This window comes from Motacilla alba, chromosome Z (assembly GCF_015832195.1).
Source record: "Motacilla alba alba isolate MOTALB_02 chromosome Z, Motacilla_alba_V1.0_pri, whole genome shotgun sequence".
NCBI lineage: Eukaryota > Metazoa > Chordata > Aves > Passeriformes > Motacillidae > Motacilla > Motacilla alba.
In genome coordinates this window covers 26,165,243-26,309,421 of record NC_052046.1, presented here as the reverse complement: position 1 = coordinate 26,309,421, position 144,179 = coordinate 26,165,243, and the positions used below count along the sequence as shown (strand labels likewise).

The 144,179-nt window shown below is 39.4% G+C and overlaps 2 protein-coding genes across 4 annotated transcripts; one reads left to right on the top strand and one right to left on the bottom strand.

The window, feature by feature from the left end:
- Window positions 1-44,988: 44,988 nt before the first annotated feature.
- Window positions 44,989-58,907, top strand: ARRDC3 (arrestin domain containing 3). The gene is made up of 8 exons (XM_038124358.1): window positions 44,989-45,488; window positions 48,776-48,857; window positions 51,136-51,283; window positions 52,510-52,612; window positions 52,999-53,255; window positions 53,654-53,816; window positions 54,617-54,771; window positions 56,162-58,907. Exons 1-8 carry the CDS (start codon window positions 45,209-45,211, stop codon window positions 56,216-56,218), a joined length of 1,245 nt encoding a protein of 414 aa, XP_037980286.1. The 5' UTR covers window positions 44,989-45,208; the 3' UTR covers window positions 56,219-58,907.
- Window positions 58,908-81,334: 22,427 nt separating this feature from the next.
- Window positions 81,335-136,454, bottom strand: LOC119695880 (adhesion G-protein coupled receptor V1-like). Of its 3 annotated transcripts, none has more exons than XM_038125102.1 (5): window positions 135,526-136,454; window positions 131,992-132,183; window positions 130,471-130,648; window positions 86,456-86,561; window positions 81,335-85,302 (listed from the first exon to the last, which is right to left on the bottom strand). In XM_038125102.1, exons 1-5 carry the CDS (start codon window positions 135,526-135,528, stop codon window positions 85,125-85,127), a joined length of 657 nt encoding a protein of 218 aa, XP_037981030.1. In that variant the 5' UTR covers window positions 135,529-136,454; the 3' UTR covers window positions 81,335-85,124. The 3 variants fall into 3 exon arrangements, with proteins under 3 accessions (XP_037981030.1, XP_037981031.1, XP_037981032.1); XM_038125103.1 differs by lacking the exon at window positions 81,335-85,302 and adding an exon at window positions 85,531-86,315 and having other exon boundaries at window positions 135,526-136,451; XM_038125104.1 differs by lacking the exons at window positions 81,335-85,302; window positions 86,456-86,561 and adding an exon at window positions 119,658-122,529 and having other exon boundaries at window positions 135,526-136,428.
- Between the last annotated feature and the right edge of the window lie 7,725 nt (window positions 136,455-144,179).

The window sequence follows — 144,179 nt, the reverse complement described above, 5'->3', positions numbered from 1 at the left end:
CATATTTGAATCTCTATGGTATGGTGGAATCGCTTCTTTTTCTCCTTAAAATGAAATAAGGTATGTTTATAAATATATGTGTAATTTATTACCAACTATACTTAACATTTTTTATCCTTAACACTTATTTAATTCCTACCTAACATTAAAAGGAAAAGACAAAAAATAAGCTTTCCTCATGATTCCTACAGCAATTTAATAAAGTATCCTCTCCCTCAATTTTGAGAGAGAATATTTTTATATGAAAATTAAGGATTAGGTTACTTAATTCCTTTTTTCTTCCATCTGATAGTAGTATGGGTGGTTTACAGAGCTTTTCATAAGGTAACTGATTTTTATTAGTGCAATGTCAGATCAAAATCTATCTGTGTATTTAGTAACAATTTCAGGTTAAAGAAATAAATGCTCAGTATGATAAATGGCAATAACTACTATCAATAATGAGGGAAAAGACAGATTTTTAAATACTACATTTAATGTTCTTGTGGCACTTAACTCAGTCATCAGTATTCAAATCCATTGATGTCTGTGGGAGCTCAGAGTGCTCAGCAACTTGTATAAGTACCCAATAAATTGCTAGATTAAACCTTAATCCTACAGACAATATTATGGGTGAGAGGAAAATCTAATTGCAGTAAGATTTTTTTTCATGTTTATTTACCATATGAGTTCAAAGCAACACACACTACTGACCTCAAATGATAATACAATCAAATTCAAGAAGAAATTACAAGTTGCTTTGTAGGTCTGATCTTCATAAAAGCCTTTTATGAATTATAAGTCAAGAAGATGTAATGAACATTTACACATCTCTGAGGATTTAAAAAAAAAATTTGCAAAATAAACTTGCATAATGGTGATTAGTGAGACTATTGTCACATCCAATAGCTGAATGCCAGAATGGAGTTGGCTGCTGATGGCTGGATTTCCATGATTCACAGGTATGACCATGTGTCCATGCTGGTTATTGTCTGTCACACAGATTGAACCCAGCAGCTTCATACTGCTTGAGCAGCAAGTTTTCCATGGAGTTTCACAGGCCAGGTCCTACTAAACTGAGTCAGCAGATGTGCAAAATTCATCTGTGCTAGATATTTTCTTTTGCAACAGCAAAACTAAGAGGACTTTACTGCTGAGTAAAACACACATACAATGATGCTCCCAGTTGTGTGTGCTGAAATGAAGCCTACTCTTAAGACTTTTAGCAACTTCACTGAAAGGAAGCTTCTGGTGGAATGTGAAGCAACTTGTCATGGTGCAACTGGATTTTCAAAGAATACAAACATCTGGTAGTTTGCCTAACAGAATGAATGAACTAGACACAAAGATGGAGTTTAAAGTACTACTAGAAGGAACAGAACTTATATATATTTTTTTTTGTTTGTTTGATATGCAAATAGTAACAAATAAACTGAGGGCCTGATTCAGTTACTTTGCTAACCATATGAATACTCCTCTATTATCAAAACTTGAAAAAAAACCCCATAGAGATTAATATGAAGATCGTGTTTCTTTTTACTCTACTTACTTAGCAGCAGTGCAAAATTGTCTTACTGAAACTACTAACAGAAACTTCATTTCGAAACTTGAAAGAACAACACTTTTTGAGGAAACAAGCAGTCCAAATGGATAATGGCTTTTAAAAATAGATTTTATTTTTTAAGTTCTTGCTGGCAAGTCAAAATTCTTACATGAGGTTGAGAGTTGTTTGTTGGTTGTTTGTTTTTTTTAAATTTTATATACATGGCTACATTTTTTTCCTTCTATAGTATTCCAAATTTTAATGGCACAAACTCAAAATGAACTAGTAATCTATGAACAAAAATCTCCTTAGAATATAAAACAGTTTTTCTTCTCAGTCTTTGAAGAATTCCATTCATTGATCCATAGTATGGTTTGGATTGGAAGGGACCTTAGGGATCATTTAGTTAGTTCCATCCTCCCCTGCCATGGGCAAGAACACTTTCCCTGGACCAGTTTGCTCAAAGTCCCATCCAAACTGGCCTCAAACACTTCCAGACAGGGAGCAGCCACACCTTCTCTGAGAAGTCTCTGCCAGTTGATCAAAAACACAGATATTTTAAAACATTCATGTAGACCTGAGAAATGAAATTTAAATGCAAATAAAAAATAACTAGCCAAATTCTACCACAATTTAATATAACTTGGAGAAGAAAAGCTTCCCTTTTAGGTCACAGTTTGAAAACATCACTTCTCTTCTAAACAAGTACTACAGGATTTAACACACTAATCTAGTTGGTTTTTAAGTTTCTTATTTTCAATGGACTTTCACACTGACTAGGTTGAAGTATATCATATGTGATAATCAAAATGAGACTTCAAAAAACCTGGCCAAGGTATCAGTGCTCAGTGGCATCCTTCCCACATGTGGCTATTAAAAACCACCTGAAAAAAAATGAAAACCCAAGATATTCCCAGGTCACTGAAAGCAGCTTACTTTTTTGCAAGCAGGTTTTGTCTACACTATTTTTGAGGGTTTTAGGAATCAAAATATGAATTAAACATGACAATAGGTACTCTCAACCAGCGGGGATGGCCACCAGAGATTTTACAACTTGTTTCTCAATCCATTTCTCCTGCTTCTAAAAAGTATGAGAGTTATTGCAACAAAAGAGGCAGCAACATTTCAAAACAAATCCCTTTGGAGACCTTAATCTGAGGAGAAGAGATTCAAGGTCTGTTGTCAATGGTAGGAGATAATCTGGTAGGGTTGCAAGAAAAAAATTGCCTGAGCTGTAGATAAAAGACTAACTCCTGCTGCGGAACATCATACAAGTGCTGAAGATGCTGAAAAGATGCCAGAGCTCCCTAGTGATGGAGGCTGGAGACATGAGGTACACACCACTGTCCTGCCAAGCAGCAAAGGAAAACAATTGCAGGACCCGACCAAGCACAGCTACAGAAAGTGCCAGAGACAACCTTTCCTCTACAGAACTGTCAGAAAGCCTGGCCATTTGTAGAGAGCCATCACTACAGTGATCCCTCCTTTGTTTATCAAGAGTGAGGATGATTTAGATGGGAAAGAAATATAGGGAAGAGAAGTAACAAGACAGTAACTTGGTTTTTTATAAATCATCTACCTAAAAAGTGAACTTCGCCATCAAAAAATATTCTGCAGCCAAGCTCACAGACTATGTCACCATCAGCTTTTACCATAATTAATAGAAAAATGAAGAGTTATAAAACACATTTAGAGAGCAATGCTGAATGAAGAAGCCATTCACAATTGTCTAATACAGGTAAAAGACAATTATGTATAATAAATTTGCAGATAAGCAAACACAATAGGTAATATGAATTGATCAGGAAATGGAAGTGACACAGAAATTGTTTTAGTAACAGTTTGCTAGCTTTTTAGATGTTCTGCCCTTTCAACCTTGTGCTAGCAAATGTGCCAGTCAGTGTGTCAGAAAAACAAAAGTGGAAGAAAACATGGAAGATGTACTAACTTCTAGAAATCTCAGCAGATTCATAGCATTAAGACTTTGTGCTCCAAATGAATCATAATAACTGTGAGTTTATTAAAAAAAAAAAAAGTACTGTTGAGATAAGGTAAGGCTCAGATTTGGGGATGGGTGAGACTGGCAGTAAACAGTTATGCTGGTGAATATGGGGAGATGTTAATTACATTTAATTTTCACAGAAAACAAATGTGTGCTGATATGTTTCATAGATGGATGAAATAAACCCCTAAAAAAAAAAAAAAAAAAAAAAAAAAGAAAACACCAACACCCAACCAAAACCAGAAAATACAATGCCTGCCAACACAGTCTCGTTCAACATCATAGTGCTTAGCAAGGCCAAGCACTACAATCAATATGCACAATATGCATCTTCATCTTCTTTATTACTATGCCAGTAGTAGTCAACAGTACCTACGGCTCCAGCAAGTATTTCAGCTTTGTCAGAAATTGCATAGAGAAGCAAAAGATATGATACTGAAATATGCATGAAATATGCATGAAATATGCATATGAAATATGCAGGAACATGATATGGAAAAGTTTTTATATTAATTTTAAAATCACATTCATGTACAATACTGTAAAATCCATTTAGGCTCAAACGCCTCATTGTTTCAAGCCATAGTGGGGCTGCTGTTGAAAATATTAACTCCACTTGAGCACAAACAGCCATTCTCTGGGCAATTCATTACAACATACCCTTTCTTAAGCTAAAAAGGGACTTCTAACAGTTCAGTTCCTGCGGGGGTGTCGTGTCCTTGGGCCGGTCCCGACAGGTCCCCCGGATGGGAGCCCTCAGCCAACCTTCCGCCCAAGCCCGGATAGTATTGATGCCTCACCAGAAATAATGAGCAGGAGGGCTTCTTGCTTGCTAGATCCGGAGGAGTTTATTCCAGGGAGAGAAGTAGAAGGGAGCAGGGATACAACTCACACCGAAGGGCAGCAGAGGCAAAAAAAGCCCCGACCCCGGGAGGGGTTCGGGTATATAACCGAGGGGAGAAGGGGTGGAGTTTGGGGAGGAGTCAGGGCGGGTTAACATGGTATAGACCAATGGGAAGGAGGGAAGGGAGTGGTTTTGGGCAGGGGACCAATGGAAGATAGAGAACTGCAGAACCTTCTGGAACAAGGGAGTGGGGAGCAGGTGAGTGACACGCTGACTGACATGCGGGGACTGCCTCATACACACGTTTCCTCCCAAGGCATCCCCGAGGCTTCTCTCCGCCCACCTCCCACATCTCCCCCCTTTCTATTAACTAAAAAGACATTTTTGAATGTCTTATCTATGGTTTTCTTGAAACACACGATAGCCACAGAGACTATCATGAGGATGACAGCCACCCAGATCAGGCTTTTAATGATGGAGGTGGCCCACCCGGGAATACCCCATTGTGCCAGCGCTCGGTCCATTGGGTCATATATTTTTGTTTCTGTCAGCAAGGTGGAGACTTGGTCCTGGATTTTCTTGATGTTTTCGTGGATGGAGGTGCTTCTTGATGTAAGATTGAAACAGCAGAGTCCTTCAAAGTCTTCGCACCCGTGGCCATGGGCGAGTAAGAGATAGTCAATAGCAGCCCGGTTTTGAAGGGTCGCGTGCCTGGTGGTTTCTTCATCAGCCAAGAGATCGGACAATGCGGCTGAAGTAGCGTTGGCCTGCTTACTCAACCAGCACCCCAGATGGGAAAGCTCCCCGAGGGCTTTCGCAGCGGCGTACCATGGCAGGAAGATGGATGCTGCGATTCTTTTGCCCTCATTCCAATCATAAATTCGGTCGTCGCATTTAGGGTCGAATTGAGTGTACGCACGTTTTTGTCTCGCTAATTGTTTGCCTTTTTTCCAATCAAGAATCTGTGTTTTGTTCGGGGTGAGTGTAGTGAGCTGGCCAAGGCTGCAGGGACCCCCTTGGATCTTAGACGGGATCCCAGCCCACACCCTATCCCCACAGATAAGGAACACACCTCTGGGGAGCAATCTGGGAGTAAAAGTGGATTCAGATACCTTGTGGCTGGTATAATTGCACCAGTTAGTATACTTTTTAGAAAGAGGGGACACGTCTTTCCTTTCTATTTTCCCCATATTTTCTTGGGATTGCCCAATCATCTGCCAATGTTCTTGTTTAGGTTTATAGAAGAAGTTAACACAGTAGGTGGCAGGGAAGGAGCCCAGTAGGTCCAATTCCTGGGGTTCCTGTGGTGCATGCGGGAGGATCCTCGTCCACTCATCCCAGGTGTCTACAGGGTTGGGTTCCTTACCAGCATATGGATGGTCTCTTGGGGACAGGGGCATTCCCACCAGGCATGTGGACAGTGGGTCGTCCACTTTTCCCATGGCCATGCAAAAGCTGTCCTGTTGTATGGACTTTGCAAGGGTGACCCAGATATTTTCCTTAGGCTGCTGTATGATCCAGGCTGCTGATATCCATGCGAGCAAGGCGCTGATGAGGAGCATCTGGGGTGTTCTGGGAGCTTTGTGAGCCATCCTAAAGTCAGGTTCTATAATAAAAAGGACGGGGTGAGCATCTTAAAAAACTCTTAGTTCCCCACCCTCTACTGTTTCCCTTGATGTTTGCTTCCCCTTCTTCCCCTCCCTTTCTTTTTCAAATACAGGAAGGGGGAAATGGGTTAGGGTTGGGGTTTGTGGGTTCTAGGAATGAGGTTGGGGGGAAAGGGGAATGGGATAGGTGGGGATGGGAGAATAGTAGTGTCTGGTAAGGTGGGTAAGTATCTTCGGGTGATGAGTACTCTTGCCACTAGATTGGGAGGAGAGATTTTCTTTCTTCTCCTGCGCCATGCCACAGTTCTGTCCGGGGCACTTTCATCAGGGGGTGCAACCTCGGTGGCAACTTCGGTGTCCGCGGTGGATGGAGTTGGGGCTTCCACAAACGGCTTGACAAACTTTGCCGGGATCCATCGGGGGCCCTGCTCGGTGGAAACACAGCCATACCCTCTCCCCCAGGTTATCAAGGGATACGGTCCCTTTATGGCTTTTGAATCAGGGTCCTTGATTAATACTGGTGGCCTCTCTTTTAAGTGAGCATAGGTGGAGTTATGGAAATGGCGGAGGATGGGGGAGTTGGGCTCCTTGTCCGAACAATTTAAAAAATTCATGACAAAGAGAACTTTACACAACTTCTCCGCCGGAGTTAAGGAGGGATTCACGCAGTGTTGGTGGTCTAATAGTTTTTTGATTTCTTTGTGGACCCTTTCTACTAGGGATTGCCCTGAGGGGTTGTGTGGAATTCCGGTGCTGTGTTTAATGCCCCAATTCTGTATGAAAAGTGCAAAGTGCTTGGAGGTGAAAGCAGGACCATTGTCAGTCTTGATTGCTTTGGGTACACCTAGTGTTGCAAAGGCCATATGAAGGTGTTTGATAACATCTTTGGCCTTTTCCCCGGCATGGGTGGAGGCAAACACAGCCCCTGAAAAGGTGTCTATCGAGGTGTGAATGTATTTTAATCGTCCGAATGGGGTGTAATGGGTAATGTCAGTTTGCCAAAGTTCAGTAGCCTGCAGTCCCCTTGGGTTCACGCCAGCTGCTATTGATGGTAGTGCATGGGATTGACAATTAGGACATGTGGAGACAATCGCTCTGGCCTGTTCTTTGGAGATTTTAAATTGTCTGGCCAGGGCAGGGGCGTTTTGGTGGAAAAACGCATGGCTCAGGCGAGCCTGAGCGAAAATGTCCGGGACTGATGGAGTAGTCAGTGCAGCCATGGCGAGAGAGTCCGCTCTTCGGTTGCCCTCGGCTATGGGCCCTGGAAGCTCTGTGTGCGACCTAACGTGCAAAATGTGGTAAGGTTGCTCTCTGTGGGAGATTAGCCAAATTAAATCAGAGAGCAAGCTATACAATTTTTTATTTGAGACTTCTTTTAACAGGGCATGCTCTGCCCGTTCCGCTATCCCGGCAACATAGGCAGAATCAGTTACCAAATTAATCGGCTGATGGAATTTTTTAAATGCTCTCACTACTGCAGCAAGCTCTGCAATCTGGGGGGAACCATCAACAATTTGGACATCAGACTCCCACTTCTGAGTGTCCAGGTTCTTCCAGGTGAACACCGACTTGTGGGATTTCCCCGAGCCATCGGTGAACACAGTGACAGCATCTGCAATAGGTGTTTTACTTTTGAGAGATTTTGGAGCCAAATGTAATGTGTTCTTAAAAAGCTTATGTTTAGGGTAATGTATAGAAATTTGGCCGGGATAGTTATCTAGTGAAATTTGTAGATGTTCGTTAGTTTGTAAAATAAAATCCAATTGGTCCAAATTATAGGGAAGAAAGATGCACGCTGGGTCGCAAGAGGCAAGGGTCAACAGTCGTTGGCGACCTTTGATGATTAACTTTGAAATCAACTCAGGGGGGGTGGTGACAGTCTTTCGGGGCTGATAGGGAAGGAAAACCCACTCAATAATGAGGAGCGGGTCTTTCAATCTATCGTCCCACTGAAACAATAGGGCATAAAACCTGGGGCACTCACCCAGAACGCAGAGATTCAGTGGAAGCGTTTTATCACCTCGGTGTGCCTGCCAAGTCCGGATGGCGTTGGCCACTGTCTGCAGCGCCTTCTTTGCCTCAGGTGTTAAAGGGCAAGGAAGACTCAGCTCGCTGTTCTTTTTCTTTGGACTTCCCGGGTCTTCTGGTGGTGTCTTGAGAAGGTCGAAGAGGGGTGACAGTTCTTCATTGGTGAGTCCCAGGAGCGGGCGAATCCAAGTGATGATCCCACAAAGCTGTTGCATATCTCTGTGTGTCTTGGGATCGTTATTGATAGCGAGGTGTTGGGGCACGATGGTTCGCCCAGTGATTAGAACGCCAAGATATTTCCAAGGCACAGAGAGCTGGATCTTTTCAGTTGCAATCTGGAATCCTGCGGCTTTGATGGCTGAAACTGTTTTGGTGAGCGTCGCATCCAGGTAAGTCTTTGTTGGGGCACAAATTAAGATGTCGTCCATGTAATGCAGAATGACTGCATCGGGAAACAGTTTTCGGACAGGTGACAATACCTGCGCTACAAAAGTCTGGCAGAGCACAGGGGAATTCTTCATTCCTTGGGGCAGGGTGGCCCAATGATACCGTTTGAAGGGCTCTGCTAAATTGGTGGTGGGGACGGAAAATGCAAATCGGGGGGCGTCTCCCGGGTGTAAGGGGATGTTGAAAAAACAATCTTTGATATCGATGATTGCCAGCGGCCAATCCCTAGGGAGCATGGAGGGTGAGGGGAGGCCTGGTTGCAGGGGTCCCATGTCCTCGATGACATTGTTGACTTTCCTTAAGTCCTGCAGGAGGCGCCACTTGTCTTTGCCTGGCTTTTTAACTACAAAAATAGGGGTGTTCCATGGGCTGGTGGATGGTACAAGGTGCCCCAAACGGACCTGCTCCTCTACTAACTCTGTGAGCGCTTCAAGTTTTTCCTGAGGAAGGGGCCACTGGTCTACCCACACCGGCGTATCGGTCTTCCAACGCAACGGCGGGGTAGTGCGCTCCACAGTGGCCCATGCTAAAAATCCCACTTGGGATCGGGGATATCGAGGCGGGCCCCCCACTGGGACAAAACGTCCCTGCCTAACAGGGCGGCATTGGATGAAATAACGAAGGGCCGAATGGTGGCAATTTGACCCTCAGGTCCCTCTACACAGACACGGTGTTTGCTCCTTAGCGAATTGACCGTTCCCCCAATGCCTGAAATTGTCCCGCAAGGGGACACTAATTCCCAATTACTGGGCCACCTGGATCTGGGGATGATGGTGATGTCCGCCCCAGTGTCTGCCATGAGCTGCATTTCAATCGATTTCCCCTTGTACGAGATGGAAACTGGGATTACAGGCCTCTCTTTGGTGACATGCTGAGATAGAAAAACCCTGTAATCATCGTCTCCAGCGCAAGGGTCTTGTACAGATAGGAGATACATCTGGGCGAAAGGAGTCCCTTTCTGCAGGGTAAAAGGTGGCTCTATACAAGTGATGGAAACAGTTATCTCATTTCTAGGCTCAAGTGTGACAACTTCTGGCATGATGTTAAGGTGTTCGGGTGTGTGGTGGGTGTCAGCAAGGATAAGTACGGTGGTGGTCTGTTCACAATAAGGAGGGGGCAGGAAGCCTGCCGGTACCCTTACCAGGTCTCCGTCGGTCAGCAAGAGGGTGACACCGCTGTAGAGCAGGTACCTGGTGTCGTTGTCGAGGTTACGGGTGCGACGGAGGAACTGGATCCCGTTGTCAAGGTCTCGAGTCTGGGAAATGATCCTGCTGGGAACTCGTCCTCCCTGATGGTGGGGAGCGCTGGGCGAGGCAGCCGTCCATTTGTTGTCCTCGCGCGGGGCCGCGTCGCGCTCTGCCATCCGTTTCCCTGGTGGTAGGTGTATCGCGGACCCTGGAAAAAAGGCTGGGGACCTCGGGGGAATCTTGGGGAGGGAGCAGGATTATGATGTCCTAGGTAGTGTGGACAGTTCATTTGCACGTGTCCCAGTTGACCACAGTAAAAACACCTGGTGTTTTGTAAGTTCATCATAGCTTCTCCTACCTCCTTCATCACTGTGGTCATGGTTTCCCCCATTTCCTTAGTTACCGTGGTCATCGCCTCCCCCATACCTTTAGTAACAACCTTGGTCAGGGTGGTCTCGAGGGAGGAGGCTCTAGTGCAGGCATTCACCATATCGGTGATGGTTGGTTCTGGGTCCTGGGGCAGTGCTCGCAATATCTTTTTAGTTTCTGCATTAGCATTGGACATCACCATCTTTATTAACAGTTCCCCTCTAGCGTCGGGATTGTCAATCTGTCTGTCAATTGCCTCCCGCATGCGGTCAACAAATTTGATAAAAGATTCAGTCTCTTCCTGACGAATAGAGGCAAAGCTTTGGAGAGGTGTGGAGTCGTCAGGCACTTTTAAAAGTGCTGCTTTGCTCGCATGTTTAATGTCTGTCAGTAAGTTAAAAGGCAGCAGTACTTGATCTTCGGGGCGGTTAAATTCACCCTCACCCATGAGGGCTTCCAGCCCATCATTGCCATCCCCTAGGATCTGCTGCAGGTTGTATTTATTTAAAAGAGGCCGCAGCAGTTTTTTCCAATGTCCCTCCCAGACCATATACTCAGTGGTGGATAACAAGGATGAGGCAATGAACTTCAGGTCATGGGGGACAAGGTCATATCCATTAAGCATTAAGTCTAAAACATTTTTGAAATATGGTGAGTTGTGTCCATAATCTTTGGCAGCTTTTCTCAAGTCCTTCAGTTCCGTGTACGGAATTTGCTCCCACCTCGGTTGTTTTCCCCTCCTCACAGCAACGGGGGCTGCAAATCTATCAAGGTCTTTCACTAGGTCTAAATCCCCCTCCCTCAAGGCCTCCTTGCGGATTTTCCGCCAGCTGCTACCCGGCCCGGTGTCGGATGAGGAGCGGTTGTCATCCTCCTCCTCCTCCTCCTCCTCATCGGAGGACGAGATGAAAATGCGGGCCTTGCGGTCAACTGGCGGGGCACGGCGCTGCGATTGCCTGAAGGCCAATATGGCCTTCTTCCGGTCAACGCTACATCCGGTTCCGGTAGCGTGGGAACCGGAAACAGTGGGTGGAGTAGGGGGCCGGCGCGAAGGTGGGCTGGGACTACTGTTGGGGGCGTGGTTGGTACCGCCCATTGAAGTCCCGCCCAAGGGTGTGCCCACGGAGGAGGGAGGGGAGGATCCCGACGCTGACGTAGTCGACGCTATAGGTGGGAGGGGACTCGACGGAAGGGTAGAACCCGACGGTTGATTGGCACCCGAGGGGGAGGAGTGGAAAGAGCCGCCATTTTGTGCCCTGTCTTTACACTTTTTCTCTCCCGCCACGTGGCGGGCGCCATCTTGAGAATCAACAAGTGAACCGGGATCTAAACTGGGGACAGGGGGTTTAGGTGCAGGGCGACGGGATGAGCCCTGTCCGGGGTGGCCAGTCCCGGGCAGGGAAAGGGACTGAGTGGGAAGGGAGGTGGCAGGGGGCAGGTGGCGACCCTGTGCCAGTTGGCAGGATCCAGCACCCAACCCACTCATAGGGGAAGATGGGTTAGGACTGAGGGGGGTGGGAAGCAGGGAAGGAGAACTGGGGTCCCCAAACTCCCTTTTCGCCTTGACGGCGCTGTAAATTAAGTCGAAAATAGGAAAATATTTCCCAACCCTATAATTCCCCGCGACCTGCAACTCATATATCCTTTTCCCCACGTTTCCCCAAAACGAAACTGATTTAATGTTTTCCTGATTAACTTCAGGAAAATGTTTGCACAGAAATTTAACGAAAGCCTTCAAATCCCCTTTTTTAAAAGAAATGTTTCCCTCGACTAGGGTGGAAGAAACTTGGAGATAAATCCCCTGCATGGGCGATTGCCCATGGTTTTAACGTGTGGCTAGTAATGTCCCTCCCTCTGAAGAAATCGAAATAATCACTCACTCTGAGGTAGAAAGGGTCTTCAGAGGGGCTGGTGGGCTGCTGCCGGTCCCTGGATGCCTGGAAGCTTCCTCGAAGCCGCAGTGGTCACTCAGGGCCAGAGGTTGTCGGCAGCCCGAGGTGAGCAGTCCTCCAAAAAACGAAGGGGGAGCTCGTCTCGGAGCCGGCACCGAACGGCGCTTATTGTCCAAAAGTCCTTGGGTCACAGATCCGAGGGGTTCTGGAGTCGCTCAAAGGGACTTGGGGGATGCCCAAGGTCCCTGTTCGGGCGCCAAGCTGCGGGGGTGTCGTGTCCTTGGGCCGGTCCCGACAGGTCCCCCGGATGGGAGCCCTCAGCCAACCTTCCGCCCAAGCCCGGATAGTATTGATGCCTCACCAGAAATAACGAGCAGGAGGGCTTCTTGCTTGCTAGATCCGGAGGAGTTTATTCCAGGGAGAGAAGTAGAAGGGAGCAGGGATACAACTCACACCGAAGGGCAGCAGAGGCAAAAAAAGCCCCGACCCCAGGAGGGGTTCGGGTATATAACCGAGGGGAGAAGGGGTGGAGTTTGGGGAGGAGTCAGGGCGGGTTAACATGGTATAGACCAATGGGAAGGAGGGAAGGGAGTGGTTTTGGGCAGGGGACCAATGGAAGACAGAGAACTGCAGAACCTTCTGGAACAAGGGAGTGGGGAGCAGGTGAGTGACACGCTGACTGACATGCGGGGACTGCCTCATACACACGTTTCCTCCCAAGGCATCCCCGAGGCTTCTCTCCGCCCACCTCCCACAAGTTCCCATTGGAAAAGTTTACAAAACCCACAAACAAGCAAACAAACAAACAAAACAAACAAAACAAAAACAAAGAACCAAAAAAAAACTTAAAAAGAAAAATCATAGCATGTCACAACACTTAATAATAGCTACAAATGCAGTAATTTTAAATAGTTTGCATTAGCTTGATGGGATAAATATTCTGAGGTACTCAACACCCTTAGGGAGAAGTGTCACAGTGATAAGTGATCGTATGGAACTGCTATTTTAAGTGCTGAATACCAATTATTTTTGATCTACTGTGATTCACTTTTAAACCCAGGAGTTTACCCAAAGCAATCAGTGTATGTTTTAAATGGACTTGAGATGTGAAATGTCCAGGAGCAGCAAGAGAAAGAGAAACACCCTCAGACAATGTTCTAGTTAATTCCATCTACCATATGCAAAAAAAATAAGGGGGAAGTATGAAGAAAGAGGCACTGAGCGTGATACATACCCAGATAATTCTACATCCAGGAAATTGCAGTTCTGCAAACTAATACAACTGTATGAATTATTTTTGGGTGAGTTTACACTTGCAAAGAGCTGAAGTGCAGGTGGAATGAGACCCCACTCAGTCATGCTCACTACATGGTTGTTGCATATATTCAAGAAGATAAATTTTGTCTTGCTAAATGGAGCTGAAAACAGAGAATCTGCTTTTGGGAACAGTCTTATGCTTGAACCTCTTCATGTCACTGCATCCTGGCCTTCTAACACCATTCTCATGCTTGTGGGCCAACCACTCCCTCTCCTCCAATCAACTTCCTGAGCAAGGAACTTCAACATAGCTGTCTTGCCCAATCTTTTGGAGAGCAGACATTATCTTGGAGTGGGACACAATGCACCCAGCTTCAGTCACCTGAATATTAAATTATGCAGCCAAAGCTGGCTGCTATAGGAACCCAACACCATCGGTGATGAGAGAGGGGTATCAGCAAGAAGTGATGCACTGCAGCTCCTGATTATAAGCTAGAAGAAAATATGCCTTTCTCCATAAATTATGAAGGTGCATCAAGAGTTTTGGATGGTAATCACTCGATATGTAGTTGTCTCACTGATTTGAAGTTAATCTAAAGCACATCAATCTAAAGCACAATCACATGTTTCCACGGTGGAGGAAAACCAACTCAAAAACAGGGTATTATTTATTTAGAATGCACATACCCATTATGTAACAGGCTGTATTTGCAAAATTTCCCCATGAAGATATGAGTAGTTTAAATCCACACTGCACTCCAAATAGAAATTTCTACCTACGACAAGTCCAAATCTCTTCTGCTCTCATGCTACAAGACAACAAGCCCTTGATCAGGCACAGGATCAGGATTAAAGAGTGTGAAGGAAATAAGTAGTGAGAAATTTTCAGAGCTCTGTTGTCCAAAGCCCAGTAAAGAGATATTATTTTGACTGTACCTTCCTATCCCTTCAGCAACACCATTGAACCTTCAAGGAGCATCTAGTTGATGCTCTTAGAAATGTAATTTAGTTTTAGGTAGTCCTGTGAAGAGCAGGGAGTTGCAGTCAATTCTTATGTGTCCTTCCAACTTGACATAATATGAGATTCTCTAAGTCTTACACCTGGTCCTTCATAGGATATAGTAATGCCCTTTGCAAGATCAAAAGTTACAATGTTATTTGTTCCCATCCTACAAGCTCTTGTTCTGGTTGTGGCCCCAAATTCTTTCTTAAGTAAAATTCTCTCATGTACAACTCTCCACACTTTCTGCAAACAGTGAGCTAATCAGTATTTTTTCAGATACTGCTTGTCTGCATTGAAAAAGTAAATACTTGCAGAAGTTACCCAACACAGACTTTGTGTTATGAGAAAAGCATCTTTTACCTGATCTATATTGTCAATAATACGAACAACCAGTAAAGCTAACTATAATACCTACAATACTTATACAGAAGACCTTGAAAGTCTCACAAACCTTGCTTTCATACCTCACTATTATACGTCTGTATCTTCTTTTATCTACAGCCACTTGACAAGTCATTTAAAAATAAACGTTCTCTGAGTGATTTTAAATACCCAGTGCTGGAAACTAGAGTTATTGTGATGGAAAAACTTCACTTTAACCAGTTCAAGGAGCTCATGCTACATTTTTAAAGTAATGGATATTTTGAACTGCCAGCCATGAAGCAAAATTATTTAAAAAGAACTTGATGAGTGAGTGAACAAGATGAACCAAGCCATCAATCTGTTGCTGCAAATAAGACCAGACATAAAAGGCATTGTCAATCATTGGAACAGGCTGGCCAGGGCAGTAGCAGAGTCACCATCTCTGGAGGGATTTAGGAAGCATGCAGATGTATCACTTGGGAACATGGTTTATTGGTGAGCTTGGCAGTGTTAGCTGGACACAATGACTTTGCAGGTATTTTCCAACCTAAAAACTCTAATGATTCTATATATTACTGAGGTAGCGGGATGGATGGATGGATGGATGGATGGATGGATGGATGGATGGATGGATGGATGGATGGACGGAAGATGCATCTGAAACGTGTCTTTTTTTGCACTTCCAAGTACAAGACAGAGACTGACATTTTGAAGAATTCTCGAGGAGGTTGGCCACTAAGAGTGCTGGAGTAGAGTGACCATGAGGAAAGAATAAAGGATCTGAAACAGTTTACTTAAATGTCCTGGTTACAGGAATAGGGTGCCAGTTTAGCCAGCATTCCACCCCATCCCACCCCCACACCTGTCATTTCCGGTGACCTGCCTAGTGCACACCTGACACCTCAGGCTATAAGCTGGATGTTAGATGAGATAAAGAGGCAACCTTTTGAGGCAGGGTAGACTTTCTTGTTTCTTCACGTCAATGACTCAGCTGTGATAACTCTCCTCTGGGGGCATATTTATACCCAGCCTGAGGGGTGATCTCTGTTAATGGGCCATAATAGAGTCAATGGCACCATTAGCATGATAGCTAGCTGCAATGACTTAGACCATCAAAGATTCCCAAAAATATCCCATGACTCACAGAATTATTATACCATCAATTGTGAAACATCCCACCCAGGGGAAAGTACTGAGTCATCTCACCTGAACCTGAATATATATAATCTTTGGCTTGGGGATTTCAGACAGCACTACTTGACAGATCCAAAGAAGGACCAGAACTTCAACAAGACTGTGACCACGATTTTCACAGGACTGTGACCACTGCTTTTGCAAGACTGCAACCACCACCCTAACAGGACTGCAGTCATCATTCTGACCAACGGGGTGCCAGGTTGTACTCAGGATTTGTAGGTTAGAATCAGTTTACTCTGTATCATTGTGTTTATTGTAATCTCTCTTGTAAATTGTAATTCTGACCTGTAATCTGTCTTGAGATAGTTGAATGGAGTTCATGTCTCCTGCTCGTTTACTATTAAAATAGAATACTGGAGAAGGGAAGGCTTGAGGAGCACCTCTCTGCTATACTCCACAACCAAAAGTGGACTGACAGAGAAGATAAATCCCTGCCAGAGGTCCACAAAAAAATGGGCAAGAGTCAATAGTCACAGGCTACAAAAGAAGTAATTCAAGTTGTATAGAAGAAAAAACCTCTTCCCCTTGTGTGTGGTTAAGCATTGCAACAGGACGCCTAAGGTGTCTGGAGTTTCTTTGACCCTGGATAAAATATAATGTGAAAAACCCTAGTACCTTGGATCTACTGTTGAAGTAAAAATGGAGACTGGAATCAACAGCTGACAGTGATTTCTTTCAAGCTGAGCTTTTAAAATTAATTTTTATTTATATTGTCTTTATGTCACAAAATTAGCACGTTTGTATGTCCCCTCAGTTCTTACATATATTTTTCAATTTCTAATTAATTCTGTTTAAAATACAAGACACATTCCTGTCATCACAAACTTCACTTGCCTTCTGGTTTCAACACATCATTAGTACTTCCTCACATTTTGGAATAGAGAACACAAAATTCAGGTTTTGAGAAGAATAATCTTCCTGAACACACCATCCTGCTAGTAAAAGAGATTTCACCTGAGGAATCACTATAAGCCTTTTCTGGAGGAACTTCTTTAGCTGCACATGTCAAAATACCTTTCTCAATGTTATCTTTAGGTTATATAACATTGAAGAGATACAAACAGGATTTTACTATCATTTTCATGTAGCTTTGACTAATTGTAATAGAAATCATGGAGTAGAAGTTATTTGGTAGGGCATTTCTAGCTCCTAATGCAACAGCATATGAGATAAGAAGTTAATAATCTTCTCTGCCAGATTAATTATGAAATGCCAAAATTAATATTAAAGTTTTATAAATTTCACTAATTCTTTTTGCCTCTTATAGTGGAAACTTGAGCAGATTTTTTATCTACTTCTTTTGATTCAACCAACAGGCCAGAAGTTCTCCCATTTCATATTTTTCTTTAAAATTTTTCTATCCTATGTATGAGCAAATACATTTCCGCTACAAAAATCAGAGAATCACAGAATCATAGAATATACTGAGTTGGAAGCAACTCGCAAGAATCATTGAGCCCAACTCCTGATCCTGCACAGCACCATCTCCAACAATCACATGTGCTCATGAGCATTGTCCAAACTTTTTGAACTCTTTCAGGCTTGCTGTTGTGACCATTTCCTGGGAAACCTGCTTCAGTGCCCAACCACCCTCTGGACAAAAACCCTTTTCCTAATGTCTAACCTAAACCTTCTCTGACAAAACTTAAGGCCATTCCCCAAGATCCTGTCTCAGATCATCTACCACAGAGAAGAGATATCAGTGTCTGCCCTCCTTTTCCACAAACAAGGAAGTTCCAGACTGCAATGAGGTCTCCCCTCAGTCTACTCTTCTCCAAGTTGAACAGACCAAATGACCTCAGCTTCCCCTCAAGGGTGTTCACCACCCTCATGGCCCTTCTTTGGACACTCTGTAACAGCTTAATTTCTTTGTTATACTGTGGTGCCCAAAACTGCCCCCAGCACTGGAGGCGACTCTACCACAGAGAGAATGAGTGAAGGACAATCCCCTCCCTTGCCCAGCTGGATATGCTGGGCCTGATGCACTCAAGGACCCTCCTGGCTGCCTGGGCACTGCTGACTCATGTTCAACTTGCCACTGACCAGGACCCCAAGGTCCCTTTTTCATGGCACTGCTTTATAGCATCTCATTCCCCAGACTGTCCATCCATCCAGGGTTGCCCCATCCAAGCAGTAGAATCTGACACTTATCCGTGTTGAATGAATTTAATATGGCCAGTGATTGTCCAGTCCTCTAATTTTTCTAGATTGCTCTGCAGGGCCTCCCTGCCTTCAAGGGACCCAACAGCTTGTCCCAATTTTCTATCATCTGTGAACTTGCTTAGTATCCCTTCCAGACCTGTGTCCCATATCCCAGCCATTTATGAAGATATTGAAGAGCACAGGGCTAAGATGGAGCCCTGTGGAACCCCACTGGCAATAGGTCACCAGTCTGATGTCACCCCATTCACCCTTTGTGTCAATCCCCTGAGCCAGTGGCAACATGGCACCCATGTTATCCATAAGGATACTATGAGAGAGAGCATTAAAAGCTTTTCTGAAACCCAAAAGGATTACCTCCACTGGCTTCCCTTGATCAGCTAGGTGGGTTACCTTGTCACAAAAAGAAATCAGGTTTGATAAGCAGGGCTTTCCTCTCATGAAGCTGTGCTGGCCTTGGCTGATGACTGCATTGTCTTTGAGGTGTTTTTCAATATCTCCCTAAAGAATCTTCTCCATAAATTTACCAGGCTCTAAAGTGAGACTGACAAGCCTGTAGTTTCCACGGTCCTCCTGCTTGCCCTTCTTGAAAACTGGGATAATGTCCACCAGCTTCCAATCAACTGGACATCTCCAGATTCCCAAGATCTATCAAAAGGCATCTAGAGAAGTTTTGTTATGCCATTAGCTAGATCTGAGGATTCTTGGACAAATCCTATCAGGCCTCATAGAGTTGTATAGATGCAGCTGATCCCACACCATTTCAGAGTCAACTGCACATTTATCATTCTCACAGCCACAGTTCTCCAGCTGAAGGCACTGAAACACCCTTGCTTCATCATCTGTGCTGAAGATAGAGGTAAAGACTGCATTGAATACCTTTGCCTTGTCCCTGCCCCTGTTTGTGAGGTGACCATCCTCATCCTGCAATGGGCTTACATTATTTTTACACTGCCTTTTGCCATTATTTGAAAAATCTCTTTTTATTTTCCCCTATGGTTCTGGCCAGCTTTAATTCCAGCTGAGTTTTGGGTATATGAATTTTCTCCCTACAGTGGCAACAGCATCTCTGTATTCCTTCCATTTCACTTGACCTTGCTTCCACCAGACATACACCTTCCTTTTTTGCCTTATTTAGAAGAGAATATTTCTCTTCAGCCAAGCTGGCCCTTGCCTCACCTCTAGCTCCTTCTCCTCGTGACACAGCTCCTCAACCACAGCACACTTCCTGCAAAAGAACAGGAAGTTCTTGTCAGCTGCAGCCTCCCGAAAAGGCATCAGGCACTCCTGGCAGCCATCTCTGATCAGCAGGTCTGTCTGTCTGGAGGCCTCTGACATGACTGGTTCAGTGACCCTGGAAGCTACAGGGGATTGGGCTTTACAGAGTGTCAGCAGCACCATAATTGATGAAGCTTAAAGTAGTACTCTAATAAGACAAATGCTAACAGGAGCTCTCTTTCTCTTCCTTACCAGCTACTGAGTTTCTCTGCTGCCTCTATTGGATGGTCAGAGAGGAGACCTTCCTGCTTGATCCACCTGCAAAAACTCATGACCTCACTGCTGTACCATGCCACTGTTTGTTGTGCTCCAAGTGGCTCCCTGGAGCTGTTCCATCACCCCCAGTTGCTCCCAGCACTACCATCTCCTCACCTGGTTGGCTGTCCAGGGCTTCTGGTACCTATAATACATAAACTGGTCTTCAGCCCATGAAAATTTCTCTCAATTTTCTCTGAAAAAAAAATCTAAAATATTTTTAAATGTATTTTTCAAAATTTCAGCATTTTTTTCTCATCTTTCCACTTTATTTAAAAGGGCATTTTTATCTTACAAATGAAATTCAGCCACAGTAACTTCACTAAGTTATCCAAGAAAGAAGGAAAGAATGAAGGAAAGAAAGAAAGAAAAGAAAGAAAAGAAAGAAAGAAAGAAAGAAAGAAAGAAAGAAAGAAAGAGTACTTATTTAAAGAAAATTTTGTCTTGGAGGAGAGAAATATATTTTTTAGGATTTTTCCCTGCTCCAACCAGGTATAAAAATTCAATGCTGTATCAATTAATTACTCTAGCACCTTTACTACTTGTATCTCTAGAATTCAACAGGTCCAGCCAGTACTCAATTCCTCTCACTCTTTTTGTAGATGGTCATATTATATTTTATTATTCCTTCAGAGGAAAAACCAGCTGTTTGAGGGAAGGTTCTTGTGTCTCCCTAGACCAGGGAATGCCCCGCCAGGGTCTCCACATAAGACTGTTATGTAAGCTGTTATGTTATATAATACCAGTGAGATGCATATGGAAACAATATTCTAATTCTCTACTGAGACACTTTAAAATTTCATTACTTTTATTCCAGAACCAATATTCAGTGGTCTGTCATGGTTTAGGAATGGTGTTCCTTAATTTAGTGTTCCAAATGAAACATTGCAATTCATGAGCCACTTGCTCCACTCCATCCGTCCTTCCCTCCTTTGCTCCTTCCCTCCTGTCCTCCCTCCCTCCCTCCCTCCCTCCCTCCCTCCCTCTTCCCCCATGGTGGGATGGAGAAGAGAATTGGAATTACGAAGGATAAAGGTTATGGGCTGAGAAAAGAGCAATTTATTGGAAACAGCAATGGAATAGGGCAACAAACTGTAACAGCAACAATACTAATGACAGAATGTACAAAAAATGTGTACAGTCTGTACAGCTTGTACTGAAGCTCCAACATGTTCACCACAGCACCACTCAGGGATGGTGTGACTTCATTCAGATCATGATAACTCACTGTCAGGCTCCACTCTCCACTGCATTTACACACTGGCCATAAAGGGCCACTAAAGGGTAAATGAGTCTTGCTGGCCACTCCCTGGTTCTCCAGAACCCATCTCATGGCTGGGCTTCACAGAGTCCTGGCTGGCACGGTGTTATCAATGGTGCACTGCTGTGGTAGTGATTGGTACCTGTCATTCTTCAACCCTCAGCAGATTCTTCAACTCTCCCAGAGTCCCATAGCAGAAGGGTCCTCTGAGAGACCAGGCAAGATATTCAGCTATTTAATTTCCTTTGTCTCCACAGCAGCTCTCCCAAAAGCCCAACAATGCTCTTTTTGGGTACTTGAAATACCTGAGGTAATCTCTGCCAAGGAAGCACAGGGCCTCTGGGCCACTCACAATGGGGTATGTTTGCAATTTATTCCCCGACAGGGTCACTTCAGCTTCCAGTACAGTCATCTGTCCAGTTCTCCGTATCACCCCAGGAATAGAAATGGATCCTGCCCCTACATATCTTGATGGCATCAGGGTAAATTGTGCTCTGGGGTCAACTAAAGCTTTACACTCCTGTGGGTCTGATGAACCAAGCCATTGGAACCACACGGTCCAATAGATTTGATTGTTCCTTTCCTCCACCTGGCTGGAGGCAGGGTCTCTCTAGTTCTGGTCATGCTACTCATGGATATTTCTGGTAAATATGAATTAGAATCCTTTCAATTGGACCAGAAGCAACATCAGCCCTTCTATTCTGTCTGAGGACTCACCCACTGGCAACTGGAGCTGCATTTATCCTTGAAGACTTTCCTCTGATGTTTGTTCTTCCTCTCAACTCATGTACCTGTGCTGCCAGCACAGAGGTGGGTTTTCCATCCCACTTCCTTACGTCCTCTCTGGGGTCACACAGCAAAAGCCACAGGTTACCTTATGGTTTGTACCCTCTGTCTTGAGCAAGAGGGTACTTGCTCCCAATAGTCTAGATTCTGGTCCACACTGGAGTGGCATGAGACATTCCTCTCTAATCTGCTGAAGCCTTTTGAGTCTGTCTGCAGTCTTAGACAGTCTTTCCACAGAGAAGGTGCAAGTCAGTAGGGAGGAAAAAAGGTGATCATCACATGGCTGTAGCTAGTTAATCACCTAAAGCACTTTGTTCTCCTCCTGTCATGGACATCGATGCCAATGAGTTGGTGCACGATGATCATGTGCTCCATACAAACTTCTGCCACGTGGATTGTGCACACTGGACCTCATCCAGACCTACAGGGGACTGCACATTATTTGAATCCCTAGGGATTACCTCCAGAACACTCACTCTCCCAGGTACTGGATACCTTTCTCCATGGTGTCCCACCTGCCTGGGTGCACTACTAGATCATCCCTGAGAGAGTACCTCTCTCTCACACTTGACAGGAGTCACCTCCAAAGGCTGAGAGCTTCTGTCCTCTTCCCAATGCTCTTGTCAATGCCCAGATCCTGGGACACGGATCCCAGCTGCTCGGCCTCATTACCATCTAGTTTCATATCATGGGCCATGATATGGCAGCATTGGAGCAGCCAGGTCAGACTGGCAGCTCAAATCTTCTTGCACACCCTGCAGCTCATCTGGGAACAGGGATCAATGATTATCTCTGGACCTGCCTTTTCCTCCTGTTCTATCAGCATGGGCTGTTCCTGCAGTTCAGCTGCAGTTTTTGAGTGGCCACAGTGGCTGTTGGTCTGATTTCCTCTTTCAACCCCGAAGGTGCTATCAAGTGATGAGCAGTGTCTGATAAACAGTAGCTAGGACCCAGCTACAGACCACAGATCATCTATCTAGAACTTGACAAATATGAAATATTTTTTGTTGCACCAGTTGGTTTCATAAAAGAACAATTTCCTTTTTCATAGTTAACTAAATGATCTGCTAGAGTTACTTCCTCCATATTTTTAGCTACTATCTTCTGCTTCTATTTTCATTTCTAGTATCATGAACTAATAGTTAATAAAGTTACAATTGAAGTACTTTTTGTGAGGACCAAGAGGTCTGTTAGACACTAATGCTGATTAGAGGAAAAAGTTGGTGAAAACACAGATCTAAGTTTCTCTGCGAGGCTAACTAAATAATTGACAACTGATATTTAAAACTGATTGATTTAGACTCTCCAGGGAGTATCACGTTGTAAGCAAGTCACTTAGGGGTATTACCATACTCTTAGAAATTGTGGCCATGAAAAAATATTGCATTGAAGATATATTTTGTAAGACTCTATGTGTTCTTTTGATTCCTTTCAAAGAGGCTGCACTTTAACTTAGCATATTAAGAAAAGAAAACTCTACATACCTTGACACTTAAAGACTTACTGGTAGACGTTAGATAATCAGGAACTGGTTTGGTTTTAAATTATGACTAGAAACACAGCAGTGTAACTCTGAAGTCAATAGACAGCAATTTCTGATTTTAAAATCATAAATATTTCAAAGTAATTTATAGCACAGTACTGCAAGATTTAAAACCATAATTCATAGGAAGGCATACTACTGTACTGAAATTCTGCTTACATCATACCCAAGTCTTTAAATGCCACATATCTAAAATTTTACTTTCATCTCAATAAAAAAACAGATTGATGATAGACATTGTCACAATGAGTGCCACATTTTTCTAAAGCTTAATAGAAATTAATTGTCTTTATAGCAGACCTCTTCAACAGCAACTGTGTTGGCATGTTTGTCAACCGCCACCTTCAGCATAAGGGATGGGAGTTAACTCTGAGGGTCTGAACAGGACCTGTCTTGGACATATGGGAGGCATGACTGTCATACAGCTGGCTAGCATATTCCTACATCCTGTCAAATATTTAAGGTGAGAAGAAAGAATTGCCAACTTTGTAAATTATTTAAATCTTTGGCTCTTTTTTCTGATCCTGTGGAGGGGGAAAGTACATACATGTGTCTGGTATCAATCTGATATGCCCCGTTCTACATAAAGAAAAACAAAACACCAACTCACAATTTGGATGCCCTCTGCTGAACCTTCACACAGATGGCTCCTGATTATCAGTGTTCACTGTACACTTTATTTTTGGTGAAGAATGACAAACCTAACTTGGTAATGGATGAAAGGTCTGTGAACAGCTGGCTGTGGTTGCTTCTTGCCAAAGGAAAAAGGGAAAAAAATCACAGAGCTCTGTTACACAAGCTTGATGCATCATGTTTGGATCAGATTCCAGCACAGAGGTGGCTCTGTAAGTATCACAGGCTGTGTGTAATGTCTACAGTTAGGATTATATTTTGAAGTTTCTGAAATTCTGACACATGGAGTGGTGATGGGGGAAGGGAAAAAGGTACATAAATGCAATGTGCGACATGGTCTACCCTGCCAGCTCATGTCAGAAAGCATTCTCCTTCCCAATCTAAAATCTAAGCTAAGGATTCTTTTATTCATATACTACTACCTCAGAAATGGGTATCAGACCTACTTCCCTACATTATTGGTTTGTGAAAACTCCTCTGGACCCAAAAATCTTGAATTTCATACTCAGATGAAAAAAAAAACAACAAACCTGGAACAGAAGACAAGTCCTTCTCACAGTAATGCGTAAATGGAGCCTTTTTTTTTCCCAACAGAAGAGATGCAAGTTTTGCCATTCTTGGGTGTGGAGGGTACTGTAGTGAAGGCAAGTGGCATGTGTTCTAAAAAGGCAATTAATAGGTGGAAAAACTACTTATTATGAGTAAATGCAAAGACTGAGCTCTGCCATCTTTCCAAAACTTATACTCAAATTTCAGAACACATATACAAAATGTATTTTAATACGCTTTCTGTGTCTCAAATCCTGTCCCTTCCTATGTCAGTCACTCTTTATGAACTTGCTGCAGGCAACTCAAAATTTTAGAAGTTACAAATCTTTCACAGAAGCTTGCCCTACACTCTTGGATTTTACAAAGGCTTGGTCTTGCTCTCTTGTAGATGCATGGAGAAGTTAAACATTGCAGCTCTTGCTGTTGGGGTATCACAAAAAGTCTTTTGGATTTAGTCCAGACAACGTATGTGGGGTAGCAGTGGATGGGCAGAGAGACAAACTGTATTGTTGAGACAGGAGAAAATGGAAAAGATGAAGACAAAAGTAATGCTAAGAAAAATACGGAAATACAGTGGTAGCCCAGGAAAAAAGCCACAAAGGAAATCCCACTTCAGTAATAAATAAAAGAGAAAAAGTGAATGAAAAATACCAGAAAACTATACGATAGCAGTAAAAATACATAGACACTGAAATGTGTCTCAAGGGACAGAGTGGGCAGAAAACACTACATCCCTGAAAAAAGGAAAACAGGATAAAGAAACCATGTCAGCATTCATGGGAAAATCATGCTGACTGGTAGATGAATTGTTGAACACTGTTAGCTCTAAAATAAAAATAACACATACACCAAGGAGTATCCTTTCTTCCATTTCCACTACTAGACCAGGACTGGCAGCGTAAAGCTGTATACATACAAGATGAATTACAGCCTCTTTCTCTGATGAGCTTTTTGTTTAATTAACCTGAAAGAAGCATAACATGACAGAGACAACTGTGGCTAGCAATAAAAAAGTATCTGTTTCCCTGTCTTCTTCTGTAGTGTACACATACATTTCCATCACTGCGTATATAAGGCTACTGCTGTGGGCTGTACTGAAGTTTCAATCCCTCAATGAGGTATTTCTGGTACCTCTTCTCCCTGTCTTCTGAGCACTTTTAAATTCAGAAGCCAGCTGCAGTTCTTGTGCAAGAACCTGCTCAGCAAGGTCTTGCTATTGGAGAAGAATTTTAGATCTTTCCAGATAAAAACTACTGCACCACACTTGCAACTTGTGAGTTTCAATAATTCAAATAGAACATTTTTAATTTTTTGAGATGCAAAATTATCCTGCATATACAGGTGTCATCCACAGCTCTAATTAGGCAAACTAGCAACCTGATGCTGTTAATTCCTTTCATGCTTTCTCTTCTATGACACCATCTAACTCAGCACAATCTCTATGGTATCTCTTATCTGCCTTTAAAAATCTTTTTTGTTTACTTCTCATGAAATGAAGGATATCAGTTTAAACCCTAATCAAAGACCTTTTTGAAATATGTTTCTTATCTTTTATCTGGCTTATAGGTGGCAATTTCTGTTACAAACACTGTTTTTATTGAACCTAAACAGCAATAAAAAAATGAATGCACTCAATATATCTCAATATCTTAGCTGATACCTAGTAAATAAATTGTGGAGACATGAAGAGATCTTCAAAAAACTTCAGTTATCATTGAAACTCAGGTGTGCCATAAACAGCTGTAGCAAATCAGACTTGTTCAAAAAGCATTTGCTTGGAAAAGCAATCATCGACTTGTTCCCCTGCCTCACAAGAATCATCGGGGATTTCCTTCAGGTAAGGCTCCATAACAGTGCAGCCTGAGAACACAAGTAAACTGAAGTGACAACAGTAGGAAGAGTTTCTAAAACCAAAATAAAACAAATGCATACAAATAATGAAACAGAAAAAGTAAATGGGTATACAATAACACATCAGAAGTAGCTAAACAAATGAGAACAGAATGTGTAGGAAAGAATCTGAACTACTTAAGACATAAATAAATTATTCACACTCCAAGCTTACTACTACTGATATGCAAATAGCAGATCTACTATTACACGTTTTCTGAAGGATTCACCCAGAGGTTTGTGGTACTGGCTACCTAACTGCTGCTGCTGACAAATGCTAAACATGGGGCAAGAAGGCTTTGCATATATTAAAATATATATGCCTATGTCCTAGGGTGATGTTATGACGCTTGTATCCCCAATCGTGTGTTCTGTTTATGCTGGATATTATGTTCTGTGCCTTCAAGACTGGCTCTGAAAAGTGAAATGTTTTGTTTTGGTTTTGTTATCAGCCTGCTCCCCCATGGCTGGTGGGACGCAGAGATGGGGCAGTACATAGGGCAGCTTTTGCTTTCTTGCTGGGTTTTCACTTTTCTCTTGCTCTTGCTCCTGCTTTGCTCCTGCTTTTGCTCCTGCTCATTAATTAGTTTAGCTAAGTCTGATTTTTCCCTGGACTGTTTTTCTTTCCCTTTCTTGAGCCTGCTCCAGACTGGGATCTGGGAAACACCAAAAGTTTGCACTTTGTGGCCTGCAGCAGCCATTCCCAGCACTGGAAGGACTGATAACAGAGCAACCACTCCCAAGAGAGACTTTCTGAATTTGTCATCCTTTTCAGAGCGGTGAAAGAGTGTTGTCATCCAGTATTGTTCATTTTGTGTACTGGGGGGTGCTGTGCCTGTTAAATAAACAGATTCTTTCCACTTTTCTCTGAGGAATACTTCCCAAACAGGCTGGGGGGGAGGGGCTGTGTGGGTTTGCTTTCTGGGGGGGTCCCCTTTTGGAGGTTTTCTACCAAATTTGCCCTAAACAAGGACAGGCTACAAATTTGCTTTTTCCTTCACACTTGTACAAGTTAAGCTGCTACTGAGGAATTAGCTTTTTTGAGGAATAGCATTTAAAAAAAAACAACCAATGTCATCAGTTTCAGAGTAGAATATTATAGGATATACTAGTTTTAAATAAGTAGGGTATTCTTAATTACAGTAAAAATACAGACTTGATTTTTACTAAAGAGCTACTTCAGTATATAATTACATCATAAATTAAAATTTATTTGGGTGCATTTCATCACAAAATAATCCTTATCATGATGTGATTATTTAAGGCAGAATCCAGTTTGCTTCTATGCGATATTTTTCATGTTTTTATAAGTTCATGTTGAAAAAATTAGACAATTATCCCAGACCATCACAACAGAGATGAGTACAAAATCAAAAGAATGCAAGAAATGTTTACTGAATCATTTGGCTGAAGATCCAGCAGAACAAGAAAGAACTGGCCAGACAAGTTGATAAGGAATGGCTGAAATATGCCATTTGCACAGAGTGAGAAAAATCAGTTCCTGAAATGGTTACAGAAAGATCATGCAGAAAACTGAGTCCTTAGACAGGACAGAAAATGTTTTTGTCCATTGGAGTTACTGACTCTTTACAGCAAATTATTGACTCTTTACAGCAAATCAATAACTGTTTGGGCAGAACCCTGAAAGCTTTGGAGTAGAAGGGCAACTAAAATTGCTTTGTGCTTTGGGATTTGATGCACTGTTTCCTCAAAAACTGGAGCAGTTTTGTTTGCTTTTTCCTTTATATCATGTCTTCCATTCAAAGGACACAATGGCCTTTACAAACACTTGTTTCACTTCAAGTATGGGTCCCACCACAGGTTATTTGCTTTTGCACTTTTATTGTGGCTTCCATGCATGTGACATGTGCTTTGCAAACATGTTTCATTACAGCCATAGGTTCCACCACTGTCAGTCATTATTTAGGGTTCATAACAGTTCAAGAAACACCAAAAAGTAAGCTTGATGTTTTGCCTAGGGCTTTTACTGTCCCTATCATGACAAAGGTGATGTTGACCAGAAGTATCATGACCCATAAGAATTTGCCTACTTTTTTGCCAAACTAATTTCTTGCTCATTTTATATAGCTAGAAGACTAGAAAAACTGATAAAATTTTGCTCTTTAATATCACAGGGATCCGTTTTGATACTGATGTCTTTTTCCTACAGAGTCTGTACTGAGAAATCTACTGTAAGTGCTTTGAGGTTACACAAAGGCAACCACTTATTTTCATTAACAACAGCATTAGAAGTTTAACTTAATTCTCTAAATTGTACATCTATGAAATGCCTCTAGAGAGCTGAGTATCAATGTAATAAAGCTACAGGAGAATCCAATGTAACAAACAGAATAAATCAAAGTAGCACAGTAAGATCAAGACAGATTTTTGCCCCATATAGGTTTCTGCAGGCAAAATGTGCTTTGGGAGAAAAATCTGTCTGTGTGTGTGTCTAATTTTCATGGACTGTGATGACAACAAAAAAATTCACATTGACTTAGTTTATGAGATCATTAGGGAGGATCTGCAATTGAGGAAGGGACCTTAATGATTACCAAGTCCTAATCTCCCCTGCCAGGACGCCTCTCACTAGGCCAGGCTGCTCAAGGCTTATCCAACCTGGCCTTGAACACTTCCAGATCTGAGGCATCGACAACCTTCCTGAGCAACCTTTTTCAGTGTCTCACCATCACGGCAAAAAATTCTTTCTAATACCTAACCTAAATCTCCCCTATTTCAATTTTTCCCCATTACTCCTTGTCTTATCATTACAGCTCCTATCGAAGAGTCCCTCTCTGGCTTCCCAGCAGGCCTCCTTCAGACACTGGAAGGTATTATGAGGTCTTCATGCTTCTCAGGAAATCTGAAGATTTCCATTTCACCACAGCATTCTGGATATTTGCCTATTTTGAAAAGTCAAGACTTAGAGGCTTCATTGTTCTCTGAAGAACTTCAGTCTCTCAAAGTATTTTAATAACTTTTATCTTAAAACAAGGACTCAAATACCATTAGTTGAATTATTATAGGCCATTTTAATTCTGCTATGGTCTCTTTACTGATAACTTGCACCAGATAGTTTTGTCACCTACAGTAAAGACATTTTCTCAATAAAACTCTTTCTTTAACAGGATTGGCACTGGAAAATTCTTTTGTAATACCTCCTGTTATCTAAGGAATTTTTTTTTCCTTCAATCTCAGGTTGTGAGTACTATAAATGAAGGGGTTTACATAAACTCATATTCAAACTCCCTCATTCCACTTAACTTCGCACTACCACCCATTTCTCCAAGACCAGCAATGCTTCCTTGGGCCTACAATTCTTCTTTGCGTTTTTGGTACATATTCATGTTTTTTAATCCCTGAATGAATGGTGGAATCAGGAAGCTTCTTCTGGTCCTCAGAGAGAAGCAGGCTTCTGGATCTTTCCATGTTGCTCTTTGCAACCTCTTCAGAACTCACTTCTGTCATTGTTGTTTAGGTAACACTCTCTAGCGTTATCCTAATTATCCTAAATGCTTTTATTCTATCTATCTATCTATCTATCTATCTATCTATCTATCTATCTACCTACCTATCTATCAATCATCTATCTATCATCTCTCCTATATATCCCGATGTATTTCTAGTCTTCAGGAATTAAAAACCCCCCAAACCTGAGCAGTATGAATTAATCCATATACCCATTTCTGTTCCCCTGGTTAAAACTCCTAAGTAGCTCACTTTCAAATGACAAGAAAAGCCTTACTATATTTTGTCCAAAATGTGTCTGCTAGCATTAATGCTCCTAACGATGACCTACCAGCTGCTTGATGGTGACGCAGCCAGCTTCTCTGCTGAGGAGCAGCATGACCTCTAGGTATTGAAGGCTACAGCAGCATGAAATTCTTGCTCGTCACCATGATGAAAGAGGGTATTGGTTTAGTCCCCATTGTCCTGGTAAATGGCACTACCATAGATCTACAGAATCAAGCTGGGAGATACAAAACTACCCACTTATTAAAGTCCAACACATTAATTAATACTTTAACATTTAATTAATTACTTATACTGCCAATACCCAGTGATGGACTAATTAAATTAATGCGTCACTTTCAGCATCAGTTCAAATATTTATGGAATATGTAACGATTGTATTTTGGGATGTCTGCTGTGACCATTTTTTATCTCATATAATTTATGAGATAAATTATATTTTATTCTCTCCCCCACAAGTATTAGAGTGACTGTAATAACTCATGAATTGAGCTAGATTCCACTCAATTCTGCTCCCTCTCATGGGCAGAACCTGGACACAGAAACGTAGTGCCTGACATAGCAGGTACTCAGTCCTGCTCCCAGTTTTGGTTAGGGAACATTCCAGGTAAGAGCTGAAATGCAGGAGCATTTTGCACATTTCTTTGTTTCTAAGAGAAAAAGGGACCATCCCTAGTATAAACATGAAATTACCATAATTTCCAATAACCCAGCTGCTTTCTCCAAAAGTAAAACCAATAGGAGCCCAGAAGCCAAGCAATCATCAAGCAATAAAAAGAGACAAAAGAGACGTTTTTTAAGGATGAACAAGGTCCACAATGAGCTATACAGATAAGTTCTGAGGTGCCAGTGAACCTCTGTCATGGTGAGGGAGGCAGAATTGAGTGGAATCCAGCTGGGAGAAGCAATCAAAACCTTTAAAACCAATGGTCCCACATCTAGCTGCCACCAAGTTCCCCACTCAGCTGAGATGGTGCTGAAGGTGCTGCTCTTGGAGGTTACAAGATATTGACCCTTCTGTAAAATAAGCAGGAGTGAAAGGCTGGGCTTTAAAACAGTCATTTTTTCTACATTTAAAGAAATGCAGATACTCCCTTTAACCCCATCTTTATGACTAGAATGAGAATACGGAGAAATTCATAGTAGAGGAGAAGATAGCGTGTTTGTTGGGAGTGCTGAGTGATAGGAAGGTGTATGCTTTAAAAAAAATACCAGGAAAAGGCCTGTTACAAAATATTTCAAATCTTTCATTGTTCTGGTAATAAATTCTCAGAGTCTCCTCTAGTCAGGATGACCCCGAGATGTGTTTAAAGTCTCTTTTTCCCAACCCAACTGTCGAAGAAGGTGTCAGAAGTCTTCAGCTGTACTGTAGGTCTCAAGGTTGTTTATGAATTCTAATCTCTTACATTCGTTCTCTGGCCTGACGCAGATCTGTTCAGCAGGTCAGCCAGAGGCATGCTGCCCTCCCACGGGGTCAGTGTTGTCTTTTATACTATAAACTATGTACTTGACTTTTAGTTATGTTCCAATACCTATCACCTATGTTAGACAGTGACTTTCTACTCTAAACCAATCTAAAAGTACCAACATCACCCAGAAAATGGCCATTAGGAAGAAGAAAGAAGAAGGACAGGGCACGCCCTGATTCCTCCATCTTGGAACCTTAAACCCCTATGTTTAAAATCCCAAAATTTCTCTTTTCACCCTGTAATTACTACTACGCTATCTAAACTTTTGTGACCTTTAATCCTTCATACAAAGTTAGTAATTTGTTCCATGGGTCGAACTTAAAGCCACAGGGGTCTTTGGCTGCATGCCAGGGTCTCTGACCCCCCTGCCAAGGCTTCAAAGCTCCCTGGCTGGGGCTCAGATCATCCAGAGAGATGTCCTGGGCTCCAACAAAAAATTATTAGGAAACACCAAGATATGTGGTTTTAAAGGTTTCAGTTTAATAACAGCATCAGATATGCAGCAGCTTGGAAAAAAAACAGAGACCACTGCTTCTCCTAGCAGGTTCCATCTTTATTACTTTAATAAAGACAAAACAGCCACACCACCAGGCACAAGCAGAGCAGATGTTTCTGCCCTTATCGGTCATTCACTCAAACATGCCACAGCCCAGCGTTCCAGGCAAAGAAAAACATTCACACATGGTGTTTATGGCTGGAGTCAAGCCTCTGGTATGCACCTTTCCCAAGAGAGCAGAGCTTTTATCCAAGTAGAGATAAACATGACAGGCTGCTGCTTCTATACAGAGCTCTCATCAAGGCTGGGATGGCAGCAGCAGGCTGCTTCTTCTATAGCATTCCTTTTATTCCAGTACAGACTGAAGATGGATGACAGTCAAGAAGACAAAACCAAAAGACTATAGCTACTGAGGCTCACAGTACCAAACAGTTCAGGCAGCAGCAGAAAAAAAAGATGGAAGTTTGCATGAAGGAAAACCTGGCAGCCAACAACCTCAGTGCTAGAGCTGGGAGTTAAAAACCCAATAAAAATGTATCACAAGCCAAAGCAAGAGCACAGCAAGGATGGTAGACATGGCATCAGCACTATAACTGAAGAGGAAATTACCTTCCATTTGTTTCCTACTGTCCAAACACAGATGCACGTCATGGGACAGGCATAGGGAATTAAAATAACATATAAATTTGTCAACATACTTTTAGATTTGTCACTTTGAGAAGGGTCTTCCCCTTTTGTTATCTTCCTGCTGTTAGGATGTTTACTTTTTTTTGTTGAATCAAGGACCATATTAAATTTTCATCCAAAAGTTTCTGTCAATAGAAATGGGTGCAATTGTTTTCTGGGTTTTCACTGAGACTTCTTTTCCTTCCCCTGTCTAAAATGCACTTGCATAAAACCTTATCATGATGATGATGTAAACATTTCCTGAAGAATTTTCTCTTACAAACACATAGAGTAAATAAGGTGGACTACAAAGAAGCTGTCAGTGATTGCATTTAACAAGCCACGAAAAAATCACAAACATTATAAATTAGTTATTTATTTCTGCCTATGAAGAATGAAACCAAAATCTCAAGGTGATACCTTTAGTTACACTGAAACTCACACTTTTGAAGGAAGTAGCACCATGTATAAAACTAACTGGCATAGTCAAAGAAACAAATGTATCAATGAGATTTTAAAAAATAGCATCTGTTAATAGCACTTAAGTGCAGAAGACAGGATAGCAAACATGTTGAAGTAGAAACACCAGTTGAGTTTTAGGAATAATGTACCTTATATAATCATAGATTCATTAAGGTTGCACAAGCCTTCTAAGATCATGAAGTACAACAATTAACCAGATAGAGTATCCTCATATATAAAAGAACTAATTCAAAGAGCACCTCAAGATTTCAATTACCTTCTTTCACTTTATGATCACTGAAAATTACTTTTGGCTCTTATGCTACAATTCTAGAGAATTGTAAATATCCAAAGCATGCACTTTGTATTTTGATGACTATGGACAGGACTTTTAGGTTGCCTTTCTTTATGTGCGTCCTTATCTCATAGCACCTAAGTCCTGAGTGTTAATAGATGATATTTTTTATAGACCATATTATATAGGTAATATCAGAATATTTTTAAATTTACTCAATACTTTTTGTACAGCTGCTGATTTTAGGCCATCTTTTTGAAATCATATGAATACTAGTACATAATTGAGACTGTATCTGCACTGTCTGAAATACACAAAATAGCCACCAGATGGCAATAAATCCCAACTAATGCGTAATACTGTGACCACTCAATATTCAAAAATCGCTTAATTGCTGCCTTCCTTTCTTATACCCAATGGACATGTTAAAAAAATAATCACTCATTTAACTCAAGGCCTATTCAAAATTTATAAGTATCTGAAATGAAAACTGACAGTTTCAGCAATATTACCAGATTGCCTCAATATGAATGAGCTCAGTGAAACAGTAGTTTAATACAGCACACCATTGGATGAATGTGGCCTGGAAATTATAAGTATTAGCACAGCTCACATGAATTGCTATAAAAGCTTTTCACACTGTCCCATTTTCACCATATCCTCAGTCATTTTCCTCTTCTGTCATTCTCCTTTAAGTATTTGTTGAAATGTAATTAAATTAATAACACAAATCACCATGAGCTAAGACCAATTTACATGCTTCTTTTTCCACTATTTTGTAATTTCAGATGCTACCACTATAAGTGCTTGTATTGGGACTTACAGAAATACTATCTATCATCTGTTTTAAATACTCTCCCTTAATAGCAAGAATGTCATTATTTTAATATATAGTCAAACAACATATAAACTTTTTTCTCATTAAAGACAGTTGCTCTTTCTCCCTATTACCTGTAATAACATCAAATATGTTTCATTTTGGTTATTTAATGGTCTTACTCAGGTACATATGCTAGAATCTATTCTTGGTGGATATATTGGCATGTACATAAGAAAGTTCCTTCAGATTAAAAAGAGGAAAAAAAATTTAAAAAGGCTGGTAGATAAGAAAAACTCTAGAATTTTCTCAGACTGACTCAATTAAGCCACAATTGCTAACTGAAAGAAACTAAGCCTAAAGACCCTGCTGTGTTCTCACGGTGCCTTAAAGGTTGTCACTTTGCTGACCAGTGTTGCTCTAAGTATGATTCTGCATGAAGACACAAATGCCTCAGCCACCACCACAGACCCTCAAAGGAGGATCTCCTCAAGTCTTCACCCAGCAACCACAGGCAGTGCCAGACTGGACCAGACAACCTCTGTCACAGTCATGTAGCTTGATTCTTCTGTTCATTTACTCCCTACAGGAATTTTTGGACCACCAGGGCCCCAGAAAAGTGCTTTACTGTTGGGGAAATCTTCAAATACCCTTTCAAGACTTTTTGTTCTCCCCAGGGTCAGACTCAGACTCTAATAATGAAATTAAGATTATGGCTTCAACCCCTTTTCCACCTTGTATTGTCCCTCAAAGGACCTCTATCACACAATTTATTCCATTCTCACATATTTTGCCTTCCCCTGTAGAAAAATGAAAAAAAAGGCTGGGAGGATTAGGCTCTACAGGAACCCCACAAATGTTATGGGTACAAACAATTTCTGATAAATGACCTACCCATAAATGTACCCTGTCATTATGGGAACAACAGATAACACTCACCAGTATTTTAGATACTGGAGATGATGTGACTGTTATCTCTCAAGCTACATGGCCTACGACCTGGGCCCTCATAGAGGTACCCCAGGCCATCACTGGGACTGGGGGGAGCAGTCGCAGTTACCAAAGTTACCATCTAATTCAGGTGATGCAAACCCGAAGGCCATATAGCTTCTGTAAAGCCATTTGTTTTACCTCTATGGAAATGAGATGTACTTTCTCAATGGGGTTTCAAAATTCAGTCAGATTTTTGAGAGGGGCCATTGCAGTGCCTGACACCCTGAAACTGACCTGGAAAACTGATACACCTGTGGATCAATGGACCCTGCCACTACCTAAGTAGCACACTCACTGAACAGGTCCAAGAACAGCTTCAAAAGGGGCATTTAGTCCCCTCCACCAGTCTTTGGAATTTGCCTGTGTTTGTTACTAAAAAACAAACTGGCAAGTGACACTTGCTCCAAGACCTCCGCAAAATTAGTTCTGTAACAGAGGACATGGAAGCCCTGCAGCCTGGTCTTCCGTCTTCTACTATGATCCCTCGAGACTGGCATTTGACAGTCATTGACCTAAAGGATTGCTTTTTCAAGATTCCTTTGCATCCTGACAATGCTCCTAAATTTGCATTTTCTGTCCCAGGCACCAATATGCAAGCACCTTTGCAGAGATATCACTGAGTTGTCCTCCCCCAAAGAATGAAAAATGGACCTACTATTTTTCAGTGATTTGTTGCAAGGATCCTCAGTCTCATTCACCAGAAAATTACTGATGTCCTCCTAAATCATTACATTAATATCCTTGTAGCAGCAGAAAGACAAGAGGTTATGGAGGAAGCCTTAGCCCTTGTCATTGCTGCTGTAACCCAAGCAGGACTTTCTGTACACTAATTCAGCAGTCTGCTTCCTAGAAAAGCAGAGATAAATTCTAACTACATGTTTCTCTTAAATGCCTAGTTCCAAAATTGAATCTAGGCATCTCTGCTAGGTCCAAACACAGCATGTATGGGGAAGTAAACATCTGTGAATGAGACTCTTAAGCAATGTTAACTCTGCATCCCCAGCTATTTGTGGTAGCCCACAAACCACAATTGACAGAGGGAAGTCTTTTCTTGCTGATGGATAACTGCTGAGCTGATGCAGCAGGGAAATGAATCTGCTTGCTCTGTATCCAAACCTGGAAAGGAGAACATTTTAGATAGGTTGGAAAAAAAAAAAAAAAAAGGCATTTTCTGGCACATCACGTTTCATGAAAAGATGATTTGCACGCACATTTTATCACACAAATTGAATTGTACAAATATTGCTGCACAAATGACATTTGTTGCAATTTTACTTGTCTGCCTAGACCCTCTCCTGTTGTTATATGATTCTTATATGAAAAGAATCCCACACATACGCAAAAAATACTCCAAAAATCAAAACAAAAAAGCAATCCTAGGAAACCATCCAAAGTATTATAAAGGCTTGTCTCTTGCTTTTTAAAAACAGAACACCTGAGAGGAACCCAGAAGTAATTTTGTCGACTACAATAGCCTACTGACATATGCATGCATACAGCATGCAAAAGTCCCTTCTGTGGACCATACTGTGCCTCACTGCACAGTGATGCCTGAACCCCATGAGCACCTAGCACACTGCCAGGAGCTGCCTCCTGTGTGGAAAGCACTGATGAAGTGCTGTCATCTGCCAGACATTTGCTATGAATGCAGCAGAGGAGTAGCCTTGCCTTGCAAACTGTCCCCATGCCCATGGACATTCAAGTCATACAAACAGAATGCCATCAAGGCATAATTTTGATATGCTTTCAGCTTCAGTCTCATGGGTTGGTTGGTAGCCAACAAATGCTCAATGTCTGAATTCTAATTAGCTGGAATAAGGAAAAAGGGTCTTTTGACAAAGGCATGTTTTGATAGGCTTCAAATTGACATAGGATTGTTTTAAATTGGATATTAAAAAGAAATTCTTCCTTGTGAATGGATAAGGATCTGACACTAAACATTCTTAAAACAGTCAGTAGACCACCTTGCACTGTCCTGTTGTGTTTGAGCACCTTCACACCTGCTGTCACTCCTCCTGAAATTTTGGTTTTGGTCTGGGCATGAAGGCTGACTTGAAGTAGTGAGTACCCTGCATATCTCTGTATGCCATGTAAACCACCCCCTACAGAGCTGCTGAGTGAAGAAAGTGCCCATGTCCTCATCTTTTAACAGCACACACCAGCAAAAAGGAGAAAGAGGCATTGCTTCCACTTTGTTTAAGGGAACAGGAATAAAGCAAGGAGCATGGCTATGCCATCTGTATTTCAATCTCTCTGGTTGTTGAAATGCTTATCTCACTAATAAGGCAGGTTAAATGTGCTTATCAGTTTAGCTCAGAAAGAGGACGTAAAAGAGATGGCCTGAAACAGAACTCATCTTGCTTCACAGTCACTTTATTTCTAAAAGTACTTGCTCTTATATAGGTTGGATACCAAGCTAAGTAAGAGCTGGTGTACTGAATGCTAGTCTGTTCTTTTTCCAGACTACAAATTAGTCTAATAAAAGATCTCAGCTCTCCAACAACCCTTGCTTAGTAAAAAGAATAACAGCTTATTTCTGGATATAAAAATCACAGTATATATCTTACCATTTTGAAATATAGCACTAAAGCATAACCTTTGATAAACCAAAAGAAAGTGTAATGAAAAAATTCTTAGTTTTCTTAGAAAACTCCATTTCAAATACTTTAAACCTCTTTCTAGTGTTTTTGCTGGATCACAGAATGACAGAATAGTATGACTTGAAGGGAACACAGAAGGATAATTGACTCCAACTTGTGGATGTGACAGCCTGGACAGAGAGCAAGAAAACTTGATAAGTTTTCCCAGAATCAGCCTCGGAGATTTTAGGGAGTCGAAGATAAACAATGATATCCAATTATTAAAAACAACCTGCAGGTGTTGTTTACCTAATATCTTTTTTTTGTTATTCTCATAAGATTGTTTATAAGTGTGCATCTTGTTAATTAGCCAGTCAGGTGAAATATATTGATTAAATGACCAATCAGGTCCACCTGTGTCGGATCAGTGTATAAAAGATGCAGTTCCGAGTAAAGATGTGTGCTTATGCCACTCAGTCTTCTGATTGACTCTTTGTCATTTCTTACTAAACAGTGACACCAGCTCTTAAGTTAATGGCCCATACGAGGATCAAACCCACTATCTTAGCATTAATAGCACCATACTCTGACCAACAGAGCTAATGTAATGGCACATTGGAAAGATGCTGTAACAAAAATACACACTTTGCACAAAAAAGGGACTTTATATAGCCACAAATATCACAGGTTTTCTCTGCAAACTGCTAGTAAGAAGGAGAGATAAACATGAAAAGAGGGGACGCAGAAGCGTAATGAGGGCATACTCCTCAGTACCACTGCCACGCAGGCACAATGCCAAGTCCTTTTTCCTCTGGCAAGATATGGTCAAACCTCATCAGAAAAGCTGTGTAACATGTTTTGTTCCTAGGCTCCCAGTACAGTTCATGGCCCACTTTATTTTGTAGCTTAATGAGTCCTAGGTCATTCACAATCCTGCATTTTCTCATACCCTTTACAACAGCAGTGACCGTCCGACGTTTTTAAACATGACCATGTGCCTGAGCCAGGTATGGAGGCTCTGCAGCTATGCAATGGACCTAAATGCCACCTGGCTCCAAGACAGGCCTGCCACTGGCCAAAGCCAAGCCTATCAGTGATAATCGTGCTGCCTCTGGGATAACGTATTCAAGAAGGGGGAAAAACTGCAATAGCAACTGCAGCCAAGGAGAAGAATGAACAATGCAGAAACCAAGGTCAGTGAAGAAGTAAAAGGCTCTGCCTGCTCCTGACACTGGTGCAGAGATTTCCCTCTATCCTGTGATGAAGAGCATGATGAGGCAGACTGCCACTCCACAGTCCATAGAGGTACACAGCAGAGCAGGGAGATGACCAAAGGAGGCTGCGACTCTGTGGAAAACCTGCACTAGAGAAGGCTCCTAGCAAGGCCAGTGGCCCTGTAGAGAAAGGAGCCAATGCTGCAGCTGCTTTGCTGGAAGGACTTGTGTTTTGGTTTGAAAGACAGGTGTCTGCTAAGGAAGGCAGGAGCCTCCCTTGAAATGGAAAATGTAAACACTCTCTCTCCGAATTATTATAATTTTGAAATTAAGAGGCTCTCAGGCAAAAATATGGGAGTATGAATAACAATTATTTATTGGGAAAAATAAAAAATGCAGTAATACAAAACAACACCGACAGAGTCAGAATACAACCTGACACCCTGATGGTCAAGGTGTTGGCAGCAGTCTGATTAAATGGTGGCTGCAGTCCACTGGTGGTGAAGATGTGCCCGGTCTTCCTCTGGGAATCCAGTAGGGAGCTTGTGCTGCTCCAAATCTCAGATATCCAGGGAGGAATGCTTGGCTCCTCCCCCTGGGTGGGGCACCTCCCAATGGGATGATGTAATTTTATCAGTCATGCAGTCAGACTCAATGGCCCCTTAACAGAAGATTTCTCCCCTGAGGGAGGATGGGTGGTGGAAGTGATAAAGGTGGCCCAATTAACAGAAGGTAACTGCCCCACCTCTAACAGATGGGAATAAAATACACACCACTGGCCACATCTTGCATTTGCAATGCAAGATAACTTGTGACTCCACAGGAGCACTGCACTGAAGCAGCCTGTTCCTCCTGAAGGACTGACTCGGTGGAAAAGACACACACTGCAGCAGCTCATGAAGAACTGTAGCTCATGAGAAGGACTTACATTGGAGAAGCTTATGGAGGACTGTCTCCCATGAGAAAGACCCGTCCAGTGAAGGGAAGAGCGTAAGGAGTCCTCACTAAGGAAGAAGGAACAGCAGAGACGTTTCCTCAAGTAAAGCCTGGTTTGCCTGTGACAGCAATTAGTATGTGATCCCTCCTTGTCCTTACATTCACATGTGAGCCTTTTGTTATATTCCATCTCCCCTGTTCAGCTGAGGAGTGCCAGGGTGTCTTTGGTGGGCATCTGCTATCAGCCCAGGGTTCAACACTGCTGAATACTGAATGGCTTTGAATCAGCTCAAGACTGGTTTAGGCACACTCCTCAGCTTTGTCACAGTGCTTTTTGGCAGGAGGTGAAAGACTTGGGAGGAGCCTACAGATAAAGTAGCTGCAAGGCAAGAAGAGGGAAAAGCCTTAAGGGGAGCAGAGAGTAACAACAGGGACAACCAAACCCAATGCAGATCATGGCCACATACCTTCTAAATGTTTTTACCTCTGTTCTTTGTTTGACTGTCCATCATAATTTCTGTAGCACATGCCTAGATAGTACTGACTGCAGCCATAAATATGTCCTTTGGTCATGCTGTCCAGGAGAGATTGCTTCAAGTATGTGTTTAATTGTTTTCCCAGTTTAACAGCACTAGCAGTTATTTTTCAATACAAACATTCAGTTTAACATAATCAATAGTTATACGATGTTCTGATTTTAATAGCAAATACATCTCAGAACTCAGCTTCGTCTAAAATATTTCAAAGAAAAAACCCCAAACTAATAAACATTTCACACATCTGAATTTTGAGACTAAATACTTTTTTATAGTATGTGTCTTCTGAAAGCAGAATCATCAGAAATACAGCACATTCTTTCTCAATAATAAATGCTATCATCCAAGGATACAGATAATACCAGAAAAAGCTGTTCCCAAATCCTAGATCTTTCAAATCCAGGAAACAGTTTGACAAATTCCAAGTTTCTTTCCATCACTGACAATTTCTCCATCAAAAAAAACAAGCCCAAAGGAAGACTATTTAGCAAAATTTTCCTCTTCTTTCTACAGCTCTGACAGCTGAACAACTCTTCCAGTGGAGATAGTCCAAAACGAAGGTCTGTGGACATCCTTCAGAATCCAGGAGTTTTGGGAGATAGTCCAAAAGGAAGGTCTGTGGACATCCTTCAGAATCCAGGAGTTTTGGAAACAGCTCCTCAGTACATAGATCTATAGTGCCATAATTCAACATTTTTATCTCACCACTCTACATTTTAATGGGACAATATTTCATAAATTTAGCCTCACAGTAGGTATGACGAGGGCAAATCTTATTTCTCTTATTTTTATTAATGAATTTGGGATCAGACATGACAAGGATGCATAGAAACAAATCCATTAGGAGAACATTTCACATTTTTCATTCATTCACTGCACAAAATACAGAAACCATCCTGGAGCATGTGTTTACTTTTCAGGATTGTCCCTCTGATAAGAACATGTTAACCTGTTGTGTTCTCAATGTAACAGTGTTGTTATCTTATTGTAAGAGTCCCATATCTTCTTGGTGATTTCTCATGGATAGTTCTTCTCAACACAGCTCCTTCTTCTTCAAAGCCCAGACAGCAACTGACTCTAGGTCCCAGTTCTCCCTGTCTTAGAGGACTGTTCTTCCTTATTGGTTACAGCTGTGAGTCAAGCCTGTTTCTGATCTTGGATAATGGGCCTGGCTGCAACTCTTTGGGTAAAACTGCTTTTTACACATTTCTTATACTCTATTCCCACCACATTAACCTTCAGAAAACATATAGCTTCTATTCTGACACTCACTCTAGCCCATTCTCTGCAGTACAAGGAAACAGCTCACAGGGAGGGCAAACACTGTCTCCACACCAAACCAGACCTAGTCTCAAACCAGGATGGCATGTAAGAAGATGGGATCAAGGCCTGGATCTTCCTACTAACAGTAGTTTATTAATTAGTCAGGAGAACATTCCAAGTTTTTCTGGCTTTGTTTTAAAAAAAAATAATGACTGTTGTCAAGATCATCATGCATTACACCCACCCTTGCAGATTTATCAAGTGCACAGTGAGAAGACTGATTAGCTACAAAGATGCTAAATGGACCTAACCTCTGAATTCTGAATGGTCTTCAGCATGAATGTACCATTAGGTCACATGGAGGTTGGAAGAGTTCTAGGCATGTACAAATGTGCAAAACTATGCACACAACAAACTTAAAAAAAAATTTCTTAAAAAAAAAAAAACCACAAGAAAATATGCACACAACAAACTTAAAAATATTTATTTAAAAAAAACAAAACAAAACAAAACAAGAAAATAATTTTAAAAGGAGAAAGAATTTTTAAAGTTCCAAGAAAAAAAAATACCATCATGGGAGAGCTTGCCAGTTTCAAGAAAGGGTTTGTAAAGTGAGGTATAATCTTAATGCCTTTTATGGAAGCTGTAACATTGCCATCTTCCTTGGAGCTACTGACTCCAGTAGCAGACAGCATCATCTTGATGGGTTTTGTCAGTTTAAAAAAAAAGAATTGATTTATTATTTAAATTAATAAATCTTTTTTTTAACTTTATGTGAATTTTTGTGGACTGCATCATGCATAAAGCCTGTAAAAGGTTAGTGAAGGCTCCTGACACTTCATGTGTGTACAAAGCCTTCACTGCCTATTGATGATCTAAGATGGTAAGACCTAATCATCTTTGCAACCAGTTTTTAAAATCTAATGTCAGGATCTGTAAAACTTTTAATATTTAACTAGAAGATAGCTTATTTGACAAATGCAAAACTTAAATCCTGAAAAATAACTGATATTTGGTTAACAAAACAACTGAAAAAAACCCCTACTAAATATTTTTGGCTGAACCACATAGTATGTTCTCCATTGAAATAAAAGCAAAATTAAGGTTTTAAATTTTTTATTTAAAAATTTTTTTATTCTGACAAAAAGGCTTCACAGAAAAATGTCAGTTTTGCAGAAATGCAGAGGCCAGAGATGGTGAAAGGCAGTGTTGGCATTTCATCACCTTTGCCACAGGGTGGCATGAAGTGTATATTTTAGGTACACAAAAGTAAAATGAATATACTATGAACAGTATTAAAAAGAGCAGCAGAGGCTGAATGAGTATGTGTGACTTTTGGTAGGATGTGGGAAATGCATACATACACATACATAGATTCTTCTGCAGAACTGTCAATCTGAAGTTTAGTATGCATAACACATGATTAACTAACTCATGTCAGCCTGTTCAGTGGTCCAGATTTACATCACATATAACCATATACAAAGCGTGGTGATCTAGGAGATGGCTGGTGTCTAGTGAAAGAGGAGGTAAGACATGGCTATGAGGTCTGCAGGGTATATACAGAGAATGATTTGCAGCAGCTTAGCAAAGTATTTTATTCTTCCTCAACAAGTCTGGAATAGGCAAATGCAAGCAGTATACAAAGCATGTTGCACCATGTAGGATGATTCTCTTCCTTACCCATCTAGATTTGTTAAAAATTTAAAATCCAGATGAATATCCACCGGAATTTCAGATTTGTATCTTCAACTTCCTGGAAAATGCAATTGCTCTTTCTCATGTCTGCAGATTTGTCCTTGGGCAGGTGAACTTTAAGAACCAGCCTAGAACTGGCAGTACAGGAGATATGACCCAAGCCCTGTGGATGAAAGCTGTATCCCATCTGGCTGCCAGCTTTCTCAAGTCCTAGAGCAACTGGAGACCATGGAATTGTGGCTTCTATGACTCATATCTTCTAAATTACAGAATAGAAGAAAAATGTGCAAATAAACACATGCAGGAGACCACCTGAGTCTGAAGTCATGAGAGGAACAGGAAAAGCACTGTCAGAAGAGGAATTAAATCACCTCTGCTTTTCCTGCAAGTATTCTTTATGGGGTTGGACTTCAGGATTTTGAAGGTCTTTTCGAGCTTCAATGATTCTATGAGCTAAGGAAGTATGAATGTTTACCATGAGATGGTGCAAAAGCACAGAAAGTCCTAATTTACCCACAAGAGACTTGAACCCCTTCATTGACAAAAAAATGCCTGAGAATATCCACTAGGCCGAGGAAAATGTGACTTTTTTTACTTGAGAAAAAACCAGCAAGAATAGGCAAACACTTTCAAAACCTGACTGTTGGCATGAAATGTTAGTAGTGTATCTTTAGTCTCCCCAAAGCACGGTGTCTTGGGGGACGTCATCCACCACCATCATACTTCTCACTAAGAATTTTGTGTCAGCAGGGAAGTGTGCAAGAATTAGCTAATGTAGCATTAAATAACCAAGCCCAGAGCATTTACCAGAGAAACAGAACTACCAAAGTAATTATAATGAAAAAAAGAAGAAAAAATCAACAGCTGGAAAGGTTCCCAGGGAGGATTTGCAGCAATGTAATTTGTATTACTGGAACAGTCATTGATTCTGCAATAGTTAAATTCAGATGAATCAGTACTGACTTTCAAAAGTTTACGGAGAAGATTCTCGTGCAGTACAATACACACTACCCCCAAAAACTAGTTCTGCTTTCTATTTCTTGCCATGTTTTTCTATAATTTCCTATCAGGCTTTGCTCCCTTCTTTCCCATCTTTAGACACAAACACACAGAGAAAAACAAAACAAAACAAACAAAACAAAAAACAAAACCAAAACCAAACCTAACCAAACAAACGCAAAAAACCCCCAAAGCAGCAAAATCCTACCAACCAATCATAACCAAAGCCAACGAAACAAACCCAAAGTCCAATGACCAAGAGAAGGGAGAATTTGCCAGTTTCAAAACAAGGTCTGTTAAGTGAAGTACAACCTTCATCTCTTCGTAGAGGCTGGAATACTGCCTTTTTCCTTAGTGCCACCGACTGCAGTAACAGAGCATCCACGTCCGCCCGGCCGAGCAGCAGCGCGCACAAACCCCGCCCGGCCGGGCAGCACCGCGCACAAACCCCGCCCGGCCGAGCAGCAGCGCGCACAAACCCCGCCCGGCCGAGCAGCAGCGCGCACAAACCCCGCCCGGCCGAGCAGCAGCGCGCACAAACCCCGCCCGGCCGGGCAGCAGCGCGCACAAACCCCGCCCCGCCGAGCAGCACCGCGCACAAACCCCGCCCCGCACGCCCAAGCGCGGCACTTCCCGAAGGCGGTGGCGGCGCCGCGGGGCCGGGACTGCCCGGGCGGGGCGGGGCGGCGCATGCGCGCCTGCGCTTGTTTGTCGCACGGCTTATAAGGCGGGGCCGGCGACGGCGCGGCAGCGCCTTCGTGGGGAGACGCCGCGTCGGCACCAGCGCCGCCCGCGCCGGGGCCGGGGCCGGGGCCGGGGCCGGGGCTCCCCACCGCCCCCATGAGCCGCCTGTAGGGTCCACGCCGCCGCGCCCCAGGGGCTCGGGGTTGGTTGGTCTTGGGTTTCCCCTTCCCTTTTTTTTTCTTACAGTCTATTTTTCTACACTTAGCTATAAAGCCATGGTGCTGGGGAAGGTGAAGAGTCTGACGATAAGCTTTGACTGTCTGAATGACAGCAATGTCCCTGTGTACTCTAGCGGGGATACAGTCTCAGGAAGGGTCAGTTTAGAAGTAACTGGGGAAATTCGGGTGAAATCCCTTAAAATCCATGCGAGGGGGCACGCTAAAGTACGTTGGACTGAATCGAGGAATGCTGGATCCAACACTGCCTATACACAGAACTACACCGAAGAAGTGGAATATTTCAACCATAAAGACATCCTGATCGGCCACGAGAGAGGTAAGGACTGCCCTTAAGTGTACTGCTTTATTTTTTTGTGGGAAAAAAAGTATGCATCTTTATGTTACTCCGGTTTAGCCCGGTTTTTTATGGGTGCATTGGAGAGCAGGACATGTCCTGGGTCATATCTTGACGATGGAGTTACATACAGGAGATGCATTTGCAAAGTACCTGCAAGGCGGACTCCCTTTAAATCTCTTGCCCTTCCGTACGGCCATATATTAATAAGGTTGTTTTTTTGTTTTTTTGTTTTTTTTCTCTAGTGTTTTACCTTTTTTTTTTTTTTTCCCCGGTGATATTTAGAAGGATTTGCCGTTCCGTGGGGAAAAACAGCTGTAAAATCACAGCCAGATAGATGGGCAGCGGACTTTATTGGCAGAATCCTAATTAAAATACAGTGAAAGCATAAAAACCGTACTTTTTGACACGTGCAGGATTCTGCTGATGCTGTTGGGGTAATAATACAATGAATTTTTCAGGATGGCTGATTATTGGCAGATAAAAGTCTCCCTGGCTTATTTTGACATATCACCACCCCACGTGTAATTTTTTCCTCATTTCAGTATTACCCTCTCCCTGGGAAAAATCTTTCATTTCCTTGGGCTGCACCTACACCCCGCTTGTCAGTGGGGGTCACCGCGATGTAAATATGTGTCCGAAAAGCCCTTGATGAGTAGCAAAAGGAGGGTTAGGAGAGGGAGAGGGGGGAAGTGGTGTTGCGTAATGGAAGCATCTCTCCCAAAACTGGGGAGATGAGGAGGTCCTGCTCCCCAGTTCCCTACTCGAGCCGCCGTGGTGTCCCCACAAAGTGCAGCCCCCTTCCCGAGGGGGCTGGAAGCGCCGGGGCCCGAGGTTGTCTGTGCTTTTTTATTTCTTTTTCCTCCGAACTTCGCAGCCTTTGTTCGAAGCGGTTCAATCCTGTTTGGGACCGGCTTTGGAGGAGGGGGGTGGGCCGCCCGCTCCGCGCAGATTGGCCGCACGCGTCAGGTGGTGGCGATGACTTAATTCCCCAGCGCAAGAAAATAATGTTAAAAAACAGTTATGTAATTTTTTGTGCTGCTTGTTCCCCCCCCCCCTTTTTTTTTTCTCTGTACATGCATCATATACACTGCAGTGATATTTCTCGTTCTTTCCGGAAAAAATAATATTTTTTTTTTTTTTTAACAACTCGGGGCGTTACCGAGCCCTTCATACAGTATACCCGAGCTCAAAGCTGTAGCAGAACTCGGGACTTTATTTGCTTCATGTCTCGCGCACACCGTACTAACGAGGTGACTGGCGGCTTCCAGCCCTCTTCTGCCACCGCATCAGAAATCACTCGCCCGAGCACAACTTCCCGCACCTCTAGACCGCGGGTTACAAGAGCTTGGCGACGCGACTCTGCAGCCACGCAGGAGCCGCCCGTGGCGGGGGGAGTACGCGAGGAAGCGGGTGGGACAGGAGCCCCGCGGAGCTGCTGCTAGCGCCTGCGTTTCAGTGACTGCCCCGAGCGCAGACCCGCGGCCCGGCCGCGCCCTCCGCCGCCCCCTGATTGGCCGGCCGTGGTTTGTTGCCCTGTTGCTAAGGGGATGCCCGCTGCTGATTGGTGGGGCCCTGGCGGCGGGGGTGAGGGAGCAGGTTTCGCTGCCTGCCCCCGGCGGGTAGGGGCCTCTCTCCCCGAGGCGCTGGCTCGGCGCAAAGCGCCTCAGAGCGAGAGGGCAGGGGGATGCGCTGCCCTCAGTCTCGTCCCTGCCGCCTCCTGTCGCCGGTCCCATCACCTGAGGGGTCTAGGCCCAGCGCGGGTGGCGGAAGGGTCCGCCCTCGGTGCGGAGCCGGCGGGCGCAGCGCACGCAGCGTGTGAGAACGGCGGGGCTGGCGGCGCTCCGTGCGCGCGCCGGTTCAGGCCGGTCGGCTCCTGCTCCAGCCCGCGCTGATTGACAGCTCAGCACTTGTTTACCGCGGCGTGGCGGGACTGCTGAGCTGGCAGGAAGGAGGGGAAGCCTGGAGGAGAGCAGCGCAGCCACAGCCGAAAGCAGCGCTCCCCACCTCGGAACAAAATTAAACAAAGAATAAATAAATAAATCATATTTATGAAAAAAAAAAAAAAACCACAAACGGAAACCAGCAGTATAAAAGCCCACCCTCACGCCGATACATTGTCTCGCTTTTTCAGCACTTTTTTTTTTTTTTTTTTGACCTACGAGAAATGTTGCGTGCTGAAGGTGTATTTATTTCCACATCTTGCTGCTAGGAAGCTTTTGTGGGTTTTTTGGGGTTTTGGTTTTTTTTTTTTTTTTTTGCTTGTTTTGTTCATTTGTTTTTAAATTTTCGGTATTTGCACTGCAGAAAGTAGAGCATCGGATCTTCCATAGGACAGTAGAAACTTAAAACCCTTCTGCATGCCTCCATTAATGCTTCAGAGCGTCACACATAAGCTGTTCTCTTTCACTTTGTCTCGCTATAACCCCTTTTATAATTCCAGCCGTTTTTATCTGCGAGGTGCTCAGTCATTTTCACTCAACTTTTATTTTAACCAAGTCGGTGTTTTTCTGGTTTGATGTCAGAATAAACTACAATTTTCTTGTGGCATTTTAAGCTGGACAAATAATCATGACTATAATCAAGGGTTAGCATTCCTGGCATAAAAACAGGAAGTATCTGCTCTGTGTGAGCAAGATCAAGTTAATCTATTAAAGAAATGAAATGTTCAGCTCTAGATAGCATTAACTGGGCAACTAGCCATTTCCTATGCCCCTGAATCTGTCGGGTACTTTTTGGGTTTTGCTTGTGTACGCTTACTCCTTTCTCACACGTTTTTCTGTGTGTGTGTGTGTGTGTTTCATGTGTGGATACTGTTGCCAGGCAGGAGATACAAAGAAGCTGATTTTCTAAATTTAATCTTAAGCAGCAGACTTGGTACTGTTAAAGCTGGTAAAAAGCCATCTCTAGTTCATTCTGACTGGCAACTGCAGTGGAAAGTAGCATGATTTCCTTTACAGACCTTGAATGGAGGCCTTGAAATGTCAGCAGTTGAAACTGTGTCACTGTTCAGAGGCAAGATTATATTAAAATATTAACCTCTGCTTCTCTCTAAGGCTGGCAGTCTTGCCTACTTTTCTGTCAGTCAGAGTTGGCCCTGAATTCCAGCAGTTAATAACTAATGGACTGGAGACCCTTGTTCTTGGGACATCCCATTCTTTGAATGTTATAATGTGTGAGCAAATTGCTTTTTTTCTGGAAGAGAAGCCTAGCAAGGTATAACATGTGTGCAGCTGGATTACCATATTGGGTTTTTTTTCCTCTTTTAGATGATGACAATTCAGAAGAAGGCCTTCACACCATCCATTCAGGAAGGCATGAATATGCATTCAGTTTCCAGCTTCCACAGACGTAAGTATCCACTCACAGTCTTCCACACAAGGCTCTGCTGCCCACCCACATGACCAGAACCCCTGCTATGGGAGGAGGGGAAACCTTTTCAATGGTAGTAGGAATTGTGCTGGTAAGATGCAGTGGAGAACATAATCTCATTAAACTGAAGAGGTTGCTTTTACACTAATATACCCATTCTTTAAAAAAAAAAATTCCACAAAAAAGGAACTCACTGCTGCCCAATTGCTCACTTTCTTTTTACCAGGCCTTACTCACTGACTAGATATTCCAGTCTATTACCCTTTCCCAAGAGGAGGGAGAGGAATTTGAACTGTCACTGAAGTCCTGCAGAGTGGCTGAAATACCTTCTAACTCAACCATTTACTAGAATTATGCAGACCAGCAGAACGAGAGATAAGATCATAGTAGAATTGTTTGGGCTCAAGTCTGGAACAGATGTGGCTAGATTTCTTAAGATTTCAAATAGGATGTGTGTACCCAGGGTGCCTATTTATGCAGAAAGCCTGGTGGAAACAAACTTAAGAGTGGGTGGTTAGAGTAAGAAGAATTTTCCTACCAAATCCCATTTCTTTTAGAAAACAAAGGCAAAGCAAGAGTAAGAGCAGAAGTTTGTTCTGATAAGATAAAAATTGTTGCCCCACTCCTGTCTGAAATATGTAATGTAGGCATTGTGGATGTAAGATTGGACATAGTAGGTTGTTTATTAGAGGTGCTGGTTTTAGCAGAATATGCAGATGGCAAACACTTTTAGTTTCAAAGTGAATGGCACAGGAGTTCTATATTGTTTCAGTAAGATTTTCTGGGAAGACCTTTGAACATGGAGATTTTAAAGACAATTTAGCATTCTGTGAAAATCTCAACAGTAAAGCCAGTACTGATTTTCCCTTGAGTTTAAAGGGGCATTTAAAAAAAAAAAAAAAACAAAAAAATCCTAAACCCAAAAAATTAAAACATGAACATGAAATGCTTAGCTTGAAGTGAAACAGCCAGATAGCAAAAGATCACAAGCATTGGTCAAATCATTGGTTCTTTCTAAGTGCCGTGAAGGAATAGCTGTTTACCCAGTTTTTAATAATACTGGAAAAACAAAGAGTGATATTAAAAGCCTGAACTTTGATGCTGCCTACTTACTTGCTATTTTGTGTCCATAGAATATTTCCAAAATTGACTTAAACTTCAGAGCAACAGTGGAAGGATGTGCATCATCCTTACTGATGTCTCCTCTACAGAATATGGGACAGAATGAAAAACTGAAGTTTTAATTGCATTATTAGGGGAAAAAACTAAACATTTCAAATATGCAAACAGTGAAGTCAAGCCTGTAGCTGAAAGAATAATTCTAGTTAAGCACTAGCATGGCTAGTATTACTCTCTGTGGAAAATATGGAAATTTTACAAATAATTCATTTTAATATATATAGCACTGTATTCAGAACACAGTAAAATGCAAAAAAAATTATTTATTAAAAAATTTACAAAAATAAAAAGAATACGTTACGGAAACTACTGCTAATTGGAAATAATTGTACTTGGAAGATACTTTATCTTTCATTTTATGATACTACAGTAAAAAAGGCAATGTCTGGAAATCCTACCTGCATCATCTTTCTTACAGCTTCTAAAATAGACTTCCTTCATTTGACAAATTACAGAGTAGTCTTCATGATTTTATATATGTGTGCATATATAAATACATATAAGCATATATGTGTACATTCTTAGGTATTATAAATGTTTTAAGCTGTCTCAGGGTAGAGAAAGATTAGAAGGTGCTCAAAATAGCCTCTCTTCAGAGCTCCATGTTGTAATATTTACTCTGCTGAAGGTGAAACTAACTATGGAAGTGCTGAGTTACGGCTAAAATTAACCTGATGTTGAGCTACTGACCAAGTAAATAATACACAATGGTTTACAAAAGGCGACATCCAAAACTATAATTGGTTGATACTAATGGTAATTCTAAATTGGTAGTCAAAAGGGCATACTTTACCCTAGGTGTGGAAGTGGCCTCTTAAGCTTAAAGAAAATCTGTGCTCTCCTGGCATTTTCTAGTACAATTCTTTAATTGATTCCTAAAATCTATGAAAAACTGTAGTAGGATAAATTGGAGATGATTTTTCTCCCATCTTAAATCTTGAATTTTCCTGAGATACTCAACATTAACTACTACAGTGCATTAAAAATGCAATTCTATATACTAATCACTGACTTGATCAATTGTATCATTATTAGACAGAAAGACTGTACTCAGTTTTGACCTTTGTGTCCTGCACAGACCACTTGCTACCTCATTCGAAGGCAGACATGGCAGTGTGCGCTATTGGGTGAAAGCCGAATTGCATAGGCCTTGGTTTCTACCAGTAAAATTAAAGAAGGAATTTACAGTCTTTGAACATATAGATATCAACACTCCTTCATTACTGGTAAGAATTGACAGAATTATTCATTTTTTGTTTCTGGCATAAAAAAATAACAAAGTTTAATAACTGAAACAATATCCATGTAATTTTTCCTAATACATTGTCTAATACTCACTTGATACTTAGTTACAGCCAGTCTTCTAAGTACTACATTAGTTCTGCAACTCTGTAAGTTCTAGTATTTTGAAAGCTATATTTTCCTGTACTTGAAGTTGCTTTACTTTCAAGATATGTAAAATGGTTATGTCAATTTAAATTAATACTAAATTGTTAAATGTGAGTAAGAAGGAAAATTTTGAGAACTGTTCTTTGATTCTGAAAAAAGAACAGTGACACTTAAAAGAATTAGCGTGACGGACTGCAAACTTAAAAATGCAAAGTAAATAACGTACTGGTGTGCATAATTGATCATTTTCATATGGATAGTTTTCTACCAATGGGGAGAAATTATCACAATGCTCTATAATCTTTTTCTGAAATACCATTTCATTAAAATAATTTCAGTATCACAACTCCTTTCAGTGAGGATTTGAATTCAATCAGGCCTAAAATTCCATTCCCCCCAAGTCTTCTTCAAATTCACCCCCCATAGAGAGGGGAAAAAATTCTCAAAATCCATTGAAATAGGTTTCTTGTGTGTATGGGTGAAAAATCAGACTTACAAGGAGACATTGGCATTGCACAAATTCCATTAAAATCAAAAGACTCTCATTTGACTTTAATGGGCTTTGGATCAAGTCCTAAATCCTGGTGTACTGAATTAACAAAACCTGTTTAATACAGATGAAACAGGATCATTTTGAAACAGGAAATAGCAGGAGTCAAGGTTACAGTACTTTATCTTAGTTACTGTTTCTGAAATACTATACTGCATAGAGATAGATATTCCAGTTTACTGGTAAATTAAAAGGTCTTCAGCAATATGGTGGGATATGTAGGCTATAAAGCCTTTCCTTAAGCTGTGCCAAATTTATTTATGTATAAAAACTTGTTTTAAGTGTAACTGTAGTATGAAGTGTAGCAAAAAAGCAGTGTTAATGAGTATGGAATTAGAATAAAGCTTATAGTTTGCATAGTGTAATTGCTTGAGGTTTTTCCCTCTAAATAAGGCTAGATGTGCTTATCAAAATGCATAGAAAGTATATAATCATTTTTTGGTGTTGATTAGAACAGATTAAAAGATTCATGGAGCACTCTATTAAATGCAAAATATTGTTCTTTTCTTGCAGTCACCCCAAGCAGGCACAAAAGAAAAAACTCTCTGTTGTTGGTTTTGTACCTCAGGCCCAATATCCTTAAGTGCCAAAATTGAAAGGAAGGGCTACACCCCAGGTACGTAACAGAAGTAATTATAGGAAACGTTTTTCCTTCCCCTTTAAAATGACAGTATGTGCTTAGCTGCTGTTATATAAAAGAAGTACTTAAACTATTCTTACCATTTTGGTTTGCATTCATCTGCCTTGCTATTTTAAACGACTGATTTTGTTAGCTTGCTCTGTCTCCATATTGTTAAAGGACATCTGCTTTTACTGGGCCTGTGCATTTGTCTGTTAGATTTACCTCATGGTGGTCTTACTCCTGCTAGCATCAGTGGATATTGTTCAAAGTGTGGGGCATTGCTAGCAGCATCCAGTACCTTATAACAATACACAGTAGGTGGCAATTGGCTTCAGTTGCCTTGCAAATACATAGAAAAATGAAATGTTGCTTTGTTTCAGGTGAATCAATTCAGATCTTTGCTGAGATTGAGAACTGCTCTTCCCGTGTGGTGGTGCCAAAGGCAGCCATTTACCAAACACAGGCATTTTATGCCAAAGGGAAAATGAAGGAAGTCAAACAGCTTGTTGCCAACCTGCGTGGGGAGTCCTTGTCATCTGGCAAAACAGAAACCTGGAATGGCAAACAGTTGAAAATTCCACCTGTTTCTCCCTCAATCCTTGACTGTAGTATAATCCGTGTGGAGTATTCACTTATGGTATGTTGGGTTGTCTCATTGGAGCATGAGTAGTTTCCATGATGCCTTGCAAATTGTTAACAAAGCATGGTGAACTGCAACTAGTTACAAAAGAAATACATAGCCTAGCATTAGGTGTCTTAACAAGAATTCTGTAAGTAAATTGTGTTTACATCATGCGTGTTCTAAGGAAATGTGTTATGAGTATGTCACTTTTCCATGTGAGGACTTCTGTTAAGAGTATAGAGCTGCCTTTGTCTTGGAGGGTTATTTGTCTTCATAGGGACATTGGCTTTAAAATGAACAAAATGAAATTTCAGCCACTTGTGAAAAATTACATGGCTGAAGATTTTAGTCTAATAGTTAGGAAGTGCCCACACAAACCTATTTTTATTCTATACTTTTTTATTGTTCTTTAGGTATATGTGGATATTCCTGGCGCCATGGATTTATTCCTTAACTTACCACTGGTCATTGGCACCATTCCTTTACACCCATTTGGTAGCAGAACATCAAGTGTAAGCAGCCAGTGTAGCATGAACATGAATTGGCTTGGTCTGACACTGCCTGAAAGACCAGAAGGTAACCTGACAAAACAAGTCTGTTTTGATTTTTGTGTGCTTTATTCATTGCTGTCATGCAAGCAGACACAAATTATGTTCTTCATAATAAGGTCCACAGAAGGTCCTTTGTGGATGTTTCCTTGCTACCTGCTTGCTCTATGTAGAAGAATGGAGTTCCCCTCTTTGCCTTCCTCTCTCTGGTGTACAAGCAGTGGAATGCAGCTGCTTGGAAGCTGGTGAAAATGAAAGCACAGAATGCCATTGTACCTGGGCAGAATTAATTCTGCCTCCAGTATCCCAACTGTATCCTTGGTTGTAAGTCAGTGTATCCTTGGTTGTAAGCAGGGTGACCTTTATCATCCTTAGTAGCCAAGACATTGTGAAAGGATAATGTAATCCATTTCAGTGGGAATCTCTTTTGTCAAAGAAGCAGCTCTGTAGCTTCTCTCTTTTTGCATATAAACACATGGGGGTTTTAATGTACAGATCCCAGACTGATGATGGAGTCTAGAGGAGTGCAATGTTCTGTCATTCCTGCCTGTAACAGAAATTCAGTATTCTGAGTATGCTTTAAACTTGAAGATGACAATTAGCCACAATGAACAATGGTCAGTTTGCTGTTGGATTTGAGCATAGTTGGAAAATAAAGTATAGCAACCTACCCTCTTTTCCATGTTCAATAACTGTGTAAAAATCATGGAAGTAATTTATCTAAATGCTACTGCATTTTACAATATAAAAGTTTAATATTTCTCATGTTACATGTTTTGACATGGATAAGAACTTGTTGTTTGAACTGCCTGTGCATTTTCCCTGCAGCACCTCCCAGCTATGCAGAAGTGGTTACCGAGGAACAACGGCAGTCCAGCCTTGCACCCTTAGGTGTTTGTGATGACTTTGAGAGAGCTCTTCCAGGACCACTGTTTGCATACATCCAGGAGTTTCGTTTTCTGCCTCCACCCCTCTATTCAGAAGTAGGTACCTCAAAATATAATTATGAATGCATTGTTTCTTTGAATTCATGTGGAATAAATGTAAGAAACTGTTTCTACTTTATGAAAACCAGAACAAATAAGCAAAAATATGAAAAGGTGAAAAGGTGACTTAGTTTAAATTGCATCAACAATTTTCCAGGATTCTTCACTATTGTAACACTTCATAGAGGTTCCAAAATTGTTTTGCACTCTCTCGGCAACTTATTAAAGTTATATTGCATTATATATGTAATACATTGCATTAGTGAATACCAATATTTTGAGTCTATAGATGCACAACAAACTGTTTTTCACCTCTACTCTGCAAAAGTACTCTGTATTTTTAGCTGTTTGTATGTATTACTTTCAGAATTTCCATGCAGAGAAGATACAAAGGTGTTCTTCCTTGCTCAGGTTTCTCTAAAGGCACAGCTCAAACATTTCTGTCTGCAAGTTAAGTGCTGTGAAAGTCACTCAGTAACTGGGACACAAGTTCAGGCTTCAAAACCTTCAAAAGACACATTCATATTTTTCAGGGAAAAGCAGTGGTATAGGACAAAATAAAATAGTGTCCTTTGGCTAAATCTTGCCTGGATCCACCCACTCTTGATTGTTTCTTTTCCTCTTGAAGCACTTAATCTGCTAGTGAGTGAGTGAGAGGCATGTTTTTTTTGTCTCTTCTATAACATAAGCTTAGAATACAACTCTGGGGCTTTTCATTTTAGGTACCCTAAATATTTAGAAGTAAGCTTTTCCTTTGTTGTAAAAAATGTCTTTTTAAAATAACTGACCAAACCATATTGTGTCCATTTAAACTATACTTCCTATTGAATTTTGGAGACCTAAGTTAGAGACCATGTTCTTCACCTCCTTCCTTTTGTTGAAAAGGAGGTAATGTGTGGTACACATGAACTTCTGAAACATTTCATGGGGTTTTTCAGGATTCATTGTTTACAAATTAAGTAGAAAAAATTTTTACTAATAATTTTGTGTCTTTTTAAGTAAAATGTCTTCCAAAATCAATTTAGTATTTTAAGTTACATAATAAAGTGATGAGTCTGGTTGTCTTCTTATTATGCAATAAATAATTTAGAACACTTGTGCTACTACAGCAGATTTTTTACGATTTTTTTTATTACATGTTTGTGCTTATTCTTAAGCTACCATCAATGTGCAGTTTAAAATGTTTCACTATACTTAGTAATTTTCAATTCAAAGTTTCATCTAAATTTTAGAGATACTTCAATCACCTGAGTAACTTTTGGATTGGGAATACCATTTATCTCTGACTGTCTTGGACTTAAAAATTTTGGTGTTTAGATTGATTTATTTTCTAGCAATCAGTTCTAAAAATACCTTGGGTTGTTGTGGTTTTTTCTCTTTTGTTTAGATTGATCCAAACCCAGATCAACCCACAGAGGACAGACCATCTTGCCCTTCTCGTTGAAAGAATCCATAAGAAGCTGACTTGGCTTGGGTTTGGAATCATACCTGCTGTGTTGAAGGTCAAGGCATCATAGTGGAGACACCTTTCAAAGAAAGTGTGTTTGCTCTTGCCTGTGTGGTGAATAAATGAAAAATAACCTGTGATCATGCTTTGAAGCCTACAGTAAAATTGTAGGACTGCTCCACATGCTTGAAGAACTGAGCTTTCCCCCCTCCCTCTTAAATACTGGCACATACTAGGAGCAGCCTTACTAACCTAGTCATGTGTGTCCAAACACTCAAACCACATTAAGAAAGGTTTGGCTTCCTCTTACAATTTGGAAATTTGCACATGCTTATTGCTTGCATTGTGCGGTTCAGTGTCACTACAGCTTTTTGTCATTTACGCCAGACAGTTGTTACCCCTTTCTTATGTCTTGTGATCCGCACAATAAGGAGCAAAAGAAAGCTTTGACAAAAAAGAAAGAAAGAAAAAAAACAAAAAACCCAACAGTAAGGGACTTTGACAAATGCACTGACTTTTCTTTTTTTTATTTTTATTTAATGTAGCCTGGACTTTACCTGCATATGCACATGCTCAGAATTGTCCTAGTAGGCTGATCATGTATCACCTCTTCAGCTTGGATCCTATTGTGGATTTATTTTACAAACATCAAATGCCTTCAAGCCAATCCTTCTTACTGTATGTTTTGCAGCCTACTGTAGTAGATAAGCAACAGATATGGGGATAGGGAGGGAGGGTGAAGAGTTAATAGCAAGAAAATAATGGACTTTGTCAAGATTGTATACTTTCTTGATTTCTTTTAAGAATTTGTTGCCTTTCTACTATTATCGCAAAGCAGCATTTTGTTACAGACTGCCTAAAAATCACTTAATCTCAGGTGAACTCATCACTTGCCAAACTGTTGGAATGCTATTTGTTTTTTTTATGTTGCACTGTTGAGTTAGTTCTTTTTTTGTGTTTGTTTTTTGTTCTTTACTTGAGAGGGAGATCTGGAATAAGGGCATACACAAAAGTTACAAAATCCTCCTCATTCCCATTTCTCTTTCTGCATTATAAAACAAGCTGTTCAAGTTGTGAAGCTCTAAAAAAAAAGGCATAAATGAAAGCAGCACCAGCGGACATTAGCTGTTCCTCAAAAGACTATTAAAAGGAAGTGGTCATACACTGTTCAGGATTCACAGACAAATCAATATCTCAAGTAGTAGAGATAGGAAGGGAAAGTAAATTTATTTTTATATATAGCTACTTAATCACCAAAAATTATGTATGTGATGAGTCTAGTAGAAAGTTAATTTCAAACTGCAGGAAAAGCTTCTTTTAATGCTAAGAGCTCAGTTTGTGCACTTTGTATTACCTTCAGGGTTTATGATACTGTACAAGATTAGAAGTGTAATTAAAGCAAGAAAGATCAATGTTACCAGCCATACTTAAATATGAGTTAGCTGGAACTGCTTTGATAACTGCATCTTCTGTGGCACTCTCAAGAGCTTTAAAACAAACAGAACACTGAATTATACCATGTATTCATGCAGAATGCAAGAAACTGTATGGAAAGAGCACTTGCCCTTGAGTGTGCCAGGAAAAAGAGTGCAATGGAGTCATTACCTGTGCTAACAAATACCAGAGCTTATGTGCTAGACATGTACAATGGAAGTCAACTTATCTTTTCAGAAACCGTGGAACACAGATCACTGACAAAGGGATATTATTCTGGTCTTGACTATCTGAACAAATCAAGATCTAATCCACCAAATACATGTCTCCTTGTGCAATAAAAAAGCTCCAGAGAGAGTGGGAGAGGGGAGGCTGGTGTTTCTGCATGGTGCTCATTTTTAAAAACCTTTGCCTTGTTTTTAAGGCTTCATAAATATGACAAAATAGGCTTTTCCATAAGTGGCCTTTATGAGAACATGAAAGATCATTCATGTTTCAAAAATGACAACAGGGTGATAAAATACAAATGAGTCGCGTTTTAAGTGATTCAGTTAAAAGGCTTGGGCTTTGAGTGGGATTATTGGCAAGAAGGAAATTGGATGATGTTACTAGGCCAATTTTGTGGATGTCCCTCTACTCTCTCCAATCAGACAATTTTTAAAGCTGATGGGATCGTTGGTATAAAAGGGCATTTGGTGGTTTTACTTTTTTTTTCCTTTTTTGTTCTTTTTACAGACTAGGGAACAATATGCTGATATACATAGCATTAAAGTACTTATCACAATACAATGGAAAATTGCATCTGAGGCAGGATTTACCAATATAGTAATTGACTTGGCATTTCAGCCTTTGTGATTAGAATGAAAAATCGTATAAGCTTATCAAATAAAGACTTCCAGTTTAAATTACTCAGGGGCATTACTGTCCCACAAATATTGGTCAGTTTTCAGCATTATATAACTTGAGGTTCACAGTTGAAACCCAGTATTTGGTAGAGAATGCTGATCTGAATTAGGAAAAAGTAAGTAAAATCCAAACATTAGAGAAACAAAGTGCAATATTAAATGTTTGCTTTATAGATTATATTCTATGGCTGTTTGTACTTTTTTTTTTTTTGTTTGTTTTTAGTTTTGGTGCTGAATATGTCCTTGTAGACTCTTGTTTTAAGAAAACAGTATGGAAAACAGTTTAATTTTTCCTATTGCTCTTCCTTGTGGAAAATAAACTTTTGTAAAAAAAAAAAGGTTTTAAATGTTGTATCTATGCATAAAATAAAAAAACCCCACAAGTATCACATAATCACAGGAACAGTATCACAAGTATCACAGGAACTTAGTGCATGAAAACATGTATTCCTTTCTCAAAAAACAAAGAAAAACTATTTCTTGAACTATACTGCTGAGTACCACTGAAGTCTAGTTTTGGGATCCTGTCTTTTTTATTTACATCACTGAGCTCATGGGGCCAGCTCCCAAATGGGAAATGCCTTTTCAGGACTGTGTATCACATTACAGCTGCAGTGACCTTGTTTTGAGGTGTCTGGTCCTTTGCCTGAGGAGGTGACACAAATTTTGTGGGAATAGGAGGAAAGAGGAGAGTGACTTCAAAGGTCTAGTTTGCAGATGGAACTTTGACATGACGTTTGTTGACTTGGGGTGTAGAAGATGTCCTTTGCTGTTCCTTGGAAGTAAGGAGATGTGGAAATGTGTGCCCTGTGCAGTATTGTTGAGTCTCCCCTGTGTGCCAGCAGCATGGCGATGCTGCAGCATATCCTCAATGCTGCACATGGGCAAAATGGATTGTCATCGCCTTTCAGGATCAGCATGTCATTTGAACTGTGAGAAGATCAGGAGCTTGAGTGGCAGGCCTGCCCTGTGCACCTCTGTTGATGTTTGGGGTACTGGGCCATGATGTTCCCACAGTACTATATCTTCACTTCAGGGATGCAGTTGCTAACAAGGGGGACACAAACATTGATCCAACCCCCTACATAATACAAACAATAGGACCTCCTCTCTAAATAGAGCATGTTAGCTTAATTTTGAGTTTGTTTTTAGTGAAGAATTCAGACAGACTAAGAGTTAATTCCCTACTTATTAATAACACTGTTAATAATATTTGCCTAAGCTCAGATTAAAACCAATAAGAAACATGGAGGTTGTCCTTTTGCTGATCTGCTTGGAGATTTGTTACTGTGTATAACATCTACTAGTGAAGAAGGACTGCTCAGCTGCTCCCTAACTGCCCAACCAGTGGGTTGAGGAGGAGTGTCAGAAGAGTCAAGTTGCAAGAGTCATGAGTTGAGATAAAGACAGTTTAATAAAGCAAAAGCCACAGACACAAAGCAAAATGAGGAATTCATTCCCCATTTCCAGTGGACAGACTTGGGTTCAGCCATATCCAGGAAAGCAGGATGCCTTAATGGTGACTTGGGAAGACAAACTTCATCACTCTGAATATTCTCCCACTTCTTCCCCCACCTCTATATACTGAGCATGATACCGTATATCCTAGAATATCCCTGTGATCAACTGGGGATTACCTATCCCATCTGTATCCCCTCCCAACTCCTTATCTACCCCCAGCACACTCACTGATGGGGTGATTCAAGAAGCAGAAAAGACCTAGATGCATTGTTACTCTGCCCAGCAGTTACTAGAACATCTCTGTGTTGTCAGTGCTGCTTTCTGTGCAAATCTGAAACACATCCCCGTAATAGCTACTGTGACCCACCCCAGTCAAAACTAGAACAAATTCCTTCATAGCTAAGTGGATATATATGTATGTGTATATATATATATATATATATAATTTTTTTAATACCTGCACAAGCCTTCTTGTGCTACATGACAGAGTTAGAATTTAAATCAGCACCATTAAAGGGACACTCTGCTAGCAGTTCTGTGCAACGTCTTGAAATCCTACATTTTCAGACCAGTACCTCTATCTAACAAACTTAGCTGCATTGTCTGTGTTATAAATTTGGAAATTATCAAAGTTTTGTTATTTGAGAACTTGAGAATTTTTACATGCACATGGTTATTTCTTTATATAAATAGTATAAATGTAAATATATAAATATGCACAAAACCCTGTTACACCAGGATGTAAAACTAATGGCTCTTCCACCTCAGCTGTCCATTAAAGCGTACAGAACAGCAGCAAGTTACAACTGCTTAAGCACTTGAGCTTTGAGAGGCAATGCTGCAATATGGATCAAGATATTTTCTGGGAATTAGCTTGTTAAAAACGTACCTAGTACTTTTTAACCCCTTGCTAGATTTAAGCCTTCCCTTGTTTTTACAGAAATGGACCACTACCTCACCGTGATCTTCATCTAAAGACATTTCCATAACACAGTTACAAAGCACAAAGTCCAGCTACCACAGCAACAAAGGGTCTCCAGAACTAGCTTGTGAAGCTGGGCAGCAGCACCGCAATGCTTTTCCACAGGAAAATGTGTTTGCTTGGGCTGATGCTGCTGATCTGAACCAATTTCTGCAACTAGGTACATGGCTATGGGCAGTTATTGCAGAGAGAAAGATGCCCAGCAGAGATTTTTCATAGGCTAGTACTGCAGGAGGACAGCTGTTCCTGGGGCCACAGAGGCCAGATGTCCCACATGTTGTGGATTTTGAGTGGAGTCCCCCTTCAGAGGTCCACAGACATGTTAAGTGTTACCAGCATTTGCACTGTATTCCTGTGGATTTTATCTCCTGGATTTTGATGTTACTAGTGAAAGTCACGTGCAAAGACACATTGTCAAGCACATTTCACCTTGACCTCCAGATCATATCCTGGAAATAGCAGAAAAGTAACCTATATGTTCCCCCAGCAGTCATTCACTTCTGGAACTCCACCTGGATACAGCATGCTATTTCTAGAGCTGTATCTCCCTACCTAGTGGATGTTATGGCAGAGCAGCAACTTCTGAGTAGAGTCCAAACGCTGCCATGAAATCCAAGTTGAACAGAGCACCTTTCACCTAGTGCAGCTCCTAATGAGGGATTCAGAGTTCAGAAGGACACTGCCTGTTGAGTTTACTTCAGGCACCTTGCCCGAAATGTTTGTCATACTTGGATGAAAGACAATTACCTGGGTCAGAGAAGGGGAGAGTGCTAAATATAACATAAAAATTGAATTATTTAGATGTATTTTAAGGGGGAGAGGAATGTACAGTTAAAATATTTAAAAACACATCCAGAAAGTTAGCCTGGCACTATGTGATAATTCTCCTGTGTTTTACACAGGAAAATCTCAACTCTCTCTCTACGACAGTGCATTCCATCTACCATGCAGTTCCCTGCATGATCTTCTGCTGGGGCACTGAGGGGAATAACCAGGCACACATACATTTCTCTTGCTCCCATATGTCACTACCAAGAGTCTGTCACCTTCCATCACAAGTCTTTCCAGGCTAAAGTATGCCTTTGACTCACCAACTCTCCACCAAATGCTTTGTAATGGCGAGGCCATGACCTGTTACCTGTTTATTGGTTTAGTAAATGTTATTTCTAAAATGAACTGATGAATATGATGCCATTCAATCTTTCTCAAAGGAGATGTGATACTTATGTTTTCAGCTGAATAGTAGGTTGGAGTATAGGAGGAGGGGGAAAATTATTTTTAAAACTGATTATTATTTATCTGCAAATTAATGCAATTTCCCAGAGCTAAAAAATGCCTTGCTGTGATTGGACTGCCTTGAATTAAAATGAAACTCCCCACCGCAGATGATCAATATTCAAGGCAAAGCTGTTATCATTGCCCATCAGCTAAAAAACAGAATTTAAGAATACCTTCTGAAAAGGTGTCAAGTATTCCACAGGTAATGACTTTTGATTAATAAATTGCTTTTTTATTATTTACACTCTTGCTTGGGGTGTCTACCCTAAGTCAGTTGAAGTCGGTTGAAACTGGTCCATTTCTTCTCTAAGTAGCCCATTTTTCCTAGTTAAGAGTGCCAATAAAATTTATCCTGAAAATAGATCAAACTGCAGCTCTAATTAAAAAAAAAAAAAATTCAGTATTAAATATGCAATATAAACAAAGAGAAGCCTGCAGTAATGTTTTACAGCTATATATTTATCTCCTATAAATTAAACTAAATGGTCCCCTTCCCTATCATTTAACAGGATAAGACAGGAAAGACAGGTTTACTGTTGGACTTTTTTTTTAGTTCATCAACACTGTTTAAGGTGACAGAGTTGCACAGCTATAAAGTAACAAAGCTTCAGTTGTACCATGTAAAACTGACCTCCCAAGCAAAACAAAGAAGAAAACAATACCTGGCCTGTGCAGAAGAAGGACAACATAAATTAATTAAAATGTAAAGCCACAAAACTTCTACCCTTTTTTCCTGATTTTCCCTCTTTTCTCTCTCATAGTTCAAAGTAATTTAAAGGAAGTAATAATCTTCTCCTAATCTTAATAATTTGTCTTAATTGCTGTCTTCCTATATTTTTTTCAGACTTTTTAATGCTTCAAAATATCCTACTTCTTTTCTGTGCATATAATTTATGCTGCCATAAAACCTCATATAAGCCTGTATTTCCTCCAAGAAAACCATTTCATCCAACTTTTTACACAAAATACCTTCTCAGAATAAGCTTGAAAATGCACTATAGTCTTTCTCCCCCAGTAATATTTTATGGAACAAAAACCTAGGAGTACTGACTAGATAGACTTTTGAATTCCTTATATAAAACTGATTTCTTTATTCATTATATCAACAACTAGAGAAGTTCTTGCAATATGGGAAATATTTAAGGAATTCCAGCATTATTATCATGAATTATCTCACAATTAATGCAAATTGACTTACCTTGAAGGTGATTTTATCACAGGTTAAAAGCATTTAGAGGAACTACTAATAACAGAGTATACTACAGTGAACTTGTATCTTTTTACCTGGAAGATAACAGATCCTACCTTTGTCTCAGAATTACCCTTCCACACCAAAAAAAACCCCAAAAAACTAAAGTACTACAAACCACAAACAAATTAATTTTTAGAAAGTTTCTTAAGCAGCATTTTCATGTAGCTAACATAGGGAAAAACTGTTCTAATGAAGGCTATACTACTCTACACTTGTTCTTATATTTTTTGCTTCCCATATGCAATTAGAAAGTAATTTTAAATTACATTAATTTATTTGGCATAAATTTGGTACTCTTCTATGACTGCATGACTGAATACTAACTAGGTTCCTGGCACAACCAGAAGAAACAAGAAATATTACACCGGACAGCATAGTTAGGGTTGAAACAGAGTACAAGCAGCATGTTTTATTTGCTACTAAAGGCAAGCTCCACTGTGCTAAACCTTATTCTCTTGGCAACTGGTTGATAAATACAAAATACTCCAACAAATCATTCTTTTACCCTTTGCTCAAAGTGAGCAGATCTGAAAGGGACAAAAAGTTGCTATTATTACAATTAAAGAGCAGTGCAGGGGAAAGGAAGAAACCCAGATTTTGCAACTAGTGACTGGCCCCTCTATCCAGAGTGTCCAAGCAGCCACCAAGAGAGAAGCCAGACATCTCACCTGTGACAAACACACAGATATTTTTAGCTCAGTAGTGCAATCTGAAATGTTTAAGTGCATTGCAATAGACAAGTCCCTTGCTGAATGCAGTGAGAGGCCCTTCAGGAACCTCTGACAGAGCAAATTCCCCGTCAACATGCATCTACCTCCATCACCTGCATGAGTCCACAGGGACGACATGCACAGCCCCAAAGACAGGCGGACCTGGACAAAAGGGACTGTGGGTAAGGAACAGCGTTGATTTATGTGATCCAGAGATCTGTTGACTGATTACACAAAACAGAGATCTGTCCAGTTCAGACAAGGACAGTTTAGACTTGGACGTGCTGTTTTGTTTTTCAGCTTTATAAAAAGGTGTTTTTTTTCTGCAGCCCATAGATCTTTCTAAACATGGTGACAGTTTTCAAAAGGGTTTCAAAATGCTGTTACTGGATTATTCTATAGTGCTCTGGATTGTACCCAGGAACTGAACCAAACACTTTTTTCCAGCACTCTTGAAAGGCAAGTTGTTGACAGGAGGAACAAGCACTCTTGTGACCTTTAAAAAGTTTCACATTCATAAATTGCAACCCAGACCCCCAAGAAGCCTTAAGGCTAATGTTGTTACAAGACAAAGAGTGGAAAAAACCTAAGAGCAGTGGAGCATCCTGAAAATTAAAAGTTACTGGGATTTGTCAGTGGAAGCAATGTATGCCATGGACATAGCTAGCATGAAAACTTGTTGTGGTGTCTCTACTTAATTTCCTCAGAGGCAATAGGTGCCATCTGTTTGCTTTAAGTTTAGTCCTATGTCACTCCGCAACATTTAAAAGTTATGGATGAGCACGGAACACTCCTCACTGAGCAATGCAAACATGGGCAACCACCTCAACAGGGGTGCTGTGGGAACACTGAGTCTCATCAGTAGGATCCAGGCACCATCCCCTCCAAGCAGGGATAGCAAAAGTGCAGCCTCATCCTCAGCGAGGGCTGTCTGACTCTCAGGAACAGCTGCAGGGAAAATCCTTGGCTACTGGTCTAAAAGTTCCTTGGCTTCTGTCTCTAAAAGGTGCTGCTGACAACAAGCTGTCCAGGGTGGGGAAAAGAGACCGTGTCACCATGTTCCCAGTGAGGGTCAGATCTGTCCACACATGCATGGGTTTTATATTCTTGGCTTCTCCTTCAGAATTCACAGCTGACACTAGTTATTTCTAGGAGTTGTTTCTCTCCAAAAGGAAAAAGTAAGGGTGGGAGAAGAAGATGATTGCAATTATTTAAATAAATAGCATACAGGCAATTGGTCTTATTAAAGAAATAGAAATAATAGACTCAGCCTTTTTACATCTTGTATTCTTATATGGATTATGACAAGCTCAGTTCTGTACAAATCATTTCATGAATGTACAATTTGCTTCTACATGATAGTACATATACCTAACCTTTTTTTTTCTTTCTTTCTTTTTTTTTTTTTTTTGAGGGGATTATATTACATAAACACAGTATATAGAAAAGGCAAAAAATATCATCAAAAGTATATCATCACTGACAATGTATACTGAGTTAAAAGGATGACATTTCTTCCATTTTGTTGATTTCCTTGTAGTTCATAGATTTTAATTACTCTTGTCTCTAACTGAGCTCATCCAACTGATTCATGACTGCTGCATCACTAAACCTGCAGAAAAAGAAATTTTCAACCTCCCCAGTTACCTTCCTTTTATGGAAAAAACCTAATAGAGGAGTATTTGTCTCAATCCACCCAAGGTCAACACAAAGAAAGACAAGTAGAAAAAGACAATTCTGAGGGAATGACTGGACACAGATCTGTGAAGAACATTATGTGTTTCCCTGCACCAACACCTAAACAGTCACTGGCAACTAACCTACATATTTTGTATGCTACATGTCTGTCAAATAAATAAAAGATCCAGATGTAGAATCTGGCAATGATGACATTCTGGTGGTGTCTTTTAACCAGTCAGCTCATGATTAGGATACAAAGAAGCATAAATATAAGGGGTTTTAGTCAGGTATGTTTTTTCAGGCACTGTTTTATTTATCAGAAAATTGACATATATTTTCCTCAGTTCATCAAAACAGTTTCAAAGTTTCAAAATAAGTTTCAAAAACTTATTTTCTTTTAATTCTTTTTAGACAAAAGGTTCTAAGGGGAAACTTCTCTCTTAAATCATGGAGAAGAGTCCTTCACTTGTGGCATCAGCCTTCCCCCTTATCACTTCCATAGAACAATGAAGAGGAAATTGCTAAAAGTTTTACATGAATGCAGGTTATGAAATTTAAACTCTTACTTCTGAAGTGAAAGGAACAAAAAATTCTATATGGTAGGCACACTGTAAAAATTAAGGGACACAGCTTATCTCATGCAACTTAATGGATGCATTCTTGTGTTTCATTTAATAATTTCTTTATCCCAAGCCTTAGATTTCTGCAATTAAAACTGCAGAATGCTCCATTGGCCTTGCATCTTCACAGATCCAGCACAGTACAACTAGTGCTTTTACAACTGCTCTGCATGTCTAATAGATGGCAGGCTGACAGCACACTTGTTATGTCTTTGAGCCCACAGATTAATTTTGCAGAGACTCGGTCAGGTTCAGATAAGCGTCTTTGATTCATTAGTAACATGTTAGGTAACAGTCAGCAATTTTTTTTACAGCAAAACATACTTTGAAATTACAGAAAAATATACTATATGCAGTTTTATCCTGCAAGTTCCTGTGTGTTCCAGAAAGCTGAAAGTCTTACCAGACAGCCTGTGCTCAGTTTTCTGACACCCACATTGTCTCCTAATAGACACTGCTCCAATTTCCATTGCTCTCTAAAGCAACTGATGCTCTCACCAATGAGCTATTTGTCCTGTCACTCTGGAAGGGCACCAGTGGTGTCCACCACTCCCAGCTTAGCACTTGGATAGAGAAAAGTAGGTCGTTTAATGCAGCTAAGGCATAGGAAACACTGAGGATTGATTGCTGCTTTGAAGATGTATTTTTCCTGGAAGCCTCAGTCAATACTGTGCACAGAAACACTCCTATGTTTACTCAAGAGGACGCTGCTGAAGCAAGGAAGGCAAGTCTCCAGTATGCCCTGTGTTCATGTAACCTGTTTTCTCAAAGTGCTGCAATTTCTTGTTGAGTTACCTAAAACAGTGGTCACAGAACAGAGGCAGCTAAATCTTACAATGTGCAAAGACATTATTATATTTCTAATACAATGTTTTGATGCCTTTCTCTTTGGAGCCATGAGTGGAGTGTGTACTGCCCATGTGTGAAAGAGAGAGACAGATGTTCCAAAGCTCCATCCTAACTCCTCTTAATGCCTGCATGAGGAAAGTTTAGCTACAGTTAACTCTTACAACAAATACAACTTCACCTTTGTAACCTAACAAAAACTATAGTGGTAGTCTTCCATTTAGTAGAGACACATTGGTGCCCATCTTTTCCTTTGATTCCTTCTTGTATTTTTTTCTTTGATTCCTTCCTTCTTCTCTCTTCTTAGAGAAGAACTCTAAGAACTAAGCAATATTTATGGTATTCATTGGAAACCCACTTTTCAACAAAAAATATACCTAAGAGCGTCTCCCTTACTGAGAGTATTCCGTTGCATTGGACACAAATAGGGACAAGCTAGAACTCAAAATCTATAATTTGCTCTCTGAGTTTGTTCCAGGTGACCAGTGTCTTTGAAGAGTACATTTATAAGCAACACTTATAGCCAGATGCAGTTTAAATGTCATTATCCAATCTAACTACTGCAGCCATAAGCTACATCAAACAGCTACCAAAAGTTTCGCTTTGATTATTTCTACTAAGCATACATTTTTTGCTTGTGAATCCAGAGTAATTATTTTGCCATGACAGTTGTATCATGCATGAGACTTAGTATATGAAAACCATCTTGGAGAACTCATTTTTCTCTTCATAATATATTAAGAATTTTGAAGAACACTTCCTCACCTGTACCTTCTCTAATTTTTCACTATGATCTCAGTAGTCTTCAGGCTTCCAAAGCTGTGCAAGCTTTAAATAGCAATATATTCCACATATTTTCCATCTCCCACATCTTACAGCATGACCATAAAGTGTTAAGTAAAGCCTTAGATAGTTCTGGATTTGAATGAGATTACATGTGAATGAAACACACAAGGAGCACTTGGGAAGGGATTCTTTGCTAGCGAGAGCTACCCAAATTATTTCTCTCAATATGGTTTTTCAAGTCATTGTGCTTCCTTTTAAATAATGGAAGACCAGGAAGTTGCTATAATCAGGAGCACATTCCAGCTATTCTATCCTAAAGTAGTATGTCAAGTAACTTGACTGGAAAAAAAATTAAGCTTTCATTTTAAGATTACAAAGCAAAATGTTTTTCCAGAAAATAAAAAAAGACACCAGCAATTTATTTTCCATATTTAAAATGCTTTGCTTCTTTTTACATTTCTGAATATTATAAGCAACCCTCTGAAAGCTTAAAACTAAAACTTATTTCTTCACAAAAAAAATTTGTTCTACACTTTATTTTATGCAGATTTTTATCTATATTTAATCTATTTTAAAATAGATTTTTTTATATTATTTTATTTTATATTTTTAAAATGTCCATTGAAGTTAATCTGGTAGAACACAGGTTTTAAAAGCCAGATTAAAAGACTGCATGCTAAATTTCCTAGTTTCCTGGGTTTATATATGTACACGTCACTTAGATAAACACTGAAAACAGAATCAATGGATTAATCTATTATTGCAGAGGTTCTTATACCTAATAACCATTTCAACTTCTTTGGTATGTATAAAGGAAAATTTGGAGGTAAACTTGACAGATTCACATTTTCCTTTATTTTATTATGTGTATTCTAATGGTATGGCCAGTATTGGTAATTTTTGCTTAATAAATTGCAAAGCAAACCTGCACATATATTTTCTCACTTCTTTTTCCTTTACAAACCATATGTTTGAAAAGTTTCTAAAAGCTACATTATTAAATTACTAGTTTTGATGAGTTCAATTTAGAAATAAGGAAATATATTAGGAAAAAAAAAAGAGGCATTAAAAATAATAGGCCTTGTAAATGGCAAAAGCCTATTTTTGTTTTATGAAATATTCTGTCTGGGAAAACACTTGGACTGTAGGAGCAGGAACACAGCTGATGTGTGTATACCAGAACACACAACTTCTTCTGGAGTGAAACTATTGTGTTTGTTGTAATCCTGCAAAACTTGCTCTGGCAGGAGCTCCCCTGCAGCCCAGGCCCAGCTCTCCAGCTATTCTCACAAGTTTTTTCCCTAGCCTGCTGTAAAACAGGAAATCAGAGTCGAGAAGCCATGCAAGAAGTATGAAAGCCCCTTCTAAACATGTTGCATAATGGGCTTGAACAGAGGGCTTACTGAAGAGAAGCTGAGTGGCGTTTCGGTAACCAATGCTGGGTTTCCCTTCCCCACCCCCCTCCCCCACATTATTATCATTATCATTATCATTATCATTATCATTATCATTATCATTGTCATCGTCTTCATCGTCGTCGTCATCATTGTCATCATCATCGTCATCATCAACATTACTACTAAGTTTTTTGTTTTTCTGATTCTTTTTATGTCAGCCCTGACATATCCTTTACTGCCTGGGTGATTAAGAGCAGCTGTTTATAGCAATCATCATGATATCACACAAGCCTGAACTTCTAACAACTTCTCAGAAACACCACCACAAAGCAACATTTTAAAAACTTGACAGTGTCATTGCCATTAAACAGGAGTCCCCATTTGCGGGCTGTATGATTTTTTAAGGAGAAGAAGCAGGACAAACTAAATGTGACTGTAACAGGGCACTGTACAAGCAAACATGGCAAATAATTCATTATCATACCCTCTTGAGCCTTCAAAGATTATAAGACTGGTCTTATTCTTACCTTGCAGTTGGTGAGGAAGTGATGCACCACAAACTCATTCTGTTGCCTGGAAGAGGAATCATAAATAGTTAGTTGCTGTAACTCTTAGCAGTCTGCCAGGCAAATAGGTCAGTGCTCCAGACATGATTGGGCTGCTGATGGGAGCAGGGAGGCACGAGTGCCAGGCTGGACTTTGCTGCTTAAACAAGCGCAGCAGAAGAGACAACTTCTCATCTGGAAAACAGGTGTGCGGATTTTCTGTTTTAGGTATAATCATGTAAAACAGATATACCTTATGTAATCCATACTTTACCAAAAAAAAAAAAAAAAGTTAATAGAAACAAAAAAAGGAAAAAAATCCTAAAATTAAATAAAAAATCCCAAACCAACCAACCAGACAAAAGAACCCAAACCTGAAAAAAAAAAAATACAAAGCTCTAATTTGAATTACTATCTTTATATCAGAGCACAGAACAGTATTCTGAGATTTGTTTTTTGATTGCATTCATATTTGAACACTAAAGATCTCTTTCCTCAAGACAGTTGATAACAAGAAAATCTCCACTGAAAGGAAAATAAGTAAACGGCTAATACATTGTTGAGGAACATTTGAAAACATAACTGGAATGAACTCTGGTATCACAAGCCTGATATTCACACTAATAGACACATGCATACACTTCACTTTCAAACTTATTCCTTTAGAGAAAATCCTCTTCTAGTAGTTTTCTTTCAGAATATCTAGGGTTGACAATACTGATTTTTTTTTAAATAAGAAAATAAAAAAGCTGGCCTTCTCTTGTTTTCTTAGATTATATTTTGTTACTTTGTATTGTTATCTTCATTTCCAAATAAAGTAAAAGAGTAATTATATTTTTCACCAGTGCTGATTTTCTCAGAAAATAGTAGCAAGTGACAAATAATTCATAATGCTTGTTTTGCCTTTCCTATCTACATCTAAGCCAGTTTTCCCTTTCAACTGCCCCTAAGCCTGGCCTTGCTCCTTTTATGCAGAAAATAGTAGAGGTGATCTTCAACTTGAATCCTTAGCAATATAGTTTTAATTAGTATAAATAAAAATAGTCAGTCTTCATTCCAAATTGCTTTGATGGGTCATCGGCATCCTTCACCTATTTACAAAGTTCACTGATGATTTACAAACACCTGGGGACAGTGCCACTATAGCTGCCCAGAGCTGGGTCATCTGCCAGCTATCTCTTTCTGATGAGGTTGAATTTATTCCTAAGTCTTCCTACCTGTGAAAAACTCAAAGATCAGTAAGATTTTGTGCTGCCTAGCACTCCTACCAATTTTTATCTGACAGTTTCTGACAGTTTTTATCTGACAGCTCCCCTTGCTTTCCAATGATGCTCTAACCATGCATTGTGAAAAAAAAAAACAACAAATCACATAACTCAATGTTTAATGAAGAAAGGTGTGAAGGAGACTAAAGGGATAAAGAGGACCAATACAATGCACTATACAAGTTTTCAACTCCGTGATGGTGGAGGCAGCTGTGTGTTAACCCTGTCCCAGGATCTCCTACTGGGAGTTTATTCCTCTTTCTCTATCAAGTTGTGCCCAAGGGTGTGATTTCATCATGCGCTTTCTAGTATTTCCAGAAAAGCTCCAGTCCCTGGAGTGAGGCAATGTGACTCCCACAGTAGTTTTGGAGTTTTGTTTGCAGTAACTTTCTAACCACCTTGTTTTGTGAGAAAAGCTTGAAATCTAGAAGCTAAAAAACTCAAGTTCCAAGGAAAGGACAAAAAAAATATCATCAGCTACACCCTGAACTGTGTTTGGAATCTTACCAAAATTGTGCTTAGCTCACTGCTTTCCAAGAAACTCATGTCCTATGCAGTGTCAGCAAGTACATTCTGATCTTTCTTTTTGACCTACATGTTCTTGGCTCTGCCCTATCCCAGTCCAGCAAGACCGTGTTCTTGTAAAAATTCAGGAGATGCAGCTGGGAGAAAAAAAAAATTCAGTGATTTACCCTATCATGAGTTCATCATTAAGGCTATGCAACTTGCTTAGGATATTAAATTAATACTATTAGTTGTCATTCATTTTCTCAGATGATGGACAAAAATAGTTAGCATATGCTGGTTTTACCTTCATACATTAATAAACCTCTAACTCCACTTACAGAAATGAAAATGGGGAAAATAATACACTTGGCACTTCCAAAACTCCCAGTTTATCAACATTTTCTCTTGGGTATTCACAACAAATGTTATCTTTCATCCTTCTGTTTGTCTTTGCTTATGTCATGAATAACCTTGCAAGCAATAAAATTCCTTATCTCTAAGGTAAATAAATCTTAGCCTATTTTATAACCTTCACAGAAGGATTTTTATTTTAAAGGTAAAACAAATGCAAAACCAGACTTTCATTGTGTAAAAGTATCTGTAGATTCATATTTTCATACCCTCTCTTTTCCTCCTCTTTTTTGTGAGGCAAACCAAAAAAAGTAAGGACACTCATTGTCAGCAACTCCAGCATGGCTTCTGATGTTGTGCATATTGGTGTTCCTTTCTCCCCATGATATTCTGAACCATACAGAGAAGGAAAATATATTTGTAACATAAGATCAATGTGCAGACAATGAGTAAAGAAAAGGTGTGGGCAAAACATCACCATTAACTCATTTTGGATCCATTCTCATGGTGTAAGAGAAGATGTGATGAGGAGTTCAGAGAGCTGAGCATGATATACTGCAGGTGAGGAGATGCAGAGCAGAAGGCAGAAATTATGGAACAGGGACAGAAATTAGTCTTCCAACTCTTTTCCTTCATCTTCTTATGTATTACCTTGTGAGCAGACAACCTGTCTTCAGTTTTTGTGTCCCTCCATTCATGAAAGCCCTCATGAAGATACTCAGTAATTATGAGACTAAAAGCAGTTCAGAATAAAATGTGAACTACTGCATCAGGATTTGGCCCTAGCTCTATAGATGGCAATTTAAAAGAACATGTCATCACCATCCAAAGAATTTGTCAATACCATCCCAGTATTGGGATTACAAACTACACAATTAATTATCCCAACACAGAAGTGAGGAAGTAAAATAACCATAAGTCAGTTAACTTCTGTATTACTCAGCAAATGGGAAAGAATTGAAAATTGAAGAAAGAATACAGAGAAAGGGAGGAGAAAGTTTTCTCTAACTTGGAGGAAAGCAGGTAACAGAGTAGTCTGCAGCTATTTACTGTGTAGAAAGCTTCGGATAGTAAGTTTTAAAAACATGGGTTGTACAGTCTATGAACAGAGAGAAGCTCAGGGAGAAAAAATCAAACAAAGAAAAGGTCTTCAGTTTATGCTTAGAAACAGCCACTCAATGGCTAACAAACAGCTCTTCTTACAGAAAATTCACACAAAAGAGTAAAGGATTTCAAAATGTCTGATCTAATAGCAATTTAACATACATGCTTGGAATGCACTATAGTTAATTCCAAAAGATGCTGAGATGGTGAAGAATACTTAAAGAGCTTTGAAAAATAATGACTGTATTATTCATTCCCAAAAGACTCATACAAACAGAAATTGAGAAATCCTAAAATAAGGAAATCTGAATCATATTATTTGTGGATGTATATGCTACAGCTAAAAAAAAGTCTGGAACAGCATTTCATTTCATCTTAGCTAGCACATCCTTAGGTTACAAAAATCTAACTACTACCACCATCACAAGTCTTCAATCAGCAACTTTCCCAGATGAAGAATGATTCCTATATTACCATAAAATAATACTTCATTATCTCTTACTTTCACCCAGACCCTCACAGATTAAGAAATGTACAAAATATAAACAAGGGAAACTCCCTGCAACTCAAAAACTTCCCAAAACTTTCAAAAAACCCCTTTACATAGCCAATGTCTTAAATAAGGAATAAGAAATGCGTAATAAGGTACATTTATCTCTTGAGTAGTATATCAGGGATGGATGAAAATGAAAGACATGGAGGAAAAGCTCCAAAAGAAATCCCTGATTATCGCTGGATTAGGCTCATGGTGTGACCTATCCTCCCTCAGAAAATAGCTTTGGATTTTAGGAATTTGGACATCCATCTGCAAACCTTGAGAGGTCATTGCATTTCCCTTAAAATAAACTTTCTTGTAAATCAATGATTTCTTTTCTATAATAGCTCACACGACTGACAAAACAGACCAATTCTACCTGCAGACCTACTAATACTGTTTGAGGGCATGACACACTTTAGAATGGGAGAACACAAAGTTAGGATACAAGGACAGCACTGAACCTAGCCACACAGTTTTGTGACAAGCAGTCTTTTCCACCCTTGGCATGTGCTATGATTTAGTTGTTACTCAGAAGGGAGAGAGCATCTAGTGAATGAATCATCAGGCTATATCCTGTAGCAATTTTGTTTTCTCTAGTGGTATTCCAAGGACGAATGACAAGTCTAAATCTCTGCAAGTCAGAGGGATCCAGAGGGACACACTGCCAGAAGCAAATGAGTAAAGGGATGAAAATAACAAGGCCATATACCATACCATTTACATTTCCAGCCTGGACTATATGTATTCAGACATCTTCACACAACCTAAGTCATCACACAGCAGTCAATGAGGTTAGTAATGGCAATAAAGTGACTTTTGTTTAATAGAAAACAGAATCCTTGGTAAAAGGCATCTTCAGAAATAGAAAAATGTGTTGGCTACATAAGTTACTCATGTAAAAAGTTCTTGTTTTATTTCAGTTATTCAATTCACTTTTCTCTCAATGTAGAGAATTAAAACATAGCTGAATGTATTTGTATGACATATAAAAAATAACACAACTTTAGTCCACTCATAATAATTTCAGTTGCACTGTCAGCCTAAACACAGCATTTTGAAAGAGCTGTCATGGTCAGATCTTTTCACCATATTGATGGGAAATTATTTCTCAAAGCCAGAAAAAAATGATGTGTCTAGGATTTTCAAATGACAACACATTTGCTGAAGGTCTAAGGTGTGCAGGCATGCCGTATTTTCTGTTACAGATTTAAGACTGGAAGTCCCAGAAAACAGGAAAGCTTTTGCTTTCTTCATCCCAAATAAAATTTCAACTGGTAGAAGAAAAAAGAGAAAAAAAAACACATGAAAAGCTGCATGTTCACATAAAAGTGTGGTAGGTTCTAAATCAGTCACATTAAAACTTTATGGATTTTTTCCCTTGAATTCATGTTACAGACAAAACTAAGCATGTAATCTTTGCAGCATGTAACCTCAGTTAGTCAGCCTTTTCAGAACATATCACAGTCTCAGGAGAAGATCTGTTAGTTCCTCGGTTCAGTTAGATCTGCTTTGAAGCTAATTGTCAAGTTGTGTTCATTTTCTAAAGACAACAAAAGATAAAACACTGGCAAAAATATTCTGGTAGTCCAGAAGTATACCTTTTTTCAGCCAAATTAAACAACAGTGTCTTAATTTTTATACGGTATCAGCATGAGCAGATGATTTTCTAGATATATAGACTTCATAATAAATTCATTACAACTCCTTCTTTTTAAGTGCAGCATAGTATAAACTTGTTAATCAATAAAATGCAAATACTTTTCTTTAAAGAGTTTTGGATGCACATATCTATACAGACATATACACACAAATAATATATACCTAAAAATATAATTAGAAATGCATACTACACATGCATATATATGTTTCTGTATTTAAAAGAAAACCTAGAAAAGTGTGTTTTATGTAATATTCAATTTTATATCAAAAACAGTGGCGAATGTTATGTGCACCTAAAGAATTAAGAACTTTAGAAAGAGTTATCAGCAAGATGTCTGTTGTTCAACATACTCATAAAAAATTTAGATAAAATAATTTATTGTGGTATAACAGTAGCCTCTGATGACACAAAACTACTTGGAAGAGTCAGAATAAAGCCAATTATGAAGTCCTACAGTAGGATCTCTTTGAATTATACACACTGAATGACAAAATGCCACATGAAATTCGATAAATGCACATCTGGTACTCAGAAAGTTATCCCTTTTTCACACACTAAGCCATCTGTATATATATTCCTTTTTATGCTTGTGGGTAGCTTTTTAAAGACACCAGGTAAGACCTCAGCCAGTGGAATCTGCAGATGTCTTGAAATGTGGGAGCATTTGGGGGCTTTCCAACATGGAAAGCATATGGGGACCATAAAGAAGATGGTCTTTTCACAAGACATAAGAGACATTAAAAAACATACACATTTAAAGCCATTAATGATCATTACTTTCTTAAGCATCCTGTGATCATTTATGATCACTTGTGCACTGCATTCACATCCCTGATATTTAACAGTTAATATTTTTTTCCATTCTTAGACTCTTTCTAAAATGTCAGCTTTCTCACACTCATGGTAACATCTTCAGACGTTATGAAAGCTCCTGAGGATGAGAGAAAAGTCAATGATGCAACCTCCCTCTGCCAAATGAGATTTCACAATTAGTTCTTCAGTGTTTGCTTCGACTTCAAAAAATATATACTACATATTTCTACATCCATATTAAGTGGAACTTAGCACTACCAAGAACTTCGTTACAAAGCCTAAGGAAATATTCTCTGAAGGGTGGAGAATTTTGTTGAGCCTCTACCAGCTGCTCTCCATTTTCTTTCATCCTGTGTTTATCATTGGTAGAGATATTAACTCAAATACCCAAACAACCAGTACTGCAATGTCTAGCCCACAGAAGAGTAATAGCCCACTGATTCTAAATTCACTCTGCTTTCCAGGTGAGGGCAATAAACCAAAAGACACTGGGGAAAGAGTGCAGAGAGTGTATCCTGGTTTAAGGCAAATTTGGGAGGAAATTCCAAAAGGGTCTCTTCAGAAAGCAGATTCAAGACCCTCCCCCTACTGGTTCAGGTAAATATTTCCTTGGAGAAAAATGGTAAAAACCTGTTTATTTAACAAGTAAAGTATTCACAAGCATAAAGAATTAATAACATTAAACAATAAAATTTCTTGCTGTTCTGAAGAGACGACAAACTCAGAAAGTCCTTTTTGTGGGCTGCAGCTCAGCTCACTCAGTCTCTTATCACTCCCTGCTGTGCTGGAAAGGGCCTTGGTAGGCCACAGGTGTAAGCTGCAGGTGTTCTTCAGGGTTTTCAGTCCAGAGCAGGTTTGAACATTTCCAAGAAAAAGAAAAACCACAGACCAGGGAACTTCTCTGCCTCAGCTAGCTAAGGCTAACTAAAAGCAAAGGAGAGCTCTGTCTCACTGTCTGTCCAAGCTGCAGACAGCACAGTCCAGGAGCAGGAATGTGGAGGAGTGAGAGCAGTGTCTGAAAACAAACTGCATGCTTCTTCTCTCCCCCCTTCACTCTCACAACCAGTCTTAATGGTGCAAGACTTATTATCCAGCATAAACAGAACAGAAGACTGGGGATAAAAGCACCATATAGACACCCTAAGACAAGGTGGCACTTGCAAACAAGAAAGCAACTATCATCCTTCTCCAGCTTTCAATCTGCGCCGATACACAAATAAAGATGGAATGTTAACCCATCTAAAGCTGGGCACTAAACACTGCACAGTACCAACTGATCATACTTTCATCCTATTTTGTCAGTAGGTTTCTCCTGTTTGTCATGTTTTTGTAATTCATTCGAAGCCAAATACCTGGAGTACACAGTGGATCTGTGACTGAGTAGTAACTGATATGGAGCACCCAGAGTTAAAGGAAATTTCCTTCCTCGTCCCTGAAAGAGGATGGCTGCTTTCCACAGACATGACATACCTCGTGGTTGCAATACTTACCTACAGCTCCTTTGCTGGTTCCTAAGTGGAATTACCACAGTTATGAACACTCAAACAAAAAAACCTGAGCTCTCACAAAAGAAAAACGTCTATATCCACACATTCCACCTCCTAGGCCAAAATTTTGTGATGATGTCATGAAGCTGTGATGTAAAACATTATTAAAGCTGTATTTTCCAGAAGAGAGTGGTTCTTCAAGGATGAAGAATGCATGAGTATTTATGCTGATTAACTAACATTTGAATGGTCATTGAATGTTCTGTCTTAATGATGTCCCTCCTAAAAGTTAGGTATTGTGCCAGCTATTTCATCTAAGACCTGCTGTCTTTATTGGTCTCTATGGACTGTTCAGACTCTCAAAAAAATTACTTTTTTTCCCATATTGGTATAAAGACATTGGGAAATTTTCAGCCTAAGATAACTTATCTATGTAGCTACGAGTTCAATCAAGAAACCAAAGAGAATTCTGTTGGGGAGGCATTTTTTTCCTACTGCATTCATTATTCCCTGGCCTTAAAGCTACTATCCTTTCAAAAAATTAAAAAGATTACAAGATTAAGATTAGTCAGTTTAAAGGGGATTACTAATACAATAGATACTTCGAAAGAGAAGGTCTCTGGTAATGAAATATAAATAGTCATAGACACATGAAAAATATAGCTTGGAAAGGGCCTCTGCAGGTCCCAAGTCAAATTCTGTTCTCCCTCATTCACTACTGTAGGCCTAGATGGGTACTTTTCCCCATTTGTACAGCCTTTGATAACTGCTCCTTTGGTTTGTAGCCACCCCGTAGTATTGCCAGTAACAAACGTCTCATTAACTTCTCCAAAAGCAAGACTAGGTTATGAAAACAAGCCCCCTTGATATGTCTGTACCCAATTTAGATGTAACATCCAAAGCAAAGGCTGTAACATTGAATTTTTACTTAGAAATTCATATTATAGTGTTTTATTTCCTCAATAGAAACCATGAATATTGCCAGAAACGTTCTTGTTTCATTATATGGAAATTTCAGTGGTAAAGAAGCTATTGTGTGAAAACAAAGAACTTGTACATATAAAAGCACACACTGGGAATCTAATTTGTTAGGCAGTCTAATTACTGAGTTTGGTCTCCTACAGTGAATTTACATTTGACCTCCCTAGAGTGAGGACATTAACATCTGTTCCTGCTCTCTATTTGTCCAGTAATTTCTTTCTTATAATTTTAGAAATTTTATGGTTGAGATACAGTTTGCATTAGATACAGACCAAAAGAAATAGATTTTGCAAAGTAAAATACTTGTGGACATGTGGGTGCTTATTCAAATTTTCTGTATAATAAGCAAATATCACTGTATAGAAGGCCCTATATTTTAACCCATCATTCTCCAGACTGAAGATAAGACTTTTCCATACTGCTGTAAAATTTGGGTCCTTAATTTCCAATTCCATACAAGTCAAGTCTCTACAGCTTCTCCACTCAGCTCACAGAAGGCACCAGAGGACTTTGAATGATGCTCAATTCATGCTAGAAGTTACTTTTTTCTTGGTAACTCATACAATGCAGCCAACCCAAAACCCAGATGGTAACAGATTTCAATTACTGTTGATATAAACTGGATATGAAACAGATGTAGAAAGCCTAATGTAAATGTGAGGACTGGGTCGCCTGAAATAAGAGTTCGATATTTACTGTAGGATGTATTCTTTAGCAGGAAAGTTTTCCTGTTACACTTCTAACATTATAACAAATTCTTACTCATATATAGAATATATGAGTAAGAATATATAGAAGTCATCTCTACATTAGTTTTAAGATACTATATGTCACTTATTTCTGCTTGATCCTATTCAGCTAGCCCAGCACTTAAATTACAATGAATTTTGAGTTTTTTCTTTATGTTTATTCTGGGTTTCCCCTGTTGTTTCTGAGATGACTTGCCACTTCTTTGTCAGCAGGAGTTTGCAATTTTTCTCCCTCCCATAATCCTCTCAATTACTCCAGCCCTTGCATTTACTATGTAATGTCAAGGAAATCTCATGGTGCTGGCTGCAAGGTTCAACTTTTATCTAGCTGTGTGTCTATTTTCAGCACATTGTTTTAGCTCTCTGTTTCCACAGAAGATCCTAAATGCTTTCCTAAATTTGTCCTAGATGACCACACAAGGTTGCACATACCAGGTACAATAAAGCTATACCTACAACTTCAGCATACAAATTCATTCACTTTATATAAAAAAGAATATTAAGTTTATTGTGTTTCCATTCCAAGTTTCTCTGACAAACACAGTTCCAAAATAATTGCAGCCATTATAATTTTCCAGGTGAAATAACTGCACTATAGCAAAATGTTGCATGAAAATTCACAGCAGTTTGCCAACAAATTAATTTTTTAGTTAGCTTTCACTTCCTCAGTTTGCACTCACTTAGACACAGTCGTGACTGGAAAATAAAAAAACAAAACAAAACCAAGAACAACTGATCAGAAACCATCTGATTTCCAGCTTTTTGGAATTTTTGGAGTTTTTGCTTGTTCAAAGTTCTGTGTCTATAGACAGCTTCTTCTCTCCATGGACCCTTTGTCCTGTTCCACTCAGCCCCCTGACCCCTTTCGGATCTTCTCCCAACTGAGAAAATTTTCTTCTCCGTGTCAGCTTCTTGGTGTTGATAACTGAGCTTGCAAGGTCTTGTTTTCAGCCTTAAGATATTGCTCCTTTTGACTGTTACACAACAGCATATGAATGTCACATGTACTCAATCAGTTTTGAAGTTTCAAGGAAAATAGAAGAGCAAAACTCTACTGCTACCATTGGGGAAAACAGAAACACAGAAGGGTGGAGGGTTTACTAGAATGTGATCATCAAAACTTCGAACTTTCACAGCCTTTCACTTTTTTTTTCCAATGAAATTATTCCATTTCAACTCTGCCAACTTTCTAATACACTTCTGAAAGCATTCCCTCCTCAGAGAGGGAAAGAAGAAAGAAAGGAGTAAGAGTGGTAAGGAGTGGATGCATAAGGGTAATAGGGAAAACAGCAAAACCAGAGAAATATATAAAAATCCTGGAGTGGTAGAAAGGAAAGACATAGAGAAAGACTTGCCAAGGAACAAGTGAAAAATGTGGATAAAAATTTTGGAAAAAATTTTAGAGAGATTTGTTGTTGGAATTCAGGATAAGAAGCAAGTGGCACACAAGGAGGCTGGGAGGGAAAAAGCAGAGGAATGCAAGAAGTAGCCCCTGTTATGCAGGATGAGTTTAAGCCATAGAAAATAGCAGGTAACCCTCCAGTGCACGAGTTATGCTGCACATGTTTCTTTAAAAAATGACAGGGTGCACTTTGAGAAAAAAATAGGTTTTTTCCATTTGGTATATACCTTGGTAAATTTTAAAACACATCTAGCAGAAGAAATCTTTCCACTCTCCACTGACAATGCTGGAGAGAGTTGGTGTCTATTTTCACTGAAAAACCTTAGTGCCAACCAACCACTCTAAATATCTAAAGGCACATGCTCCAAAATCTTGACAACATGAACTCTGCCTGCAGAGTGGGACAGCAGAGAAGTGTGAGAGGCGTTTATTATGGATGATGGATAGCTTTCACTGTACTGTGATGATTCAAGACCTGCTCCATTAGGTTCTGCCACCATCTCCAGAAATGGAGTAGGAGGAAGCTCTTCATTGCTTTTCACTGACAGTGGAGAGCAGGAGGAACCACTGTCAGAACTTGTCCCCACCTCCTCTCTCTGCCTTCATGGGCTAAGTGGTGGTAAGGGCAGCAGCACATCCTTGAGATAGGGGCAATGCCAATCTGAGTCTTCAAGAAACAGAGAAACAAGAAACAAAGAAACAAAAAACAAAGCTCTTGCATGAGATCCTGGCCTTCCAGCAAGACTTTGAACAAGAGCAAGATAAGGTTAGAGAGATAAGGAGACAAACACATTCTCTCCTTCACAGTTTACAGTTTATTTACAAAACCCTTAGATCAGTAGTATATTGTGATGTTTCAATACCCTTTCAGTGTCAACACCACTATTGACATAACACAAAGAACACAGCTGCAGAACAACACGGGAAATTTTTGCAGACCATGCCCTGGAGATCTGAAGGAGAGTGTGTGTACGCTAAATCAATCCTCCACCATGGGCAACTGCAGGTGGGACTTTGGACCTCAGAGTATTCTTTGCATTTCCTATCACCTAGGCCTCTTATATGACCATAGGCATGAAATGTCCAGGAAAGTGAATTCATGGTGTGCAGCTGGTCTGCAGTTGCACTGAGGACCAGAATATTTATGAACTGGGATAAAGGCATTATCAACTTTTTGTGAATTAAAATATTTAAAATATAACCTTTGGAATAAAGTTGTAACTGAATACAGAATACATTTTATATTTGATCATCTGATTTACAACATTTTGAAAAGGCTGATAAAATATAATAAATGCTTGAAACAGTGTTCTGAATTTAAATGGAAAAGTATTTGCATTACTGTGGTTTTTACTTCCCTTACAAATCTGATCTATCTGAATTTCCACTGAAATAAAAAAGATTTGAAGGACCGTGCTGCCTCACTAGAAAGACAGTGAATTTTATGAGGAATGTTTTATTAGGTTGATCTTACACACTGACTTTTTCAAACACAAGTAAAACCATTAAGAAGGACATGAAGCCACCATGAATTAACTCATAGAGTAAACATGAAAAAAATATACCAGTTCAACAAAGAGTAGGTCAAATAAGGCAGTGTTAAGTGTCAAGTTAAATAAGTCCTAATAAAATGTCTCCCCTGATACCCAAAATCTAACCACTATTATATTTTCTGAAAGAGCCTCTTTTTAGAAGTGTTTCCAAAAGAGCTGCTGGAAACAGCTGCCTTCCCCTCCATTTCTCGGCTGCATAAACTGACAAAAACAGTTCACAGTTGGTTTGGAGAACACAAAGTGATTGCTGTGTTTATGAAATCCTATTCCTTTTAGTCAAGGAAATGAGTTTGACTCACCAGCTTGTTTATAAGTTTTGCTGTATGAAAGCTACTGCTGACCTCAGACTGCTGTTCTACCAGCACTGCTCATAACTCCTCTGGGGGAATTTGCACAAGTTCCCATTTCTGCAAAGATCTCCTACTTATTCAGGTTGTGTTTTTAACAGTATTCTTAAGGTATTATAGTGGAAGTGGGTGATGTGTCTCATATTATACAGACGTAATCGCAAAAGTGCAGAGTAGCACCTCTAATATTTTTAGTTCATTTACTCTGTTAGAGGATTATTTTATCTCTCTGATCACTGACATCCCATGCCAGTAAATATGCAACAGCAGAACTGCTGCCTCTAAATTCAAGAGTCACACCACAGAGTTTAAATTTAATCAATGTCTTAACAAATATAAAAATTAGCCTTTTGTATCCAAGACAGAGAAACTAAAACTCAAGGATTTTGAGTAGCTAGGATTATTGGTTTGAAACAGACTGGGGCCTCAGCATTACCAGCCAACTAGAGAAAAGGGAAAAAATTAGTTGAATCGCTTGCAGAAATCTTAGTTTGAATGTTTCTTTTCTGGGCTTTACTTTCTACTTGATACACGCTAAAAAACTTTATTAAGACTTGTCCCCCTCTCCCTTCCAGAAGTTCATAACACATGACTTCATTCACTTGAGGCTATTCTTCCTTCCTTTGTTTTTGCCTAGTATATCTTGTAAACTGAGGCTGAAAGGTAAAACCATCACAACCCATAAAAAATACACTTCAGTATGAGTCAGAGATTTTTTTTTTCCCAGCTGAAGGGAAGTCAGAACAGAAGATAAACTACCATCCATCTTCTATACGTAAAATCCACTAATGAAGATATGGTAAGAAATCCGCACATTTGTATATTAGTAATAAATGTACAACTGTATGGCTTGTTCACAGATGCAAACTTACACGTTTGAATTTGTTTTGAATTTGAGCTCATTTTCTGATGCTTCCAGGATTTTTCCTTCTTCAGTAAGCATAATGGTAACTCTATTGGAATTATTGAAAGAAGGGAGCAAAGAAAAATTAATCAGCAATTGTCAGCTCTTTTTTCTTGCTTCTTTCAGAAGTCTGAAATCTTAATTTCCTTTTTAAAGAATAAAAACTTTCAACCGAATTATATCCATTTTTCTTCATAGAAGGGATGTTCTGTGCTCTGCCAAAGGACATTTAAATATATTTCTCTTACCCTCTATGTACCAGGTTTCTCTTACTTGTACTTTTTGTGCCCCTTGTTATTTCTGTGGGCCTAATAAGGCAGCAATGAACCTCTTTTGATGAACCAGCAATGAACTCTTTTGCATGAAAACATCTGACTTGTTGTTTTTCCTCCTGCTGGTACCCAGCTGACATTACAGTAAAACAGCTCAGGCAGTTACTAGCAAAAAAAAAAAGCAGCACAAAAAATAGTTTTGAAAATCAAGAAACACAATACCATGGCTAATATTCAGTAGGTCAACGCAAGGGGCATCAGTTGGCAACACCCTAAGCCCAGTTATATCAGAACAAATTTGTTGTATAACATTCATTTTCTGGGGCTTACGAGCTACCTTTGAGCATGCTAGAAATGCTTCAAGCACAGCACAGTTCCTGGTGGCTGCCAGCAGCTGTAAATATAGAACGAAGCCAGCCTTTTCACTGTTCATATTGAGGTACTGTGTCAACAGCCTGTGATCTGAGGAATGTTTTTTGGACTGCTATCAAGTTCCTGAAGGACAGTGCAAAAATCAGGTCACAAGTGTGCCATGTTCTCCTGTTTCCAGCTTCTGAATCAAAGGGAAGGAAACGGAGCAGGACTCAGTCTACCTACTCCTCCTCCTGTGCTCCACTGGAGGTGCTGCACAAATATTCTGCAGCTGTAAGCCAGAGTTGACAATGTCCATGTGGTTCCACCTTCAGATAACCTTTTCTCAATACCTCCCCTATTCTGAGTTTGGCCAGGCTTTTAATATGCTAAGAAACTGAAAGGATAAAATAAAATAAATCAAGAGCTCCCTCACATTGCTTGTGTAGGAAACTCATTCTTACTTGAGTTCATAGCAACTATAACATCAGCCATAAAGCCCTGTTCCCCTTTGGTTTAGGCCTGTAGGGCTGTCTACTGTCACACTACTCCACTTCTACTTGCAGCCTTCTGTCTCAGCCATAATCAGGTAAGACAGGCTTCTATCATCTTCCATGTTGGCCATTCAAAGTCTCTCTTTCTTCTCTCCTTAAAACCAATCTTGTGTCAAATTTATATGGTAAATTCACCAGCATTTCTGCTGAGAAACTCTTGATTCATCTCTCATGTGTTCAGATCCAGTGTGGTACTCACAGTCTCAAAAGATGCATTTGGATAGTGAAGTCTGTGGAAACTGGTTGCAGCTGGAAGGACAAAGACACATGGGGTCATCTTGCCATATAAAAAAATCAGGACATTAAGGGAGGTTTCATTCCTGGTTGGAGATAAGAGAAAACCTGGGCTGAGAGAAAAAAACAAACAAATTAATTAAAAGAAGAAACTGGGAATCAGTGACTTTCAATATCAAATAATGACTCATTAATTCAATTCATTCATTCATTCATTCATTTGATTCTTTGCAGAGGTAGGTTAACACACATCTGTGGAGAAAACTCACTGAAGAAATGTGGGTTTAATGAAATGCATCTGCCATGGTTTTTGTAAAACACAGAAAGATTTTACTGCAAAAAAAATCAAAATGGTCAAATGGTCCTTTCCAACACACTTTAAAAATATTAAAATCAGATTACTTTCTCAAATTGGAGAGAAATTGAGTACCTTGACTTTAAATTTATTTTATTTTCCACCATCAGTCTAAAGCAATTAATATTTTTTCAGCCAAGCAAATGTTGTACAATGTAAATACAAAGTGAGATGTCCCTTCATTGCCTTAACAGCCATAAAACCCCCCTGAAAAAGAAAAAACTTTGCAATTTTTTTTTTTTTAATTTTAAAGGAACCTCAATTTTGGTATTGACCTCTGCTTTTGTAACTCAGTTGTTTCAGTCCAAACACCTCAAAATTTAATTGTCTAAAACTACGTTTTAACTTTAGAAACTCTTTCCCTTAAAAAACAACCCCACCTCAGACTGTTCAGATGAAAATGATAAAGGAGGCAGGTGCCAGTTCATTTCACATCTTGTCATACATATTAACACATGGGAAAGGCAATTATATAAGTTGAAATACATCCGTCTTGGTGATGCAAGCTATAAGGAGAATTAGAGATAAGCTAAAGATCTGGCCTTACCCATGAAAAGTTGTAAACACTCCCATTAACAAGATTTTATCCAAGATTTCCTGCAATTGATGAAGCTGAAGTTCATATAGTGTTTTCAGACTCAGCAGTTGCACTCAATAGGAATTGAATTTGGGTTAACATTCTCACCTCCAGACACACAAGTGAGTTTCCCCCAACAACATCAGTCAAGTCCAAACCTCTGACCATGCTTATTCAGGGATAATGTGCTGCAGCTGGTTTTAAAACAAGAAAGTGAATTGTGAAACCTGAAAACACAATTATACACAAAACTGATGGCAAAGCCAGGAACTATTGCAAATTTGTCCAAGCCCTTTAAGTTATTTAGCTAATATTGCAAACAAAGATTTCTTACCTGTCAGGATATGCTTCATTCATAATCAGAAGTCCTGTACATAATTTAGAAGCTTGTGTAAAGGGGGAAGTCAAAGAACAAGACTTGTATTGATGGTTTTTGTAATCTATAGAAAGGAAAAGGTAAAAATTCAACAGGTCTTTAATTTAAATAAAAAACATCACCATTAACACTATACTTTAAATCTATGCTGCATACTAAGTATTTGCTTTTAGTTTGTATTAAATTAATCCAGAAAACTGTTTAAAATTAAAATGGATGAAAAGAGTTAACTTCTTTTTTTCTTTCTTTTTTTTTTTTTTTTAATTGGGGAAAGGGATTAGGATGTTTGTTTTGTTTCTGTTAATTTTTTTTTTTTGCTTGTTTTGGTGTTTTGTTATTTTTTTTAATTTTTTACCCATTTCTTTGCTTTTGACACAGTGTTGGGAGCAGAGGAAAAACATTGCTTGCAAACATCCTCCACTCCTCCAGCTTCCAAAAAACCAATGCTCCAGCTTCAGGACACTGGAGCATTTTCCCACCACTGGGACCCCAGGCAGCCACAGACCCATTTACACACAAGTAACACAGTTAATGATGTTATTATATCATAATTTCATATTTTATTACTTTGTTATTGTACTATTTTATTGTTTCATTGCTTTATAATTTCAATATTTTACTATTTTGTTGTTCCATTTTAATATTTTTTTTATTGTTATTGTTGATTTATTATTATTGTTCATTTTTCACACCATAACTTCCCAAAACAAGAAGCAGAGCAAGTCTAGAAGAGGCCATGATGATGATTAGAGGGCTGAAGCAAATCTGTTATGAAGATAGGCTGAGAAAGTTGGAGCTATCCAGCCAGGGAATGGAAGGCTCTGGTGAGACCTTAGACCTCCTGTCAGTGCCTAAAGGGACTACAGGAGAGCTGGAGAGTGACTTCTGACAAGAGCATGGAGGGACAGAACGAGAAGGAATTGCTTTGAGCTAGAAAAGAAGAGGATTAGATTAAATATTTAGAAGAAATACTTCCCTGTGAGGGTGGTGAATCCCTGGCACACGTTGTCCAGAGAAGCTGTGAATGCCCCATGCCTGGAAGAATCAAGGCCAGGTCAGATGAAGTTGTGAAGCTGTCCAGTTGTCCAGTGAAAGGTGTCCCTATCCATGAATGAGGAAAAAATTCCCTTCCAACCCAAACCACTCTATGATCTGTGGTTTTATGAGTATTGTTTATTGTTGCTGCTCTTGTATTTCTATTGCTGTTGTTATTCCTTTGAAGATTTTTTTAAAGGGTTGAAATGAATGCACATTTATGCCAGACAAAAGATAACAGGCAAAAGATAATGCTTCCTGATGGACAGCATTTCCATAAATCTATATTGCAGGAAAGAATAACTATAAAAATCTCATGTCTTGTTTACTTCATCCTTGCTTCCATGTAAGTCCAAGATTTACAAAGTTATCACAGTAATACGTTGCAAAATTAGCATAGGGACAAAATTGCCATAGTGGTGACATAAATCAAGTCTGCACTTGGCACAGGCTGTTGGTACTAATTGGCAGAACAAAGCAACAAAAGGCATTTTCAGTCAATAACTGGGTTGCATTTATTCACTTCAGATTTTAATCTAAGTAGATTATATTTCTGCTGTTCTCTTTTCTGAAATACCTCTTGTGTCTCCCTAAACATAATAAGGGAAGACTGAGCAAGCAAGTTACTTTAAGACTTCTAAATTACTTGCACAGAATTTAACAAGATGTTTGTTAGTAGTTCAGTTAATTAATCTGGGAAGATATTGCCCTAAGAATGGCTAAAAATCAACAACTGTAGGTGCTGCCTTGGGAATGCTGATGTCTGATAAATGCTGGCCTGAATTTCTGGCATAGATAAAGCTTCCCATTATCTCTGGCTCTGCATGTCTACTTAGCAGTTAGAAGTTACTTGATTTTTCATTTGGTGATTTTTCCATCTCTGAAATGGAGCAAACACCACAGTGTCTTCCAAAATGCTTTCAGAAGTGCTGTACAAAACACTGACTGACAATATCTTCCTGGGATGACTGGAAGGACAACTCAGCCAAAGGTCATGTGAGTGGGTAATTAAAATATAAACACAACACTGGTTTGAGTACGTTCTTTTGGGGATCATTCTTGCAGTTCTGAAAGGAAAGTTATCTGCTTCTACTCCACCTGCTTTACCAGGAAGAGGTATGATTTGAAGGACCCATGAAGGAGAAGGAGGGGACAGAAGAGTTGAGCAGGCAAAAAAGAATCATCAGGGCTCCCAAGGGTGTTCCAAGAGCACCATAGCCAGTACTTAATTTTCCACAGAAATTCCTCTCCCAGCAGCAGATCATAGCATCATAGAATAATTTAGGCTGGAAAAGAGTCTTATGATCATCAAGTCCAACCATTAACCCAGCACTGCCAAGTCCCTCACTAAACCATGCCCCTAAGTGTCAGTTCTACACATCTTTTAAATACCACCTAGGGGGATGACTCTATTACTTCCCTGCACAATCTGTTCCAGGACTCAGCAACCCTATTGGTGAACAAATATTACCTAATATTCAATCTAAACCTACCCTGAAGCAACTTGAGGCCGTTTTCTCTCATCCTACTGCTTGTTACCAGGGAGAAGAGACTGACACTCAAGATGAAGCAGCTGTTAGAAACTGGAATATATCCTTATTTTTTTCTCTCAGCCTCAGATGAGATAATGGATGAATCCAGATGGATGAAGTGCAGAGAGAGTTTCACCTGCTGGGGAGACATACTTTTTGCGGTTTGCAAGAGGAAGGCAAAGGGACAACACACATACAGAGCAAAGCAATGAGGGATTCACTCCACAGAGCTGCAGGAGTGAAGCATCCTGCTTCCCAGCACAGGGCCACACCTGAGGGACAGGTATTCAGGCAAGCATGAGGTTTGAGGTACCTCAGTTAGGAAGAGGCCATGAAACCACTGGAAATGGCAGCACTTTTTTCCACATGGTAGGAGAACTGCTGGACAGATGTAGGCTCAGGAAAAACAGAACTGTTCTAGGTGTAATGGACTTCCCCCAGCAGGTGACTTGTACTGACTCAGACATTGGGTAAACAGCACCCTAAATTTCCTTCTTGATAAAATCTCATTCCTCTTCTTTCCCAAGTCACCAAAAATGTACTGATATACCTGTTTAGGAGAAAACAAAGCTTTGAAGTACGGTAATTTCCTTGAGGGAAGCACATACATACATATGTTGCTTTCTGCTGATACAATATTTTTCACAGGGGCTTTGTATGGGGTGCCATACACTTGTTTTGGATTTGTGCTGAAAACAGAGTTGATATATAGAGGTGTTTCTGTTATTGCTGAGCAGGGCTTACACAGAGCCAAGGCCTTTTCTGCTGTTCATACTGCCACATGGGTGAGGAAGCTGGGGGTTCTCGGTGGGGGTGGGAGGAGACATGGCTGGGACAGGTGACCCCAATTGACCAGAAAGATATTCCAGACCATATGGCATCAGGCTCACTATATAAAGTTGGGGAAGAAGGAGGAAGAGTGATGGCGTTTGTCTTCCCAAGTGTCTATTTATGTGATGGGGTCCTGCTGTCCTGGAGATGGCTGAACACTCGCCTGCCCATGGGAAGTGGTGAATCAATTCCTTGTTTTGCCTTGCTTGTGTGTGTAGCTTTTGATTTCCCTATCAAACTACTTTTATCTCAGCCCATGAGTTTTTTGGCTTTTAGCCCTTCAATTCTCTCTGTGATTTTACTTGTGGAGCAGTGAGCTAGTGACTACATGGGGGCTTGGTTGCTAGCTGGGTGAAACACAAATACCTCTAAAATCTTTCAGCTAAAGACCATTTAGCAACACATTTTATCAGTTTCACAAGGTGCTTCCATTCTTCCTAATACATATCCCCATGTGAAAATAATCCAAGCCTAGCAAAACACTTCATTCAAGCTCATAAAGACCAGATTAGATTGGTTAGATAATTTGCTTTCTGAGACTCAAAGACTGAGTCACTTTCTCTTCCTGTGCTGCCTTTGTTTTAGATTAGGATATATAAAGCTCACTGCCAGAAGTCATCACTACTGGGAAATGACATACTGGGAAACTACATGTTTTATTATTGGGCATTTTTTGTACTCACATGACCCTTGTTATATAATAGCTACACAAAGAAAAAAGGAAAAGCTACAGATGAGTCTGGTAACTAATGGAAAATGTAGAAACAAGGCAGGAGTTGCATAAGGCTCCTGCTATTCCCTCAAGTTGCTCTGACAAGGAGTTGTCCTCCTGCTCTCTCCTCCTTACAGGATGGTTGTGACAGCCTGCCTGCCATGCACCAGCACAGGAGAGGGCAGAAGGCAGGCCTGTGCACCATGCACAAATCACCTCTTCTCTAAGGAAAAGCAATAGAGTAAAGAATACAGTCTCTGTTAGCTCTCCCCACACCATCCTTCACAAAACCCAGAGTGGCGCTGCTCAGGAGCCAGGGCAGCACAAAGGAGGTATGCCATCCCAAAGCTGTGGCAGAGGAAAGCATCTATCTCCACTTGCTGGGCAAACTGCAAGTGTCTTCACTGTGTAATCCAGGATGCTTTTGCAGAAGAGGGGTGCTTATCACTGTGAGCTACACTGAAGCATTTAAAAGAAAAGGACAAAAAAATAGTTAAAATCAAGCTCTGCTCCGCTGATAGAGTCCATGCATCTCAGTACTGACTCAAAATCTCAAAATTTTGTGTAAAAGTTTGAACTCTGTTATTATTTTCAAACAATTTTGAATTAAAATACTTTCATCTAAGGAGCTGTATATTTTATTTTAAGATAGGAAACTGAGTATTTGCAACATTTACAAAATTAGGTTTGCACAGTTTCAGCTAAGAAACACACCAGTTTACAATGTGTGATGAATCTATGTAATTTACAATTTAATTTTTGCTCTTTAAATTACATCTTTTACCTTTGACTTTCTGATTCAAAAGTTCTTTCTACAGTAATAATATTTTGGCACTACTAGTTAACAAATGGTCTTGCAAGATAGTTATCTCATGACATGCATTTCTTCAAGTCGTATCTCTCTATAGGATGTAGTATTGCTCCTTTCCACTTTCTTCCCAAGATTTATAGAAGTTAAAAATATAGAAGAATAAAACTAAATTACCAAATCCATGATCTACATCCCACATCCAAAAGCACAAAATCACTGTGACATTTCTGCCCACCCAGAACTGAGCTTGCCAGGTGTAGCTTTTCCCGGCTGGATGGTGGCGGGGGCTACAGTCCCCTCTCAAACGCCGCTGATTCCCAGCTGCCAGGAAAGGCACAGCGCAAAACAAAGGCAGCAGTCACGGATCCTGGGATAACTTCATTTAACGCCACAGCTTCCCCCTGAGCGCTTCCAGGACCCGATCTCAGGCGCAGACAGTAGCTTATATACCGAGGGAGGGTCACAGGGGAGGATACAGAATTCAACAAATCAGGAGAACTAGAGATAACATACAAGGCGGGCATTCAAATATCAACCAATGAAGTATCCCGAGGGAAAAGGACAGTTTCAGTGAACTAATGAAGTTTAAAGAAGTACAAAACTGACAGGGAAGTTTCTCGAGAGAAGGCAGTTTTCAGGGAGAGATTGGCATTTCATGAAAGGAGGAGTAAAGGAAGTTCTGGGAAAAGGGGCAGAGACCAAAAGACAGCACGAGAACGTTACAAATCAAACAATAATCATACTAGTAAAACAAAACACACCACAACAGCCAGGTAAGGTGCTTTCTTTTTCTAAAGGTCATAGCATTTGAACAAACCTTGTTAACTTTTTTTCCAGAAGCAGAACATGCTTCTTAGAAGGATATTAATAAAAGGAGAGAAATAACAGAGCTCAAAGAAAATGTCTTGCTACACCTAGATTCATGTATTCTCTTCTGCATTTAAATTTTAAAAGTTACGAGTTTTTGAATCCAGGGTTACGATGGCACTTGTATTTTCTGTCAAAAACTTACTTTATACTTCAGTTAGTTTATCCTTAAGTAAGTTTATACTTCAGAGGAATGCATCTGATTCATGCTTATTGACATATAGACTGATTGGTGAATCATATTTGTACACTTACTCAGCACTAACTAAACTTACCATTATTAACACAGTCATTTCTGGATTTATGTCCAGCACTCTCTGACTTACCACATCAATATTGTAATTAAAGGTTTAAGGGAGTGTGAAGGTCTGCTTTGAAAACCCTCTACCTTTTCCAGTGAGCATGATATTTGTGATTAATTCTTTAGATATGTTTTGGTTTTGAAAACCTTATTTTGCCTCTTTTTTAAGTGAAAACAAACCCTACAGGCCAGCATTGTGACAGTTTTGACTTTTTTTCTTTCACAAGAGACAACTTACTTATTTTAGTTTGTGTTTTTGGCTTTTACATTGAAGCTGAAGATTTATATGGTCTAATGAGACTACTTTAAGACCTTTTTGCATGGAACATAGTGAAAACTCCATTAAGAATGCATCTTATTAAAACTGCCTTTCAGATTGTTGAAAAAAATATTATGTCAACTTGAATTTTTAAATTTCTATCCATGTCTCTATAGAATATTAAGGCCTCTGAATGTTGATTTAGGAAATTTGTCTCAGTGATTTTTTGAGAAGAGTATAGGTAAACATACTATGAAATTTTAATTACACTTTTACTAACAGCCTCAAAGAAATTCTAAGAAATGTGAGCTATGTCTTGATGCATTCCACAAAACCCAAATATCATGCTAAAAAATTACTGATTTGGATATAAACTAAGGAAGTATAATATCAAAGATTATCCATCATGTATTATTATAGTAGTGTACTTTCCTTTATGTTAGGTGAATTATCGAAGTTTTCAAGAGGAAAGCTAACCATGCCACTAGATTACAAAATCATTTCAGGTTTCTGAAGGAACACTTACAACCCAATGTTCTATACTGCTCAAATATTTTTTCTTTGTGAAAAAGACACAACAGAATTTAGTGAGATTAGGAACTAAGATATGTGAAGGGCTACTATGGTAGTTAAAGGCTATGCAAATGAGGGAACTGAGGGTGTACATGGCATATCGCAAAATCATAGAATAATTTGGGTTGAAAGGGACCTTTTAAGGTCATCTAATCCAACCTCCTGGCAATGAGCTGGGACATTTTCAAGTAGATCAGTCTGCTCAGAGCCCCATTCAGCCTGATCTTGAATGTTTTCATTGATGGGGCATCTACCACTTCTCTGGGTCACCTATTCAAGTGTTTCACCTCCCTCATTTTAAAACAATTCTTTCTAATCTAATCTAAATTTACCCTTTGGATTTAAACTATTACTCCATGTACTCTTGCAACAGTCTGGTAGTTGATGCACTTAGCAAATGCCCTTAAAAATTTCATATTTTCTAGCCTTGTCTTGTTAGGTGCTTGTTGGTTCATGCTCTTGAATCCAGCTGTAGAGTGGAACAATAGATTCTGGATTTAGGTGCCAAGCATTTGAGCCCTACCCAATGTCTTTTAAACCTCCCTACCATTTGAGCTGGAAATGTGGAGGCATCAATGTTGTAGCTCTATGGAAATATTTGACTTGGTAAGAATCCAGCTGTCTTTCTCAGAGGTTGTGATTTGGCCAAATAATGACATTCACTATTAGAGACAGGAACAGTTCTCTCCAGATGCTTATGTAATCCTGAGTTAGCAGCACTGAGAGTCTTTGTAAGACACTGTACAGAAATAATTAGTAACATTAATCTATTTTCAACCTTGCAAGTAAACATGATTGACTGTTCCAACTCTTTCAGTGCTGCTTAATGAACCCACCACCTAGACAGATTCTTGATTTGGATGCCCAGTAAAGTCCTTAACCTGTAGTAGCGTTTTGACTCCCCTAGAGTGCTCTGTGGAGTCTCCTGCACTCCCTGTCCCTTGCACAAAGCTGATGGCCAGCTAAATTATACAATAGAGAGTTCATTAGCTAAAAGAGGGAAAAACTCCAATTACCTAAATAGCCAAGGGTTTAAAAATAGTTTTTCAGCACCAGCTAACACAGCCACAGGCAGGATTCTGGCTCTTGATTTACTAAGTGCTGAGGTCCACTGTGCCTATATGAGTCCAGAAAGAGTCACATTAAGTCAGTAAAGCACCTAAAACATCTGTTAATTAATTTCTCTACATTACATAAGGCAACTAGATGCATTAAATTATTACAGTTATAAGTGGACTGGGTGCTCAACAAGAAAGGTGTCTTAGAAGCAGTAGAACTGCAAGTCTTTAGTCTTTCCCACAGTCTGCTGTGTTTAGTTTCTCAGATAAGGAAACCAACAGGTAGGTTAAAATATAACTAGCAGAAAGACAAGAATTCTTATCTCCAGGGCACAATGGAAAAAAGCAGCCCAGAGTAAATCTCATCAATCCCGTGATAATGAAAATTTAACACAGCAGCTGTTTGTCTGGGAACAGTCTCTCAACACATTTCAATTTCACAGAATGAACTAATCTTTTTTCGAGAGTACACAGAAACAGTAGCTCTCCTTGCAGATGGGATGGACCATTCCTCTCTTCTGATACAACTCAGTGGGTGCTGTAGCACTGATACATTTATTTGGGACTCTGCTGTAGACAGTGGGATGAGAGAGGAAAAGGGTGTCTACAGCTTTAGGAATCTTCAAAGAGAAGAAGCAAAAAAATCATGCATACCTACTAATGAAAAGCAAATTTTAAGCTGGTAACAGAACATTTGCTCACAAAATGTATGATTAACCTATAAAACTTGAATGCCATTGGATTTAAAAGCTGAGCTGGGGGCAAGAAGGATTTGTATTGTTATTTGTATATCTATTTATAATGCAGACACCTACAGACACATTAGGGAAAGAAAGACAGCTGCTCTTACACTGCATATTTGTGTATACAAACTGTTTTGTGCTGACAAGATTAAGTCAGCAGAAAAACTGATGTCATTAAATCAATGAAAATCCTAGGTTGCTGTAGGAGGTGGGTGTGAAAAACTTACCACAAGGATGCCATGGGAGGAGTCAGTGATTTAAGTCTCAGCAGTAATCTCCCATGAATCTTTGTGGCAAGTATGGTAATATAAATTAGAATAGCAAATGTTGTGCCCGCCTCCATCTAGAACTCCATCTAGAACTTTCTTAGTACCTCAAGTGTTTATTGGTTACTCACCTGAAGTCACTCCCCCCTTGCCTCTCATTGGGTTGCCCTGCATTACCGCGTTCTAACTCCTCCCCCTATCCCTTTCCATATTGGACTGTTTATATTGTGATCCCTCCTACCCTAGCCCAGATATATACCCTGGACCCTCCCTTGAGGGGTTGGGCTCTTTCCCCAGTGTCCTCCTGCTTGGTTGTCTCCCTGTTGAGCTGATCCTTCTCCTGTAACCCTGATCCCTCCTACACCTTGGAACCTGCATTAAAAGCCTTGTTGGAACTGTCTGGGCCTGAGTCACCTCCTTTGACCCTGGTGAGCAAGAGCTTTCCATCTGGGACTGGGCGGAAGGTGGGCTGAGAGGTTGCATCAGTGAGTGATAAAGGGGACACTCTTCGTCCTTCTGGTGTCTCGCCAGCACCGGCCCAGGGATTTTCCCCCCGCAGGGTGGGGACAGCATTGCTCCTTTCTCAAGTGGGACCCCGCAGGTTGCAGCACAATGAACATGTATTGTTTTGGTATAATACTCCATTGTAATCACAATTTCATAGGGCTTTAAGATGAAAAATCTTCCATTCCTGAAATAAAGTGATATGACATAATAAAATCTTGAAAACTTGGTTATCAGTGCTTCTTTAAGGATGATGACAAGCAGCATAGATACTAAAGCTTACATATGAAGAAGCACAATAGAAAGCAAACATAAAATACTACACTTTCTCTAAACCACAATGATTTTGTACATACAATCTCAGGTTTTTTTAATACAATGATGGTGCTAAATCAGATTGGTGTGTAGGACTGAGGAAAACAACTTCATCACAGTACTTCCCAATTTCACCCAAGTCAGGAAATATGTGCCAGTGTATTTAGTTGTACAGATATGTTCAGCATTTTCTGATGAAGGAAAGCAGAAAAAAAAAGCAATTCTCATATTTCCAAATAATACAATTTGGCAAACTTAGATGGGTTTCACTTTTCTCTCAGAATAGACTGCATGAATTTCAAGTGGTCACTGTAAGTGCTAGAGATTTGTAGAAGCATTTTGAAGCAAATTTAAGCTTTTTTCTAACAATCTCAATGGTGTTTTATGGATTGTAATTACATGAAAATATATTAATAATGCAGTATTAGAATGTAATAACAAAGTGCTCATAAACTCAATGCAATTTGTCACCTGTTGTGATAATCATGGCGTTAAAAAACTGAAAGACACTTGCCAACTCTTAAACAAAAGTGCTACACAGCAAAATAAATATTTAAAAATACTCCATATTCTATGAATATAAAAGTTAGTTTCTTATGCAAGGAAAGATTTTATGTAGATGCATATAACTCTGGAAATCAGCCTCATAAGATGCACCTTTATTAGTGGTTTTCTTGAATTGTTTAGATCTTTGGTAGTTTAGGTCAACTCACTTAAGTGGGTTTTAGTTCTTATTGTGGTAAGCACATAGACACAGGAAGGACTGTTTGGTCTTTTTTAATGTGGATTTTCTACTAGGGTTTTTTTATTTACCAAGATTTTTGCATTAAGTGCATTTCAGAAAATAACAGTCATTCTCAGACTGACCCTTAATTGTTTAGGAAAGCGAATGCAGACCACTTCTCCTACCAGTAAGAAGCATGAATGCCAGTTTCCCATGGATTTTTTTGTGCAGTGAGGATAACACTGAAGGGAAGCCTCATCCTTGAAGTGTCAGCTTTTGCACTGGTATTTCTTGCATTCTCTATGGTTGATTATTTTTTTAAATTTCTGTAGCATTTTTTCCTTCATACATGCATGAAGAAAAATTTGATCAGGTGCATATTAGTCTGCTGTTCAGGGATTACCTTGAGAAAAATACATGCTCACATAAAGAATAAAGTCTTGTTTCTTTCCAGGGAAAGTAGTCCACATTTATCTATTCATCTTAGACACAGCAAACGCTCAGAATTATTAGGGAGATGAACAAAGCAGAGAAAATAATGATGTTCATAATTACAGCTTGAGCAATTTTCCATTCCCATTGTTTGTGTTGTGAAAGACAAAGAGATACAATTTGAAAATGGAAAAAAGTCTTGCCACCAAGACACTGAAACAGTTGAGTTTCAAGAGTTGAATCATCTGCATATGGATGATAAAGTAAACAATTCTGTGATAAATTAAGGGCTATATGTTTTTCACTTACTGCTAAATGAAAGCATGTTATTTTTTAAAGGGACAACCATTATACAAAAGGGCTGCCCTTGTCAATCTGTCAAAGCTTAGTACAACAGTTGTGTGTATTTTAGCAACCAAGATCATGATATTTCTATCTTCTATGCACTTTAATTCAAAGTGCCCAGCTGAGTTTGACTACCAGCTACATACCTCTGCTTGGGTATCTGTGGTCAGCCTCAAAATCACAAAAAGAGATAAAATGTCTATTTTACATGTGAGCAGAACAGAAAAGTTTTAAAATAGGACATTTCTACCTAAAATCTAGGTTCATTTTACAGACATCTCCCAGCTGCTCCCTCCCTAGTCTGCATTGAGCTAGATTGAGGCTTTCAGTTTAGTTTGAACGTCTGGTTAAAGTCCTCCTTATGACTGGTAAATCATTGAATAGAAGATGAGAGGAAACCTGGTGAAGACTATTTTCCATCCTTCATGCTAAGGTAGTTTTAATCACGTATGTCTTTCCTGAAGAACATTTGCTTAACCTGTTTGTCACAATTACAACATGACACCAGTGCTCCACACCTTTTCTGCACAGTACTTCCTTATCCCTTAGCTAATAATTAAAGCTCCCTTTTTGCAATGTAAACTCAATGCTTTCTGGTATGTTTCTTGTCTGTATATTAGAACAGACTGACAAGGTTTTGCAACTTTTTTTTGTGCATTAAAAGGCTTATTTTCCCCTGTTAGACAAACCTCTAAACAATTTTTATCTTCCCCTTGGAGACCTTTTATCCTATATTTTTGACCATTTCTTTCATTAATATTGTCTAAAATGCAGCATTGCTATGTTAACCAGGTAGTACTGAATGGTGAAGAAAGGTTATTTCACCTTAATCGCGCAGCTCATCTTCTAAATTCAATCTTATAGAAAAGTTTACTTTCTCACATGAGCACTACTACCATCTCATACAACCCATGGACCACAATCATTCCTAGGTTCCTTTCTACCAAAATGTTGCTGACTTGACTGTTTTTCATTCTGTCCTTTAGAATTACATTATTCAACGGTCTGAATACTTCTTGAGGTCTGCTCTCCATTTGAAAAGACATTTCCCTCTGAGGTGCAATGCTCTGCCCTTGTCCTTGTTGACTTGTATTCACCAGCTTGTCAAGGCCATTTATAAAAAGTTAAGGCTGTCTATACGTTCTTACTCTTTTTCAGTTTAATGTTACCTCTGAATTTAATGACCGTGCTCTTATTTCATCATCCCATCACTATTATAAACTGTTCCTGAGTGCCACACAGAGGTAATATTCCCTGACTTCAAGCTGTTGAATTCTGGAAACAATTTTCCAGCCAGTATTGCACTAAGCCTTCAGCACATACAGCTCAACATGCTTCCCCACCAGAATGTGTTGGATGAAACAGCACAACAATTTTATGGTAAAACCAGAATATATATAGTCTACTGTTTCTACCTGTTGAGAAAGTCTTTTACATTTTCAAAAGCAGAAGTTAGATTGTTTAGACATGATTAGTTTTTGACATTTCTTTGTTAGCCGTTTCTCAGTCCTTTGTTTTCTTCAAGATACTTGTAAACTCTGCTGCAATTGCCAAGCATTTCTTCAGAACTTTATAGTAAGCTAGAGAGACAATTTTCTCACCCTTTTCTCCCTCTTTAAAGTATGATAGACAGCAAGCTTTTCTTTTTCTTTTTCTTTTATTTTAATTGTTATTATTACATTTATTTCTGCCCACCATTATTTTGCTCATCCTCCATATATTTTCAAAAGTAGCTGCAAATAACAGACATATCAAGATCTCCCCTCTGGAGTTCACAAGGATTGCTGTATGATCTTTCAACTTCACTTGGACCACACTGAATATGGTCAGTTTTCTCATTTCAGGTTGGACTCTTTCCTCCAGCACTTGGCTGCTGCCGAGTGCCTTGCACACATGCTGGAGCTTGCTGTGCAAGTGCAGTCACAATTAACTGGCTAATAGGTGGTTTGAAAAATCAGTACAAGAGTTGTGACTATGCAGTACCTGTAAATAGATTAATATCATAAGAATAACACATCCCATTCTACAGTCTGCTCTTTTTAGAATCTCTGGGAGAAAAAAACCCAAACATAATAAACCAATTCCTCGGACTTACCCAAGAAGTAAGTTTTATCAGGAAACTGTGCAAGTTTCCTTGCTGTTCAGACTCCATGTTGCGTTACTCATGGGAAGGAATAGGAATGAAATGAAAATAGGATGATCACTTCTTACAGGAGAGAAATCTCTGGTAGCCAGTATGCCATGATAACATTTACAGACAGAGATAATAGCTGCTCCCAGCCTCTACCCAGTCTCATCACATTCAAGATTCCTCCTTAAGCAATGTCTGCAAGTATTTAATCAAGAATTCAGTGGAAAAAACCAGAACTTTCATGTCATATGGACAGACCTGGGAAATCCCTTTAATACAAAAGTGATGTCACTGGAACCAGTTAGAAGTGAACATACAATCTTTTGAAGGACGGAGGACTTGGTTCCTCCAGAACATTCTGAGGCAACCAAAGGAAATAAGTCTACAATTCTTCAAGTAATTTTTACCTCTGTTCACTACGTCTCCACTATAATAACTATTTTCCAGCACAGTTCTCACATCACATTTGAGTTTTCCAGCACTGCCAACTCAGACTTTCCACATCAGTAAGAAACTGAATTTCTGCAAGACTGAGAAAAATGTTTTGGCTGAGAAGGAAAACTGCTCTCCATATAATACCAGTGCACAGTAATCACGAATTCAGTGTTCTCAAATGATGCTGAATGGCCAAACCTGCTCCAGCTGTAGTAAAATTAAGCCAGGTGCTTGCAGGAGTGTCTTAGGAGAAAGAAGAGATAAAGGAGGAAGGAGGCACACACATCACAGCGCAGTAAATATTACAGGGGTCTTCTTGAAGGGGAGGTCAGGGCATCTTCAAACTGATTTAACAGATCTTACAAACGTTGATACAAGTCAAGGAAAAAGCTGGTTTGAGGGCAGAAACCAGCTGCACTCAGAACTTACTTCACTCTTACATGATCTGGTTATCATGTGTCTTTAAAAGAAGAGAAAGAACAAAAATCAGCACCTTTGAGGCACAGAATGTTATTTCATCATATATCTTGATTTTATTTATGTTTGAAGGGCTGTTGCATAAACACATATTTTCAGGATGTTAGCAAAATTACTTGGAGTCACTGAACTGTGCAAGCTATTTGACAGATAATTGGCACACCCTACTATTGAAGATGGGTAATTAACTCTGTTTTGTATTCAGGTGTAATATGAAGATATTGGCCAATATCTTTTTATTGTAGTTATGTTGAGTCATTGGCTAATGTGAAAAACAAGCAAACCACAAACCCAACTACCAAAACAATAAAAAAAATTCACCCAGTTGTTTTTTACCAAAAATGTCAATAGCATCACAATATATTGTCTCTTCTTGGTACATCAAATGAATTCTGTTAAAATATCTTTTTCCTGAATATGCTTGAGAAAATTTCAGAGTTAAGAAGAAGTGAGTTTCATTTGGCCTTGGTCCTTGTAAAATGTTAGGCAATCATCATCATCATCTGCTTTGGAATGGAGGAATTTGATGGTAAAAAACGGACATAATTAGCTGTTTTTGCCCTCATGCCTCCAAGGGAGGGACACAGTACTGCTCAGAAATGTATATCAGACAGGACTCCTAGAGCTCACCCAACCAGGCATGTTGCTGGCTTGCTCTGGATCTCACAACCTCATGAGATCCTTTCCAGTATTCCAGGTGCTCTTTTTCAAATCCAAATGAAGGTAGAACAGGTTTGCAGAAAATTGGACCCTTTGATTTTTTTTTTTTTTCTGTGATAGAAGCTCATAATATATTCCTCAGTTACATTCAAAACTTTTGATAAAAGCAAGCCACCTGTGCACCGGAAGTGGTTAGTTTTGCATTATTCCTTGAGGATGGATGTCTGTAAAGTTAACTTCTCCAAAACCAAACTCCTGGCTGGGCATAGCAGGAGCAGGGCTCATGTGATTTACGAAGAACTTAAGGAGAGGCCTGTCATCCTAGGAGGTGATGTGAGTCACCCCAAACAATCTGGCTGTTTGCTGTGGGAATTTGGCTGATTAGAGGTCTCCTCTTCACCACTTCTGAGTACAGAGAGGAGAGACCACTTCACTCAAAAAGCACCAGGACATTTCTCTCAGAGGAGATTCTTCCTTGGAGCTGGAGGAGAGCAGCCACTGCTAAACTCCAGGCATTCGAAGGACTTTTCTTGCCTCTCATTTATGGCCAGTGTCCAGTAATACATCTGTGCCTCCTCCTGGTGAAGGATCAGCTCCTGCCATTGGATGGGCTCAGGCACAGCAAACTCCAACAACCTCAGTCACCCTTCTTGATAAAGTTCAACAAGATCAGATTGTTCCTCAGCCTGATCCCTTAACTTCAACCTGAACACATTTGGCCTCTTGATGAAACATAGACCTCCTATCTGAGCTAATATCTGTCCAGCAGCAGAGCCAAGAAAAAAAGAGGACAAATCAGGACACAGTGCATGTGGCAAAGCACCTATGTTCTACCGATCATTTCCTCAAGAAAGTACTAACCTGACCCTACATGGAGCATGAATAGGGCCTTTAGAGTAACAACAGAGGTAACAAGTAACGAAACCCTAACCAAGAAAATTTGTGCACTTTATTTATGTGGCACATATTTATTGTTATAGATATTAGAGTTCTGATGAATCAAGGCTTGACAGCTCTTTGAAACTAGAGTTGTTTAGTCTTGAGTCACCATTGGTCACCATTACTGAAAAGCATAGGGACAGAAGAAGCTACAAGCACATTTTCTGGCCAGCACTTCCTTCCTCCTATGCTCTTCTGTACAATCCACTTGTAGGCATAAAGAAGTGACCTTAACCTAACAAAATTCTGAAGAAACCCCTTAAAAAAAAAGTCAAACAAAAACTTTGTTGCAATTCAAAATACACTGGCCTTTGAGTCCTGCTTGCATAAGGTGCACGCTGACACAAGTTTTCTGAATGCTGGCAGCATAACCACAGTGCAGAAAGGCAGAAGCAGCTATTCTGACTCACAGTTCAGGAAGCATCAAACCATTAATCTGAGCACAAGAAAGCAAGCAAGCTTGTGTGCTGCAGCAACAGGGACATGCTCAGTGCCTTCTGTATTTTTTAAATAGACATCTTAAACAGGTATTAGCTCATCATTAACCTTCAGTAGTGTATAAACTCACCAAAAGTTATGAAACTTGAAAAGGAAGGGTAGGACCTACTTTTGGTAAGGTCTGCATGATTTCAGCTGTATGGCTTTTAAGTACCTAAATGATGACTGATTTTAAATAAACGCAAGAAATGTCAAAGTATTTTTGTAATGAGATATTTGTTTTAACTAAGGAACCTCATGCTGCACTGTGGTTTCTTGGTTAAATAAGCTGAATATCCTGTCCCACTAATTGACAATCACATCCGATTTTCCATTCTAATTGACTGGTGGAAATTTGAATACTACTCATGCTTGTTTGCCTGAAGTTTTCCTAATGCTGCATGATGCCAAAGTGTTTGTAGGTTTAGTCCTTAATGTATTGATTTTGCTTGTTAGGCTTTGCTAATCAAAGTCAGTGAAGTCTTGGTAAAAAATAGTAGTGCCTGATCATCTTAAATGCTACAGAGACCTCACAACAACTATTAGCTTTGTGGTGAGATAAGGGTTTTTTACTCTTCCAAGGGGAGGAACATCAGGACAGAAATCATTTGCCAAATCCCAGCTACCAAGGTCTTGGCAACAAAATATATCAGAAATTTTAAAGAGAAAGTAATTTTTATATCAGCAAAAAATCTGCTATTTATCAGAAAATTTTAAGAAATTAGGCTGTTAAACATATATGAAGGTTAGCTTTTCTTTTCAGATATAGGTTCCAGGAATTTTGTTGCATCTTGATATGTTCTTGACAATATCTGAGGAGTTTTACAATCTGAAAAAAAGTATAAAAATGCTTGCTGGATAATTCTGTTGCTGGACAAATAATTTTCTGTATGTTCAGTGAGGGCTAAAAGGAAAGAAAATCTCTTATTTGGAAAAAGATTCTTTCCTGTGGTGCATCAAAATCATGGAGTAAAATTGATTCTGTTTCCACCTACATTTAGTAGCAGCAGTCCTCATTCATTAGTGGAATTTGTGTGACTAAATTTTCAGACATCATGGCAGACTGATACACCTTTATACCCCACTGATTTAACCTCTGGATGGGGTTGACTGTATCTAAGCAAGCAGTAAAACTTACAGCAGAAATTCCAGAATATGCTCTACTATCTTCTTAGAAAAATTAACAAAACCAAATGAGTTTAGAGTATATTTGAAAAAGGTCTGAAAATAAATTTGTCATATACTGGTGGTAAACATATTCAGACTTCTGCTCTAAATGCTGCCTAATATCTAAGATTAACATAGCATTCAAATTTAGATTCCTTAGTTTCGGGCAAGGAAAACAAAATTCTTACTTAGCTTTCTGGATCATTCTTGGCATTTCTAAAGTACTAAATCTGCATAATATGGAGAGTGGACCAAGGACAGAAAATGTTATGGCCAACAATATAAATTTAAGAAATGCATTTCTTGAGGAGCAACGTCTCATGGTAAGCTTGTTATTTCATGTCCATCAAAATAATTTGGGCAGTCAGATTAAGAAAAGGGCTAAAATTAACTTCTGTATCAAGTGGGTGGCAACAGCTCCCTGTGAAGTTTTCCAGAGCTTTATCCATTTGGGAGAGCACAGTCTAACTCAGTACATGCTGAGCAGGATGCCACCCTGAGGGTTAAGCTAAAGGGCTAATAAATTTCCTGACTCACTCAGGTTGAAGAGAGGTTAGACGGTGACTGTTCCATGCTTGGCAAAAGCAGGAGGAGAAAAGGCAGTTATTGCAGGCAGTTTGAAAAAGAGATTCCTAATTCAAGCTCCAAGTAAAATGCACTGGCCAAGATGAGGGGTTGGCAGACATCTAAGAGAATGTATTATTGTTGATTAAGGGGAGGGTTGCCATCTATAGAAACTGTTTAAATAAAGAGTAAAGAGGTTTAGTCAGTGCATATTTTCATGTGACAGTCTGGATTAATCTATTCTTCTCTTATCTTCTTCCCTGGCCTCTTAAAAAACCCAAAAGAAACCCCAAAATAAAAAAAAAAAAAAAAAAAAAAAAAAAAACAAAAAAAAACCAAAACAAAAAAAAAAAAAAAAAAAAAAAAAAACCAAAAAAAAAAAACCAAGAACCTGCCCCCACCTCACTCTCTCCCAGCAACCAAAAAGAGAAAAAAGCAAAAAGAAAAAAGCTACACAAAAACACTAAACCCAAAACCACACTGGTAGTTTTAGCAGTTTCGAAGAAATAGGCATATTCTAAACTCCTGGGAACAGATTTTACTCTGCAAGCTGAGAAAAATTCAACACAACTTCAACTGCTATTTCAGCAGAACACCTTAAAAACTGAGGAAAAAAAATTAACTCGTACTGTTTTGTAATGCTGAAAAAAAATTTTTTGTCCTTGTTTATTCTTCAAAAGTTAAAAGGGAGTTGAGGCTTGTTTCAAAAATTAATCACAAAGAAGAAAATTTGAAAGCTGGATTGTCATATGTAATTTCTGTTAAAGAGGGACATTTAATAGCAAAATTTATTCCCTAAATCAAAGCACACGTGTTTATCAGAACTCTAGTTTGATATAAAATCCAATATCAATTTATTAATCCCAAAGTCTGATAGCAGTTCATGATTCTGTGGCACCATCCTATTTAAGGTGCAAAATAATAGAACATGTGAGTCTACAACTTCATCTGCTGATTTAAAACTCACACATAGGACTAAACCCTGTAAGCCTTGATCTGTCTTGATTTTAATCATGGCAGCATCTACCCGCATTACTGGAGGCTGTTTTGCAGAAGAAATTGTGCAAAACTAACCCTTTCCTACTGTTTGGGAAAAAAATGTAGCAGATATAGGAAGATGTTAAAGAAAAGAAGATCCTGTCCTGCATGGGAAAGAAGTTTTGTTTTGCCATTGATACCCCATAAAAGGAATAAGGAGGAAGGACTGGCCATTTCTTCAATCGAGCACTAGGCTGATATGCCGCAAAGTGTGTGACTCAGCATTGCTGTCAGCTGAGGGATGGGACTGAATGTTTCTCTAAACACAAATAAAAAGCCTCAAAAGACTTGTGAACAAGACCTCTGTCTGCTCAACTTCCTTCCGCCTACATCAGAGTAAAAGCCTCATTTCAGCATATATTTAAATATAGAAATTTGTTTTGACATTGTGTGAAGGCTCCGTTCACATTATCCATATTACAGTAAAAACCAATTGGGAGTAAGCAAATGATGCAAAGAAGCAAGAGAACAATTGTGCCATTGGGAACTCACTGGGAAGTGGCAGTGCATTAACTGTTTCAAAAAATTCACACTCTTCAGCAAACCTTGCAGAGCACTTAAAATCAGTCATTTTCTCAGGCTTTAAGAACAGCAACAACAAAAAGAAGGATAGGTGCATATTTTCTAAAGAATTTTCCCATATCTTCTCCTCATTCAGGAAAGATATTAAATATGTATGCAAAATTGTAGCCCAGTCTCAAAGAGTTGCCTGTGCAAGCTACCAGCTTCTGCAGCTCCAGGGAAGTGTAATTCCAAATGTAATACGTACCATCGTAGTCAACTCCTGCATTTTTCACATAGATGGCACAGTTTTGCCTCAGCGGATGCCACTTTGCGTTGTTCCCTCTCTGACTCACAGTACAGTGTGAGTATAGTGCTCTAACAGCAGTGCTCAGCACCATACTCCCAGACACAGCTATTTGCAGACCATCATGTCACCATGAAGCTTAGCCTGACGTTATCCCAGATTGCTGTTCTGATTCACCTAATCCTGGACAGACTGAACTTCTGCTTGTGAGTGGCTGGCAGGTCTCCGAACCCGTCAGGAGTTATCCTGTCTGCTCTCCCCTGAACCTAGCTCAGATGAGGGGTTGCTTCAAAGAGTGAATGCCTCACTGGCATCCTCTCTGCAGTGAAATCAGACCATAGATGTGCTGCCTCTGGTGAAAGCCTGGCACAGGAGGCAGGAAGAGGCTGCCTCAGACCACTGAATGGACTACAGATTTCTGGGGTGGGGTGTGTGTGTGTGTGTGCAAAATAAATAGTAATCATAATAATAATAATGATGATGGAAAGATATATAAATAAATATACAGGCATCCTTTTGTATAGAAAAATTACTGAGAGCGATATTTTATGTGGGCAGTTAGTGATGGAGCAAGAGGAAAAAGTTTTAAACTGAAAGAGGAGAGATTCGAATTATATCTTAGAATGAAAGTCTTGACTGTGAGGGTGTTTGCCACTGCTAGACATAAGTTGTGGATGCTCCATTTCTGGTGGAAGTGTTCAAGGCCAGGTTGGATGGGACTTTGAGCAACCTGGTCTAATGAAAGGTATCCTTGCCCATGGCAAGGGATTGCAACTGGAAAATCTTTAAGGTCCCTTCCAATGCAAACCATTCTGGGATTCTATGACTATGATTCTTTCTTTTTAATCAGGCCCAAAATCAGAGCATTCTTCAGGCAGATTATTTCAGTTTCCTCTTAAAGGCTGCAGATGACAAATATCTTTCTTCTGCAGGATGGCAAATGGGAAAGACTGAGAGACTGAAACCACCAAAATACTGTACTATCACCAATCTATTGGTAGAGTAGAAGAAGGACATGGTCTGCAGGAGGAGTTCATGTTCAGCCAAGACAAGCTCTCACTAAGAAGAAGCCAGACTCACTGAGATTCATGTTTCCTTGGTGACAGCAACGAAAAGCTACAATAAAAGTGCAAGGGCTCATGCACTGGCTAAGGGCACCACCACCAGATCTTAAAAGATCTTGAAACATAGCCAGTGATTTGGCAAGGACTATTATAATGCTAAGCCATTCTTGTGTGACATTTTGCGTGTCTTAACTCATGCCAGAAGATATCCATATAGCACTGAATGATACTGTGAGTCTACAGATCACTGAGCACTCTGGAAAATCCCTTCAGATTGTACTGGAATGTCGCAGTTTGGCTGTGTCCATGTTAATACCAGAGATGTCCTGTCACAACAGTATCCCTCACAGATTTACTCCAAGGTTGTAAGCATTGCGACTGTACAAGCATGTGGTGAATACATTATATATTTCACATGGACTGCTTCTGAAAGAAAAATAAAATTACAGATTAATTGTTAACTGCTTCATGTGTAAACATATATTTTGTTCAAAGTCACAACACATGGTAGCTGTTGCTGACATGTACCCCACACAGCCACCCTGTTTTCTTTTTTGGATTCTCTATAATACATTTTTAAAACTCTTTTTTTACCCTCTCCTATGAATTCTATCAGAAATTTTTCCCAAGGAAAGGCAAAAGGCTTGCCTAAGGTAAGGTTTTCAGCTGTTCCTTCTCTTCCACAGTACTGCCAAGATCTACAACAGCCTCTCAGCCCTTGAACAGTACAAACACTGAATGGATATTAACGAAGGCTTCTAGCAGCTCAGGCATGAAAGGCCTGGGTTAACCTAGGAGACTTCCCAAGGTGGACTCACTTATTTGGTCACACAGGTAGTTGGGCTACTTGGGGTAGCAGATGCAGGGGCAGGGAGGTTACTGGACTTCTGCCAGATCAAGATGAAGAGCAGCACTCATTTTCCCCTTGAGTTTATAGGTGTTTGCCTAACAGGTAGTTTGCACAAGCTTATCTGAACTCCCTAGGTAAATGGTACTTTTTCCTCTCCATGTGTGTGGTCTGAGAGCTTTATTGACCAGTGTGTTTGGCATCCTGATCAGTCTTCTGCAGCTTGAAATGGAATGATGAACCTGTAATGGTAATGGCACCTCTAATTTCATTGCATCAGCTGATTGCTCTTCTAGTCCACATGTGAAAAATAGATGGAAACGGTGCTCACAGACACCTTCTCCAATACCAAAGGCAGGTAAGCTCTAACTAAGGGTGTATAGATTATTTCCAGATGTTGTGGAATTTTAGTAAGATTAAAATAGTTGAGTGAACACTTGCTGATATGAACTGGAAAGCTCCTCCTCAGTTAGACTCACTGATCTTTGTAGGTCCCTTCCAACTCAGCAGATTCTGTGATCCTGTGATACTTTTTCATTCATGAGTGCATATTTAGTCTTTATTTTTATATATAAATTCTGTACATCATGTTGATAATTGGAACAGCAAGAAAGCAGTAAATAAACAATGTGCTGAAACAACTTTTTCCAGAAATACTGTTGTTATTATTCCTCTGTTTTATATTTTTTGTTTTCTTTCCTTGAAATGTCTAAACAATATAAGCTGGAAAATATTTATATATTTGTTTTATGCACTTCCTCCTTTTAAGTGTTTCATTCTTGACTAGGAGTTTCCCAGGGCTGGAATACCAGCCTTCATGTAACACCAGCCAAGGTATTTACACAAACAGAGCCCAGACACATCTCATCCACAGCATCAGTCTTTTTGCTGCAGTTAATAATTTTTTATTCTAGTTCACAAAAAGCCAAGACTGGCCCTGTTCATTTCTCCAAAAGGTCACTCTTAGTGATGTGGTCCTCCTCAAGGAGGAGGACCACGTCACTTCTCAAGGGTGGGAGACACTTCATCTGTTTAGCAGCAGTGGATAATCTGATTCCTTTCCATTCTAGGTTTAGTTCTTGTGCTAACTAAGGTACCTAGCACTGTAAAATGATAAATCTTTTGCACTCAGCAGTGATGATGCCACACCTCGATTTCTGGGCTCAGTTTTGGCCTCTCACTACAAGAGAGACATGGAGGCAGTGGATCATGTCCCGAGAAGGAAAACAGAGATGGAGAAGGGTGTGGAGCACAAGTCTGATGAGAAAAAGCTGAGGGAGCTGGGGTCCTGGGGTCGTTTATCCTGGAGAAAGGCTTAGGGGAGACCATCTTTCATTCTTTCTAAAATTATCTGAAAAGAAGGTGTAATGAGGTGACAGTAGGTCTCTGCTCCCAAGTAAAAAGTGAGGACTGGAGGAAGTCCTCAACTTCTGCCAGGGGTCATTTAGATTAAATATTAGGAAAAATATTTATTGTTATTGAAAGTGTCAATCTCTGGAACAGGCTGCCTAGGCACGTGGTTGTCTCACTGTTCCTACAAGTATTTTAAACACTTTTGGCATTTGGGGACATGGCTTAGTAGAGAACTTGGCAGTATTGGGTTAAGATCTGGATTCAATGATTTTAGAGGTCTTTGACTATCTAAATTACTATATGACACTATGACACTATGATGCTATGCTTTGGAAGTTGCTTTTATTTTCTGGTTTAACACACACATATTAAGTTCCTGCACTATCACAGGGACCACTCTAGGACACCTAAAAAAAGACAAGTGCCACTTAAGCCATTACTGGAGAGACAGAAAGAAACCCCAAGTGTTGAGCCAGTGTTTTGAGGTTCACATAAAAATTCCTTAAAAATGGCTTAAAAATCTCAGCCCTTACTAAATCCCTTCTAATCCAGGGCCATTGTTCCATAGAATGTGCCCTGTCCTCTTGTGAGCATCCATAGCTACAGGAGTTCAGAGCTGGTGATTTTCCACCACTGACTATTACTGAAATGAGGATAAAGCAGGGAAGAAGCAATGCCAGAAAGCAGCTAATCAAGAGCAAAGAAAAGAGAAGAAAGCTCCAATCCATGTCTGCAATGGCTTCAAAATTATGAGTTTGGGAATATTAATGAAAATATCAGTTATTAATGTTTAAAAATATAGGACTTCTTGTTATTCCTAATTTATGTAGAATTGGTGGAATGGTTGAAATTGATTATTACTTTAATCAATTTATGTTGAAATATTTACAGAAACACTTGAAAAGAACATTGTCCTTTACAGTCTTGAAAGCAGCAGTCACATTATCAGTTTGTTCCACTTGGTATATTTTACTGAAATCAAATGCATTTAAATATGTTGATTATAAAGATTATGACTGATTTACTAATTAATAGGCCTAAATAGCCTCTTGAGTTAAAATTCTGAAATTTTTAAAAATTACTTAACCCATCTCTGGCTTCTTGCTTTTTGTTTTACACATTGTGGTAGAAAAGAAGTGAAGGTACACAGTACATATATGATTTATTGATTTATATTGTTGAAGGATACCAGCCTTCTTGGCAAGACTTTACTTTCTTAGTGGTTTGCAAAAAGTTATTAGGCAATGACTAACATTATTATAGCTCTACTTCCCTATGATTAAATAGTTGTATTTTAATTGGCAGTTGCTGGTACAGTTTGGGAAACAAGAAATACCTCAATTACTAAAGTAATTGAGATTAATGTCTTGGAAAACCTAATTGAGGCAGGTGGGAAGTTTCAATACTTTTGTTTCAGTGTGTGTGTAGTGGATGTTGGATAGTTTCCTTCAATGTGGAAATTCATCATGTGGCATTATTAATATTTTAGCTGGAAAAAATAGGTTAAAATAATTTTGATTCACACATTTCAAAAGAACATGGATATGAACACTTATTCATACATCTACTACCATGCATGACATGCTTTACACAAATTTATCCCAAACATTACTGATACTGCTAAGAATTGGTAACATAGTCCAAATTCCTGGAAAGACTAGTATGACCTAATTCAGCATCAATTTGGTTGCTTTTATTGGTTTTCCTCAATCAAAACAAGTTGGTCATCTTCACATCCAGCAGACATATGCTCTCAATGAAATCCTTAAGGAGGAGCATTGGAGCAAAGACGAATAGGAGAGCAGAGCAGCAACCTACTGAAATCCTGGGGGAGTCATGCTGTCCTGCAACAGGTGAGCATGAGGGATTGTCAATGTGTCTTGCTCCCCACTATCACCATCACATCCCCCTAGCATTGTGAACTTTTCCAGCCCAGTGGCACTTGTTCAAAATGAAAAATCTGCAACCAAATGGAAACTGCAACCAAGTATCATATGGAGTGCCTTTATAATTAGTTAATTATGCCTACATTTCAGATCTTTTGAGTTGTTTGTTTTCCAAATTAGTGGTTGAATATTCAGACTCCTTCCCATGATAAAATGCATCTTCCTTCAGTCAAGTGTGTGCATAGATAACATCTTCCTTCTCATTCAATTCCTAAGTCTAAACAAATATTACACTATTACCTCCAAGCACAAATATAACCTCAATCTTTAGATGATGTTAAAGATGACTGTGTTTGTGTAGGAGGGCACTCAGCAGCATCCAATGCTTACTTCAGTATTAATTTAGTTAGATATAAAAGAATCAAAATGAGGTACAACCACACAAAAACCCCTCAAAATTAACTATGACTTTTCCTTTAAGAAGCATGTTTGTTTTTAATCAAGGTCATGTATTACAGAATATACTGACCATATGTCAAGACAGGGCACTAGAGCAAGAGACTGTTAAGCAGACATTAAAAATGGGGTGTCTTTGCATCTTGTTGACACATAGAAAAACCCTCACATTTTTATTGAAACAACATTTTTATAAGAAACAACACAACAAATTTAGTATTACCGGTACTAAAATTGCAATTTGCATGACACATTTTAATTATATATTGTAATATAAACACATGTCTTTGTATTATTGTTAATTTACATTTCCATTTTTATTGGCAACAACAATAGTCTTGAAATCTTTCCTGAAAAAGGCAAAAGCTTAAGAAAAATACTGTCTCTGGACAATTGTCCACATACTGATTGTCCAGCATGTATCATAGAGTCCACATACCTCCTTCATAGCCAAAGCTCCCATCAGCTCAATGAAAAGCAGGTGAACAGTAAAAATTGCATATCCTGTGGAATACCAAAGAAAGAAAACCAAAGTGAAGCAGGGAACCACATGGTCATGGACTATCTGCCCCAAACTGGAAAGTCTGAAACACAACCAGCATCAAGGCTTTCTCCAGACCTCATGTGTACCTGGAAATCACTTAAAGATCAATTCAGGGAAAAAAAAAGCAATCCAACAAGCCTGAAACAACGCCAGAGTCCAACAGAGCTATTTTTACATCCTCAGAGACAAATGGACTAAGCAGACATGAGTATACCTTGTATCAGCAGACATCATCTGCTACATAAACCATCATTATTTGACACATAATCAAAGATTGTGAAGGTAGCTTCATACCTACATACTCTTCGGGAGGTGCTTACAAGGAAGACAAGACAGGTTTTGTTGGTCTTGGGCTGTGAGTTGTGCCGCTGTTGAGCACAGGTGTTCCGTGTTGCGCAATTCTCTGAGAGCCCCGGGTATCCTTGTCAAGGGCTAAAGCTAAGACCTGAAAAGATCCTCAGGCACCAATAAGGTAGTTTGCTCTTCCTTCATTGTGGGCTGGGCCACAAGAACCCTGACCAGGATCTTCCTGTGTCCTTTATCCCTACTTAGGCCAAACCAGATTCCAAAGCTCCTAACACATTGCTCGTATGCAGGCCCTGGGGGTCCAGACAATCACCAGATTTTCTTACAGAACATAGCTGGAGCTTGCATGATTCATAAGACTGCACACACTGAAGCTATAAAGTAGGATTTGATCAGGTGTAACTAGTTCTTCAAGCTCTCCAGCCTCACGACACCTGAAGTGTGGGGCAAGTGTAATGTTTTTAACTCTGTGCCACCCAGTCCTGCTGGAGGGGACTAGTGCTGTGTGCATATCTAGTGTATGTGGGGTGTGGATGGAGAACTACATGATAATAAAGATCTAGTCAGAAACAAGAGCAATGTTTTCTGATACACTCTACTTTCTGTAGGGAAAAGCCAAGAGCCAGGCAAGCACAATGTGCACTCATGCTGGAACACTGCATAGCATGGCAGGAGGGCAAGTAGAGCCTAAAGCTCTTGTGGTACAACTCAAGGGCTCCAACTGAGCAGTATCTGCTATCCACATCTTGGTTGTCAGTGCAGGTGACACCTCTGCTCATCAGCTCCTTCTGAACTGAAGCATTTTCCACTCTCTGTGGGAGGCACAGATGTCAGGTGTCATATCTCATAAGAGCCCCTTTTGAAAAGAGTATGTAATAACAAGAAAAGGGGGAATGTCTTTAAGATGAAGAAATGTAGATTGAGATTTCATACTAGGAAGAAATTCTTCCCTATTGGGGTAGTATGGCATTGGCACAAATTGCTTAGTGAACCTGTGGCTGCCCCATCCCTGAAAGTGTCCAAGGACAGGCTGGATGGGACTTTGAAAAACTTGGTCTAGTGGGAGGTGTCCCTCCCTGCCCATGGCAGGGAGATTGAAATGAGATGATTTTAAGGTCCTTTTCAACCCCAAGTGCCCTGCTGTTCTGGGATTTTGTGTTTGGAAGCAGGTGTATGCCAATGCACAGGATGGTGGGCAGATGGATGAACATGCTTTCCTATCAATTTAAACACATAGTCACAATGGAGTACAGTCTTTCTAAAACTGACAGTCATATTCTGTCATATTTTCTGGGATTGTACAGACCCCAGTTCCACTCTGAATTGAGGAACAGTTGTATCCCAACTCACTATGGAAAACCTGGAGATAAAGTTTTTCCACCTGCAAGCCAAAAATAACATTTATATTCACAACTTAACTCACTTAAGACCAGAGTTTAATGCTGGTAAATACAAGGTATAAATTCCTATCAGTGAAATCTGATATTTAGAACTATTTTCTGAGAAGCTGCTAGATCAGGATCTGACCTTAAGAAGCAGTAGAGAAGTCACTGCTGATTGTATCCTGCCAGAACAAATTAAAACAGTCACCACAAGCATAATCTTACAGCTGTTAATAGTCAAACTAAGACAATGACTCCCACTGTCATTAATTTGTTTTCCGTGTATCCAGTTTTGGCCTAGAATGGATCCTAATAGGAAGGTATGCTTCTTTGTCTTTTTCACACTTAATGGGATTAAATATCCCCTATCGTTTCCTGCTTTCTATATTCTTTCTATAGAAAAGTAGATATGCATTTCAAATCTCCCCTCCAAAACCCAAGAAGCATTACTTCTTTAGAGGCTCATTTATCTACCTAATTCATAATACTTTACTTAATTCATAATACTGAGCTTCTCTCAGTAGAGAAGCTGTGGTACTGTGGCTGTGGCTCTGTCTGATACAAGGAAATAATTATGCCTTTATTTCCCTTCCCCCCAGGAAAACTAGAAATTATGGACTTAAAGCAAAATTATGGACTTAAAGCAAATTATGGACTATAAAGCAAAACATCTATTGCCACCACTAATATAAAAGTTATAAGACAAATATACTTGTATAAGACAAAAAGGGGAAAAAGGACTTTAATTAGTTTCAACACAAGAACTTTCCTTTCAGTAGGATTAAAACAAAAAGCAGTTAAATTAGAGGTAATGAATTCTGACCACTTGGGGTTTAGAGGCACTATGAGTTTTGTGATCTAAGTGTTAACTTACTTCATATGATATGTTAAACACTACTTTTTGTCATCTAGTAGTTCTGCAAAAAAAAAAAAAATTGTAGCAGTATTTCTGAGGGTATAAATATATTTAGAAAACACACATTCTCTTTTTTTGCTAATTCTCAGAGTTTCACATTTTGAAATCATGCTAGCCTCAATCTTATGGGGAGAAAACCTTAACTTCTGTTTCCTCTGAATAAAACATTGTTTTCATGAATATTCAAGGCTCTTTTTCTGGGTTAGAAGAGCAAGTCTTTCCATTTACTTTCTCCTCTAAATCATGCTGCTTTCAAAAGCAAGGTCTGTATTCCCGGGGTCAGATGACATAATTGCATATACTGGATCCGAGGATTTAGCTGTCGTTCTCCTGAAGCCATGTGGGATTCTTTTACATGCTCTAAGGATTATCTTTAATATGAATCACCCAGTGTTTGTAATGGACCATTCCATTACAAGTCAAAAGTTTTGTTTGTAGCTGCCTGACATTTGCCTGGCTCATTCTTGCTCTGCATGATTTTTACGGTAGGCAGGCTGTTTCCTTGCTGGTGACACAGCAGGAATCCACATGACTGTCACAGATGAGACCTTACCTTAATCCTTAGTAAAAATCCACACTAAAAACCAGTGAGGTATTCTAATCCTAAGGCTTAACCCTTGAAGGATTAGAGGTCTTCCAATGTGCAACAGTGGTCTTCTGCCGGCAATGAATTTAAGGAGTAATACACTCTTAACTCTAAAAAGCCCCTTAGTACTGCAAAGTGAAATCATTCTTGTTAAGATCATTGTTATGGCTCTCAAGATGCAAGAACAATCCTCAGAGAATGATCACAGCACTTGCCTTAAGTACTCTGGCTTGTTACACACTGTTGCTTCAAAAGGCAAAGCATCAAGTAGGAACAGTAGGAAGCGAGTGGGTGATTAAAAACAAAAGAAAAGGAAGACAAAGAAGCACTCAGAAGTTTATCCTCTTTGCTTATGTTCCTCAGCTGCAATCATTATGGCTCCACAACTGACCATGCATGTTTCAAAACTTGCAGGAAGTCTGTTAAAATAGGATTTCTTAAATGTACAACAGAAAACAGCTGGACACAGGATCCACATGAGTGGAGTCACATCAATCAGTGAACTGGTTTTGCCACCTGAATAGCCAAAATAGGCACATGTTCAACCATGAGGATACTCTCAAGTGTATTTTGCTGGAAGGGTTTGACATGACTCCTTAGGACCTTAACCAACAGAAGGTTCAAAATATGGTAATTGCATAACAATAAAAAATTAGAAGGAAACCTGTTACCTCTTAGAAGACGGAAGCATAGAAGATTCTTAATTGGCGTTATGTCCTTACAATGGTCTGGAAGGAATAAGTGAATAATGAGTCTCTTTGGGAAGTAATGTGGGCATGTAGGACCTCAGGGAGAAAGGTCATTTCTTCAGCAGAAGAAAGTTAGTTGATGGGGTATTTTTAGATTTCTGCTAAAAGGAGCAAAAAGTATCTTGATGTGGAGAACAGACTCAAACAGTGCTCATAGGCTCTGAAACAGTAGAGACCAAGTCGTGTTTGAGTAGCTAGTGCAGATGGTGCTTGTGTGCCACAGCAGAGGAGGGGAGCTAGTGGTGTCATCCTCTGTACATTCACAAGGAGTAACAACTCACTACCTCCCTTTGTCAGGATTCATCAATGATTTGGAGTGAGGTCAGTGTTTGGCCATTCTTTTCCTTTTTCCTTGTCCCAAACTCCAGGACATGCTGTTCTCTCAAACCAAAAAGAATTATGGTGCCGTGTGCACATAAAGCAGGAATTCATTCATCCGTCTGGTCCTTGCTAGATGGTTAATCTTTGTTCCTTTGCTTCCATATCATGGGAAACAGACAGACCCAAGGCACAAACAGGCTGTAGGTTGTGCAGCACATCCATCACATAGACTGTGGGCTATGTGAGGCTAAAAGCAAATGGAGATTTTGGGCATCCCCTTATTTGCTCTCCTTTTAACAACTCTCTATCCCATGCCTGACTCTTTCCAGTTAGGTAACTAGGAAATCACAAGCTTAACTTTGGTTCAGGAATAGCAAAGCAGGAGCCAGGAAGTTTCCAGAGACACTACATATATGGTTCATAACCACAATATTTTAGCTCCCAGATTGAAACAGAAATTGTTCTTACTATTCATCTATCCATCTACATCTACATCTATGTCTACATCTACATCTATATCTATATCTACATCTATCTATATCTATATCTATATCTAAATCTATATCTCTAGCTATATCTAACTATATCTATCTACCTATATCAATACCTGTATCCACATCCATATCTATATATCTATCTATATATCTATATATCATCTATATATCTATATATATCTACATCTATATTATTGTATCCTATAATAATTTTTTGTCTGTCTGCACTTGGTGGCATGCATTTGATCATGAAGAGTAAAGGCACACTGAAGATGACAGCTTTTGGAAGTTGGAGTTTCACTGGATAAAATCACTGTTTGCTCAGATAATTTGCTATAGCACAGGCATCAATACACTGTCTTCAAAGCCTACCTGCTGAGTTGGGGAAAAACAGCTCCAGTCAAAATCTTTCTGTTTTTACCTCAGACATTGTTATGAGACATAGGAATATGTATTTTCCTCCAAATCTGTTCTTCTTTTAAAAATGCTGTATCATGAACACAACTTTGACTTGATTAGAACCAACCAAGCAAAATCATTCTTAGAGGTTTTGGCCTAACTTTTAGGCTGGTTTACACTGTCTTCTCAGTTTCAGTATATTATTAGTCTCAGGTATTAGATCAATAATGCTTGAGTATTACATTGCAATTATTTCCATTTATTTATTGTGTACCAGAGTGTTACACTGTAATTATTACAATGTATTTATTGTAGAGAAGATAATTCTGAATCATGACATTAGAAATGGAAATTCTTCTTGAATGTTTTTCTGTAAAAATTAACAGAATTACATGTTGAATAGATAAGCCCAAACTTGCATATGCTACTGTCACACATGTTACAGTCAGTAGAAGTGACACGGGTCTTATATTTTCAGGGACCCCTGTGGCAGGAATGATGCATCGGACTACATGTTCTCAGAAGGCTAATTTATTATTTTATGATTCTATATTATATGAAAGAATACTAAACTTAGCTGTACTAAAGAATACAGAAGGCTATAAAGATACTAATGGATCTCATGACTCGCTCTCCAGAGTCCAACACAGCTTGGCCCCAATTGGCCAATAAGTCAAAATAATTCACAGCAGAAACCAATGAAACAATCACCTGTTGGATAAACAATCTCCAACCACATTCCAAAGCAGGAAAACACAGGAGAAGCAAATGAGATAATATTGTTTTCCATTTTCTCTGAGGCTTCTCAGTTTCCCAGGAGAAGAGTCCTGGGCAAGAGGATTTTCCCAGAAAATATGATGGTGACATACAGGAGCGAATTTTGCTGCCAGCAAACTTGAAATACATTCTGATTTCTTAGCGATTTCTTACATTAGTGCTGGTGAAGCAGAATCCACAGTAGTAGCCCAAGGGCCAGAGCATAAACCAAGCAATAGTGAAATGCATCTGACACAGCAGGATATGCCTGAATTTAAGCAATTTTCTAGTCTAACCATGATGCTGACACGATCAATCAATTTAACATAATTTTATGTTGAGCACAGGCATTTTATTGCTGTAAAGCTCCCAATATAATCTAATCCTTTGCAGATCAAAGCTCTCACTGTGGAGTCCTCAGCAGGATGACTTTAGTGTAGAATATTGGAGAGCTATCAGTTGCATGGTAGAGACAGAACATGAATATATTGGGGCACTCAGCTGGATTCTAAAAAAAAATAGTAATCTGAATAGTTCTGTTCAAGTCACTGACATGGAGCTTCATTTTTGCTATACAGCAAGGAAGGTGAAACCAATGGCTTTCTCTAAAATATCACCTAAAAGATGTCTGTTGAACTTAGTATTTTTCACCAGTTATGCATTTGAATGTGAAATACATTCAGGCATCTTTCAAAGGAGGTGAATTATATTAGCAAGTGAGCAGTAACAAGCTCTTGAAACACATCCTTTCATCCACCTGATCTATGTATATATATAAGTAATTTTAAGTGAAATTTGTCTGGAAAAGGGACCTCCTTCACACACTGAACTGTAAAATATTATATTCTAAGTATTATTATATAATATTAAATGATAACAGTAGACTAAACATTTATATAACATTATAGTATTGCATAGAACATAATATCTTATTAAATAATATTTTAAATATATTATAGATACATTCAATTAAATATTGTAGTAAATGTTTTTATTTAATATTATATTAAATATTAATATTAAATATAGTAAATATAAACTACAGCTCCTTCCAAGCTTCAAAACACATAAAATGGCTTCTTGGGGAGAAATTATCTTTTTTTAATAAGAAAACAGAAGAGTCAGCAAGTGTTTTTCCCTACAGAGGGGCAAGGCAAAGGCTTGTATGAGTCAGTCAGCATGGCAGGCTGTGTGGTAATGCTTGGTTTGAAAGATACCTAGCAGAAGATTATTTCACCTTATAGAAACAAAAAAATATTTACACTCTCAATTAAATTTTAAATAATTCCTGAGATCAAGGAGCTGCAGGAGGTGTTCAGTCTGGAATGGTTGACTTATGCCAAGAGTAAAGGTACTGGTCCTACCCAGGTGTGGCTCTGCTGGGTACACCTGACTCAGAGCACACAGCTGCCCTCCTCCTGGCTCTATCTTTGCCTGTCTGAGTAACGGCAAAAAGGGGCTGAGAGACACTCGTTTTATTAAACTACTGAATCTCCTACAGACAGAACATGTTCTGCTAAATTAGGATTGGTTTTAGAGCAATTACAAAATTCATCTCATGACCTTAAACCATGTGACTACCACTTAGAGATGTAAAGTTCAAAAAATGCTGGCAGCAGATGCCATCCTACTGATCTGCTCTGAAAATGCTGATGCATTTACAGTAAATCCCTAAGCAGGCCAGTTGTGCAACAAGCTGAAGTGACATAAAATATTAACATTTATGTGATGAGTCAAATCAAACAAACATCCTCTTTATAAGCTTTCTCATGGCATGTAGTAGCATGTACTGTGAGTAATGAAACATCTGTTACAGTCCTGACTTGCTCACAACTGAGCAAGTGTTGCAATAGTTCTGTAGGGCCAGGTTTTACATTAAGCCTTTAGTGGGTAGATGAGAAGGATCAGCACTCACAAGGTTTACTTCATCTCAGTTTATTCAGGAAAATGAGCTAGGTTTCTTGTGAGGAAAACAAAAAGTGCCATATTGCAAAATATCCAAAACTAATGTTAACTTCAGACTCACATACTTCAATGATACTTGCATTTCATTCAACGGCTAAAAAAGTCCCTTTTCATCAAGTATACTTTGGACAAAAAAAGTGAATTACAAAATTTGCTTTGATGGCTCACTTTTGCATAAATTTTCCCACTTTATACATCTGTATGTGTCTATGTATATATTGTGATGTACTGCACTCAATTTTAACAGCTGCCCCTTCTGCTCAGGATTTTCCTAACCACCCTGTGTATTGCCCACAGTAAGGAAAGGCTCATCTACTGTCCCCCACTCCCACCTTCTAACTCACATTAATTTTTGACATTTACCAAAAAGACTTGGCTTTGTTTCCTCTATACCATGACCAGTATAAAGAGACAACAAAATTCCTGTGAGTCAGAAATTTTAGACTCAATACAGCAGATCATATACTAGTTATATACAGACAGATTCTTATTTCCCAATTCAAACATGTACTTTAAAAACACTTGTTTTAAGAGCTTTCCTGACTAAAAATAGTCTCCTGTGTTTGTCAAGGCTTTTGCAGCATTAGACCTTAAAGTTGGTGTCTGTCTTGGATACAGGTGATGACTATAAGCTGTGCAGTCATACTAGCTGTTATAGAACTGTGATGCAGAAGTGGGATTTGTTTATTTTGTTGGTTTTGGCTTTTTTAAGCTCAACAGCTAATTTGATACAGCAAAATTTGCATATCATTCTAAAAAAAATCATGGAAAGATTTCTGTAAAAAATGTTTTCTTTTAAAGGGAGAGGTTGTTGCTCAGCCGTTATCCAGTGTGAAGCCTTTAGCAAGTTCCTGAGGAATGTATAAGAGACTTACATTCTCATTTACTGTACATCTATACTACAGTGAGAAACGTTCAGAGGAAAAATTCCCTTGGTCTCCTGCTTTAATGTGTTTTTCTTCCAGACTGTCTGTGCACAAACAGAGTTAACGGTTCCTAAAAGATCAGCCTGCCTCCCCTCTCAGTTCTGAAATACTTCCTCTGTTACTTTTTTCTTCCAAGGGGGGAACTTTTCTTGTTTATTTATGGCCCCAGATTACTGATTTAACTCTGTAATGCAATACTTGAACCCTTTAATCAGAACAGGACTATCTACATGGAGATTAACAGAAAATTCAGCCCTTTGGAATTCCTCCTATTTTTGCCTGTGAAGAGTGAGAAAGCTTAATATTATGAAACCAGCAAAGTAAAGAAGTTAAAAGCACACAGCTGCCAGTGGTTTCACTCTTGTTCTTCATCTCCCCTTCCCTCTGTGTGTTTCAGATCATCACATATTTATCATGTCACAATTTAAATTTCAAGCTCTTTGGCTCAAGGCTTGTGTCTTTATTTGAATTTGTTCACAGATTTGGGTACTCACAAAAACAGTGAGAAGAGTACACTTAGGAAACTTAGAAAAACTGTGCCACTAGAACACTTTCCTATTCAACAGGGCGTCTGCATCACCTTTCATCTTCATAAACAGTAAAGAGAAATAACAAACTGGTTTGTATCAAACAGACTCTTGCTTTATTAATCAGTGTTAATGTACAGGTTAATTTTTAAAAAGCTAAAGTTATGAAATGTACTGTCTACTTACAAGATACAAATCTAGGCCAATTGCCATGGTATCAATTGATGCTCACCCACTATAAAAAATTTACAGGTTTTTTTCTGATATACAAAACCTCAATCAAACATTCTGTGTTAAACATTCAGCAAACATAACAGCATTCTACTACAGTTTCACATAGTGTTTTAGTGCAAAAGGAAGTACAAATACAAAAATACTGAGGCTTGAATAAAAAAAACACAACAACAACAAAAACCCAAGCAAGCTGTGGAGTTAGAGGTGAGTGTCAGCTATGGGTATTCTTCTAAGCTCTACAATCTGTGAGTTAGCCATGCTGCTACCATCCTGGCTGCCATGACAAGACTCGTTATCACTGACACTGAGACCTGCACCTGAAATAGAGAAAAAAAACCAAAAATAAGAATCAGTGAGAATGAAATTTTGACACAGAAATGGGGATACTCTGTCCCACTCTGCTTTGTTCTGACTATTGAAATGTTTCCCTATCCTGCAACCAGGTGGCAAGTTTCCTCATACTAGTCCATGAGGAATGTCTATGAATTCTGAATTCATGGATTATAACATTAGCTGACATAGCTCTCTACCATCCAGATATGCTTTTTTCATAATTCCACTGTCATTCATTTTATTTGTCCCAGTAAGTGGTGTAATAGATATTTAGAGGTTGCCTTGAAATCAGAAAAGCATAAATCAAGGCCTGGCTTGGACTGGGTTAATGATCTGGCTGTTAGCATCAGGTATTTCCAAGGACTTCCTCATAAATAATTGATTTTTAATGATACGATTTCCAAGTTAAACAATAATTCCAGCTGTCTTAATAAGACAGTAATTTCAACATCAGAAAAGACACTGACCAAATATTCTTTAAACCCACGTTTGACATAAACTGTTCCATTAGGTTTTACTTCTGCCAGAAGACAATACCAGAATTTGGTCCAAGGGAACCTCCAAAACACATATAGAAGAGACCTCAGGAGGCTACCTTCTCCATCCTTCCGTCACTTCTGCTAGCTTTCTGCTTCCTATTTGTATGATGGGGATTTCATTTGGGCTTTTATTGTAGGGGAGGTTTTTGAGTTGATTAGTGTGAAGTTTCATAATCCTGCACTAGTTTTCATGAAATGCAAATTTTTTCCAGACCATTTTGTCACAAGAGATCTGCTGAAACTATAAACTTCAGTGCTTTTTCAGCTCCTCTCCTTGAGCTATAGAACAAATTCTACACAATACATGAGTTTTGAGGGCTTAGGGTGTCTAGGCTTTAAATTTGTTGAGAACTGCACATCAGTATAATGAGGCATGAGGATATCAATACAAATCACTTTAAAGTATGATCCTGCAACGATGTCATTTACAAATCATGGGGGAAGTAATTTGTTTTGGGCAGAAGCAGATCTGTAACTTCATGCAGTTCAAGGCAGTTACAAAGGAATGACATCTGGCTCAAAACAGCCCTGAATAGGGTATGCTAGGAGGGGCAGTGATTTGCATTTCATACTGAAAAATATTTTCCAGAGTTTCTATCATGTATACAGTGCATCTCTTATTTCTATCCCAGCTGACGTTCCATTTTTTTGTTTGTTCAACAAAAGAAAAGAGTAGTTTAATTTTTTTTTTTTTTGAGTTTCTCCACCTTTTTCTATGCTCTCTGTTGTTCCATTTCGACAAAGTTTTCTCTTAGCACACTTCTACCCACCACCCCTCAAGCAGAAAAGAAGTACTGTAAAGCAGGCAGCAGTGAGATGTTGCTTTGCTGTGGGAAGTCAGACTGCAATCTCGAATATGGAGTTTGGTCCAGAGAACCTGCACAGAAGGTCCTGTAGGACTAGCCAAGTTTTCCCGCAGAGGTCTGGACGAAGTCCTGGTAGGGGCCAAACTTGGATCCATGCCCTATGATTCAGGGGAAAAGTGCACCATGATCCTTCTTACACCTAGTTTTGGTGTTTGGGTCATGGAGGGAACATGCATTCACAGACACTACTGAGTCCTTAGGTCTGCATGACCCAAGCTCTTGAGAAAACAACAACTACTGCCAGAGTATGACAGGAGTAAAAATCCATCAAGATACAGAGATACAATAAAAAAGTCAAGATTAGGATCTGAATTATTAAAATACTTGTTTATAAATGTATTGAAGTTGATTTAAATTTGCATGCACATTCAGCCTTTTAATTGAGCCAGCTCCTAATATCCAAAAGTTGCTTGAAGGTCCTGGGAAAAACAGCAATTATTTAAACAAGATATTTTGTTTGCTTGATATTTGATTATTTTAGAAAGGGAACCTGACTGTAATAGGGAAGATGAATCAGATACTGCTGTATTTACCACATGGGGATGGACAATCAAGTAAAAACCATGAAGTAAATAAAATACTTCAAATGAAGAAAGAACACAATACTTCTTATGTAGCATAATAACAGTCAAATTCATTCAAGACATTCAGTCAATCTGAAAAGAGTACAAATTTCAACAACTGAACCCCCCCCACCCCAACACTATTTAAAACCATTTGAAATCACACATATGATCATCCTGGGCTCAGATTTTAAGGTGAACACTGAGTATTGGTGTTAGAAAGATATTTGTCTTACCAGTAACTATACTGGTAACGTGGCAACTTAGCACAGGGTTTCTTTAAGAATCTTTTGCTGGGCACTAAAAAAATCAGGTATTGGTCTAATGGTATTATAGCATGTTTATTCTTAAATGTCATATATGTGCAAGTTTTGTCCATGCTCTGTGCAAAGTCAAAGATTTTTTTTTTTTTTGTAACATAGGCGCTTATCAGGAACTTGGTAAGTCAGAGACTGAAACTTGCTACTTTAGGTTTTCAAGGGCCTTGCTCTGCTGATGCTGCAAAGACAAACTGTAAGAGTTGATCCTTTTTAGGACTAAGAACTGAAATGTAACCAGGATACCAGCTTACCAAACAGTCGCCAGGCTGGAAAGGGTATGACTGTTTACCCAATTGAGTTTCACAGAGTTCACTGGTCCATTGTGTTCTCAGATTAAAGTGGAATTTAAACTCAATCAGATCCCAAGAAGCATGCACTCTTCTAGAGATCCTAGAGTTGGATGGTAGGTATGTAGCAGGGAGTATTAATTTTCCCCAGTTTGTGAGGAAAAATAAGCAAGAAAATGAAGCCTTTCCTTTCTTTGTGTATGCAAAGACTAGCTGTAAACTGATAAGTTTCAGCTCAGGCTTCAAACCCAGAGAGGTTCCTCCACTGACATCTGCTGGTGAAGGGCTACACGAGTGCATCCCTATGTGCCCTGAAACACCAGCTGTTATCATCTGTTTGCTCAGAGGTAGCTCAGACTTCCACTTAAACATTTTAAGGGAAAGAGCTTGTTTTGTAAGTACTGTACTCATATCCCTGGGAAAACTTTTTATCTCTCAAGCACTTATATCAGGATTTTATTACATGCATGGGATGTATATGAATAAGCTACACAAACCAAATTTAATTCTTCTTTAAGGGTTTTAACTTCACAGAAATGACACCAACAGACATCCAGCTTCTATAAATGAAGTTCAGATTGAACTAAAAATGCTTACTGAGTATTGCACAGTCACATTCAATAGCCTTCAGGTAACATATGTGTGACAACCACAGATGAGAAACTGAATAAATATGCAAACTATCTATCTTTCTTTCCTTTCTTTTTTTCTTCCAAGTGAGCCCTTCAATACAGAGATTATGTAGATTGATAAGGAGGAACTTTGCCACCTACAATCTATATGCCCTGTAATAGAGAGTCTCCAGGATGCAGAACTGAACACCTTTCAGAATTGAAATTTCAAATGTTTCCTCAGGTTCAGAATGGCCACATAAAATGCTATATTCTTAAACCAGACACATTCAATGGGGTCACCAAGGTTTATAAAATGCTGACTTTGGAACCCCAGCTGTATTAGATTGAAAATCATGAATCATTTTATATAACATTGTTATCATAACAGCTGTATTTGTGCGGGATTTTTAACTTAGTAGATTTTTCCAGGTATTTTTCATATCAGGGAATCATTAGAATATTTGCATGATATAAAGAAATACTGGAATATTTCTATAACATTTATCACAATTGCCTCTATTGAGATTTTAAAAGCACTGAGGTATGAATGTAGCAGTATCCTGCTTAATATGTATGTGGATACTATCTGTATCATGGTGGGTCACCTATCACTTCTGAAGGAGTTTGGGCCTCCCTCAAAGGCTTTGCTATGTTTTGGTTTCACATTTCATCCAAAGGAATACATTGTTTTGGTTTTGTGCATCACAGAAAGGGAGGGGACAAGAGTATTTGCAAGATATAGATGGAAGTTCAGAAATCAGTAAAGCTATCATGCATTTATTTAAGCTTTAATGCTTCTCTACCGGAGTAAAAGTCCTCAGAGAATTCTGGTATAGTGGGATTTATCCTCTATTACAATAACGTATGACTCTGTTGCAATCTGAAAGGCAAAGTTCTTACTAAATTGACTATCAGTCAATTAAAAACCTTGTATATACCTTGTATGTAAACCTTGTACAAGAAATCAGAGGGAAAATGAGATCAAGTCCAAAATTGCAGACTTTTAAAGTTATTAGTGAAATCACCAAAAAACTAATTCACAAATAACTAACTTTCTCAAGAGAAGCTGTTTGAATCATTATGAGAGCCATAAATGAAATACAATAAAATAAATAAATACAAATTATTAAACATTTTAAAAAAGCTTTTAGCACATGTCAATGAGCAGGATATGTCCCTAAATTATTTTTCCCACCATAATTGTTTTATTATTTCATTCACATAAGCCACCTTGCAGCTGGCCTGTCTTCCAAAAGACCTCCAAAATAAAAGAAATAGCATGATTTAGTGAGCAGAGTGAATCCCAACTATGTATTTCTGTATGGACATGAGCATATTTGATGGAAAGAAGGAATTACTTGGTAAGGCATCCAAATACAATGACTGAATGATATAAGAAGCCCACTGGATTTCTCACACAAAACAGGAAAATCCTATCACCACGCGATGCTTGTACAAAGCTAGCATAACAGGTGGCTAAGAAACAGCACACTGCTATCCACCTGATTTGCTAGAACTGTAGCTGTATGCCTCCATCTGACCCAGCCTGTATTTCAGGTTAATCTGTAATTAGGCCCGGCATTAATGACTGCGGGACCAAGGGCTAAGTGCACAGTTCTGTGACACATTCCTTTAGCAACAAGGCTGAGTGTGCCAGCACAACTATTTATGGGGCTGCATTGCACACTGCAAATTATTAAACACTGACAAGTTAAAAACAAAGTTTTTCTGTGGAGAGTTGGTTGATTTTTTTAACCTGTCTTCACTTCTACAGCTGAGAGTGGAAGAAAGGCGGGAATGAAATTTTACCTTTGCTATGATTATACTCATTCCCAATGATCCTCGCTGCCAGGTTAAACCTTGAGGCCACAAAATTATTCCCTGTGAGCATAAGTTAAAGTCAACTTCAGACAGCTCAGAACTACATTAGCAGAAAGAAAAGATGAAGCACAATGGGGCATAAAAACATTTTTACATATTCCTCTGCTAATCAGTGCTGATCCTCAGTCAGCCCTCATAGTGGGAGCTAACATTTTAGCACCACATAGATAAGTTTTAGTATAGAGTGAAAGTTTTAGGGAACACAGATAATGGAAAGTTCTGTTTCAGTTTATCAAAGGTAAAGTTGAAACAATAGTGTTTCTAATCTTCCTCCAAAATCAACTACTCCCAGTTTAGCGTGATAAAACTAGCTAATGTGGGGGGGAAAGCACCTTCTCCCTGCTCTTTCAGAATGAGGAATTCTCAACCTTCTGAAAAAAGTCTATTCTAAAAGAGTTTGAGAAGCACCTCACATAGCAAATTACAGATAAGAGCAGTTCAGCAAAAAGGCATCTTAGCTGCCTTTATACTTTAGCCTATTTAGAGAGGAGGTTCTTGTCTTCCAGTTGCCAATGATCACTTCCTTGAAGCAAGGACTGGTGCTCAAAGGGCCTCTAACTCATGTAGAGTGGGATGGAGAAGGGAGAGGAAAGAAGAAGAAAAGGAGAAATCTAACCTGACTTCTTGGGGCTTCATGTGAGCACAAGCAATGACACAGGAGAGGAAGAAATGTGGTGCTGAGAGACTAGGAGATGAGCTAATTTCAGTGCCTGCTAGCTTATCTGTTATCATAAAACTCCTGTTAGACCACAGCACAGTGAATACTTTAGCAGCATAGGTCCATACTGCCAGAGAAAAAAATTCCAGCTTTCCATCACCTCATCTCTCTTTTTATTACTTCCATGTGATTCCCTGCCTCCCTCTCTTTGGCCATGCACTTAACTGAACTGGAGAACATGTCAGGATGAAAATAATAAAAAAGATTTTTAGTTGCAGAAAAGCTTGTTGGTTTTTCGGTTGGTTTTGGTGGTGGTTTTGTGTTTGTTTGGGTTTTTTTTTTTTGTTTGTTTGTTTGTTTTTAAAGAAAAATATATGTTGAGCTAGAGGTTTTGTCTGAGACAATAGATGATAAACATTTACTTTGTTGGTCAAAGATGCTCTAACCTTCCACACCATCTCTTCAGGTCATCTTGTTCAAATGTGAGACCGAAGCCAGATGGGACAACTGGTTTGGTTTAGAAATCATGGGGATTTTTACTACTGTAACACTGCTGGGGACACCATGTGGGCACATGAATAAGCACTGGTGTAAAATTGTCCGGCACTACTTGAATCAGTAACATAAACAAAATGTTTTTCTCCAACAATGGCCTGAAGTCACTACCTCAAATCACATTAATATTAAATGCTCATAAAAATTTATGATAAAAATTTAATAAAGAAGACAATAATCGAATTAGGCAAGAAAATCAAAAGTTGGCTTTACACCTATTTCTCAAAGAACCTAAAACAAGTTAACTAGGGATGGAGCTTGAAGACTTAGGAAAAAGTAACTAAGTGCTGAATATGTGCTGAATTGTATTATATTTCAGCTATGGCTGTTGCCTTGATTGTTCTTCATGCCTTAAGACTCAGTCTTCTACAATTTACTGATGCCAACTGATTAACTTAAGGCAGTAAACATTGTGTAATAATAGGAATGATAGATGTAGATAGTTTAATGTCTTATTAACTATCTATGAATTTCCTTCTTAGTGTTCAAGAAGTCAAAATTAAAAGGTACCTTCTTACATACCTAAAAGTAATAAAGAAATAAAGTTTTCAACTGTAACTTCTGCACCTAGCTTTGAAAGTCTTGAAAAAAAGAATTGACTGCTATCTTGTGCTAGTAGAACTGGTCTGCAAAATGTTTAGAAAAATTAATAAGTATAAAACAGATTTTCACAAAACACAGTATGGTTTGGGTTGGAAGGAACAATAAAGACCATCTATTTCCTACCCCCTGCCATGCCTTCCACTACATCAGGTTGCTCAGAATCCTATTAAACCTGGCCTTGAACACTTCCAGGGATGGGGCAGCCACAACTTCTCTGGGTAACCTGTGCCAGGGCCTCCCCACCCTCAAAGGGAAGAATTTCTTCCTAATACCTAATGTAAAAATGCCCTCTTTCAGTTCAAAGCCATTCCCCCTTGTCCTGTCACACTATGCCCTTGTCAAAAGTCCCCTTCCAGCTCTCTTGTAGCCCCTTTAGGTATTGGAAGGGACTCAAAGCTCTCCTGAGTGCCTTTCCTTCTCCAGGCTCACAAACCCAACTCTCTCAACCTTTCCCTACAGCAGAGGCTCTCCAGCCCCCTGAGCACCTTCTTGGCCTACTCTGGAATCAGTCCATGTCCTTTGCATGTTGAGGGCCCCATAATTAGAGGCATTTCCTGCAATGTAAATCAGCTTAGGATATATAGCATTATGAACTTACTGAATAAAAATACCTGTTTATTATCAGCATTCCCAGTCTTCCATCCAGTTTGACTTTTCTTGATTCACTGAAGGGAACAAGCTTCTGAAATTGTGTGTGCCAGGTCACGTAATCTGCTACTCCCACAAATATCTTGCTGTTGTCTCTTGCAAGGCTCAGTGGTATCCCTAAAGATCATTTAGGTGATCTGCTACCAAGCAAGTCCACTTGTACTTTACCTGGGTGGGCTTTGGTCAGTATATGCCACTTCTTATCAGGTAGGATCCTTTTGCCTCTTTGGTTGTCCTATCAGACATTCCCACGATAACTGATCTTTAAGATTTTCATTGGAAACCAGTTTATATTGAGAGACCTCATTAATTATATATCCTGGAACAGTGGCACCATTAGGATGAATAGCAACACAGCAAACTTGGAAGGGCAAGGGGAAGAGTCACTCACCAGTCTTTAAAGCAAATATTAGGTCATCAAACTCTTGTGATTCTTCATCAGCAACTAATGAGCTGGTACTGCATCCTCCAGAAGAGTGGAAAACATTACCAATTTGTGTACTCTGCTTAAAGGCAGCACTAGCTTGACTAACAGGCTGCAAGGATGCCCTCTCCCAGTCTGCAGGCACCTGCAGAGTTTAAAAAGACACAAAATTCAGTAATCATCAAAACTATAGTACAAAAACTGGAAATTATGACCAGAGCTGAACTGAAGACCAAGAGATTTTGGAACCAGCTATTCTGTCATTTCTATAATGAACCAGGAAGTCTTTTTAACCTTTTCAATAAATTGTATCTATATAGCTATATCTATAGATATATCTATAGGCTATATCTAGGTCTAGATATAGGTCTATTTATCTATATCTCCCCTTCCCTTGCCTTTCCTTTCCTCCTGTATTGGGTTTTCATGGCAAAGTTTTGGTAGTGGGGAGGGGTACAGGGGGGCCTACTGGAGTGGCTTCTGTGAGAAGCTTCTGGAAGATTCCTCCACGCCTAGTTGAGCAGCCCCTGGCAGCTGCAAAGATGTATCCACTGCCACATCTGGGCCAATTAGAAATGGTGGCTCTGTGATAACATACTTAAGAAGAAGAATAAAAAAAAGGATTATTGTGCAGATGTAACTGTGGCCAGGGAAGAGCAGGGTGAGAATTTGTGAGAGGAACAATTCTGCAGACACCAGAATCAGTGGAGAAGGAGAGGGAGAAGGTGCTCCAGATGCAAGACCTGGGATTCTCTTGCAGCCTGTGGTGCAGACCCTGAGGAAGCAGCTGTGCCCCTGCAACCCATGGAGGAGCCCCATGCCAGAGCAGGGGGGTGCCTGAGAGGAGGCTGTGAGAGGTGTTCAAAGACCATGCTGGGGCCTGTCCATGAAGGACTATGCCCCTTGGAAGGAAGACCTATGCTGCAGCAGTCTGGGGAGGACTCTTGCCTGTGGGATGGACTCCCACTGGGTAAATTCATGGAGAACATCTTCTGTACAAGGGACCCCATGTTTAAGTATGAGAAGGACTCCTCTCCCTGAGGAGCTGCAGAAGCTATGGGTGATGAACTGACCATAACCTCCATTCCTCGTCTCCCTGTGCTGCTGAAGGAGGTATTAGACCTGGGAAAGAAGGAGGGTTGGTGAAGGGGAAAAGGTGTTTTTAAGTTTGTTTGTTTTTTTTTTTTTCATTATGCTGCTCTGATTTTGTTAGCAATAAATTAAATTAAAATTGCTAAGTATATCTCTATATCATCCACTTTAAATGGTGCCTGGCATCCAGGCAAGGTAAACCCACTACACTTTCCCTTCCCTGTTTTTTCCCATCTTCCCTTTTTTTCCCCTTTTACCTTTTCCCATTTCTACTCCCTTCCTTTCCCCTTTCCATTCCATTCCATTCCATTCCATTCCAATTTTATTCTAACTTTATTAAAATTTCTAGAAGTGGACATCTATATATGACTATGGAGAACTACAGAGCACTCTTACCTCTTCCATAGCACTGATGAGGTTCTGCGTGGACTTGCTGATCTCTCCTCCTCCAGCTGGCAGACCACTTCCATGTGTGAAAAATGCTGATCCTGGAGTTGCATGCCCATTCATGTCAACAGTGTAACTTGCTTTCACAGGACAGCAAAGTTGGTTGTGCAGGATAAAATATACCACAAAGACATAAAGACCCTTAAACAGAGATTGAAAGAGAACAGCAGGCTGTGAAATGCTAGGAGCTTGGTTCAGAACTTTCTGTGCAAAATAATGGATGAAATCACCGTCCATCAGAGATCTAAAAGTTACAGTAAGTTTATATCCTGAGTTCTTCAGCTAAAAAACACACAAGCATGCACGTGTATGCACGTGCACACACATACACACACATATACACAAGTATTTGAAAATTATTATTTAGTTGAACCTACAGAGTTGCAAAGGAAAGCCACGACCCCAAAACCAACAAAACCAACAAAACCAACTTGAGTTTCACAGTTGTCATAACAGTGAAAATGAGGTTAAAGGCCTTCCTTATAATAGTATTTGGCTGCTGTTCCTTAGCCACAATTCTTCATTTTCTTACTGACCTGCTAGCTTTTTGTAATCTTTACCTCATGCAAACTGCACTGCTGCTGTCACAGATACCATAACTACAAATTAAATATTTTGTGATATGCACTAATTCAGCACTGATTTTCATTTCTGATTACAACAAAGGCTTTGTTGTATGCTTCTGCAGTTCTTCTTTAAAACTTGCTAATTTTGACCTTTGGTTTGAGCCAAGACAAATAATATAACTATGTTTCATGTTTATAAAGAAATCCAGTAATTGAACTTCTCGATAAGAAATCTGACTTACTTTAATCTTACCAATTGCTGCAATACAATTACATTTGCAATGTTTTCTTTTATTCACATTGTTCTCTAGAACCCTGGAGCCAATTGTACTAAACAGAACAATTCATTTTAAAGGTTTCCACCGGCATGGAAGTACTAACTGGGATTACAAATAGTAAGGGGTTTCATCTAATTATATTTGTGAATTCCTAACAAAAGGAATTTTGAAAATACTGGAAAAAATAAGAGACTGCAAATACCCAACAGCACTTCATGATACATAGACCGATAATTTCTTTTGCCAAAACGATATGACAAAATCATCTGGTCCAAGTGATACATAAGACAAGCTAATGGGATTCAACAGGATTTCAATCTCAGCTGATTAAACACTGGAAATACTCTCACACAGCTGATATTAGATCATACAGCTCTGCATATTAGATTTTTTAACAGAAAACTACCAAACAAAAGTGCTAAAACCACTAAAAACTATTTTGAGGAAACATGTTCCTACTTTTTCATATTGTTGTTTATTTGTCATGACAACTCAGAGCATTACACTGAGAGGAAATTTCTTCGTGATACATATAAGCAAATACATTCCATAAAATAGATGTAAACACATTTGAGACACTAAAAAGGAACTAAAATATCTTTTCATTCCATAAACAAGTTCAAGGACTCTGACATACATCAAACATAATGGGGCCAGCAAATGGATTTATTTTAATTTAGGTTGTTATGAATATGAAAAGGACAAAACCCTCAAGAAGAACAGATTATTGTGACAATACAAAATTCAGAGTAGCCTCTGGCAGTTCAGTCTCTGAGGACCTAGCCACAAAAGTTGCACACACATTTCAAGTAGTTTTGTACTTTTCAAGAAAACCCATTAGCGGAACTGCACAGCCCAGTCATTTGAAATTGCAGGGACATGTGGCATAGGCATACAAGGTCCATGACAAGTCACTCTGCTGTGTAGCCTCAAGTGTGGACACCCAATTTTCTAAAACCCTCACAGAATGCAGTGTCACAATGATCTCCTTAACTTGATCTGTATCCTGATGTAATTCTCTGCAGATGGATGATGAGACAACTACCCTGGGTTCCTCCATAATAATCACATGGACACAGGAAGGTTATTTTAATACCTAAGGACAGGAGAAGTCAAAAGCTGAGACAGATAGCAGAGCCAAAAACTGTGTTTTACTTCTCCCATCTCATAAATTGTTAGAGCAATATCTTACAAACAGATGCTTATACCAAATGAAACCCAACACTCCTAAGCAGGCAATACATTTACACAGGGATTCTTGCTAGACAGAGAATTCCTTGCTTGGCTGGACAAGGAATTCTTTCATCTATATTCCTCTCTAAATCTAGAACCTCAAGAAGATAATGCTCTGTAGATGTGAGTTTCTTTGTATCATCACTATAGTTTTGTTTCAAGCACCAAAAGGCTTTTGTGGTCATATTCTGACAGTCCTGTATCCCTGTTGAAAACCCCCAGGAAGGTCATTAAGAAGTTAAAACAAGTCAAATGATGCTGCCCAGATAGCACTGAGTTCCAAAGACCATACACATGTCATGCAGTAAATCATATGGATTTCTGTTTCTTTTCAAGCCAGCAGCTACCAAGGTGTTTACTCTGAAAGAGCATGGTCAGCATGCAGATACTTAGGTTGTTGTCAGCGCAACCACAGCTTTCACAGTTTCAGTGGGTTTTTTCAAAAGCACCAGTCTGAGAATTGAACTATCTTTCGTCATGCTTTTGATTCATGTTTCTTTTAACTTCAATCCTTAACACTGTAAAAATAGTTATAAATTGCTATGAGAATAAGGTTGTTGCATTGTAATATATGTTTTTCTGTGTTTATCATATAAACAGCTCTAGGCAACTTGGAACTACTGTACATTTTCAGAGACTCACAGACCTTGTTCTTGCTGGCTGGGCTAAGAATGAAATGAAGACAATAGTTAATTTCTGCTGACAGGCCTGCTGGGAACTTACAGTCCTCCATAAGGACTGAAAAGAGGTTGGTCAAGGTGTGGATATTAGTTAACACAGGCAATGAAATTCTGTTAAATTTACGGGAAATATTATTTTTTATTGGAAGTTTTCATAAAAAAAAAACTAACCTAAACCCAAACCCCAAAATCTCCGCCTAGAGCCAGCAACCTCTGCTGTTGCATATATATTGGGAGCCATGCTCCTCAACTCAAAAGCATGTGCTGGGGGGCCAGGAAAGTCTCTTGGGTCCCAGATTAAAATGACTGACTAATAATCTAAGAGTTTGACCTGGGCTCCATGGAAGCACACTGAACAACTAAGCTAAAGAACTATGGCTCTGGAGGATTTAATAGTAATTCTACATAAATTCTGTGTGCTGGGCCCACAGGACTACTGAGAAAACATTAAACCCTATTTCATTTATGGTTAAATTATGATAGTAGTGTTAGTACATTGCCACAGTAAAAGATCAAAGAAAAAGGAGGTAGTAATGTATTTCCTATGGTGGAAGGTAGAAAATGCTTCAAGCAGACAAGTAGATTGTCCCAAAGGAGGGAGCACAAACAGGCAACTTATAGCTCTCAAACATGGTGCTTATATGAAAAAAGCCTGCAAGTGACTTTCTGCAGAGACTGCTGGTTGTTTTACTGATATTTGCTCATGGAAGACAATTAAGCTCTTACCATTTCATCTCAGCAAGCTGGTCTGGCTCATAATCTCTTTTGTAGTGTTATGTCAGGGAAAAAAAATCCATATAAACACAGGTACAACTGTCTGAAAGAAAGCCCACATGGAAAAGTTTGATGGGATATTTTTGTTCAGCAAGGTCGGAGCAGCCTCAGTGCTGCTCTAGGTTATGCCAGGTAGTTCACCTTACAAGAGACAGTCATGGAGAAGGCAGTGGGAAGTGACAGAATGAGAGAGAGTGGTCTTAAGTTGAAACGGGGCAGGTTCCAACTGGATATGAGGAAAACATATTTAATGTAGAGGTAACTAAGCACTGGAGCAACCTGTCTAAAAAGACTGTGGAAATTACTCCATAGAAGAAGAAGGGAGTTTTTTTCTGGTATATATGTACAAAATATAATTGGTGAGAGTGCTTTGTTCATGCATGTGTGGGAGGTGGGTTTTCCTATGCAACAGATTGGCTTATTTATTTTGAGGAGCAGTTGTAGGAAGCTACTAAATTATTAAGGACAGAATGCATTCAGTCATTTTACACCTCATGAGATGCAATACAGGACTGGAGGACTGATCCACAGGAAACCTTCATTGCACACTGAACACTAAGAGTTTCTCCATCTCTGTGTCTAACTGTGTGTGTTCCAACTTACTGTGATGACACTACAGTACATCTAAATTTGAAAACTGAGCTAACTCTGTTACTAGTAATGAGTAAGGATAAAACAGATTGTAGGCAATCAACAAATCTTTTCATCATCTCCTTTTTACATACAGAGAGAAAACCAAGATGCTTACTGCATCATGTGATTCTGTTATTCTTCTGATAAACACAAGCACACCAAGGCATTAGACTTATTTTTGAAGCTAATATACATAATATTTCTCCTACAAGTATTTTAACCATGTCTGAGGTATCCTACCCTGAAAATTGCAGAACCTGTTTTTCACAGAGAAGTTCATTCAGATACTATCATATGTTTTAGAGGAATGGTATTTCTATATATAAAACTAAAGTATCTTAAGAGGACTTTTGTGAACAAAAAGTAATGTCATCACTCCATTTTAGCTATTCCTCAACCTCCTTCTGGGTATAGATCAGAACTAAAAAAAAAAAAAAAAACTAATTTAATTTAAATTAAATTTCATTTGGAAAATTTTGTTTGTTAACTATCATCACATGACTATCACTAAAAGTTACTCTTCTTAAGGAGAATACTTAAAGCAAAATCAAGGCTTATGAAGAAAGCTAATGTCTTGGTCAGACTACAAATTTCAGTTACCAGAAATATCTCATTCTGATCCTTAAAACACAGTGGCTAAAAAATACATTATTATTTTTACAGTTACACCTTCATTCATGCAAGGTGGTAAAAACACCCCAATAAAGCACAGAAACCTATCTTGGACAACTGAAGAATTGTCCATACTTGGATCAGCTTTTGACACTCTTTGTCATTAGTGTAATTTCTGTATGGTAGTTTATGTTTTGCTTAGTCTTACTGCAGATTTTTAATTTTATCAGAGTGAGATTTAATTTCATTCTCTGTCTGGACTGTGCTAATTTACTGTTGACAACCAGTCCTAGGAAGTCCTTTCCTTGTTAATTTAGTGATCACACTATTCTTCTTGGTTGGCTCTCAATGGTCAGAGGTGCTGCTGCCACTTCTGGTGGTGTGCTACTGAGTGCCTTGGTTGATTTCTTGGGAACTTCCCTAGGGTTTTCATTAATTTATGGGAAGTTCTTTATGTTGTTTTCCATCACTGGCTGGTCAAAGACTGCTGTGGATTAACCCTGATTTACATAAAAAGTGCCTACCTCTTTTGGGAAAATTATCAGTTGGATTAATATAAATAAATTGCATGTTTCACTAAGTTCAAAAGCTAGTCTCTGCAAAGCAAGAAATTACTCACAAAATTAAATTAATCATATTCAAGAAATTATAATCAGTGCCATTGTGCAATGCATGATTTAAATTTCATAATATCATCTTTCCTAATAATTTTTGATTTGTTATGGAATTGAATATTCATACATGCCGTAGTATTAATAATGTGAGCCAAGTGGCAAACACAAAATATATAATTATCTATTTTCTGCAAGGAACGTTTTCCTTCCTTTCCTGCTTCCCTTCCTTCCTTTTATTTTTTTAGAGATAATTGTAATAAATTGCAGGCATGGCATTTTTCTATGCAGTCTTCAATGTACATTTTATTTTGCCATTATTTTCTTCAATCATATTTTATTTTGAAAGCAGACTGAAGATCTTTTATTGTTGCTATTACAACAGAAGTATCATTTTAGTCACATGATACATCTGAAACCATCACCCAACCTCTCCCACTCATGGCTCTTCAGAAATAATAACCTTTGAAATATAAATCAAAGACCCAAGGTTTATATGTAGTTCTGTTTCTTAGTTTTCAAAGTGATTGTTGTAAAACTGTCTGTAGCAGTGCAGCTCCATCAGCTGATGATTGCATTTAGTAAGTAGACTTTGGAGCTGCTGTGTATCAAGTGTTAGAATGCTTATTTGCCGTTAAGCATCAGTTTTTATGAAACCATTGTAAATTCCTATCAATCCTGTAATTTATCTTGTCACAGTTTCAACTGTTAACATTTACTGCTTATCTGCACTTTGGTTCCTGAGGCATTTGCACCCCACTTTTCTCTGTACAACAAGATTTGAGTCAGTTACAGCTGAAGACCTAAAAATTAACATCAAAAGCAAAAACCCAACACTAAATGTAATCAAGGATAAATAAATGTAGTTCAGGACTGCAAAACCCATACCATGTCAGCAGGTCTCACCTTTTGAGCCAGACCTGTTGAGCCAGACCTGTTGAGCCAGCCAACTGCCACCACCCATGCACCCACCCATCCACCCAACGCACACACACAAGAACAGAAGCCACCTTAAAAAATGCCATGAAGAAAAGTAATAATTCATATATCTGTCATTAAATTGAAAGTGCATTTACAGGTCTGCCATGAGATATATTTATTTTGAGTGCTTTCAGGTTTTGGTAAAATTTTAATTCCACAGATAAACAGGTTACATGTATATTCTGTAATAATGAAAAAAAATATTGTGCTTTCAGCATTTTGAACAAGCTTTCCTGATACTAATGTCTGGTCTGAAACTTTAGTATACACTGCCAAGCCAAACTTGCCAACTGTGTCGATTGAGATAGAATAAGATTCTGTCCCTTCCTTCCAATGAAGTCATCCTGGAAATACAAAGAAAGCCTTATTTTTTGTATTTCAAGTTTAATTGAGAAAGAAAGAAATACTGAGTCAAATACTGAAGGTAGGAACTTGGGAGAGATGGAAGGAAAATATAGGAGAGCCAGCACTTAGAAGCAGCTTGCAATTTCCCCCACAGCTCTGCCTGCAGCCACTCCTTACGGAGTCAGTAAGACTCTGTGAGAGTCAGCAAATCTCAGCAACCACAAATGGTGGCAGAAGGTTAAGAACAAATAAGAGCAGACAAAGCATCCTGGCACCTCACTGCTCCCCATCCCTGTCCCAGTTCTTAGCCTGTGAATTTTTTCCCCCCTCAGCTTTTTTTCATTTTTCTTTCCTGCACAGGCAACAGAAACTGGAGACAACATCTTTTGAGGTCCTCTTTGCATTAGGTTCTTCTTGTGCTTTATCCTATGAGGAGGACCTCTCTGGTACCAAAAAGTAGCCAGATCACACACCAACGAAACCAGAATATTTGTCACTGATGAACCTTACACAAAAAAGAACAGGAAGATCAAACACAGTAAGGTTATGCTCATACATTTTTCAGCTCCTAGAAGTATCAGAGGTCATGAGTTTTCACATACACTTAGTAAAATTTTTTCAAATATTTACACTCATACTTTCTTGTCACAGTAAACATTTATAACCAAACCTACATTTTAGATCACACCTTCCAATCTAAGCCTACTACTGCTTTTATTTATTTCCCAGAGAAGAAAAGTTTGATGAAAAAGCCTTTGCAACCTCTGTTTCTAGTTAAAGAGAACAGTTTCTAGTTAAAGAGAACAGTCCCAGAACAGTTAATCCTCTAGTTATATCTGAAAGCAAGTTGAAAACTCAAACAAGAAGCTAGCAATTGAAAAAAACTACTTTCAAAAACCAGACAAACTAGCATCACAGTGTGCAGCCAAAAAAAAAAAAGAAGTACTCCTGCAACACATTATTATTTTTTTTGTAATTTTTTGTTAAAGCAGTAATTTCTATTTGTGTGTATTGATGACTGATACACAGAGATAAAATAGGCAATAGAAAGTAGGCTGTTAGTGACTGGAAGAGCTGAAAGATAGAAGCTAACTTTGTGTTTATGGCTGCTCTGTTACATGGCTTTAGAGAAAATCTCAAAGAGTTAAGCTAGAAGTTATTGTTGTAACAACTTTTTTCCCCTTTAAGGAACTCTTTCCATGTTGAAATCCATGTTATTTATGCCTACTGTTGTCTCTTTGATTCTTGTTACTCTGACTGACAAATTGGATAAACTATCTATTTAGGAGCATTTCAGTGCAGTGCCATAAAAAGCTGTAACAAGAACTCTGCAACTTCAGAAGCCATAAATGCAAGAAACCTTAAAAAATTCTGTCTTGGATGGAACTGAGGGGTTGTAGATAACCAGTGTAATTATTTGTCATATCTTCTGCTTGAGTGTTTTAGGGCAAGACTGATGGGAATAAGAGTGTTTGTGTACACCAGCATTCTCTGACCATTAAACCCTTTGGTGATTCTGCAGCCAGTTAAAGAGCTACAGACACGCAAGGTTGTAGGGAACCAAATAAAGTCTCACCATGTTCAACCATCCCTTAGTTAAAACTGACCCTAGCAAATACCTTACAATGACTTTTTTATGATTTTTACTAAGTTAATAAAAGAAGCAATTTTGCCAGACAACTGACTTTCTCAGAACTAGAGTTCTTGTGTAGCAAGCTTTGCTGTTAAGCTATATTCATGGGAACTGTTAGCAATTTATACTCCCTACTTCCCTTGATTTTAGTGAAAAAATCCTATAGATACTTACTACCTTTCCACAGATTCAAGGATGGCAGAAGACAAGTTTTATAAAGCAGGAAGATAAAACTGTTCCTCAAGAAAAGGGAAATGTGAGCAAAAATGAGGACAAAGACTAGATGTCCTTCCGTATCTGACAACTAGGTGAACAAGAGAAGGTGGAGGTATAATTTGGCTCTGTCATGGAAATCACTCACTTCTTGGCTTGAGATAATAAGCCCCCACTCTGTGCAAGGAGAGAATAAAATGTTCCTCAAGAGAACACTGCAGATCTGTTTTCACAGGGAGTGCTACTCAGAGTAAAATAAAAAAGAGACTCATACTAAATAGGGATTTGATCACAGAATGATATAATGCTAAGGGTTTGGAATACATCTTAAAGATCAACTAGTCCTGACCTCAGCTGCCATGGACCGGGACACCTCTCATTAGACCAGATTGCCCAAGGACTAGTCCAAACTGGCCCTGAACAGTACCAGGGTTGGGACACTCACTATCTCCCTGGCAGCCTGTTCCTGTACCTCACCATCCTCACAATGAAAAATTACTTCCTCATATGTAACCTAAATTTTCCCTCATTCAGTTTTTACCCATTATTCCTTGTCCTAACACTACAGTTCCTAATAAAGAGTCCCACTCCAGCTTTCCAGTAGGCCTCCTTCAGTTACTGGAAGGTTGCTAGGAGGTCTCTATACAACCTTCTATTTTCCTGGCTGAACAACCCTAACTTTCTCAACCTGTCTTCTTAAGGGAGATGCTCCAGTCCTCTTATCAACTTCTTGGCCCTCCTCTGGATTTGCTCCAATAATTCCACATCCTCCTTCTGTTGGGACACCAGAACTGTACACAGCACTCCAGGAAGATGGGGTCCCACAGGAGCAGAGCAGAGGGGCAGAATCACCTCCTTTCTCCTGCTGGCCACACTCCTTTGGATGCAGCACAGAACATGTTTGGCTCCCTGGGCTGTGAGCGCACATTGCCAGCTCATGTTGAACTTTTCATCAACCATCATCACCAAGTCTTTCTCCTCAGGGCTGCTCTCACTCACTTGCCCAACCTGTAGGTGTGTTTGGGATTACCACAACCCAGGTGTAGGATCTTGCCCTGTGCTTTGTGGAACTCCATGAGGTTTGCATGGACCCACGTCTCAAGCATGTCAAGGTCCCTTTGGATGATATCGCTTCCTTCCAGCATGTCAACTGCAACACACGGCTTGGTGTTGCCAGCATACTTGCTTGGGGCGCACTCAATCCCACCACTGTCAACTCTTTTACAAAAAACCATTGTCTTGAGGTTTTTTTAAGAAAGCTTTCTAGAATTTGCATTTGTGGGTTACAACTAGTTTTTTTTTTAATGGAGAACATTGCCACAAAAATTTCCATCAGGACTTTTTAAACAGACTCCGACAGAAACACCAACTAAGTGTAAAAAAACTATAAAAGAAGGAAAATTTACAGAAAATAGAAAACAAATTAAATTAACATTGAGGCATTTCCAATAGCTCTAAACAGGGATCCCTTTGCATTTCTGAGACAAGTACAACACTTGGGAGCATAATGGCCTATATAACATAACTAAGTATATATAGTATAATTAAATACTATTTAAAATTTTACATAGTATTTAGTAATTAGTATTTAGTTATTAATTGTACTAATAAAACCACAAATTGTATGTCAGTACATACCAATGTAAGACAAAGGATATATAAATATATTTCAAAACTAAGCAATTGGAACATTTGGTTTCCATGTGTTGGTACATTCATTGAACTTTGCACAAAGTAGCTTTACTAATAGTCAGCAAAAGATAGTGTAAGTCATGAAATATATATCAAAACTGTTGGTTCTCCTTGCACTTGGAAAAAGAGAAGCTCCCTTCTTCCTCTTGGAAATTTTCTGCAATGGATTAATGCCAGAAGTGACCTGAGACATGTTTGCATCACTTAACAGAAATATTTTTATATGACCTGGTCTGTGACCAATTCCTGCCATCTGTGGAGGATTTCTTCAAAGAAAAAATTATAGGAACTGTTGAAGGATGGACTTTCATATGTTTTTTAACACAATAAATTTCTCAGCTGTTTTTTGTTGTTTTGTTTTTGGTTTGGTTTCTGAGGTTTGGGTTTTTTTGCTTGTTTATTTTTATTTTAGCTTTTATTTTCCTACTGCTTAGCATATAATATATGTCCTTCTGAGATCTTCTGCTTTGTGTGAGGGCTGAAGATTACCATCTATTCTTTTCCAGCACTTTTCTCTGGCCCTGCTGGCCCTGCAGGATCATATTTTCTCATTGCCAAATTGTCATCATGACAGAGCTATCTGGGCTTCATGGCAAGTCCCATGCAGACCAAATGCAGACAGCCACCAGCTGCAGAGCTGTGGGTCAAGAGGAGAGTGCAAGGCTCTGACACATAGTTCTTTAGATTGTTTTGTTTCGTTTTTTGTTTTTACTTTAGTACTTTTTGACTTTGTCATCCTTTGCACTTTTTTGTTCCCAGTGGCAGCAAGGCAGCTACCACTTCTGCCATTATCCCTCCATCAATTAGAGCTGGGAGAAAACTCCAACCTCCTTCCTCCCTGCAGATATGATCCCAGACGGAACTGGCTCCGCCTGCTGAGCATGACCAACGCAGAGAGGTGAGCTCCACGAGCCTGGAGGATCTTACAAGTCAGACCTGATGGGGAATATTGACTTAATTGGACTTCCACCTCCAAAATTTGCATGTTCAGATGTTTGCAGAAGCACTTTGGCTCCTCGCTAAAGTCAGCAGAAGAAATGGGATGACAAGTAAGTAATGAAAAGCCTGGTGAGATGTAAAAACAATCTCCTGAGGGAATTTGTAAGAAATTCTGAAATGAGACAGGGAAACTTTGCCAGGCAGGGGGATTTTGAAACAATTTTATGTTAAACAGATAAAACATAAATCTATGTAAAACCCAGTGACATAGGGAAGTACTGGAGTTCTCATAGGCTGGTGTGGCAGTGTCCCTTAATGTATTTAATAATTACAATAATTCATATAATTTAATGAATGCAGAAATTTGTGGGGTGATGTTCAATATTCCATTCCAGTGAGGACAGTGGGAATAGAAAGAACCTGAGCAAGTTTTTTTTTCCTGCTCTTATATTGGGCACCATGTCTTCGCTGTCATCACCAGGATGGTGGTCCTCGATGCAGGGTCCTTCAGAAGACTTCAGTGTAATGTAACAATGTAATGACCCTACTTTACTCAGCCAAGACAGTTTCTCCAAGGCCTCTCTGTGTAAAACCATAGCCTCTCTCTCCACATACACCTCACACTCAGTGTTTCTCCTCAAGAGTCGTTCAAAGCTACAATAGCTTGTGAGGTTTTTTTACAGTGGTGTCTGTGCTGACTAAGACATAAAAAATACTTTCAAATATTTATATTAATATATATAAATTCGTATTTACTTGTAATTATCTCTATCTATATAAACAAAACTATATAACTATGTTTATGCAAAGGTAATATAATATTGATTAACTAGGCACAAGGCACAATTGTTCTCTGAACACTCAGCAAAAATGCAAGTTATAACATTCAGATGAACTTCCACCCTAGACGTTAAGTAACTGGTCCACACAGAACCTTCCTCTGAATT

Coding starts and splice junctions, on each gene's coding strand:
- ARRDC3 (XM_038124358.1), top strand. CDS start 45,209: ATGGTGCTGGGGAAGGTGAAGAGTCTGACGATAAGCTTTGACTGTCTG. Junction 45,489..48,775: donor CCTGATCGGCCACGAGAGAG/GTAAGGACTGCC, acceptor TTCCTCTTTTAG/ATGATGACAATTCAGAAGAA. Junction 51,284..52,509: donor TCAACACTCCTTCATTACTG/GTAAGAATTGAC, acceptor CTTTTCTTGCAG/TCACCCCAAGCAGGCACAAA.
- LOC119695880 (XM_038125102.1), bottom strand. Junction 130,649..131,991: donor TCATCAGTGCTATGGAAGAG/GTAAGAGTGCTC, acceptor TAAACTCTGCAG/GTGCCTGCAGACTGGGAGAG. Junction 85,303..86,455: donor AATGAAGCATATCCTGACAG/GTAAGAAATCTT, acceptor TTTTTCTCTCAG/CCCAGGTTTTCTCTTATCTC.